A 141,863-nucleotide genomic window follows, 5' to 3' on the forward strand; every position below is an offset into this window, starting at 1 on the left:
TACTGAGGGACCTTAACCTTTTCACTCTGGAACAGAGGAGACTACGTGGGGACTTGATCCAAGTCTTCAAAATCATGAAAGGCATCGACCATATCAAACCAGAGGAGCTTTTCCAGATCAGCAGGGACACACGCACCCGGGGACACAAATGGAAATTGGGCTTCAAGGCATTCGAGACAGAAAACAGGAGACACTTCTTCACACAGAGAGGCATCACAATCTGAACAAACTCCCCAGCGATGTGGCTGAAGAGACAATTTGGGAACATTCAAAAACAGACTGGATAGGATCCTTGATCACTTAGTTATTAATGGACACCAAACGAGCACGATGGGGCGAATGGGCTGCTCTCGATTGGACACTTTATGGGACACTTTATGTTCTTATGTTCAGAAGATAGGTCCCTGATTCTCATTCGCAGTCAAGAAGACAAACATTTGGAGACCTAGAGAGGACATTGTTGGGGAAATATAAAACGTGAGATTGATGTATGTGCACTATTTGTGAGAAGTAATCTGTGCCGACTACACCGAGCTCCCCGACTGAAAATGAATGGCCAGTTAGTAAGCTGTGCTCACAGAATTCCCCCCCAATATCATCTCTGCATGTCTTCAAGATATAGAGAGACAGCGTGGATGTTCAGTTTGGGCAGAGCATTCATGAAAACCACTCGCACGGGGGAACATGCGTCCCGCCAGAAGGTCACATGTGAGAATTGAATCTGACATCGGATGGCCTGGCCTTTCCCCCTGCCGATGAGTCATCGGTTTCCTCCCTGGATTGTTTTTGACATTACCGATGTGCGCCTGAGACAGAGCAGCCGCTCTCTCGGGCTGGGGATGACCTTTGGGGATGATGGGGATGAGAAATCCTGATGTCATTACTGCCATTTGGATAGAGTGTCCTTTTTGGTTAAGGTTTCTGTTTTAGTTCTGAAGCACCAAGCTCAATGGCTTCGTATCCCTACTGAGAAACAGTTGCCGTCTCTTGAGCAAAGACACCTGACCTGGATTTGCTCCAGGACAGAAAGAAAACAAAGTGACACAGGCTGCTGCCACGGCCAGGCCAGTCACGTCCGGTGCTCTTAAAGAAATGCACTTTAGGGCCCTTTGACTGTGACCTGTTGAGACGGCTAAATCGAAACGCTGTGTAACATACCTCTGGTGGGGAGCCATGAACTTTGAACCTCTGGGCACAAAGAATGTAATAAATCAGACCGTGCCGTCAGCTGATCTCAACAGTCTCTCGATCACCTTTGTTTGTTGTTGATGATGTTTGTGTGTTTCATCCAATGGATATTTTAAATCACACAAGAGAAAGCGACCAATCATTTCCAAAAAATCTGTTCTACTTAATACAGCTCACATGATATTCTCCTTAAACGAACCTACACGTGCTAATGAGAAACCATGTTGTCTTGTGTGTGTGTGTATCTCTGTGTTTGAGGGTTTGTGTGGGAATACAGTGACACCTTTAATTTAGATTCCATTCCCTACACAACAGCAACACTATGAGTTGTTGTTGACTAGGAATTTGCTCAAAGGTTTGCTTGTTTTTGTTTTTCCTTTTCCCTGCCTGAAATTTCTTATCTTTTTCAAAGCTTGCCTGGAAGACAGTGAAATATATTTTCAGTGAACTAACATTGATATTGTATTTATATAATGATTATAATGTAGATCAGTTGGCATGAGTTTTACAGAACTGATGACAAAAGTAAATCCAGCAACAATCTGGATTAATGTTTCATGATTTTTCACGTTTCGTGTTATGTGGGTCACTGGTGCCAGTGTGCAGACCAGTGCTGGTGCCCTGTTCTGTGTTTTGGAAGGAGATTGGGAGGTGATAATTACACAGTATTCACACAGTGAATGTATGTAGCCCCACAGCAGTGCTCACTCTGCGCTCACTGTCGCAGTTTCCCACATAATCAGAAGTGTTGTCGTCTGGTATTCTCTCTGCCCCGATTCGCACACACTACTCCACTGCTCCGCTCCCTCCACTGGCTCCCGATAGCGGCACGCATTCAGTTCAAGACTTTGACCCTCACCTACTGCTGTCTCACCACACTGCACCGAGTTACCTTCAGTCACTGGTCTCTCCATACATCCCCTCCAGACCACTGCACTCCTCCAGTGCCAGAAGACTAACTCTGCCTCCTCTCCACTCTCCCTCCTCCAGAGCCGCTTCTTCTCATCCCTGAACGACCTGCCCACCGAAGTCAAAACAGCGAGTCCTTTACCTCATTCCGGCGCTTACTCAAGACGCATCTTTTCAGACTGTACCTGTAATTTAGCTGTTATTCCCCTGCGTGGCTCAGCTCTCCTGTAAAATTGCACTTATATAATGTTTTCGTCATACTACTTTTGCATTGCTAGTACTCGTGTTGTTTAGTTGATTTCCCCCATGCCCCCTCTCCCTTAGCTCGTAACTGTGACTTCACATTTTGTCTGCACTTATTAGCTTTTCCAATCTAGGATGTTAGACTTACATTGTTTACTGTATATATCCTATATACTTGCGTAAATTGGAATTTGTAAATTATGTTTTGAACTGTACTGTATTATTGCACTTTGCACCCTGGATAAGGGCGTCTGCTAAGAAATAAATAATAATAATAATAATAATAATAATAATAATAATAATAATAATACATGCCACTCTGCTGTTTCTCTACAGAAAGAGAGAGAATGAGAGAGATAGAGGGAGGGAGGGAGAGTGGGCAAGTCTGTTAGCTTCAGTCCATAACTTTACCTCCCAACAACCTTGTAAAGAAGTTAGGACAACACAACCAGACAGCTTTACACAAACAAATACAAATCCATTCTCCACAGATTTTATGATGCCAGCAACAATTCCTAATTACTGTTTCAGTTTCGTTTAAAAGGAAAGGAAGACAATAGAAACACAGAACAGTACTGCAGTCATGAGAATAAGATTCTAACTTCATTATCTTCAGGACTGAATGAAATGTTTTCATCTAAGAACAAAAGAAGATAACGATCTGACACAATCTACTCCAACCAGAAGTTATGTTTTGCAAAGTCTCATAATTACTTATTTTTCTGTCTACTTTCGGTCATTTCATTCTCACAAACACTGTCAAATAGTAGATCTCTGCTTAATAATAATAATAATAATAATAATAATAATAATAATAATAATAATAATAATAATAATCTGTACCAGACTGTAAATGGTGATTGAAGCTGGTTCATTTGGTGCTGTGGTTAACTAAGTAAAGTGATTTCTTTCTTTGGTTTTGATGTTAAAGCATTGTTCATATGGATACAACATCTATATATAAACACTCTTATGACTGTGAAACGTTGTTGCTGTGACCTGCAAGATATACATGTTTTCTTCTTTTCAATGTGTTCTTCTCAATTCCATGTTGCAGCTCCACAGCGCCACTGTCACACACCTGAACACACAGGGCGCCCCGCCTGCAGATCATGGTACTGGCCCTGGGGATCCAGGGCTCTGAGGATCTTGGTTCCAACCAAGCTGTCAGTTACTTAATTGGACTAATAATCTCCCTAATCAGAAGTTTTTAATTTTAAATATCTGATCATGTGAAGTTAAATGAACACAACGAACTGACACACACAATCACACACATTGCAGCCCCTCCATTCCACATCACAGTCCCAGATAACATTATGATCATCTGCCTAATATTGTGTAGGTCCCCCTTTTGCCGCCAAAACAGCCCTGACCCGTCGAGGCATGGACTCCACTAGACCTCTGAAGGTGTGCTGTGGTATCTGGCACCAAGACGTTAGCAGCAGATCCTTTAAGTCCTGTAAGTTGCGAGGTGGGGCCTCCATGGATCGGACTTGTTTGTCCAGCACATCCCACAGATGCTCGATTGGATTGAGATCTGGGGAATTTGGATGCCAAGTCTACACCTTGAACTCGTGATTCATCAGACCAGGCCACCTTCTTCCATTGCTCCGTGGTCCAGTTCTGATGCTCACGTGCCCTTTGTAGGTGCTTTCGGCAATGGACAGGGGTCAGCATGGGCACCCTGACTGGTCTGCGGCTACGCGGCCCCATACGCAACAAACTGCGATGCACTGTGTGTTCTGACACCTTTCTATCAGAACCAGCATTCACTTTTTCAGCAATTTGAGCTACAGTAGCTCGTCTGTTGGCCGCCCATGACCCTGTCGCCGGTTCACCGCTTTTCCTTCCTTGGACACTTTTGATAGGTACTGACCACTGCAGACCGGGAACACCCCACAAGAGCTGCAGTTTTGGAGATGCTCTGACCCAGTCGTCTAGCCATCACAATGTGGCCCATGTCAAAGTCGCTCAGATCCTTACGCTTGCCCATTTTTCCTGCTTCTAACACATCAACTTTGAGGACAAAATGTTCACTTGCTGCCTAATATATCCCACCCACTGACAGGTGCCATGATAACGAGATTATCAGTGTTATTCACTTCACCTGTCAGTGGTCTTAATGTTATGGCTGGTCGGTGTATTTATTGTGATGGAGTCTACATTCCCAGAGGTGAATCGGGAGGCTCTGGGACCCTGAGGGTTGAGGAAGGTGCACTACATCTTGATAAAGGAGGCTAAAGTCAAGGTGGCCATCTTGGTAGAGCCTTTTCAGGATTTAATTGGCTGTTGTCTAATAATTGGTTGTTGTTTGTTGTCTGATTTAAGGGGATAATCGAATGCACTTGGTGAGAATTATTTAAAAGCACAGAGAGGGCAAAGAGAAAAGGCAGAACAAAGCACAATACGAGGGAAAAGAAACAAAAAATACAGTGTAGCTTTGTGCAGAAAACAAAGTTTTTTTTTCCCAGGGTAAACAGACGTAGCTGTCCCTGGTCAGCTAATTTCAGTTTGTGTATATTTGAGGACCCAGAGACGGGTTAGGTTTTTGTTTGGTTGGTTTTGTTGACAATAAATACACGCCACGGCATTTCCACATATACACTCACCTAAAGGATTATTAGGAACACCTGTTCAATTTCTCATTAATGCAATTATCTAACCAACCAATCACATGGCAGTTGCTTCAATGCATTTAGGGGTGTGGTCCTGGTCAAGACAATCTCCTGAACTCCAAACTGAATGTCTGAATGGGAAAGAAAGGTGATTTAAGCAATTTTGAGCGTGGCATGGTTGTTGGTGCCAGAGTATTTCACAATCTGCTCAGTTACTGGGATTTTCACGCACAACCATTTCTAGGGTTTACAAAGAATGGTGTGAAAAGGGAAAAACGTCCAGTATGCGGCAGTCCTGTGGGCGAAAATGCCTTGTTGATGCTAGAGGTCAGAGGAGAATGGGCCGACTGATTCAAGCTGATAGAAGAGCAACTTTGACTGAAATAACCACTCGTTACAACCGAGGTATGCAGCAAAGCATTTGTGAAGCCACAACACGTACAACCTTGAGGCGGATGGGCTACAACAGCAGAAGACCCCACCGGGTACCACTCATCTCCACTACAAATAGGAAAAAGAGGCTACAATTTGCACAAGCTCACCAAAATTGGACAGTTGAAGACTGGAAAAATGTTGCCTGGTCTGATGAGTCTCGATTTCTGTTGAGACATTCAGATGGTAGAGTAGGAATTTGGTGTAAACAGAATGAGAACATGGATCCATCATGCCTTGTTACCACTGTGCAGGCTGGTGGTGGTGGTGTAATGGTGTGGGGGATGTTTTCTTGGCACACTTTAGGCCCCTTAGTGCCAATTGGGCATCGTTTAAATGCCACGGCCTACCTGAGCATTGTTTCTGACCATGTCCATCCCTTTATGACCACCACGTACCCATCCTCTGATGGCTACTTCCAGCAGGATAATGCACCATGTCACAAAGGTCGAATCATTTCAAATTGGTTTCTTGAACATGACAATGAGTTCACTGTACTAAACTGGCCCCCACAGTCACCAGATCAACCCAATAGAGCATCTTTGGGATGTGGTGGAATGGGAGCTTTGTGCCCTGGATGTGCATCCCACAAATCTCCATCAACTGCAAGATGCTATCCTATCAATATGGGCCAACATTTCTAAAGAATGCTTTCAGCACCTTGTTGAATCAATGCCACGTAGAATTAAGGCAGTTCTGAAGGCGAAAGGGGGTCAAACACAGTATTAGTCTGGTGTTCCTAATAATCCTTTAGGTGAGTGTATCTGTGTGTGTGTGTTTCTGGGTTTCGTCAGTGAAGGGAAGCTGATCCTTCACAATATACGATACAAGAATTAAACCAATCAAGTCAAGAGCTCTGTTGGAACAAATGCCAGCAGTTTGGAGAAGTCAATGGGGCCCCAGAGCCCGGGCTGGGAAGCACTGGCCTAGACCTACAATTAGACCTAGACAATTCTGCATCGTACCACAATTGTATTTATTACAAATCAAAAGTGGCTTCTGACATCAGTGTCTGTCATTTGCAATGTGTGGGTAGAGCAAAGATCTGGTCCAAGTGAGGATGTTGAGAAGTAAATAAAAATCATCAAAGAAGGTAACTCTGCAAATCAAGTTTCCCCAAATCCGACCTCAGGGGAATGAAATGCATCTTCCCTGCATTGGGACGTGTGATTTTACATCATCATCTCCAACGCAGCCCATTGAGAAGACACGACAGACATACAGACTCGGGAAAATTGCTGCAGAAATGCATTGAAACATATAGATATAAATTGGGGGACTGGCAGCGTTTGGGTAAACGTGGTCATGCTCTTCTCTGAAACAAGCACTTATGGAGGAGGCGAATCAAAGCAGTGACTCATGAGAACTTAAAAGCTCTTAAGACTTCAGGAGCACAGATATAATGTGCAGCAGCGAGGGAAGCAAAAGAGCTGCCTTTGAAGTTATCTGTTTAAAAAGGTCATCTGTAGAAGAACGGAGAACCAGCAAAAAGTTTGCTTTGTCAAGCTGTAAAAGGGTTGTGACACCATAAGACAGCCACCATTAAAAGGAAAAAAAGGAAAAAGGAAAAAGAGATGGAGAAGATTAGGTAGAAATATTGCAGAGGACACAGAAGACACACTCTTAAGAACACTTCACAGGAGACTGAAGAGACACAGTAATCGCCAGAGAACACACTAGTTAAAGTCAACAGTCCCTCTCTTTGCATACTGTATTGTGAATCTCTCCCCTATTGAGTGTGTCTCCAGGTCTATTGATTGGTTTCCCTTAAAGAGTAAAGTGTTACATGTACAAAATGAAGAAAAAAATATATAATAATTTATTTTGTATTTCTTACGGAGTGATCATATTTTGTTTGGCTCTGTGAATATGAGAGAGTTTCTCTGTTTTGCTGTCATCTGTATTTTAATGAAAACATATAAAAAACTGGAATCCCTGTTTAAACAATCCACAGCTTGTCTGCTCTGTGGTTTTAGAAATGGACCCGACTGCTATGAAAAGCACCTGCGACCCACTTCCACAGTCACCGCAATCCCCTCGCCATTGCCACAAAAATAGACGAGACAGCAGGAACAGCAGTCATTTCAGAGCGAGACCGGTGTTGGGATTGCCATTGTTGAATTGACTCTCAGTTCTGAGATATCAGCCTGTAAAACAGATTCCCCCAGAGCAGCTAATTCCACAGTGAGACCTCAGATTTATTAAGAACGTATCAGTGAGTGACAGTGAGTTGGGACGGTGGGAGTCTGCTGAATGGATTTACTGCCTTTGTGAAGCCAGGCAATTGCAGGTATTATCTGATTTGAAGGCACTGACAGATGTATTTACCTGGGCTTGGTCTCTTGGGGATAACCCACAATACCCACAAAGCCTGGTGTCTGTGTGTGACATTTGCAGGAAAATACATCCGTCCATCAGTCGGCAGGTCCGATGCTGATGACCTGAATTCCCAGGGCGTCCAAGCATGGTTCTGAAAGGAGTGCATCTACATCATTGAGCCGATCCCACCGGCACAGAGGACCCCCGCTTTACACAAACATAATAATAATGTACAGTGTGCTAATAAGGTGATTATTCCACCATGGGACGTTCGCCATCAAGGCAGCAATGCTCTGGGTTATTTTGGGGTTTTGGGCAGGGGTTCTTAAACAGGGCTGCGACATGCCCTCTCTGGGGGTGCAAGACACGGCTGACTTATTTTATAAACGGGGGTAACAGCAAAATAAGTCTGGAAATCTGTGAATTTCCTCATTGGTTTAACCCTAATGTAATGCTGCTGGAACCACATAATAAATAGTAAACTGACTCTGTTTACAAACTATTTACAACAAAATAACCAGTGTGCGAATGTGTTGATTACCTGATTGTTAACCATTAATGCACACCCACCCCAGCCCCCCAAAAAACACAGGGCAGAATTCCAGGTCTGTTCGATGCTTAAGGTTTGGAAAGTGTCCTTGTGCACTTGACGTTTGTTGCAGACCCCTGTGACTGGCCTGGCGAAGGTACGCGACTCCAGTACTGGAGTCCGGCTGTAGGGAGAAGCTGAGACATTTCTCTCACCTCTCACCGTGCCTTTGAGCAGCGACAATGGTGACACAAAATAAAGGTCCTTCAGAATCCCTGACACCCTGAGAGAATTAGACACAATCCAGTGGGCTTTGAATTGAACCACATCCAATCTGGCTCAACTCCGCTTCACTGATCCCCTCTTGTGTGGCTTCAGGCTGTGATTTGTCTACTGGGAGAATACATGGATTTGCATCTGAAAGGGACAGGAGAAAAGGCAGACAAAGGGAAGTACCTTCAAGTATGTGTTTCTCCAGGATGTGTCTGAGGACAGCGTGAAAGGCTTTCGGGCACGGTGTGTGTGTGAGTTTAATGTGTATCTCCTGTCAATGACTCGCAGTACAAGGGGTTGAGTGAGTGGTTCTCACTGCACAGGTAGTCCAGCCAATCCACATCAGTGTGACACGACAACTCGAAATTGAATCCCATCACAGACTGAAAGCAGCACCAGAGAGCTCCTCGGCGTGGGATGTGAAAATCAGGTATCTGACTCCACTCACAGGAGAGTTTAGACACTTCGGCCAGAGGAGAACGGAGAATCTGCTCACACTGTGAGGCCCGTGCTTTGTTTCACTGCCGTGCAGAGCGTCATCCCTGGCGCAGTCCCAGGTGTAAAGGTAACAGGAGTTTAGTGCCTTAGAAGACCATCCTGGGTGACAGATAGACCATCCAGTAGAGCAGGGTTGTCAGACTCCAGTCCTGGTGGGCCGGGGGTCCTCTAGTTTTTAGTTCCAGCCCACCTCTTGGCTCATTAAGGAGTCAAATTGAATGATTAACTTCAACACTTCTCTCCAGACTCCAAAATGATTTGTGGGTCCACAATGTGGAGTAATTAACACATTTGGAGTCACCAGCTGTGAAAACAAAATCGGGGGAATCTTAGACTAGCCTAAACTTAGACTATGGGCTGAGCTTTTCCATTGTTGTTGTTTCCAATCTCTGAGACTTTATTTTGAGCCCATTTGCTGTCTTAAATCAACATGGGCTGAAGCTGTTAATGACCAATCTCTGATAGCTGGCACTCCTCAAATACCTGGAAACCTTCAGAGATGATTTGTCTCTTGCCTGATTGCATGTCATCTCTAAGTGTTGATGAGAACGCTTTGGTGAATATTGTAAATTAAGCCTTTAGTGTATAGGAGTGTGTAGCACCTGTTTATATTCATGAAATCATTTGCTGAAGTGTCTTGGACAAGCCTGGCGTTTGCACGTGTGCTCCGGAGCCGGGACTCCCAGTCCCATACGATTCATGCTTAATATCGCCCTGTGAAGTGTAAATGCTGCTTAATAAAGAAGCCAAGACTGACAGACAGAGTGGGATGCTTCTGCAGCCAGAGAACAGACTCAGGACTGATGCGGTATTTAGCAAAAAATAACGTGAAAATAAACACATTTTCTTCATTGGGACTCACCGGATTTTTTGATAACTTCAGAGTCTCTTTACAACTGACCCATCACTCTGTCCAGTAACCCCAGGGAGCTCACCCTGAGATGAGAGTGCCCTGTGGAAAAGGAGCGGACATGTCAGCCAGCATCGAGTTCACACCTCCTCCATATTAAACATGTTCTGGAGGAAAGCTCTTTCAAATAATGCGCCAGTGATTACTCAGGATTAAAGTAAAGTGCGGCAGGCAGGCTCTCATCTATAACTCAGAGCAGATGAAAGACAAAAGCTCTGAAATGTTTGAAATTATGTTATATATATGATAGATAGATAGTGCATATGTTTTTTTTTCTAACATAGGTAAAAACAATACAGAAAAAAAAAGAACGGCATGATTTCTCTGTGCAGAGAGAACAAGAGAAGGCATCCAGCACATCCTGACATATAATCTTTAACAGGCTTAACACTCTCCACAATGCCCCTGAGAGGTAAAATGTTAAAAGGATAGATGGTGCTTAAAAAAACCTGTAGTGACACTTTGGTATTCCATATGCATGTTCCCCGAGTCCATGGGTGTTGTACAAAGCATCTCAACACTCTGACGCGATGCACCACTTATGGGAAAAGTAGCTATATTCAGAACTGAAGATATTCATTATTTAAGGCCTTTCACTGGAGTGGACCCACTGGAAATAAATATATCCTAGCCACCGTGCTGCTGAGGTTGTGGCACCGCATTTCTATACTGATTGAAGGACAGATGTAAAATCATAGTAGATTTAATGTACTTTTTTTACATTCCTCCCATTCTCCAGTGGATCTCCCTTGTTCTGTCCTTGAAATAATCGCTACACTCTACACGAAGAGACAGAAGAGAGAGGAGAGAAAGCACAGCGATTAGTGAAATCTCCAAAACTTAGTCTGCCAACATTGCTCTGTGTTGCTTTGTGTTGTGTTACAAGTCTGAAGCAAACTGATTTCCCCCTTCCAAACAATGTGGGGAAGCAATAAAAAAGGCAAACACAATGCTAGGGTATATTGTCAAAAGTGTAGAATTGAGAACAAGGTCAGTGATGTTCAGACTGTACAATGCACTAGTTAGAGCTCATCTGGATACTGTGGGCAGTTCTGGGCTCCACACTTCAAGAAAGATATCGCTGCTCTAGAGGCAGTTCAGAGGAGAGCAACCAGACTTATTCCAGGTCTGAAGGGAATGTCCTACTGAGACTGAGGACCTGAACCTTTTCACCCTGGAACAGAGGAGACTACGTGGGGACTTGATCCAAGTCTTTAAAATCATGAAAGGCATCGACCACATCAAACCAGAGGAGCTTTTCCAGATCAGCAGGGACACACGCACCTGGGGACACAAATGGAAATTGGGCTTCAAGGCATTCAAGACAGAAAACAGGAGACACTTCTTCACACAGAGAGGCGTCACAATCTGAACAAACTCCCCAGCGATGTGGCTGAAGAGACAATTTGGGAACATTCAAAAACATACTGGATAGGATCCTTGATCACTTAGTTATTAATGGACACCAAACGAGCACGATGGGGCGAATGGCCTCCTCTCAATTGGACACTTTCCTGTGTTCTTATGTTTTAATGACAGGACCCTCCAGAAATGTCTGATGCTGTACTTCTTCCACGAGTCCTGGGACGGCAGTCTGGAGCTGCAATAGAGAGGAGGAGGAAGAGGAGGAACAGGAGGAACAGAACCAGGCTTTGCTGTGTTGTGTGACTATATGAAGCCTGCCTGCCTGCCTCTTTTGAAGTGAACCCTTTTCTTCTACCTTTCAAGAGCTTTCTGTGCAATTCTTTGAAGCTCTATTGAAATTGAGTCATAATCTTAATTTCCCTTTGAAACGTTCTGTGTTTTGATCTGAGAGATTCCTTTTTAAAACTAAGAATTAGTTGATTCAGATGATGGCTGTTTTTTGTTAGTTTTTTGTTCTCCAGTTTATTTATATATTTATTTATTTGACAGATAACACAATAAATAAGCCACACAAAGTGTTCTTGCATCTCTTGGGAAGGGAAGATTAAATCGTTAAGTTTTAATGAGCAACATGGATTAGACAGAATCTTAGACACAGGATGGAAAAGGAGGAGAGAGGAGAGAAGATATGAGAAGGTGGGAGAAGAAGGAGGAAGAGGGACTGGAGAGAGCAGAAAGATGGACAGGAGAAGGAAGAGGGGAGAGAGGAGAATATAAAAGGAGGGAGTAGAAGGAGGAAGAGGAGAGACAATATACACTCCCTCACACACTGTAAGAGACAAAAGAGCTCCGAAAGACATTGAAAAAGCTATTTATTGTGGAGAAATAAAAATAAGCTTTGTCGTTCCATTCATCCAGCATTAAAGTTAATTTACATAGTGGATGGAAGCCAGTAAGCTTTCACACTTTTCCTGTGGCTACTGAAATAAAACATAAAAGCTTTTTTCCTTTTTCATTGTGTGACCGAGCGGAACGAGCACACACTCTGAGGACTCTGCACAACTTCTCACAGAGGAGGAATGGTCTCTGGTGGAAGATATAGAGCTCTGTATGAATGAAGGTAAAATAACTGTATCCAATGCAGGATGGGAAAGACAGTGTTGCTAAAGCTGTTTGCCGGTGTGGGATCTTGGGATGCCTGTGGGTAATAAAACATCCCGTTCCCCTTTGACCAGATCGCAGATGGAGGTGACTACTTGGCAAATTCAGCTGTCTGCAAATCCAATGCATATGGGACTATAAAAATGCATACAAGACACCCAACCTCCATTTACCTTCACCGTTCGCAAGAGTACAGCTTCCCCCGCGCTCAGGCCAAGGCCCTGAGAAACCTGTGTCAAACCAACAACCCTCTCACCTTGTCAGAAACCTCAAGACGTCAATCAAGTCACCCTGGGGAGATTTGAAATGTACGAATAATTAAGTGACAAACACAACAGCCGCTGGCTAATTGGAAAATCTCCCCTTGTAATGAGGTTCAGTCACGGCCATTCCGGCAGAGACGTGCCTAAAGGTAAAGCTTAATTACAGGAAGGATATTTATAGGGCAGAACCCCTACGTGCTTTCCACTAGTGTTTCAAGTAAATAAATAACTGCAGTGCATAACGTATAGGTGAGTATCTCAGGAACCGCTGAGCATCTGTGGGACTCCTGGCACACAAACACTGGTGAGCTACAGTTATTTTGGGCTACAGCATTATGAGTTCTTCCAAGCATCTCCCCCCCAGGAACCAATCTCTGGTCTCCATTACTCCATGATCTTCATTAAGGTACTCAATAACTACTGCAGAACAGCAGCAGGGACCCATAGTCTCTTCAAGTGTCCATTCAGCCCTGAGCTCTTCAATGTCTGGTTCAGCTCTTTACTAATTTGAGCAAATAAACAACCTTTAACATTTTAGGTGCTGGTCTATTCAGAGAGACCCGGACTCCTCTCTGGGCTTGACTTCCAGGACCGGAGCTGGGCAGCCCTGACATCATTCGATCTCAGACTGGTGTCTCTGGCCAACTCACTGGGTCATCACACAGTGTAATGTATTGTGTCTTTGCCTTACAAATTGCCCCTGTTGCAAATTATAGCCCAAGGCACTTAATTGCTTATTAAACTAATTTGTTAGCGTGACACATTTCAGATTGTTTTTCGTGATTTAATGATACCGAAAGCCTGTCCAGTTTTGACCCTTATTAGCAACAGCTTTCCCAGGCTGCTAATGTAAACATGCCCTACTGTTTTCCTTGCACAGCCTCGGACTTCACATTTCGATTGTCATGGACTTTGTTCTTGTAATTTGTCTTGTAACCTTCACATGGCTTGATGGATTTAGACAATCTATCAGGTGAAGCCAAATGGGGAGGAATGAATACATTGAGCTGCAGGGATATATTTTCTTGTTCACAAACTGAAGAAATGCTTTTTTTTAACTTATTGATTATGCTCAGTGTTGTAACTGAGATCCAGGGATGTCTTTTCACACAAGCATTCGGAGGTACATTCTTGCATTTCAAGTGCTGATGCCAACATCTTCTTTTCTCTTTTCAAGCATAGTTCCCCACTCCACTGGTGTGTGAGAAAAGCAGGTGGACACAGACCAGCGAAGGAAAGTAAAACAAATAATGACAGGTGGCTTGCAGATGTAGGGAAAAATGTATTGTCTTTTTGTTAGTTATGTTTTAAAATAATCACAGATCAACATAACTTTACCTAACATTTATAGATTGTAGGACACAGATATTGCGTGTACAGTAACAATTGCATTAGACAGTAAAGGAGATACCAGCATTTACAGTAGTACAAATAAGTTGTTTACCTGAACCTACTGGGAGAACACGTGAGCACAGCCTCTCTACAGCGCAGCAGAGTAGTCCAACATCATGAAAGGCATCGACCACATCAAACCAGAGGAGCTTTTCCAGATCAGCAGGGACACGCGCACCCGGGGACACAAATGGAAATTGGGCCTCAAGGCATTCAAGACAGAAAACAGGAGACACTTCTTCACACAGAGAGGCGTCACAATCTGAACAAACTCCCCAGCGATGTGGCTGAAGAGACAATTTGGGAACATTCAAAAACAGACTGGATAGGATCCTTGATCACTTAGTTATTAATGGACACCAAACGAGCACGATGGGGCGAATGGCCTCCTCTCGACTGGACACTATCTTATGTTCTTATGTTTCTTATGTTCTTACCAGTGGGCAACATTAGAATGTGTCTGGATTCTAGAACAATGGCAGCTCAGCCTAGCTTGCTCCGAGGTTCTCTCTCATGTTGAGAGTTATACCCAAATGGGGCGGGAAACTGCACCTTGCCATAGGGAACTCATTGATGATGTTTCTTACAAAGCTGCCTACAGGCTTAGGGCTCCATCTTGTGCTGCTCATTAGCTTTCGTTTGCGATTTTCATATATAAATATCCTTGGGTTATACCATGGGCTGTGTATGCAACTCCAGTCATCTGAAAACCAGAATACTATTTGCGTGTAAGCATTGCAAATTATTATATTGCACTATAATAAGTAAAGCAGGCAGAGGGAGGGTCTGCCTGAGTGACAGCACACAGCGGCCTATTGCCAGCTTCATTAGCAGGAACGTTCATGAGTTCATGGTAACGTGCAATATCGCACCCTGTTGGGTAGTAATCTCCTGTTCAGAAAGTCTGGGTACCTATCGTTCTGTTGCAGTGATGTATGGCCCAGACAGATGAACACCTCTTAACATACAGGCATGCAATAAGCAAACCCTTGTGCTGCCCAATCTCTACAGCCTTACTCTTGTATAGGCTTCACTCTCACTCTTCACTCTCTGTGGTCTCTCTGACACAGCAACCGACTGATGATCTCACATCCTCTGAGTGTCTGACTGAGTTCTTCCTCTTCATCTCTTTGTACCTAGCAATCATAGACCACCTTAGCATTACACATGAACAAGATATGTTGCTAAGCCCACTGTAATTTGGAGAGCTGTTTGAGCTCCTGATCAGAATTAATAACAGTGCCGAATGAAATCAAACAGAAAACACAAACACAGGGGTGCGGTGCTCGACACGGAGTGGGGTCACGTAAGGGCGCTGTGTTCTCTCCACATTCCCCATCCATTTTCCATGTCACTTTTCATATAACGTTTTCTTCCCCTCTCTTCTAAACCTTGTACGTTATTCATTAATGACTCTTCCCAACAGAAGATCTCAGCATGGGAGAACGCACTCGGCTGCAAGCCATTCACAATAACGCACAGGGGGTGGAAGCAGCAACGTAATATTTATCTCCCCTCTGTCTTTACAGTGTTAATTACAGGGCCCGCAGACGCACAAACTTGAACCCAATCTAATTCAATTAGCAAACCGTCAGAAGCACTCTTTTGTGAGCTCCAGCGAGTACAGCACAAACACGGCCCTTCGTCATTCCTCAGCACAGGCGGCTGTTTGTTTCAGTGTGTGGGGTGCTCTGCGGGATGACACAAACATAACCTCTCCGTGCACTCAGAGGGGAAGTGTATCAGGAACGGGCTGGAAGGGACTTTTTCACTGTAAATTATACATTTAAATGTCACTGGGAAATTCAGGCTAATTTCCTGTCCTGGTTGGTGTTTCACAGGTACTGGGCAATGGCGCCACAAGATTCTCCCAGCAGCTTCCCACAGGGGTGAAATTCATAAAGCTGAGCCGCACATTCGCCACCCACTTGTCACGTCTGCACATGACACAGGAGACGCCCTCTATTCTGGTGCAAACACGTGAAGCAAGGGCCAATTTCACCCCGATTGCAAAGCCTGTGACGGCGGCGTTATTCCCTCCAGATGAAGAACAGCACAGGGGCAGCAGTGCAGGACGTCTTTCGCTAGGATCTACACAAGCATTTGTCCTTTCTCCAAATGACCACTGTCTGTGCTCCAACATGCTTTGTCTTTTGCTTTATCTTTCTACCATCACAACAGCCTTATTCTCATTAATGTCCAACCAATATGCCCCCAAAGCATGCCCATAAAAGGCGATGAAGGCATCAGAAGCTCACCAGGCACGACAGGAGTCAGAGCCCTGTTTCAGACTCACCCAGAGACGTTCACCGGAGGTTCAAGGAGCAATAAGCAATGCCAGCTTGGAAGTGCTTGTGGAAAAAGCCATTTGAACGTAATTGTTTTACTTCTTCACAGCACTGTAGGTTCCCTTGTTTGAATGCAAGGCTATTTATAATCTGTGAGCGCAAAAGTATGATTCGATCATTCAGCTGCATTGAATCCTCCATATAAAGTCAAATCTTAGCGGGGCAGAGTGTACGCTGACGAGCCTTAAACATCGTGGGGTTTGAATCTGTTCACTTTGAGCGTCACACTTTAAGGAACAGAAATAGTGGAGGTCGCATGTGGGTTTGACGGACTGAAGCTGAGCAGAAGAGGAACTGTGAATTCAAATACAGTTTATTGTTTGTTTATTGGACAGGGTCACTTTATCCAATGTTTTTGTTGTAAAATACAAAACCATAAGTGTGTCGCTTGCATATAGAAATAATATTTGCTCTGACAATACATTCTCCTCTGACAGGAGGTGGGAAAGTGTCTTAATGAAGTGGCACTGTCTGACGTCATAAAAATACATTAATAAATAAGTGGCCAGATCGTATCCGAGCTTCATTCTCGCTAGCTTTCCTCTTGATTGAAAATGATTGTTTCCAAACTGAAGATAAGATCTGTGAATTAATGTGTAATGAGGCGATACGATTTATCTTTTCATTTTAGAATGATACCCGGAACACCTTGAGTTGTTTTTTTAAATCCGATCTTTGATGTGAACATTTCCATGGCAACTTCAGAAGTCAATGGAGTCACGCTTTCGTTCAAAGGCCTGCAAAGGCTTGTGGGTATTATACGTGTGTGTTTTTTGATTTTCATAAATAAAACCAACAAATTCTCTCTTGTCTACAGATATTAAGTTTTGTAATTTACCAAGTGTGGCAGTGGCTGTCAGCCCTGGTCCTGGCGGCACTTTCTCCTGATGATTTTTGTTCCAAACAAATTACATTATTGAGCCGCTAATTGGACTAATAATTTCCCAAAGAAATTCTGTACTTTTTAAGTATTTTACTTAAAAACTGAAGAATTATACAATTATAATTACGCACTTACGCAAACTTGTGTAAGCTAAACAATTAAAAAACAATAATTAAGCAAATTATTGAAATTATTAGGTCATCTACAGTTTCAAGTATGAAGTTGAGATGAAAACAAATCATCAGGAGAGTGGGGCCCCGGGACAGGGGGTTCTGTGATGTTGCTACCTTTGTAAGGTTGTGTAGTACTTCGTACATCAGTGTCTGAGAAGACGTGTGTCACCTTGGTTGGGTATAAAAAGCAGAAATATGTGAGTTTAACACTTCATATTTAGGTGATAATGAATGTTTGTGGAAATGTTACAAATATCTTACAGATACATTAATTACACTTCACATTATGTTATAGATGATACATAAGGCATTATAGATAGATTGTAACAACAAAATATCAACAAGATCCTTTGTGGGCATATTTTATTGTAACCATACTTAGTGTCCTAATAATGCTGTATAACTTAGTTGTTTAGGCTCTATAAAGCATTTATGAACAGTCTCTGATGTATTCATCAAGCATTAATACATTTATATTATGTGTCATGTTTATATAAAGCACAACAGAAATATTTTAAACACTTTCTGGGTTTTGATGAAAACAAGGGAAACTTCTGGAGTGGATTCCCAGCTTAAAAATAAATTCCTGCTGTGGAAGAAACAGACCTTCTCTAGTTAAAAATAAATGTGTGTCCTTTCAGCAGTATTTCTCTTTAACGAGCCTGTGTATGGATACAAAAAGACAAAGCAACACATCGACATCTACTGACTTGCATGTGACACCATTTCTTTAAGTCGACTGACATTGCGATGGGTTAAAATAAGCAGTTAGGAAGTTGGAAAGGTAAACAAAGCAGATTGCAGTGGTGCCTAAGTGCCCGATTTTACAGCAGCTTAAAGCAGAAGGCACCTTCCTTAGAAGTGTATAAATCTGCATATCAATGTGCGCTGTTCCTTCCTGCCTGCTGCTGCTATTAATTAAGTGGGGAATGCATGAGAATTATTCACATGATTTTAGTATATCAAAATGCCAGCTAAATTACTCACCCTGGTCCTGTCCACAGGGGGCCTCGCAGGAGCCCACATGGACCTGAAAAAACTAATCAGATTCTCGTCATGAGGAATCGGACTCTAATGTGTACTTTTATTCAATTATTTTTAAAATAAAAACGCAAAGTTAATTGCCTGAGACTTGAAACCGTACAACAAATAACAACAGAGTGACATTCAAATTAATTAATATTAAACTGTGAGTCCATCCACTGTGAGAAAGGTCTGATTTGTTTTTAAAATGGTAATCTGCTAAAGTTAATCATTTTGAACATTAAACATTGTAGGATCAGGATTCTAGACACAGTTTAGCAGATTGCTTTTATTTCACTCAGATTTTTGCAAATGCTATCTTAATAGTGCTGTGTGTACCGAGGAATCTAGGAAACTCGAGTTGTTTGGGGACACAGCGTGCTGTACTGAATTACCCACCACGTACTTCTTCTTTGTTTAAACATGACACTCATAGTGCATGAGCTCATCACCGCGACATCATTCACGTCATTCGTGGGGACTTGATCCAAGTCTTCAAAATCATGAAAGGCATCGACCACATCAAACCAGAGGAGCTTTTCCAGATCAGCAGGGACACACGCACCCGGGGACACACATGGAAATTGGGCTTCAAGGCATTCAAGACAGAAAACAGGAGACACTTCTTCACACAGAGAGGCGTCACAATCTGAACAAACTCCCCAGCGACGTGGCTGAAGAGACAATTTGGGAACATTCAAAAACAGACTGGATAGGATCCTTGATCACTTAGTTATTAATGGAGACCAAACGAGCACGATGGGGCGAATGGCCTCCTCTCCACTGGACACTCTTATGTTCTTATTCCTCTGTGATCTTGGTGGAGAATTCCCATCCCCCCACATCAGGGGAGCAGTCTTTTATCGCTCTGCTGGCAGGGAGGTGCAGATCGGGCGCTCGGTGTGGTGCCTGATAGGTGGTTCAAATCAATACAACATTGTGGTGACTCAAATTTGTAGACTCCAAAATGAATTCCAACGAAGCCCCAGCCAGTGGGGAGTATATCCAGAACTAAAGAGGCAAATGATTGCACCTGAACCCTTACCTTAGAAACAAAACAATAATAGAATATGCCACCCCACCATCTGTACTCCAACTGTAGAAAAAGCCATCACAGCCCCAATACACTTCCTGCAGGAATCAAGGGAGAGGAATGGCAAGGGCTGCGTCCATTTTAATTAACCCCAGACCTGACAAACCTGAAGTTTGGAGGGAAAGAGATTACAATCTCTTAGTCCGAAACCAATAAAAACTGAAGTTAAATGTAACAATTTGCAGTGGAACAATCTGGGAGTGGAAAACCCTAGGAGTGGAAATCCAGGAAGATTGGAAAGCACCGAAGTGGAAACCCAAACAGGAATCAACACCAGTCAAAGTAAAAAATATAATTGAATATTAGATAGATCTCTCTCCCTTTCAATCTTATCCATCCTTCTTTTCTCTATCCTATCTTTCCAATTGCATGTTGTCCATTTACCTTTAATAAGCATGTATCTCCTATAAACTAAAAGGTGAACTCATGCAGATCAACCTCACTTCTAATCTGAGCTCGTATTTGTAAGGTATTGTGGTAACTTGCATATCAGCCTTCTTGTTTTCAGAGGACTTGACCGCTGTGGGTTAGATGTGTGGGGGTCACTAGATAACAGGACTTTATTCAGCAATTATTATTTCCTCTTAAATCGAAGATAAACAATCCACACTCCAGTTTAAAGTCCTAGGCCAATCGAAATTACTCACTGATAAAAACAATAACTGCAACGATAAATTCAAGTTAATTAGTCTGTTGCATCTTTTTTCTGTATCTTAGCATCAGTATACTTTCAACATCCTTACCAGGGAGACGAAGGGCAGGAGATCAGCAGCAAGCACCCGGAGCAGCGCGTAGTGGGGGGGAGTGAAGCGCACGTGGTGGGTTAATGGCTGTTGAATTAGCGTTGAGAATTTGCCTCAGCACTATATTAAGTGTAGAACATTTGGAGCAATCCTCATATATATCCATCATGAACAGACTGATTATATTCAGTGGCTGTGATTTGGGTTTCAGTCATGCCAACGCAATGGGTTCCAACTGCAGGGCTGTTCAATAGAGCAGCCTCCATCGTTTGTGTTCAGATGACCCTGAACAGTGGTCCGTACCCGTCTGTGTAACACAGCTGTGATATTCAGCATTATCTGTTTAAATCTGTCACTTTAAGCACAACATCTGGCTTGCCAGACACTGTCACCATTATTTATATTCTTCAAACTCTGCTCCACCAACACATCTTGTTTCTTGTTTTTTTTCTAATTACTTTTTGAACGAACTCAAGAGTTCACATTCTTTCGGCCAATTTCACAAACAGATAGCATGCTATGAAATTCCGGACAATCCCTTCTAAAGTAAAATGTACAGTATCTGGTAACATACGAGGTAGAGAATGCAAAAACAAAACAAAACACATAAGCAGGAATCACACTGAGATGGCTGCATGTACGGCACCTTTCCATAGCATTGTAGGATTATATAAAAGCAATACAGCTGGATAAATAGTTCAATTTCTAAAGTATCCATAAACCCGGTGACAGTCAGATAGATCTTGTGTTTGGTTCGTTAAACAGTAGTAGTTTGTCAGAAAGGAGTGCGTGATGTTTATCGGCTAAAAATAAATAAATACCTAAACTGTTTTCACAAAGGTTAAGTTATAAAATTCATCAATAGCGAATTAGAGAAACTGAAATCTTGTTGTTGATGAATCGAGTTGACTGTTATTCGGTACACATGCATTACTGTTTACGTAGATAGTCCTGCAGAGTCTAAAGTATTTATTTCTTTAGGATCAACAATGGGGGTTTTATTTATAGGGAAACTGATCATATTTCAGGATGGAGCACATGGCCTTCTTAAATTTAGATTCGTTCTGCTTTCTCAGCCATGAATGTAGGAATACTTTCTCCACTGAGGGTTTCTTCTGTTTTGGCTTCATATCTGTGTGTGATGAGGCGGACTGTTATAGCAGCGGCTCTCAACCCTGGTCCTGGGACCTCTCTGTCTCACCGCTCTCCTTTAAACCTCCCCTGGAGCTGCTTCATGCTGCTTTTATGTTGTTTAGCTTATCAAGCGAGGTGGAGGAAAGAAGTGAGGTCTTCTTTCATTTTATTTTTATCTTGATATCTCCAGCCAGTTGAAATAGTGGAAAAGCTCTGATTGGGCAAATTGTCAGTCCAATTAAGTCATTAGTTGGGAGAAGCAACAACAACAGCCTAGTGCCAAAATGGCAGCCATCAAATGTGTACAGTATAAGGGATGGGTCGCACATCAGCAAACAGTGTGTCTTAAAGAGTGTATTTTTGTGATGAGTTAAACTAGAATATTTAATAGAAAATTAAGTTTTTCCTCTCATTCCTTGCATGATGTTGCAGAGGATCATGGGAGGTGAGCTCTTTATACGGTGCTCTTTGGTCTGTGCCAGTCAGTCTCAGGCAAAGCTGTTACACAAAGGTCGAAACCGAAGCCCTCAGCAATGGGGTAACTTTTGCATGTTTTCTTCGTACTGATTGTTGTGGTCTTCTGGCCTGATTATTATAATTTGTGTTTTAAATAAAGTCGTTTTTGCCTAATCGCTGGTGTTGCCGTCATCCCTAAAGGACTTAACCTGGTTACTTGGCTCGGTGACACTGATTACTGACACACACAGGTGGTAATTACAATGAATGAGACTCCCCTATGACAAGCCTTGTTAACTGAGTGTGGGCTCAATCAGTTCAATTCCATACATCTGGTCATTAACCCAGATCACCCAAGTGAGAGAAGCTCTGAAAGCTGGCACTTGATCGCTACTGGGTTTCTGTTGTTTTTCTGATGTTATCTTATCAGGCCAATTGTTCAGTCATAGAGTGTGATGGGCCAGTCTGAGGCTCACAAACTGCCCGAGACCCCCGTTGATGTCAAGGAAAATTAATTAAATTAGTTATTTTTGATTCATATGCCTCTAGTGGCCATAGCTTAAAAGCAGATGTAGTTGTGTCCAGTCAATCATATTTGAACTTTTCAAAGTACTCCCCAGTTGGCGCACATTTTCTAAATATCTACCCTTTTCTTAGACTCGGACACAAGTGAGCTAAATATGAACCAGTGGCTGATTCGCCAAAAATGTTTCTGTCACAGAGAAAGATTTGTGTGGCCAAAAGCAGGTGTTGACCACACAGACTACAACCACTGCCAAGCCAAGCTGCATCTGATGAAGTGTCATATCTCACTGCAAGATTAAACAAGTCTCACTCCCCCGCAGCAGTAGCCATGTGTCACGCTATACATGGTAAGATAATAGCGAGTCAGCTCAAACAAGCCTCTCTGACAGAGATCTGTCAATGCGCTGTCTGATAACACTGCTGCCCGGTGAATAGATGACATGGAAAAAGACACAAAGAGTCAGTTTATTGATCGTATCAAAAACAGACAAGAAAATTCTCTACAACTAGATGAATCAATTGATATTCAACTACTCGTATGTGTCAGATACTGCAGCAAGGGGAAACTACCTGAGGATTTGTCATTCTGCACTGCGCCAAAGGGGACAGGATATATTCAACAATATATTCAACACTGTGTTGGGAGAACTGTGTGTACAGATGGGGCTGCTGCTATGATGGGTAAACACAAGAACATAAGAACATAAGAAAGTGTCCAATCGAGAGGAGCCCATTCGCCCCATCGTGCTCGTTTGGTGTCCATTAATAACTAAGTGATCCAAGGATCCTATCCAGTCTGTTTTTGAATGTTCCCAAATTGTCTCTTCAACTACATCACTGGGGAGTTTGTGAAGAAGTTGGATTGCTGTGACGTGCGAGTGGAGGAGGGTGTGGAGATGTGCACTGGACTGCATGAGTTTATTGAGGAGAATGAATTGCACCTGGATGAGGTGACAAAAGGAAGATCATTCATCACCCCGGAGGACTTACTGGCCATTTCAGAAGCTACTTTCAAGACAAGACACATGAAAAGCACAAGTGGCAGCCGCCTGTCATCGGAGCTACAGGACTCACTACCGGACCCCCATAGTGAGCGGGGCAGCTGTGGCCTCAACCCCAGCGGATGAATTCTGTCTGTCAATCACAGGAGAGTCCCGGGATCATCTGAAACCACATCGGATTCCTTTTGCATCGACCTAACTCTACGAATTGTCCACAATCACAGACAAACCGCGGTCACGACTCACAAGAGAGGAAGATGAACTGCGTTTATCCGTCTCGAGCATAAAGCCCAGAATACAAATATTTTGTTCGCAGCAGCGTCAGGCTCATCCGTCTCATTAATTCAGCTGAGTAGTAGATGGATTATGAACTGGTTTATGAGAGATTCTGGTTTCTAATGTCAATGGCCAAATAAAAGTGTATGAAGTGAAATGCAAACAAATATGTTTTTTTTTAAACAATTCAAGAAATGCAATCCAGTTCTTTTAGATAAATGCCGAAACATTGACTTTTTTTGAGATTATATGAATAACCTTTGTCATTATGAATAAACATAACTCAGTATGGCTATCTTGTGTTTCACAGAATCACACTTTGTCTCAATAAAGCCACAAATAATTATCTGTTGACTAAAAACATACCGGGACAGTGTTTATCGCTCTGTGTCTCTGTGTAAAGACACACACAGTGAGAACAGAAGAGCTGCTGTGTGGTCTGATTATCCGTCCGTCTGACAGCACAGTTCAGACTGAGAGTCACATCTCTGACTGAGAGAGACTGCAGAGAGAGCGCTCCACAGATAAAGCACAGCCGTGTCGCTTCCTGTAGACCAAAGCCCAGACCTTTCTAAAGAAGGGGGAATGGCCAGATTCCAGGGCAGCATGAAGGTTTAAAGCAGATGTTCACCACAACTCAAGTGATTTAATGTCAAATTAAAGTCCAATCAACTCAGGAGAAACATTAGAGACATGCAATCTGCCTTAATTGATGCAAATAAACACAAATGTTCTTCCCAAGATTGATCCAGAATGCAAATTAATCCATATGCCTTGACTTTTAATTTTTGCCTTCAAGTGGTATTTCAGTAATCCTTTATTAGAAGCTCTGCCAGGGTCTGAGGAAATATAATGAATATTCAATTAACAAGCAGGGCCCTTTTTTTAGTTTGTTAGATAAAGATTTAGCTCTGCTGCTCCACTTATTTCCAGACCTGCAATCCCAAAGCCTGACAGGCTTTCGTCTAATAGCAGTACAGAGATTAAACACAAACTATATATGAAAATAGTTCCTCAATCCCCAAACCTCAAACTGGTGAAGTATACACTCTGAGACTCCGACACTCTGGAGAATGTTTTAAAACAGTGTAACGGGATTGTGTCAGTGGAGTCACGCCGGGGCTTCTGATGAACTGGCAGAAGATCGTTTTAATAAAGGACAGAGGAACTGAAGCCTCGTGCTCCATAAATAAATTATACTGCTGTAACTGAAACTGTAATTCCCTAAATTTCCAGAACCATGACACACTACAGAGTGTGAATAATAAACAGGCGCGGAGGACAGAGGAATAGTGGTTGTGCTCAGTGTCCCAGGTGGGTCGGGCTGGGCTTTTCTAAGAGAGGAGACCTCTTGGCCCCTCACCCTCAAGCGGACGCATTACCAATGACTAATTGATCCGAGGGTTTCATCCACCTGGTTCTTCACAGATCCGTGTCTGTCCTTCAGTGACATGTTCCCACAATCCTCTGGGTAAAAAAACTTTCCTCCTGTTTTCAGACTCAAGAAGCTCTTCCTCTTAGATTTGAAAACAGGAGTTTCATTTCTTTCAATTCTCCCTTTTACCTCCACCTCCTGTGATCCATTTATATCCTCTCTCCCAGAGCGTCACCGACATCACAGCATCGAGCTCCAGATCTGGGAAGGAGCAGATGTTCACTGCGAGCGCGTGGTCAGGTGATGTTGAGCGTTATGGTGCCAGAATCAGGTCAGTGCAGGCCCGGAAGACAGCGAACAAACGGCTGCTCACAGTCCCTCTCCTGACACGCCCCCTCGTCAGCTCTGCAGCAATAGACAATCATCTTGATAAACGATCAATAAAACGTGCCGGCCTTCCCAAATCAAGCACTGCAGGATTGTAACCTGGGAAATGACAGTCCAGCTGGAGCAGAGGAGCCCCACACAGGACACACAGCAGCGTGGCTGGGGCTCTAATGGTGCATTCAAAATTGATAATGCATTAGAAATACATCTTTATTTAATGTTCAATATATATTAACATATAATAAATATACCTCTTTGCTTTTTTCTGCTGTTTTCTTATCTTAGCCACCACAAGCGCTACAATCTTATGAGGGATTTGTAAACTCTCTGTACACACATATATTGGGAGACTGGCAGGAGGGCGACGGTGCCGCACATCTGGACTGAAGGCAGATGGCATTGTGATCTCTCTAATCGATAGGACCCAAAGGCACGGGGAATAATCCACAGTCACGGTTTTATTTATCTGCAATGCAAAAAAACTACGCAATGTCAGGTGGGTTGAAAAGCCTTGCGACATTCCCAGCCTGGAACTAATTGTGCTGGTCTTTGTTTCGGAGCAGGCGCTGCAGGGCATGCACAAGGAGCACCTCTTCGGGTTTCACAGCTCCTTCGGGCCGTCCTCACTGCAGTCCATGAACAGAGCGTTTGTTCTCAGCGCTTGTGATGAATTTGTGATTAAACTGACACTTTGCGGGGAGACGGCAGCCGTGCAAAGCACCTCCAGGGGGAGCAGATGTTACTATAAATACGTGGTCAGGTAAAGCTGTCCTGTGCGCAGGATGTGGGCATGTGGGGATGTTAGAATATATAATAATAATAATAATAATAATAATAATAATAATAATAATAATAATAATAATAATAATTGTAAGACAACAATAAGTATTTGTGATGTGTAGATAGAATAAAACGTAGCAAACTGTTTTCAGCCTGTATACAGTGGATGTGTTTACCGCTGTGGGAACTTGATTGTAAAGCGAGAGATGGAAATATCTGGAAATATAACCAGGATCCCTGTTTTACAGAAAATGTCACCATTTAGTTCTCATGCTGGGGCATGCCGGATCAACCTTCTCCCCAATAAACACATCGATCACAGGTCTGAGAACCAGGATACAGTAACAGCTTTCCAAATATTACCTGTACAACTGGGAAGAAGAACCAAACCGCATCCGAACAGCCTGAAATCAGGGCTGTCAGAAAGAATGAGCAAAGGGAATTAATTTGTCTCGGTGATGTCAACTTGTGCTGAATGGCGGCAGTCAACACCGTTCCTCGACCTGTGTGTGTCCCTGTGATGTCTTCGGCACTGTGGACAGGACAGACAGACAGACAGACTGACACTTTGAATTGAGTTCCCAGGACTCTGTTGTCAGTGGGCAGAGACGGCTGCATCGTATGCAACCCTTGGCGACAGAAATGAAAAGCAACCAAACACATGGATGGCAGCGCAGGCATGCCAACAAGACTGGCGGTGGGGGGTACATTGTTCCAGACTCCCTTCAAACCCTGGCTCCCCTCCAGGAACTCACAGCCTCGGCTTCAATGCGTTTCCTCTCATTTCGCTCATCTACACAATGAGCAGCTGCTCCCATTGACCGAGGGATGGTCTTCGAAGACCAGCGGGTATCCCTTAGATCACATGAGCCAATTAACTATTAATTGGATATTCAAATCAATAAAAGCATTCAGCTTTAACACAAAATAATTAAAAAACAATAGAATATGACGAATATCTGCAGATAAATTGATCTCCAATATAAAAAAGAAGCTGATGATTCAGTGTCAGCATATTGTCAGTAAGTGCACTCCACTATTTAATTACAAAAGCAATTTACTTTAGCTTAAAAAATTAATATTATGGATGATTTAAAAACACTGTTGAAGTCAATAGTGATATTCAGGCAATTTAAATTCATTTAATATTCACTTGGGCCTGATTACTGATTGAGGATATTTCACAGCGCACAGAATCTCGGAATGGGACACATTTCATCTGACTGGTGCTGAACGTTTGTGTTCTGTATTTATTATCTTTTTTATTATATTCCCAATATTGTCTTGGTAGCTGGTATTTTGAACAGAAGAGAAGTTTGTGTGAAGATGAACAGAGGAGACATGTTAATGAAGCGACACTGTTATCAACGTCACACGCTAATGTTTGCTGTCTCAAAAGTGTGCCTCCGCATATTTAGCAATCCTAAAAATCTGAGCTTCACAACTTTGGAAAAGGACGTTATAAATCCTCTAAGACAGCTGACAGGTTACCGATGAAATCTAAACCTTCTGGAACAAATGGCCGTGACATTTTTCATGACAATTCTATTGCGCATTTATTTCTTAATTAAGTAAGAAGCCCACGGCTTCTCCGGACTCTCCAGACACAATCGCAGTAATTGGTCCTGGGGTTTCGTGAATGTGATCGGGGAACCGTATCCGGAAGCTGCGTAGGTTGGCTCAGAGACTGTGATTCTTGAAGCACATCTGCAGCCCCCAGAACATGTCGAACCCTCGGTCCGGTGCCAGCCGTGGACAGTCCTCTAGCAGGAGAAAGGTCAGCCCGCGTCCTGGGACTCCAGGACTGTCAGTAAAGGTCACAGACCAGGAGGAACGCTCTATGAGAATGTAATCTACATGCCATTCATCAATAACTGGTCCTCAGGTGATCTCTGTGGGGTTTTCTACTTTAAAAATAAAAACATTGAACAAACAGGTATTTTCTCCCAATTCAGGCACAGTTCCTTATATCCTGCCTTCAGTGTGACAACTGGCTAAATATACAAATTGTTACAAATTGCACAACCACGATAAACGCTCAGGGTCCTCAAAGAGACGCGCCTGCCTGATTGAGAGACCCCCTGGTGCTGTGATGAGGCACAATCTGATCTTAATAGTGTGAAAACACATCCTTCAGCAAATAGCCACTCGAATAGCCACACACTCTCACAATTAGATTAGCCCTTTAATTGTGTTAATTGCACTCCTGCTCTGTCTGCAGTCGCCCAGGGAAATGTCAAACTCCACAGCCAACGGCGACCACTGCTGTATGTTCAATAAGCCGTGTGGAAAACTACACACATTATCCGAGCTGCAGGCCACTCACCCCAGAGCCCTTCAATGACCCGTTCAAAGAGCTTTAACTGCGTTGTGAAGCAAATCGACAGCTACACAAACTCCAGATTAATATTTCACTGCCACTAAGATAAGGGTGTGGTATGAACGCACAGACTTCAATCTGCCTCCTGCTGATCACGATAGTCTTCTGCTAAAATGGAGGCTCTGTGTGTCGCAGGTGATTTAAAGCGGCCCGTTTTCTGCCGGCTGTGCTTATCAGGGAGTCTGAAATTGCAAGTCAAAGGCGAAGCAAATGAAAGGGAGTTTGACAGCTTTAATAAATGGACGAGGCCTTTAAGCAGAATACCCACACTGCCCTGTATTTTCCACTTTCACTGATGCTCTGCTGCTGGAAACTCGAGCAAGACAAGGCATTCACCGAGCTGAACTCATTGCTTTGGGGCTGTGTGCTCGGGTTGACCTCTCTCTCCTCCATCTGCAGGAAACTATGCTGATCTCCAGTCTGGAAAGTCCGGTCAGGCATCTGCTGAACTACCTTTTTTGTTTGTTTCTTTGTGTAATGAAATGTATTTTTTGTGCAGCTTTATCAGAAATGCATAGTCCTGTCTACTGAAAGGTGAATTTGTGCCGCAGTTTTAAGTGTTTGTCCGTGCTTTGCTCCATCCTTTTCTCCTTCAATCCTAACAAGCTTTCCAGTCCCTGCTGAGGAGAAGCTCCCCACAGCACGATGCTGCACCACCAAGCTGGACTGTAGGGATGGTGTTGACTGGGAGATGTGCTGTGTTGGGTTTGCACCCATCATAACACTTGGCAGTTCCAACTTAGTTTCGTCTGACCAGAACAGCTTTTCCCACAGTTTTGATGCACATCTTCTCCCATCTCAGCCATTGACCTCTACAGCTCTTGCAAAGTTGTTGTTGGCCTCACTGTGGAATCCCTCACAGTGTCCTCTTCGCCCGGCTGCTCAGTTGGAGGGATGGCTGATCTAGACAGAGTGATACAGTACACCATCCATCTCTTGATGATTAGACTGGGCTCACAGAGACTTCTATATCTTTTGTACCCTTCTCCTGACCTGAGTTTTCAATTAATGTATTCCTGAATGGCTTTGAAAGTTCCTTGGTCCTCATGGTTGAGGTCTTTGCTTGAAATTCATTACCTGACCAACAGCCCTAACCACTGCACCCACGGGCCCCTGAGGAGCCACAGGGGGTGTTTGGCTCACAAGAACCGAGTTATCTCCAGCTAGCCAGTTATCTCCAGTTATCTCCAGCCCCTAGCAGTACCTCCCCCTCCTGCATCCTCCCACGGCAGTGCCCTGGTGAATTGTGTGCCACCCTACTGGAACTCCTGCCCAAAGCGTGGCGATGGTGAAGCCTGGATTGGAGACCAGTCTGCTCTCACCTGTATCAGTCCGCGTGCGCTCTGGGTGTTGTTGTTTTGTGTGTGTGTGTTTTTCTATAACCTAAATAACTCCTTTTAATTGGAAGAGAATACATCCCAGTGCCGAATGGAAGGGGTGTCACAGGCTGCTAAAGAAGCGCATCAAAGAGGCACCATTACCTACTTCACAGCTGTTGATGATGTTCAGTTATTAAATACAAACAATCAATAATGTCACCACTGCTGAGGAAAGGTCATTTCTGGTAGACTGGGTCTCCTGGTGTGTTGGCCACTGATCGATTGACTCGACAGATCCAATCCTCGTGGGATCACCTCATCTCATGACCAGACCCGTACGGTCACTGTGGCTCCTTACAGACACAAAGAAATCAAATAAAAATTTTAAACTCAGGAGACCTCCCCTGTTTGGAGCAACGTGCCAAGGTGTTGAGAGGACCGTCCTCGGGGCCACCTCAGAGAAAATGTCACTGGAGTCAGATGTTAAATGTTTTCCACTTGGGCCACAGAGAGTAATCGACCAATGAAGACGGTAATGTGTGCATGACATTCAGATAGGCGTTCGTGTGTGTGTTCAGCATCAATCACGGAATGATGTTACCAGCCAGACCCTGCGTCTCAGCGAATTAGGAAAGAAGTAATGACTGGCTTGTTAATTACACTTTGTTTTACTGGACGGTCTGGACATATCTGTAGCTGTCTCACATTATATACTTGTATCAGTTATTCCAAATCTGCTGTTAAAAGCGTGAAAACAGATATCAAGAGTGTATCTGCCTACAGGACAAAAGCCCCGACCAAAAACAAATATGCGTTTACACAGACATGATGTGTGTGATTTGGACATTGTTATTTACAGGTGCAAGCCTCATATGTGACTCCAGGGAAATAAGAAAATAAAGACTGGTTCCAGATTTTCCAGACTATAGGCAGAGAGAGCCAGAAGATTCCTCTAGTATTAGGAAGATGGATCATTGACAAATCAGTTCTGGATCAGTACAGCACGGCTGTGGTAAATTCGTTTGGGATAAGTATAGCATGACTGCGGTAAATTGTTCTTCTCAGTTGTTCACCAGCTGGAGTCATCCCACTTCTGTTGCACGAAAGATCACTGTTTTATCTCCAGCCACAGTCTTGTTGTTGAAAACTTCAAAACTTTATGCCCAAAACATGACTTCTCACGCAGTAGTTTGTTCGTAATAATATATATTTTGTATAGCACCCTTAAAATATGTTTCTCAGAGCACTTCACAGGCAGTAACACCAAAGCAACTACAGATCACAAACGAGAGTTTCTGAGAACAGAAAAATAAACAATATAAATGTTTTAGGTGAAGTAAAAAAATATTGTAAAAACTAAGCGACGCCCCCATCAGAAAAAAGTCCTGAGGACCCAAGCCTTTCCTCCGTGCTTACATATTATTAATGTACATGTTTCCTACGGGGTTGTGCAGTGAACTGAAAGGCAGAGCCGTATTGGCAGCCTATGGGATCAAATTAGCGCTACACACCAATCCCAGCACTGGGCATGCTGAGGTGAGGGAGTTGTGGGACTGTGGAAGAACTCTCCTGTTTTGACAGACTACTTTAACAGCGCTTTCTCTAAAACAGCCCCAGCTCCTGCATTAGCTGCATCCATGGTTTAAAATTTCAAGTTTCCACACAGTCAAGCACAGTATATGCCATTAGCTAAATAAGGGAACAATCCCAAACACAGCGGTGCGTATCAACACACAGGCATCCAGCGGCAAATATACTGTATAACAAGCTACAACAAGATACAAGACATAACAACATACTGATGAATGTATTTGTGCTGGTTTTGCAAATGTCTGTGGAACAGAATTATATACTGAATTCCATCAAAATCCTCTATATTTTAATTTTGTGAATGTTCTCTTCAAGTAGACTAAAATGGGATAAGCATTTGTGTTTTATTCTTTAATTACTGTTGATGGTCAGCAACTCCTATTCATCAAACAGAGACACACACAGGTCACAGGTCTCCAGGGCGTAAACTCACGAAATGTACAAGTTTCTATAACTTTTGCTGTTCCTGTTTAGCAAGGGGAGACGGCAGGATGTGACAATGACTGAAGGAAGGATAACGAGGAGGGTTATTCCCAAGTGTGAACATGTGCATCACGTTCATTGTACACGCAGAGAGAAAGGGTTTTACCTTTTTAATTAATTACACATTAAAGTGTTATTTTCCTTTCTTTCACACGCAGTATTGTGCTTATAGTCACTGCTCATGGGTTTGTACTTTAAACATCATTTTAAGGTACGCTGTGGTTTACTGTTGATCCAGTGCAGTAAAGGAAAGCGTCCCACTGTGGCATCACACACGTCTTGAGGTTTTCTCACCTCCAGGCAGAGCAAGGGGCTAATTCATCCCTGCTGTGACATTTGTTAGATTGTGTTGTTGTTGTTGTTAAGCTGTGGCTCTAAACTGTGTGTAACAATTGTGTGATCTACACTGTCGTGCCACTGTAGCTAGATATTCAGGTTTGGGTGTTGGAAGCCAGCCCTTCAGTCATGAATTTCAAGCTCCATTGGAAATATTTGCAAGGGATAATTGCCCTCCAATGTTTTAGTTATTGCATTTAATGAAAACGATTATAGATCTTGACATTTTAATCTGACAGAGGAAGAGAGGCAGAGAGGAAATCAGTGGATCCTTTTATTACTGCAGCATAGTTGTGCTAAGACAACAACAGTGATTTTTAATTTTGAAGAGAGACATTTTCTCCTACGCAGTTACTGACGCTTATTTTAACTTAATGAATTGAATTGAATCCTTAAAGAGATTATGTATTCTTACAAAGAAGTGTAATTGATAATTTCTAGGCTCTCAAGTGTTTTGTGGAACCAATTACAATTAGGCCACGCAGCGAGGCCCGTCTTATCGCAGAGGATTATTCTCACAGCCGACCCTCATGGCACTGTGGATGTTGGCAGCATTGCTGATAAGGTTGTTGTTTGTAGCAGAAACTGTCTGCTTTTACCGGAAGGACTTCCAGTTCAATTTCACACTCCATGGGCATCCAGACAAGGCCAGGGTGCACTGTCTGTGCCACTGGGGTGTCAAAAACTCACCTTCTCGTCAACGTGCCTCGTTATTCCCGGACAATTAGGGCAGGATTTGTTTTAATTCAAACCTCTGGTCCCAGGCTGGCTGCACCGCTGACGGGAGGAAATCCAGTGTTTCGGAAAAACTGCACGTCGTGTGGGAATGGGGCCTCAGCACAGCGGACCTCCCCTGCCCGGGTTGGGGGCACAGCGCGGTGCCAGGACGAGTCAGTGTCAGTGCCAGGGCAATAAGTGAAACATTTGCGTCCCTTTTCTTTTCTCCCGACAGTTTGTTTGAATAAAGACATTATTGCTGGTGTCGAGGCAGTGTGGTTCAGAGCCAGGGGCTGCCAGTGCTACAGCCCCCCGTAGACCATGACCTGCGGTAGACCTGGGATAGGATTATTTCAGATCAGGGGCTGCCAATCACAAATCACTGAAACACATCAATAAAGCCTTAACTGACTGTTAATAACACGGGACTAAACAACATCCACTGTGGTTAACTGCATGCTAGGAACAAAATGTACATTGCTCCCATATGCTCACAGTCCATACACGTATCATTAGAACATAAGAACATAAGAAAGTGTCCAGTCGAGAGGAGGCCATTCGCCCCATCGTGCTCGTTTGGTGTCCATTAATAACTAAGTGATCAAGGATCCTATCCAGTCTGTTTTTGAATGTTTCCAAATTCTCTTCAGCCACATCGCTGGGGAGTTTGTTCAGATTGTGACGCCTCTCTGTGTGAAGAAGTGTCTCCTGTTTTCACTCTGTGTTCATAGATTTGTTTTTGGATAATTTATAAAGTGATATTTACAACCCGTTACCTAAAGTGTATCAATCTTCAATCTCTATAAGTAAAGTAATGTTCTTTATCATCATCATCTGTCAAGATCCTGCTGGCTACATTGAAGACACAACGGTACACCTCTACCCTGATATAACGCGATCCTAAATCATGCAAATCTGGATATAATGCACTTGTAACGCGGGAAGAGTATTTGGCTCCCGAGGACCCCGTTACACAGGGGTACAGGTCAGTATTATTGCAGAGGCAGATAAGTAGACAATTAAATGAATTAATTAATTAATTAAAATCTAAAGAACAAACTGTGCATTTCGATCATTCTTTGCCGGACACAGAGACTCTCCGAGGGTCTGCTGTCTCCTCCGTGCCTCTGCTGAACACAGATGACCTTTGACTTTGCAATCTGTTACTCCACTGGATACAGGCTTCAAGAATGAACCATGGCCTTTTCCCGCTCCTGTTGGAAGGCTGGGCCTCGATTCGGCACCGGGCAGCAGCTCCCAGCGGCTCATTGTGTGTACTTTACATGATGACCCCCCCGCAGCGCACTTTCCGCAGAGTGAGGCGGAAGGACACACCAGCAGGAGAGCCAGGGTGCTAAAATCACACCGCAGGACAGAGTGCTCTTCAGTGTTATCTCCTTCTCTCGTTCTCCTCGGGTTGTGAAAAGCACATCATTGCAGCAGGGAATCTCCACCTTGACTGATATCCACCTGCCTGCCAGCGTCTGTCTCTGCACTGATTGACTGACTAACCGATTAATTAATCAATTGTGTTGGTGATCGATTAAATAAATACCTTCTGTCTGCATTTCCCATCAAACTGTGTATCAAATCAAACCCAAGAAACAGGTCAGTTAGGCTAAATAAGTTTCGATATTTGATTCTCAAAGTAAATGTGGAGTTTATATGGTGTCCAGAGCACATTTTACAGTAAAAGCCGGTATATTGTGGTATTGTTGCTCCGTTGGGAGCCTGTTGATCTGCAGCTCCAGTAGTATGTCTGTCTGTCTGTCTGTCTGATTTTCTGAGCCCTGCCAGAGTCTCCAGGCAGGTACACTGTGTCTCAACCCCAGGATTTATTTCTGTATATATCATTTCCAGTTACATATGTAACTACTGCAAGTTTCACTTAAACTCCATGTTTAAAAACAACCATGGCTGGGATTAAATCAAAACTTTGACCCACCTGCTAATAGACAACTACATAACTGTACTCATCATTATTTAGATGGCACTTTCTCCTAATCACAAATGTAACCGCTATGATGAACAGGTTTGTAGTTTGCTATTAGCCGGTGGGTCAAAGTTTTGATTTAATCCGGCCCCATGTCTTTTGCATTTATAGCGATATGAATACTGAGAGGGATTCCCAAACAGCTCAGATGAGAATCCAGCTCATATTCAAAACTCAAAATAAATCAGCACAATATATTTTAGTGTCGCTTTGAAAAGAATAGCTGTTTCAGCTGCCTCGTGTAAATCAGTTTAGGTAGTTACATTCCAGGAAAAACTATCTGACATTTAACGAAGTACAAATTTACATTTCATTAAAACATGGTTTAAATCCGTGTGCATGTAATAAAAACATTGTTTTCATACTATTTCAGATCGCTCGGGTTTAGGGTTGATTAAGGTCTAATGAAGAACGCTGTGTGAGAAATCAGATTGGATCCAGTGTCCTGAATAAAACAAATTATTCTTCATTAGTTTTCCTGGATGCTTTTCTAATACAAATAGTTTTCCGTCCATTGCTTTCTGTATTTACCAAGTTATGAATTCTACCTTCTGTTTCAATGTAATGATTTATTATTGTTATTATTATCATTAATCTTATTTTTTAAACTATTTTCAGCTTTATTTGTCATTTTCAATCAAGCCTGAAGTCTACATAGTATCTTCTGAATAATACATAGTTATAATATCTGGAACTGAGTTCATGTTAAGCCTATTTCAGCACATGTGCAACTTGCCGTATATTGCTTTCTTATTATGACTGAATGGCAGAGCCTGTTTATCCGTGTCCAGGTCTGCAGCAGCTGAAGCAGCGATGCTCTAGACGCTGAATGCACAAATGTGCGCTTTTAAATGTGAAAACGGTTAACAGGAAGTACGTTTGTCTGTTTTTGCCGAGGTTTCTGTTTAGCAAACAAGCCAGGCGATGAACACAGATACTGGCTCTCCAACACATACAGGGACACCTATTAAGTGCATGTTTGGTTTGTTGCGTTCATATCAATCAATCAATGGTTTTAATTTAGTAAAGAGAACCGTGCAAAAGTTGCCACACAGAGACGAGCAGCACACAGGCTGTTTATCAAAGTACAGATACAAACCATGAGGCAGAGAGGAAAGAAAAGCAACCACTGGGGTGATCACTCACTGAGCACATCTGGGGGGTCCAGAGCCTAATGGTTGCCTCTCCTCCGGTCAATATAACATTTAGAGATGGCCTTTCTAGTGCAGGTGAAATGGGACAACACGCCAAACAAACACCGACTCCAACCTCATCCCCCACCACAAACTAAACCCAACCTTTACACAACCTGTCCTCCGTGAAGGCAATCCTACACCGAGATGCAATGCAAACAGCGCTCACAATTCCCTGACATGAACTGTTAACAAACCTGGCCTGGAATCCATTAAAGCAAAGCCCCAATTTAAACCTATCCAGCTGAGGTGCTGAATACAGTCAGAGACCCCACACATGCTGCTCAGATCACCTTAACACCCGCTTCTTAATCCAGGATTGCACATTAAACACTATGGCCGCTTGGGGGGCGCTGTGCTCACACAGGAGGTCACATGAAAGATCCTCTGATGCTCCCTATCAGCCAGAGAGACATTTACATGAAACAAGGGTGGTGTACATTAGCCCAGCTTCAGTACCAGGCAGCAATAACGGTCGTAAGACGCCTAATGTTCAGACTGTTGTTTTGCTAGCAGTTTTTAACTTTACAATGGGGAGTTTTGTGCTTTTCGTTATTAAAAGTGCAATACGCAAATAGATTGTGATAGTAGACACACAAGTGCTGCTCATGAATTGCGCAATGAGTGGGTGCTGGGTTTACAAGGCAGGTAACCGCAAACCTGGCTTTATCTGCCCGAATAGACCCAGCCCTGCTCCTTCTCGCCTTTCCTCCACTATATCCACCGCCCCCCACAGGACCGGAGACACTCGGGACACCCATGCGCTCAGGTGGAGGTGTGCTGGAATAACAGAATAGAGTTGTTGCTTTTAGATACATACACACTGCTTATATCATACTGATGGCGAATGGTCTTTATGTGTAGAAATACAAGTTATGCTTTTCTAACACACAGCAGTCATTTGTGCCAGGACGGAGAGCCGCGGTGCTTCGTCATTTGTCACAGTGGCATGAGGCGCTATTTGTGGGCGGCCTGGCAGTTGTGTTCCTCACATGCCGCACCTCTGCGCGTCGGGAAGGGACGCTGCTTCAGTCGCATCGACACCCCGACGCGGACACACACTGCGCCCCCTGCTCCCGGACCCTGCGCGCTGAGGTGCCTGTGCCCTGTGCCCGTGCCTGTGCCCGTGCCTGTGCCCGTGCCTGTGCCTGTGCCTGTGCCGCCGCTGGGCTGCTCCCTGCCCCTGGCACCGCGCTTGCTTCATTCATTCAGTTTTCTCTGTCAGTGCGCTTCTCTCCGCGACTCCGCCGCGCCGGTGCAGAGGATGAGGTCGCAGGTGATAGGCACGCTTCTCCTATGCGCCCTGAGAGGTAACTTGTCTGTTTATGCTTGTGTTTGTATGATGGTGTTGATGGTGATTATTATTATTATTATTATTATTATTATTATTATTATTATTATTATTATTGTTGTTGTTGTTGTTGTTGTTGTTGTTAATAGTAGTAGTAGTAGTAGTAGTAGTAGTAGTAGTAGTAGTAGTATACTGTCTTTAAACATATGTGTGTTCGTGAATTGTTGCTATGTTTGGATTGTGTTGGGCAATATCAAGGCTGTGTTTTAACACAATTGTTACATGTGTAGGGGTTATTGTGGCAGGTCAGTATTACTGGGGATGCTTCCCCAGTTGCTTCAGATGCCCTGCGCTGTGTGCACACGGTGGTGCAGGTTAAGGCTGCTGTGACACACTGAGCAGAGCACATCGCAGTTGTGCGCTTCATGCCTGACACATGTGTTTGGGGAGCTCCGCCGCAGGGACGCGAGGCACCTTTTCCAGGTGACGTTGCTTTTGCCCAACGTGTGATCACTTTACAGTCCGAGTCCGGGGCTTTAATGCAGGTCACATCGATGTGCGGTTTGCACTATTTTCAGTTTTTGGTTGGTTGGTTGTTTTGCGATTTGCCGTCTGACTTCACTCGTCGTGCTGAATTTCATAATCTGTCCTCATTTTCAATAACTTAAATTCGAAAACGGGCAGCTAAGTCTCGCATCTGTCCTATAGATGATATAAATGCAGTGCAATGTGAACAGACAACTTGTACCGCGAGCACGGGGTATTAAAGTAAATTAATTAGTTATTACATTATACAAATTAAATTATATTAAAAAATGTACGTGCAATGACATCCAATATGTTTGACTATGTCAATGTATACTACTGTGTGAACAACGCAGCCATATTTACAATAACATTATTATTATTATTATTATTATTATTATTATTATTATTGTTGTTGTTGTTGTTGTTATTGTTATTATTATGCAGAGCGAGTTACATGTTACTCAAGCATTACAAAAGTGCAGTAATACAGTTCAATACACAATTCGAATTAATCACTAATATAATAATAATCATTACTATTCAAATAATAAATAATTTAAATATACACTATATTTTTTATGACCAACCCTTAAAAGACCAGGTTAACTGCTGCAGCAATTTCCTGTTAAAGATCAAACCGAAGATTATTTTATTTTCCTCTGATTTCACATTATGCTCGGTTTACCGTGATATGGAAATAGCTTTGCCCCTAGGAGACGAAAACTACCCCTTTCTCTTCAGTTATGCATAACCCATTTACGTGGTTCTGTAGTTTAAAAATCATACGTTTTTTATTATTTAACAGCAAATCTACCTGCAGAAATGAGGACAGACGTATTGCTGTGGCGGCTATTCCTTCTCCTGTTGGTATTTTAGTTGAATGATTGTTCTATTATTCAGATTAGCTCTCATCAGCTCCCTTTGTCACAGGATAGATATTCCCATGCAGGTTGTACATGTGTGTCACATTGAAGGTGGTGTTACTATTACATTTAAACACTGTATACATTATACATACAGCACAAGTTCGTCCTTAATGCCACCTGCTGAAGTTCACAGGAAAGTGCAGCACCTGGAAAGCTTGGCTTCTTTCAGTTTGACTTCATGACAAGACAATGTGCAGCAGCTTGCATATAAAACGTGGACGTGGGTCTGTTTTTCTTACAGCGATCTTAGTTCACAGATATAGTTGGTATCAAAACAATTAACACAAGCTTACTGGTCTCAGCATCTCCAGCTCAAATGCAGAGACACAAGTTGTGTGTCGTGTTGGTTGTGAGCTGGCGCTGAACACTGGGAGTATGAGAAACCACACCTTAACTGCACAAGCTGCAAACAACACAACCCCCTTTTGCACGAATCCACATATTTCTTTCTCCACTATGGCTGACACTTTGAAATGTCAACTTTTATTCCCTTGTGCTCCATGAATAAGATCCACATCCCACCCCTGGTTTCATACGGATCTCAAAACTAAATTTGTCTTCCGTACTTTGCTTGTCCATGACGTATTGCCACACAACTGGTTTGGGGCAGGAATGGGTTGGTATGTCATGGAATTCATGCTCAATACTGGAGCCGCTGAGAATCCTTTCTGTTGAACAGAATTATTTCAATCTTACGTTTAGTTTTTTTATGAGACTTTAAATTATCTCAGGCCAGGGGCTGTAAACACAGCTGGGACAAGAGGGCCTGTTTCTGTCCTGAGTTTTCTCATTTGTCTGACTTCATAACTGACTGAGATGCTGTTCCTTATTGGACTGTTGTCTAGCTGTAAACCCTGCAAAGCACCTTTGGGCTCTTAACTTTGTTTAATAATACTAACATCCTGCTAAGTGTGTTAATCATGTACGTACGCTTGGCATGATTGAAAGTGTAATTCGACTAACCACTCTTTATAACTTTAAAGATTGAACAGAGATTTCTTGATACTTTATTTACTCTTTACATCTACGTCTGAAGCTGATTTTGATGGTTTTTCGGCTTTGTGCCCCTCTATTCACATTTATATTGTTATACTTCCTCTCCAAACAGACAGTAAACATTCACTTAAACCTGTACGCTTTCAGCTCCAGTCTTCCAAGGGCCAGAGGGTGTCCTTTCTTAATTGGTTAATTGAAGTGATTATTCACTTAAGGAATCAATGTAAACATTTTTCTGAGGCATAATGATGGAAAGAGACTTGGCAGGAGTACTGGATTGTGTTGCAGTGCATGAAAATAGGCCACCAGGGTTTTATCATTGATTCCTCTATATGTATTGTGGTGGATTTCAAAACAAAGACCAAATGCCCCAACATGTTTTTTAATGTTTTTATGTCATTCTTATGATCCCTACCAATATATATATATATATACACTCACCTAAAGGATTATTAGGAACACAATACTAATACTGTGTTTGACCCCCTTTCGCCTTCAGAACTGCCTTAATTCTACGTGGCATTGATTCAACAAGGTGCTGAAAGCATTCTTTAGAAATGTTGGCCCATATTGATAGGATAGCATCTTGCAGTTGATGGAGATTTGTGGGATGCACATCCAGGGCACGAAGCTCCCGTTCCACCACATCCCAAAGATGCTCTATTGGGTTGAGATCTGGTGACTGTGGGGGCCAGTTTAGTACAGTGAACTCATTGTCATGTTCAAGAAACCAATTTGAAATGATTCGACCTTTGTGACATGGTGCATTATCCTGCTGGAAGTAGCCATCAGAGGATGGGTACATGGTGGTCATAAAGGGATGGACATGGTCAGAAACAATGCTCAGGTAGGCCGTGGCATTTAAACGATGCCCAATTGGCACTAAGGGGCCTAAAGTGTGCCAAGAAAACATCCCCCACACCATTACACCACCACCACCAGCCTGCACAGTGGTAACAAGGCATGATGGATCCATGTTCTCATTCTGTTTACGCCAAATTCTGACTCTACCACCTGAATGTCTCAACAGAAATCGAGACTCATCAGACCAGGCAACATTTTTCCAGTCTTCAACTGTCCAATTTTGGTGAGCTTGTGCAAATTGTAGCCTCTTTTTCCTATTTGTAGTGGAGATGAGTGGTACCCGGTGGGGTCTTCTGCTGTTGTAGCCCATCCGCCTCAAGGTTGTACGTGTTGTGGCTTATGCTTTGCTGCATACCTCGGTTGTAACGAGTGGTTATTTCAGTCAAAGTTGCTCTTCTATCAGCTTGAATCAGTCGGCCCATTCTCCTCTGACCTCTAGCATCAACAAGGCATTTTCGCCCACAGGACTGCCGCATACTGGATGTTTTTCCCTTTTCACACCATTCTTTGTAAACCCTAGAAATGGTTGTGCGTGAAAATCCCAGTAACTGAGCAGATTGTGAAATACTCAGACCGGCCCGTCTGGCACCAACAACCATGCCACACTCAAAATTGCTTAAATCACCTTTCTTTCCCATTCAGACATTCAGTTTGGAGTTCAGGAGATTGTCTTGACCAGGACCACACCCCTAAACGCATTGAAGCAACTGCCATGTGATTGGTTGGTTAGACAATTGCATTAATGAGAAATTGAACAGGTGTTCCTAATAATCCTTTAGGTGAGTGTATATATATATATATATATATATATATATATATATATATATCATCTGAACACCCTGTACACGTCCTGTACATATATATATTTTTATATATATGTGTGTGTGTGTGTGTGTGTGTGTGTGTGTGTGTTTAAATGTACTTTTGCATCTGGTGAGTTCATGCTGTTTTTGTGAACTCGCTTCACATCTGTAGTTTATTAGTATGTTTTCAAATACAGATTAAAAACAGTGAGATTTGGGAATGTGGTGGCAGAACGTTCTGTGAACGAATGTGGCTCATATCTGTGTGGAATACATCCCAAAGTCAAATATATGTTCTCCTAAATGCCTGACATGGATATATTAAAGTTATATATGCACTACAATTCAATTTGAATTTCAGGACGTCTGGGTGATTAGCTGGACAGTGAATGAAATCTAAAAGGTCACCATTAACACAAAAGTAAACCTCCAAACCCAAATGGAAAATGCAATCCTTATATCAAACTGAAAATGTGCTGATCGTTGCAGAGGAAACTCGATGCCGTGTTTAGCACATGGCTGGGGTTGTTGTTCTGGGTTTGACCATGATATGCTGTCAGGATTTCAAACAGGCTACTCGTGTATTTCAGTGCCGATCGGGATTCCTGTAGTGCACCTTTGAGCAAGTTACCTTACCCAGAATGCCCTCTTCCTGTACTTCCCCAGCCTGGGACCCCAGGGCCTCCCTGTGTCTGCTGCTTCATTCGCCCGGCCCCACTGTTCTCACATGCAGACCTGATCGATCTGCGCCTGTTTAGCTGCTGAAAACATCCAATAAGGAGACAACCGGTAACTCGATGATGCGATAAATAGAGTTCAGCTGGAATGAAAAGCAGCAACACACCACAACGCAGGACCGGGGCTGGGATCCTCGTCTCTAGTAGAAAGATGCCTGTATAGACAGGGCCCCTGGGTGAATGATAACTCTTACAATGTGTTAGTCTTTTCAAATGTCGTCTTCCCTGCATTTCAGGTGCTCTGGCCTCGTTCGACCTGGCTGGAGCTCAGTCCAGCTGCCCTCTGGGATACTTCCCCTGTGGAAACCTGACCAAGTGTCTGCCGCAGCTTCTGCACTGCAACGGCGTGGACGACTGTGGCAACCAAGCCGACGAGGAGAACTGCGGTGAGTGTGTGTTTCCCGACTCCTGCACAAAGATCTCACCTTGCTCTGCGATCCAGCATGCTGTAGAAAGCACAACGCACATAGCTAGCAGTCTACTGGTCAGGGGAGTCTGGTCACACACTTTTGTTTGTCGGCACGAAGTGACTAAAGTTGAAGCTAAACAGTTGCCAACTTTCTGTGACAGTTAGAACATAAGATCATAAGAAAGTGTCCAGTCGAGAGGAGCCCATTCGCCCCATTGTGCTCGTTTGGTGTGATCAAGGATCCTATCCAGTCTGTTTTTGAATGTTCCCAAATTGTCTCTTCAGCCACATCGCTGGGGAGTTTGTTCAGATTGTGACGCCTCTCTGTGTGAAGAAGTGTCTCCTGTTTTCTGTCTCGAATGCCTTGAAGCCCAATTTCCATTTGTGTCCCCGGGTGCGTGTGTCCCTGCTGATCTGGAAAAGCTCCTCTGGTTTGATGTGGTCGATGCCTTTCATGATTTTGAAGACTTGGATCAAGTCCCCACGTAGTCTCCTCTGTTCCAGGGTGAAAAGGTTCAGTTCCTCAGTCTCTCAGTAGGACATTCCCTTCAGACCTGGAATAAGTCTGGTTGCTCCTCTGAACTGCCTCTAGAGCAGCGATATCTTTCTTGAAGTGTGGAGCCCAGAACTGTCCACAGTATCCAGATGAGCTCTAACTAGTGCATTGTACAGTCTGAACATCACTGCCCTTGTTCTCAATTCTACACTTTTGACAAATACATTATAGTTGACTAATTTATACCCCCATTTTATGTCACCCCCCAAACACCTGAAGCGATTGGTGTCTAAACAAGGAATCTTAAAATGGGAGGGTGATGATCTAAATAGATGTACCTTATTAAGGACTGGTTGTGTCAATTAAATACGTCCTGGTGCTGTAGTAGAAGCATGGAATTGCATTAGCATTTGACTAAAGTCCATTGTGAGGCGGATTAAACACGCATTTGCAATAGCGTAAACTAAAACATAAGTCGATTCTATGTAGAGACTGATGGGTAAAAAGGATTTATTCTGCCACTTGGACATTACGGTTATTAATAACGGTCGCTGTCCCCCCTTTCTGCTGCACTGCTTCCTGTGAGACTTGTATTGGGTGTTGATCAAAGCCAGATCTGAACCCAGGTCCCAGGAGCTGTGAGGCAGCAGCGCCAGCCACCGCACCATCACGCCGCCTGTGATACTGGCATCTGCAAGTCAAATGATTGAATGAAAGCTCTGCAGATCTTGACTCATGAATGGTTTTCAGTTCTCTTTATAAATACTGTGGCAGTTAGTTTAACATAATAGCTCAATCGTTTCTGTAATGGCTCAATTACTCAATTAGGAACAGTGACTGTCTGACTCTTCCTCCCTAGGCTTTTATCTGAGAGCTGTAGAGATGCGATCTGTGCAAGTAAACTGCTTGTGTTTCGTACAGTGAAATGAACTTTAAATACACTGCAAAGCTCTCACTCAATGGAAGCAGTTACTATTAGCTTCAGGGTTAGTCATTACAAGTGTTTTGTATGCGGTTGTACCCTTGAGCCAGGTGCTTTACCTAGATTGCTCCAGTAAAATCCCAGCTGTGTAATTGGATGTCAACTTACTGTGAGATATTTTAACAATTGTAAGACACAGTCCCATGACCAATTAGCGTACAGCACAGTACGCTTTAGAGAAACCGAAGGCTGTTTAAATGCTGTCTGTCTCGCTCATGTATAAGATAATGACAAAGAATAGTCAATTCATAAAAAAACAGTGGTTTGATTGATACTATTTGGTTCTTTCAGTGATGAGGAAGTTAGAAAGCAAAGAGACCTTCTTTCTATGCAGTTCAGCCCAATACGAACACAGACTGCACAGAATATTCCCGTAGTTTAGGATGAGCCTGAGAATCACGCAGCAGAAGCCCATTAAAAGTAGGTCAGGTCTCCGAGTCTGTGGTTTTGCCCGACTGACGGATGTGTCGAGCCTCTGGTGAAGACCGCATGCAGCCGGGCTCCCGCGGCTCGGGGACACAAGACCAGCCCGGCGCAGCTCTAATCACTTGTCTTGCCTGTGTAATAAACCCTCAGGTCCCCAGGCGCTGGTCTCCAGCCCCACAAGGTGCTCGTCTGGGTCTGCTGGTACTTCACTGATTATCTTTTTTTAAGCAGCAGCTGAAATGTGTGATTTTTTCCCTTTAAAGAATGGGAGTGTCTGTTTAGTGTTTGTATCGTTATAGTGCTATGACTGAAATTATAAATACTTTGTGGCAACATAAATGTGCAATAAAGTGAATGCAGACAGAACAACGCATTTATCGACTGTAGGAGGTGTTGTCAAAATGCTGTCAATCAACGTTCAAAATTGATTTCCATAGCTACATTGAAGACAAAGAGATTCACAGATGACAATCAACATACGCAGAATAATGCAAAATGATACAGATGAACTTGATATGTACTGTTCCAGGGATGTACCCATTCACACCATGGGAATGAGACACTAGAGAAGCTTGTGGAGTCGAGAGAGGAGACCCATACTCTGGACGTGTTTGTAAAAGTTTGATTATGCCCCTGTTTTGCCAGTTTGCTTCCACTGTGTTTATTGAGCTCTTGGTTATGACCAGGGCGCCGGTTCGGTTCGGACTCACTACCAAGAACAAATAGTCAAAAGGGAAATGCAAACGATGCGTCACTCTATGTGCGTACTCGCGCTGTGCCCAGGCCATCAGGCTGTGTGGTTGTGTGTTTTTGCGGTTTGGTCACTGGACCAGCGCTCACAGAGCATTTGAACCAGTGAAAGTATGAGACTTGGCTTAAACTGCCTTAAAATCAACTTAAATAACCACCGTCAGTGTCACTGTCATGCAGTCTAACACGTTTGCCTGTATAGAGATTACATGTTGCATGATTTGTTTGTATATGAATCCTGACACGTGTGACAATAGTCAGCATCACATACGTCACCAGCCTGCTGGTTCTTCAGTGACACTCAGAATTGCTGCGACTGCGTTATTTTCAACCTCTGCCATTTCTAAGGTCTGTTTCTCGTTAAGGTCACAAGATCTTGGTCAAAGGTGGCTTAACCGCAACAATGCGCCCCTATTCTGATTGGTTACGCCAGTTAGCTGACGCGCTGCGTCGACAATAAAAGGACGTGACGCGTCATTTTACCGGCATTCATTTTCTTGCTCCATTCACACAGACCTGTTGCCGGAAAATTGCTGGCACTTAGACTGAGTCCCAAGGTCGAAAACTGCTGGTGTCGAAATGTAGGCATAAACCCATTCACACAACAAAAAAACAGCATTTGTTTCAGCGTAAATGGGGTTAATGTGACCAGAATGAAATACCTGGGAAGCTTCACTATTCTGGCATGATAGACACAGAAACAGCTTTAAACATAAAATGCACCTTCTCTGCTTCCATCGCTGACTTTTAATAGTAAGAAACACCATATCTGAGCAATATGCGCCGATCCAGGTTAGCAAACGAAGCCACTGCTCCCTAAATATGACCGTCATCGCAGTGTCTGCCAGGAATTCAAATATATGAGACTCCGCAGTTCCAGACAGCAAGACAGGGTTAATTCAGTGACGGACTAGTGCAGCACAATCCCTTAACCCCCTTTATATAACCCACCCCTCCGAGACACATGTCCAAACCCCGCCCCACTGGCAGCCCCTGTCCCCACAGCGTCGCCCTGTGTGACCCGCAATGCAACCCGATCGAATATTATTGACAGCGCCCGATAGGGACCTCATTTAGCAAGGGTCCTCCCACAGCTACTGCGCTGTGTGTCCTAGCGCTCCAACTGCTTGCAGTGTTTTCCTGCGCCCATATGGAAGAGGAATTAGTCCCCAAAAAGATTAATTATGTCTGGCTTATCACCTATAATATCACACATAGCCCTGGACAGGAGGGGAATACCCCCCGACATGCCACACTATCATTTTTCAAGTTGTCAGACAGTTTTACCCAAGATGTACTGTATGTCATGTAAGTTTTCCCCGTGTGCAGACTGTGCCTGCTTATTATTGTCAAAATCATGAAAGGCATCGACCACATCAAACCAGACGAGCTTTTCCAGATCAGCAGGGACACACGCACCCGGGGACACAAATGGAAATTGGGCTTCAAGGCATTCAAGACAGAAAACAGGAGACACTTCTTCACACAGAGAGGCGTCACAATCTGAACAAACTCCCCAGCGATGTGGCTGAAGAGACAATTTGGGAACATTCAAAAACAGACTGGATAGGATCCTTGATCACTTAGTTATTAATGGACACCAAACAAGCACGATGGGGCGAATGGGCTCCTCTCGATTGTAAACTTTCTCATGTTCTTATGCTTGTGAGGCCAGAGGACGTGTCACTGTGTGCAGAAGTTACACAACCTTGGCTGTTGAATTCCCCAGTTTCACGATAGCATTTAAATAAGCCGGCACTCTGATGACCTTTTCCCAAAGCAATGAAATGAATAAATAAATCAATAAGCATTTAAACTCAATGACGGCAGCCAGGTTCTGTAGCAGTTCTGTGCGGTGGAGGTTTAATCCTCACCCAATCCTTCAGGAATGGCCCAGCGGTCGGCACCCTGCCCTGGTGTTTCACCGTCCCTGTTCACAAACTCAAAGGGCATCCTGGGACAGAGCAGGGAGCCAGCGACTCTGTAAACAGCATCATTGTGTGCTTTCCTCAGAGACACTTTTCTCATGAACTCAGTTTGATTTAAAATATGGTATAATATAAAATAAATATTTAGATTTGTATAAGTGTGGGTGTGTGTGTAATCGGAAAGTTAACGGCCGCCTCTGCTCGGGACTGACGTCCGTTTAGTTGGGGAAGTGTTTGAAAATCACCTCAGCCAGATTCAAAGGAGAGGATTTTAATGGATTTTCTTCTTACTTTCTTTCTATTCGTTCATCTTCTCTTCCCAGGGTGGGCAGGTTTCCGAGAAAGTCAAATATTTAATCTGCTCCTGAGTTTTGGGAGACACCGATACGGGGGGACGGGGGGATTAAGAAATATCCAATTTCCTAACTACTTTGACAGAGTTTCATTTCCTTTGGTCTCCGTGCTCTGATGTGGCGATCTTGTCTCGTCAGCGCTGACAGCCGAGTGGCTCTCTGACGGACCCTGCGCTTGAACGCCACGCTTCCAGAACGACAGATGATAAATAATAAAACAGCTTGTAGCCACAGATGTTGGTCTAACATGGAGCCAATTTATTTCAGTGTTTTTACATGTGAAAAGCTATAACAGCTGCATTATTAAAACCTGGAAAAAGACGTTAATTTTATTTCCAACATCGTCTCAGGGTGGGGGAGAGGGGGATAATAATTTAATTACACCGACTTCACCCCATGTGGTCTGGCAAACCAGAGTATGTGTCTATTAATTAATTGTATAGCACAGCAGTTTTAAACACAGTCTAACAGTGCGGTGAGAGCGGGGAATCACATCAGTCCAGATCAGGCACTAACGCCCTGACCGATCTCCTGTGCGTGTTCAGGAGCTGGCGAATGATACCTGGACGCCCTGAAGTTCAGAGCATAAAGATGGACAACAGTTTGCTAGTGGTGGTAGGGGGGAGGGACAGCCAAGCTGTAGGACGTCAGCTGACTGAGTGTTAATACCTTGTGTAGACTGTTAGTGAAAAAAGACAAATATGTCAAACCCCTGTTAATGAAACTCGGATCACAAACAACACTGACCTGCTCTCAGCCCGACGGATATCTTTTCATATGTACCTGTGATTTAATACCACCTGCTCTGAGCTGCGGGGGCGAGGAGTTGAAAAGGCCAGAAGTGAAACGCTCGCCCGCTAGCTGTCGTCTGTCTGGCATCTCTTTCGCAGGGAGCGATGCACTTCCTGTGTGGGTGGCAGGACTAATGCCAGGGCTGGGTATGGCTGGGCAGGTGCCTGTGGGTCTTCTTTACTTCACTAGAGTTGATGGTGGAGTTTGTAAAGCGCTATATAAATCTGTGTTGTGTTGTGCTGCATTGTGTTGGATTGTGTGGCACCTATCCCCCACCAGAAGAGAGTGCCCTGTTGGAGGTATCGGTCAGGCCCTGCACGTGGGAAGAGCTGCTTGTGCGCGATCCGCATCGGTCGGCCACGGCGCCGTGATCTCAGGCAAATAGGTGCCATGAGAGTCGCAGCGCCGGTGTTAATTAGTCCATCATCTGCCACAGAGCCTCTCAGAGCATTACTCCGCTGTGTAAGTCAGAGCTCAGTGTCTCTACAGTGCTGGGAATTCTTGTCATGATCTATTTATTCTAGTGTTTACACATCATACGCTGGCCATGATGATGTTAATATATCTGTTTATTTGTTTGCATCAAAGCATGAATGAAATCTTGTTATGAGTGACTAATAAAATATAAATCAACTTGTCAGTTAGACAGGACGCTTTATTGTGATGTTGTGTATGTGGAGAACACTGTGGTAGTGTGTTTATAACTACGTGAGATATAAATTACTAAATAGTGTGACTAAATGGTGATTATTATTATTATCATTAGTAGTAGTAGTAGTAGCAGCCGAGAGACCTGCCTCAGATGGTGTGTCTGATTAAAGAACTTGAGAACATTTCACACGCCTTCTTCTTAAGAGTCAGACGTTAAGAACATCAGAACATAAGAAAGTGTACAATCGAGAGGAGGCCATTCGCCCCATCGTGCTCGTTTGGTGTCCATTAATAACTAAGTGATCAAGGATCCTATCCAGTCTGTTTTTGAATGTTCCCAAATTGTCTCTTCAGCCACATCGCTGGGGAGTTTGTTCAGATTGTGACGCCTCTCTGTGTGAAGAAGTGTCTCCTGTTTTCTGTCTTGAATGCCTTGAAGCCCAATTTCCATTTGTGTCCCGGGTGCGTGTGTCCCTGCTGATCTGGAAAAGCTCCTCTGGTTTGATGTGGTCGATGCCTTTCATGATTTTGAAGACTTGAATCAAGTCCCCACGTAGTCTCCTCTGTTCCAGGGTGAAAAGGTTCAGGTCCTCAGTCTCTCAGTAGGACATTCCCTTCAGACCTGGAATAAGTCTGGTTGCTCTCCTCTGAACTGCCTCTAGAGCAGCGATATCTTTCTTGAAGTGTGGAGCCCAGAACTGTCCACAGTATCCAGATGAGCTCTAACTAGTGCATTGTACAGTCTGAACATCACTGTTCCCAATTCTACACTTTTGATTGATTTGTCCCTAATGGCGTCTCACTGAGAGATGCCACACACACAGACCCTCACAGAGCTGATCCACAAAAATGAATTGCTTTATTTTGTTTCAGGGGATAACAATGGATGGCCCCACCTCTTCGACAAATACTTCGGGGTTCTCAGCAACGATTTCGGAACCACGGCGAAGGAGTGCCGTAAGTATGTCTGTGCCTCCGCCGCGGATCAAACTGCAGAGCTAATGGGTCTGACAGGAGAGGAGGCACTTCACAGCACTTTCACGGCAGAGGCAGCAGAGAGAGGAGAGAGAGAGAGAAGTGAAGGAGGGAGGGAGACTGGTAGTTTGTGATACAGAGTTTGAAATGCTGATGAGTTAGTGGGTTCATGACTATTCTGACACGCAGAATGAACTCAGAAGCCGATCAAAACAATAGCCTGTTTTTATTCAGAGGTGTGGAGTTTATATGCAAAACATATCATTATTTTATCCACTGTTCATATCAGATGTTGTAAATTTGCATATTTGGGCAGTTAAGTCGAATCCAAAAGATTTTTTTATTTTCCCAGGAACACATGACTAAAAGAAAATGCAAGTTTAAAACGTGTCTCGTTTTCGCTGGTTGTTTTTTCAGGCTGTTAATTGGGGAATCGCAGCTCCATTCAATTCATCTGTGAAACGGAGAGGATTATAAAACGAAGCTACAGTGCTTGGCTGTTTGGTTCTGTGATATGTTCCAGATACGCCTTGGTTTTGTGTCTGAAGATGTTACACTGAGAACGGTAATAACCGTGGCTTAGAAACTGCCAGATTAAATTACTGTGTGAACAAACGCACCTGGCCGCTGTGTGTTCAGAGCCCAGATTCTCCTCCTGGCTTTATTTCTAAAGGGACAGAACTGCTGGAAAACATCTTTGTCTTGTGCTTTTTGTTAAAAACACAAAACAAAGCCCACAAAACAACTGATGACGACAACCAGACCCCTACACCAAATCAACTCTAAAAACCAGACACCAAGCCAGGAGGCTGAGAGATGGACTGTGGGGCTTTGAACAGCCCTTGAAATAGAAATGGACGGTTGTCCAGAAAATAAATCAATATATACACACAAACATGTATAAATATAGATATATACTGTTGTACAGAGACAGTGTTAAAGGGGAACTAGCGCAGCCCCTCAAATTACTTCATGACAGTTTATCTCCCTTTAATTATTAATCAATTAGAAATGCTACATGTAATATTGGCAATCGTGCCTGATCTCCCCGCTGCATCCATTAGGGATGTAACTCTGCTCTGGATTAACAGGAGATAGACAGGGATGTTATTGTATTAATAACGGCAAATACAGAGGAATTATGAGCCTTTATTAAGTGTAGTTATGCAACAGAAATCAATTTGTTAACTGTAAATAATGCCCAATTAAACCGCGGCTTGTTTTTACATTTAAGGGCTCAAAGTGTTCGTGGAGTCATACGACCACTGAGCCCAGTTATAACCCGAGAGGCAGCGGATGGTTGTTTCCATCCTTGTTGGTTTGCTTGTTTGCGTATCACAATGCTTCTGATCTCTGGACCCCCCCCACAGCAGAGAGTGTACTTGGTTATCAGTCATAATGTAATTTGTGACAGATTGACAGTATTTATACAGAGATTGAATCATTAAGTTGGACACACATCCTGAGGGCAGGCAGTGGTTCCCAGTCTGGTCCAGACACAGCTCTTCCTGAAGACACTCATTCCTGTTTAAGTCACTTCAGTTCCTGACTCAGGACCGATTCTAACTGGCACTGAAGCGCGTGGGGAGTGGGGCAAGAAGGCAGGCAGCATCTCAAACCAAAACCACGTCTCAGGGGAGTCCAGAGTTTTTGCCAGCAGTCACAGCCTGGCACTTTTTTGGTGCCCTGCTCCTCGGGGGATCTGGCTTTACCTTCCATGTTGTCTTCCATGTTGTTCCCACTGACGTTCTTGTCTGCACAGCTTTGTAATTGATCCTGGATCTCCGCTCAAGGCTAGAGTCTGAGGTGGCCTTTTCATCCTTTGAAGAGCTTTCTTCTTTCTCCTTCTCCTCCCTCTTCCTTTCCTACTCAGTTGTGTTACATTCCCACCAAATAAACGCCTGCTCCTAGGATACCCACGTCCTGCCGCTGTACCCGGAAGGCACATGTTTCTCAGGCTCATTGACGGTGATCCCTATGGGTTCTGCATGAACTTCATTGGCCAATTTCTCCTAAGAAAAGTGTCTTCAACGTCCTGGATTTCTGACACTCCATCTGTGTTTGTCTTGCCATCTTTTCTTTTTTTGCTGACCCAAAATTTTACAATTGCTTCTCTTCCTCTGCGCCTGTCCAGTGCTGGCTGTGCTGAGTCTCTGTGTTTAAAACATCTGTGTGAAGGCAGGCAGGCCGCCTGTTGGCCAGAGCAAACCTTGTAGCTCTTCCTTGGGGTAGCAGAGAGAGAGAGAGAGAGAGAGAGAGAGAGAGAGAGAGAGAAAGAGGGGCAGCAGAGAGAGAGAGACAGACAGAGACAGAGAGGGGCAGCAGAGAGAGCGAAGAGAGAGAGATGGGCAGCAGAGAGATCGGTTTACGCAGCGGTGCAGGAATGTTGAGGGCTAAAGCTGGACAGAAGTCATAGTGGCAGGGTCACACAGAGGGCAGGATTAATAGAGGAACCCTTGATTGGTTTATTCATTTTGTAAGTGTCCTGCTTTTGCACAGAGCCCGATCCTCTCCCCAGAGACAGAGTTGTGCTATCTGCGCTGCTGCGTCTGGAAAAAGGAGGCAGATTGGAGGTCTTCGCACATCTGTTCCTTGTTCCCATTTTGGCATTCATTTAAATGCCTTTTTAATTATTATTAGTATTTGTTGTTGTGCTTTCTGAAATGACGTCCACTCTGGGAATGGGATGCTGAAATGAAAGCACACATCCCTCCAGAGGACATGTGATCCCTTCAACGTTTCTATAATAAAAACCTCACAGGATCACTTTCTGAATAGATGACCGTGAGAGAGAAGCTGCGACGTCCTATCAAAGAATCGTTAGATAAGGAAGTGAAAAGCAATCTGCTGGTATTAATCTCAACTTTTCACTTCATCTTTGTCTGGGTTTTAACAAGGAGAATGAGTGACACATGGCAAGAGTGCTTGTTACCTCATGATCAACGACTTCCAAAAAAGAAAGTGACGCATCAGTTCTGTGTGTGTACAGTTAAAATACACCATTTGTCTTCTGTCAATAAAGTGGCACACATACCCATAAACAGTAAATACACCCACAGTAAACTATTCCATCCTGAAACAGGCAATTTACAGTTTTTTTACAATCACTTTGTCACTAATTTCAGAACCTTGATGTCATTTTTCAAAACTCTAGACGCAAGACGCAAAACTCAAAACGGTCATCACTTGTCAGGCTGTCCAATGTTCAAAACATTGCATTGTGCATTCATATCTTCAAAGAAACCTTACACTTGCAGAATCATTGGTTCAAATAACTCATTTATGAAATACCATAGGAACATTAATTTAGATCACCCACACACAAGATACCGATAGTTTCACTGTGTACAATCATTAAATATTGTAATACAAAATATGTGATACGTTTCATTATGGTACTACACGTACATACATCACTGTAAAAGGACTAGTAGAGAGAATACTACAGACACAGTGGAATCATTGAACAAACTCTGAAACGTATCAAATCACAACATTATTTTTGCTTTGAATCAAAGATACCTATTAGCTAAAAAAACGACAGTAAAACGTCAACTGCAGTGTGCCTCACCTGGCTTACTGTAAAAAGCAAAGCAAAGGATTGATTACTGTACTTCTATATCTCATCACCCCTGTCTTGTGGATTTGGCCACAGGTTCTCCTCCACATCATGATGGATGTGTTCATTAGCCAAGCATCTTGGGAAGAGTCTTCGGGCACGGCGCATCCAGGCCTGACACTGGTCTGCCGTGATGTCATTGCATGCGTCATCCATGGCCTGGAGACGGGTGAGGATTTCTTTCAAAAGGCACACAGTATACAGTGCCTTGCGAAAGTATTCACCCCCCTTGGCATTTTTCCTATTCTGTTGCATTACAACCTGAAATTTAAATTGATTTTTGGGGGGGTTATATCGTTTGATTTACACAACATGCCTACCACTTTGAAGATGCAAAATATATTTTATTGTGAACCAAACAAGAAATAAGACAAAAAAAAAACAGAAAACTTGAGCGTGCATAACTGTTCACCTCCCCAAAGTCAATACTTTGTAGATCCACCTTTTGCAGCAATTACAGCTGCAAGTCTCTTGGGGTACGTCTCTAGACCACTCATTTCACTATATACTCGTACCACAATGTGACATCAATCATCAGTAACGAGTGCCAGTATTGGAAAAGCAATTACAAGGGCCTGCATACATATACATACATGACAGTAATGTCAAATCTGAAAACATGGTGTGGAAAAGTGGTACATGAGACCATAGAAACAGTGTCTGATAAAGAATGATGATTAAATATTACATCCATAGTGTATAATGTAGTCCAGCGGATCTCGTTATCCTGAAACGTTCGTGATCTAAACATGGAATATTGTTCGTCAGTTTCCATAAAACTATGCATTAAGAGTGATGCAACAGTCATTTATCATTCTGAGCAGCTGTATCAATTGATAGTTAGATCTTTGTAATGAAATGAATAGACAGTGATCTCAGATGTAATGTGTGAATTGCATTTTGAAATGGTAATACTTTGATGTTAAGTTGTGTCATTTTGAACAGGTGATTTTAGTTCATTGAACAAATGATCTGAGGTTGATGTGTATTGTATCCAAGCAATTGGAAAAAGTGTTAGTTTTGAAAAATGTGCATTTTGATCATCGGTTGTGAGTTTTGTGTCTAGAGTTTTGAAAAATGACATCAAGGTTCTGAAATTAGTGCCAAAGTGATAGTAAAAACTGTAAAATAAGTGAAAAGGGATTATTTATAATTTAGTTCATTCTCATTTAATGTATTAGTGATATCATTGAATAAATGTGTTATGGATAGAAATGGAAAACCTCGAAGCTATCTCACTGTATCAATAAATAGAAAACAAAAGTATCCTCTATCAGTTCCCCTCTGGTTTATCAAAAAGTACACCCAAATGGAGGGGGTTCTGTGTGTGTGTTGATGTGTGTTTGTGTGTGTGTGTGCGTGTGTGGGTGTGTGTGTGTGCGTGTTGATGTGTGTGTGTGTTGGTGTGCATGTGTGTTTGTGTGTGTGTGTGCGTGTGTGGGTGTGTGTGTGTGCGTGTTGATGTGTGTGTGTGTTGGTGTGCGTGTTGGTGTGCGTGTGTGTGTTGATGTTTGTGTGTGTGCGTGTTGATGTGTGTGTGCGTGTGTGCGTGTCCGTGTACGTGTGCATGTGTGTGTGTGTACGTGTTGGTGTGCGTGTGTGTGTGTGTGTGTGCGTGTTGGTGTGCGTGTGTGTGTGTGTGTTGTCCAGTTAAATGAATCCCGGGTTCTTTGCAAATTAGAGTTTCTGTGGTCTCTAAGATCCAGCACAGGAACGTCAGCAGCGATCCTCCACGCGGCTCGGAGTGACAGAGAAGAACATTTTCTTGATATTTGAATCTTAAAAAGTGTTTCATGCCTATGAAAGTGCCGTCTCGCTGACTGCATTGTTTTTCGTGCCAGCAAAGCACTTTTGAGAGAAAAAGTCAGAATATATATTTACTTTCCTATTACCTTTTCTCTCAAAACTGATTTTCATATTTATATAACCTGTACATAATATCTGTGTATTATATTTAGCACAGTCTGTAAAGTCTAACCGCAGTAAATGAGATTGTACAAAGTCTAAATTCTTGATGAACTCACCAAGTGAAAAAACGACTTCATTTGCAATGCAGTCTTGTGTGTCAAATCTCATTATTGAGTGGGACGGATAATGAAATGGTTTGCTGCCAGTTCAAAGTGACGGCGTTGTTTAATCAGGACGGGGGAGCAGTTGCTGAATCCTGGATGACTTCAGTGCCCCAGAAAGGGGATGTGTTTTTGTCAGGGCGTCGAGACCTTCAAGGTCAAGATGGGACCAGTGTGGCTCTGTGCCCGCTCTCGCCTGCGCTGTCCAGGGTGTGGCCCCTCTTGACCTCACAGAGGGTTCGACTCTGTGATCTAATCCCTCAATTAAATCTTGTGTTTCGAGAATTAACCTGGGTGAATTGTAAACCCAGCTGAGAAAGAAAACTCTTCAAGGATGTTCAGTCAAAATGGCGGCTCCATCAATATGTTTTCTTGCTACATTGAAATATTGGGACGGGGGGACGGGGGTCCCATGGGCACAGACAACATCTCATCCAGTTCAGTGCTGGGGTCCGGTCCAGGACAGGAGGGCCCATTGAGGGCTTCGTTGTCCTCTGTAATGAACAGCCACAACTCAAAGCCTCAGCCCTGGACACACTCCAGTGAACAAGAGTCTGCTGCCGGTTCATGACCTTCGCTAAGCTCTTCAGGATATTAGACTAAAACGCTGCCAGTCCACAGACCGTCTCCTCTTGGCCTTCACTGCTCTGGCTCATGTCTAGTTTTCTAATTGTTATAGCAGAATTATTATCCTCAGTAATTGTGTTGTTGGTGTTCTTGTTATCAGAGGGGGAGAGAGAGGGTTACACAGAGTTCTCCGCAGTTTAACAGGGGCTTTGAAATGGTCCTGAGTGGAGTCGAGAGTGCCCTTCAACATGAAAGCGGAGTCTGAGGACGCGCAACGCGACCACATTGCTGTTAGCAGGGCCGTGCAGCAGACCAGCGGACAACGCGAGTCCGAGGGAGACTTTATGTCTTTAAATGTATTTTCATTGCGTGACAAACTTTTACAATGAATACAGTCGGCTTGAGCAGATTGTTCCTGACCCCCGCTGCTCTCTGTGTACAGTAATGCCTCCCATTTTCTCTGCTTCAATCTGAGTGATGATCTGGTTTCCTTCTCATCACCGGCAAACATAATAAAAGATAGACAATCGGTGACGTTGATTGTGGGGTTTCTGCTGTTGTGTCCCTGCAGTGCTGGGTCCGGTTCCAGAGCCGTGCTCCTGCCTGGGCCTGAAGCTGGACTGCGACGATGCCCAGCTGCGGAGCGTCCCCTCCGTCTCCACCAACGTGACCCTGATGTGAGTAGAGTCCTGGTTTCCCCTCTGTCACACGCAGGGGCCGCCAAGGAGGGCCCAGAACGAGGGACGCGGCCTGAACTCTCCGCCCTCTCAGCACACATTCGCAGCAGGGTTTTCAAAAGGGAGAAAGAGGAGCAGTTGGTTGCAAACCCTGCTTGATGTGACCGACTCTGTATTTCTGGAGGTTGGACGTGGATACGGAGCCGGATTGCTGTCCTGGTGAACCCGTTTCACAGGCGTTTACTGAGGCACTGCGAATGAGGCTTCACAGCTTCATATTGCAGCTCTTTCTCTCTTGTTGTCTCAGTTGTTTAGATCTTTCCCCCTCTGGTTTGGTATCTCACAACATCAGGCCTTGATGCTTCACAACACACGGGTTTAAGCTCTGACGGTTTGTGTCGTCAGGAGCAAAATGAAACATGAAAGCTCACTTTTATATTCATGTAGTTGATTACGATAGCGTCTTCCTTTCTGAAGTCTTTCCTCATTAGAAGGGTATTTCGTTAGAGCACGACAACTTTACCAACAAGGGAGAAATTCGCTGCGTTGTGCTCCTGCAGTATCAGACAAGGTTTCGTTTGTTTTCTTTTTCTGTTTAATAACATTATCTTTATATCAAATGCTTTATTCTGCTTGAAACATTGCGGTCAAATGTATCAACAAGAGGACAGACGTAACCACACAAATGGTCTCTGGATAAGTAAGATTAAACCAACAACAGATGTCCTCTAATACTGAACCAAGGGGCACTGAGGGATAGAAAAAACAATGATTTATGAAATGCCTTGCAAACAAATTCAGTGTTTATTTTCACCTGCAGGGAGTCAAATCTCATTAACTGCATCATCACACAGCCAGAGCAGAGTAGTGTGCAGGATTGAGTGTAGGGGCGGTTCATGTACAAGTGACAGTGTGGGTCAGACAGACTGGGAACAGACTGGGACTGTGCTATAGCAGGTTTGTGTTGTGATCCGCTCGCTCTGTGCTACAGCAGGTTTGTGTTGTGATCCGCTCGCTCTGTGCTACAGCAGGTTTGTGTTGTGATCCGCTCGCTCTGTGCTATAGCAGGTTTGTGTTGTTGTGTGATCCGCTCGCTCTGTGCTATAGCAGGTTTGTGTTGTTGTGTGATCCGCTCGCTCTGTGCTATAGCAGGTTTGTGTTGTTGTGAGATCCGCTCGCTCTGTGCTATAGCAGGTTTGTGTTGTGTGATCCGCTCGCTCTGTGCTATAGCAGGTTTGTGTTGTGATCCGCTCGCTCTGTGCTACAGCAGGTTTGTGTTGTGATCCGCTCGCTCTGTGCTACAGCAGGTTTGTGTTGTGATCCGCTCGCTCTGTGCTATAGCAGGTTTGTGTTGTTGTGTGATCCGCTCGCTCTGTGCTATAGCAGGTTTGTGTTGTTGTGTGATCCGCTCGCTCTGTGCTATAGCAGGTTTGTGTTGTTGTGTGATCCGCTCGCTCTGTGCTACAGCAGGTTTGTGTTGTGATCCGCTCGCTCTGTGCTATAGCAGGTTTGTGTTGTTGTGTGATCCGCTCGCTCTGTGCTATAGCAGGTTTGTGTTGTGATCCGCTCGCTCTGTGCTATAGCAGGTTTGTGTTGTTGTGTGATCCGCTCGCTCTGTGCTATAGCAGGTTTGTGTTGAGATCCGCTCGCTCTGTGCTATAGCAGGTTTGTGTTGTGATCCGCTCGCTCTGTGCTATAGCAGGTTTGTGTTGAGATCCGCTCGCTCTGTGCTATAGCAGGTTTGTGTTGTGTGATCCGCTCGCTCTGTGCTATAGCAGGTTTGTGTTGTGATCCGCTCGCTCTGTGTTATAGCAGGTTTGTGTTGTGTGATCCGCTCGCTCTGTGCTATAGCAGGTTTGTGTTGTGATCCGCTCGCTCTGTGCTATAGCAGGTTTGTGTTGAGATCTGCTCGCTCTGTGCTATAGCAGGTTTGTGTTGTGTGATCCGCTCGCTCTGTGCTATAGCAGGTTTGTGTTGTGATCCGCTCGCTCTGTGTTATAGCAGATTTGTGTTGTTGTGTGATCCGCTCGCTCTGTGCTATAGCAGGTTTGTGTTGTTGTGAGATCCGCTCGCTCTGTGCTATAGCAGGTTTGTGTTGTTGTGGGATCCGCTCGCTCTGTGCTATAGCAGGTTTGTGTTGTTGTGAGATCCGCTCGCTCTGTGCTATAGCAGGTTTGTGTTGTTGTGAGATCCGCTCGCTCTGTGCTATAGCAGGTTTGTGTTGTTGTGTGATCCGCTCGCTCTGTGCTATAGCAGGTTTGTGTTGTTGTGTGATCCGCTCGCTCTGTGCTATAGCAGGTTTGTGTTGTGATCCGCTCGCTCTGTGCTATAGCAGGTTTGTGTTGTGATCCACTCGCTCTGTGCTATAGCAGGATTGTGTTGTGTGATCCGCTCGCTCTGTGCTACAGCAGGTTTGTGTTGTGTGATCCGCTCGCTCTGTGCTATAGCAGGTTTGTGTTGTGTGATCCGCTCGCTCTGTGCTATAGCAGGTTTGTGTTGTTGTGTGATCCGCTCGCTCTGTGCTATAGCAGGTTTGTGTTGTTGTGTGATCCGCTCGCTCTGTGCTACAGCAGGTTTGTGTTGTGATCCGCTCGCTCTGTGCTATAGCAGGTTTGTGTTGTTGTGTGATCCGCTCGCTCTGTGCTATAGCAGGTTTGTGTTGTGATCCGCTCGCTCTGTGCTATAGCAGGTTTGTGTTGTTGTGTGATCCGCTCGCTCTGTGCTATAGCAGGTTTGTGTTGAGATCCGCTCGCTCTGTGCTATAGCAGGTTTGTGTTGTGATCCGCTCGCTCTGTGCTATAGCAGGTTTGTGTTGAGATCCGCTCGCTCTGTGCTATAGCAGGTTTGTGTTGTGTGATCCGCTCGCTCTGTGCTATAGCAGGTTTGTGTTGTGATCCGCTCGCTCTGTGTTATAGCAGGTTTGTGTTGTGTGATCCGCTCGCTCTGTGCTATAGCAGGTTTGTGTTGTGATCCGCTCGCTCTGTGCTATAGCAGGTTTGTGTTGAGATCTGCTCGCTCTGTGCTATAGCAGGTTTGTGTTGTGTGATCCGCTCGCTCTGTGCTATAGCAGGTTTGTGTTGTGATCCGCTCGCTCTGTGTTATAGCAGATTTGTGTTGTTGTGTGATCCGCTCGCTCTGTGCTATAGCAGGTTTCTGTTGTTGTGAGATCCGCTCGCTCTGTGCTATAGCAGGTTTGTGTTGTTGTGGGATCCGCTCGCTCTGTGCTATAGCAGGTTTGTGTTGTTGTGAGATCCGCTCGCTCTGTGCTATAGCAGGTTTGTGTTGTTGTGAGATCCGCTCGCTCTGTGCTATAGCAGGTTTGTGTTGTTGTGTGATCCGCTCGCTCTGTGCTATAGCAGGTTTGTGTTGTTGTGTGATCCGCTCGCTCTGTGCTATAGCAGGTTTGTGTTGTGATCCGCTCGCTCTGTGCTATAGCAGGTTTGTGTTGTGATCCACTCGCTCTGTGCTATAGCAGGATTGTGTTGTGTGATCCGCTCGCTCTGTGCTACAGCAGGTTTGTGTTGTGTGATCCGCTCGCTCTGTGCTATAGCAGGTTTGTGTTGTGTGATCCGCTCGCTCTGTGCTATAGCAGGTTTGTGTTGTGATCCGCTCGCTCTGTGCTATAGCAGGTTTGTGTTGTTGTGTGATCCGCTCGCTCTGTGCTATAGCAGGTTTGTGTTGTTGTGAGATCCGCTCGCTCTGTGCTATAGCAGGTTTGTGTTGTTGTGGGATCCGCTCGCTCTGTGCTATAGCAGGTTTGTGTTGTTGTGTGATCCGCTCGCTCTGTGCTATAGCAGGTTTGTGTTGTGAGATCCGCTCGCTCTGTGCTATAGCAGGTTTGTGTTGTGATCCGCTCGCTCTGTGCTATAGCAGGTTTGTGTTGTGATCCGCTCGCTCTGTGCTATAGCAGGTTTGTGTTGTGTGATCCGCTCGCTCTGTGCTATAGCAGGTTTGTGTTGTTGTGTGATCCGCTCGCTCTGTGCTATAGCAGGTTTGTGTTGTTGTGAGATCCGCTCGCTCTGTGCTATAGCAGGTTTGTGCTGTGTGATCCGCTCGCTCTGTGCTATAGCAGGTTTGTGTTGTGTGATCCGCTCGCTCTGTGCTATAGCATGTTTGTGTTGTGATCCGCTCGCTCTGTGCTATAGCAGGTTTGTTTTGTGATCCGCTCGCTCTGTGCTATAGCAGGTTTGTGTTGTTGTGTGATCCGCTCGCTCTGTGCTATAGCAGGTTTGTGTTGTGTGATCCGCTCGCTCTGTGCTATAGCAGGATTGTGTTGTGATCCGCTCGCTCTGTGCTACAGCAGGTTTGAGTTGTGATCCGCTCGCTCTGTGCTATAGCAGGTTTGTGTTGTGTGATCCGCTCGCTCTGTGCTATAGCAGGTTTGTGTTGTGTGATCCGCTCGCTCTGTGCTACAGCAGGTTTGTGTTGTGATCCGCTCGCTCTGTGCTATAGCAGGTTTGTGTTGTGTGATCCGCTCGCTCTGTGCTATAGCAGGTTTGTGTTGTGATCCGCTCGCTCTGTGCTATAGCAGGTTTGTGTTGTTGTGTGATCCGCTCGCTCTGTGCTATAGCAGGTTTGTGTTGTGTGATCCGCTCGCTCTGTGCTATAGCAGGATTGTGTTGTGATCCGCTCGCTCTGTGCTACAGCAGGTTTGAGTTGTGATCCGCTCGCTCTGTGCTACAGCAGGTTTGTGTTGTTGTGTGATCCGCTCGCTCTGTGCTATAGCAGGTTTGTGTTGTGATCCGCTCGCTCTGTGCTATAGCAGGTTTGTGTTGTGTGATCCGCTCGCTCTGTGCTATAGCAGGTTTGTGTTGTGATCCGCTCGCTCTGTGCTACAGCAGGTTTGAGTTGTGATCCGCTCGCTCTGTGCTATAGCAGGTTTGTGTTGTTGTGAGATCCGCTCTCTCTGTGCTATAGCAGGTTTGTGTTGTGATCCGCTCGCTCTGTGCTATAGCAGGTTTGTGTTGTTGTGAGATCCGCTCGCTCTGTGCTACAGCAGGTTTGTGTTGTGATCCGCTCGCTCTGTGCTATAGCAGGTTTGTGTTGTGTGATCCGCTCGCTCTGTGCTATAGCAGGTTTGTGTTGTGATCCGCTCGCTCTGTGTTATAGCAGGTTTGTGTTGTGATCCGCTCGCTCTGTGCTATAGCAGGTTTGTGTTGAGATCCGCTCGCTCTGTGCTATAGCAGGTTTGTGTTGTGTGATCCGCTCGCTATGTGCTATAGCAGGTTTGTGTTGTGATCCGCTCGCTCTGTGTTATAGCAGGTTTGTGTTGTTGTGTGATCCGCTCGCTCTGTGCTATAGCAGGTTTGTGTTGTTGTGTGATCCGCTCGCTCTGTGCTATAGCAGGTTTGTGTTGTGATCCGCTCGCTCTGTGCTATAGCAGGTTTGTGTTGTGATCCACTCGCTCTGTGCTATAGCAGGTTTGTGTTGTGTGATCCGCTCGCTCTGTGCTATAGCAGGTTTGTGTTGTGATCCGCTCGCTCTGTGCTATAGCAGGTTTGTGTTGTGATCCGCTCGCTCTGTGCTATAGCAGGTTTGTGTTGTGTGATCCGCTCGCTCTGTGCTATAGCAGGTTTGTGTTGTTGTGAGATCCGCTCGCTCTGTGCTATAGCAGGTTTGTGTTGTGTGATCCGCTCGCTCTGTGCTATAGCAGGTTTGTGTTGTTGTGAGATCCGCTCGCTCTGTGCTATAGCAGGTTTGTGTTGTGTGATCCGCTCGCTCTGTGCTATAGCAGGTTTGTGTTGTTGTGAGATCCGCTCGCTCTGTGCTATAGCAGGTTTGTGTTGTTGTGTGATCCGCTCGCTCTGTGCTATAGCAGGTTTGTGTTGTGATCCGCTCGCTCTGTGCTATAGCAGGTTTGTGTTGTTGTGAGATCCGCTCGCTCTGTGCTATAGCAGGTTTGTGTTGTTGTGGGATCCGCTCGCTCTGTGCTATAGCAGGTTTGTGTTGTTGTGTGATCCGCTCGCTCTGTGCTATAGCAGGTTTGTGTTGTGAGATCCGCTCGCTCTGTGCTATAGCAGGTTTGTGTTGTGATCTGCTCGCTCTGTGCTATAGCAGGTTTGTGTTGTGATCCGCTCGCTCTGTGCTATAGCAGGTTTGTGTTGTGTGATCCGCTCGCTCTGTGCTATAGCAGGTTTGTGTTGTTGTGTGATCCGCTCGCTCTGTGCTATAGCAGGTTTGTGTTGTGTGATCCGCTCGCTCTGTGCTATAGCAGGTTTGTGTTGTGTGATCCGCTCGCTCTGTGCTATAGCAGGTTTGTGTTGTGATCCGCTCGCTCTGTGCTATAGCAGGTTTGTTTTGTGATCCGCTCGCTCTGTGCTACAGCAGGTTTGTGTTGTTGTGTGATCCGCTCGCTCTGTGCTATAGCAGGTTTGTGTTGTTGTGTGATCCGCTCGCTCTGTGCTATAGCAGGTTTGTGTTGTTGTGTGATCCGCTCGCTCTGTGCTATAGCAGGTTTGTGTTGTGATCCGCTCGCTCTGTGCTATAGCAGGTTTGTGTTGTTGTGTGATCCGCTCGCTCTGTGCTATAGCAGGTTTGTGTTGTTGTGAGATCCGCTCGCTCTGTGCTATAGCAGGTTTGTGTTGTGATCCGCTCGCTCTGTGCTATAGCAGGTTTGTGTTGTTGTGTGATCCGCTCGCTCTGTGCTATAGCAGGTTTGTGTTGTGATCCGCTCGCTCTGTGCTATAGCAGGTTTGTGTTGTTGTGTGATCCGCTCGCTCTGTGCTCTAGCAGGTTTGTGTTGTGATCCGCTCGCTCTGTGCTATAGCAGGTTTGTGTTGTTGTGTGATCCGCTCGCTCTGTGCTATAGCAGGTTTGTGTTGAGATCCGCTCGCTCTGTGCTATAGCAGGTTTGTGTTGAGATCCGCTCGCTCTGTGCTATAGCAGGTTTGTGTTGTGTGATCCGCTCGCTCTGTGCTATAGCAGGTTTGTGTTGTGATCCGCTCGCTCTGTGTTATAGCAGGTTTGTGTTGTGTGATCCGCTCGCTCTGTGCTATAGCAGGTTTGTGTTGTGATCCGCTCGCTCTGTGCTATAGCAGGTTTGTGTTGAGATCTGCTCGCTCTGTGCTATAGCAGGTTTGTGTTGTGTGATCCGCTCGCTCTGTGCTATAGCAGGTTTGTGTTGTGATCCGCTCGCTCTGTGTTATAGCAGATTTGTGTTGTTGTGTGATCCGCTCGCTCTGTGCTATAGCAGGTTTGTGTTGTTGTGTGATCCGCTCGCTCTGTGCTATAGCAGGTTTGTGTTGTTGTGGGATCCGCTCGCTCTGTGCTATAGCAGGTTTGTGTTGTTGTGAGATCCGCTCGCTCTGTGCTATAGCAGGTTTGTGTTGTTGTGAGATCCGCTCGCTCTGTGCTATAGCAGGTTTGTGTTGTTGTGTGATCCGCTCGCTCTGTGCTATAGCAGGTTTGTGTTGTTGTGTGATCCGCTCGCTCTGTGCTATAGCAGGTTTGTGTTGTGATCCGCTCGCTCTGTGCTATAGCAGGTTTGTGTTGTGATCCGCTCGCTCTGTGCTATAGCAGGTTTGTGTTGAGATCTGCTCGCTCTGTGCTATAGCAGGTTTGTGTTGTGTGATCCGCTCGCTCTGTGCTATAGCAGGTTTGTGTTGTGATCCGCTCGCTCTGTGTTATAGCAGATTTGTGTTGTTGTGTGATCCGCTCGCTCTGTGCTATAGCAGGTTTGTGTTGTTGTGTGATCCGCTCGCTCTGTGCTATAGCAGGTTTGTGTTGTTGTGGGATCCGCTCGCTCTGTGCTATAGCAGGTTTGTGTTGTTGTGAGATCCGCTCGCTCTGTGCTATAGCAGGTTTGTGTTGTTGTGAGATCCGCTCGCTCTGTGCTATAGCAGGTTTGTGTTGTTGTGTGATCCGCTCGCTCTGTGCTATAGCAGGTTTGTGTTGTTGTGTGATCCGCTCGCTCTGTGCTATAGCAGGTTTGTGTTGTGATCCGCTCGCTCTGTGCTATAGCAGGTTTGTGTTGTGATCCACTCGCTCTGTGCTATAGCAGGATTGTGTTGTGTGATCCGCTCGCTCTGTGCTACAGCAGGTTTGTGTTGTGTGATCCGCTCGCTCTGTGCTATAGCAGGTTTGTGTTGTGTGATCCGCTCGCTCTGTGCTATAGCAGGTTTGTGTTGTGATCCGCTCGCTCTGTGCTATAGCAGGTTTGTGTTGTGATCCGCTCGCTCTGTGCTATAGCAGGTTTGTGTTGTGTGATCCGCTCGCTCTGTGCTATAGCAGGTTTGTGTTGTTGTGAGATCCGCTCGCTCTGTGCTATAGCAGGTTTGTGTTGTGTGATCCGCTCGCTCTGTGCTATAGCAGGTTTGTGTTGTTGTGAGATCCGCTCGCTCTGTGCTATAGCAGGTTTGTGTTGTTGTGTGATCCGCTCGCTCTGTGCTATAGCAGGTTTGTGTTGTGATCCGCTCGCTCTGTGCTATAGCAGGTTTGTGTTGTGATCCGCTCGCTCTGTGCTATAGCAGGTTTGTGTTGTGTGATCCGCTCGCTCTGTGCTATAGCAGGTTTGTGTTGTTGTGTGATCCGCTCGCTCTGTGCTATAGCAGGTTTGTGTTGTTGTGAGATCCGCTCGCTCTGTGCTATAGCAGGTTTGTGCTGTGTGATCCGCTCGCTCTGTGCTATAGCAGGTTTGTGTTGTGTGATCCGCTCGCTCTGTGCTATAGCAGGTTTGTGTTGTGATCCGCTCGCTCTGTGCTATAGCAGGTTTGTTTTGTGATCCGCTCGCTCTGTGCTATAGCAGGTTTGTGTTGTTGTGTGATCCGCTCGCTCTGTGCTATAGCAGGTTTGTGTTGTGTGATCCGCTCGCTCTGTGCTATAGCAGGATTGTGTTGTGATCCGCTCGCTCTGTGCTACAGCAGGTTTGAGTTGTGATCCGCTCGCTCTGTGCTATAGCAGGTTTGTGTTGTGTGATCCGCTCGCTCTGTGCTATAGCAGGTTTGTGTTGTGTGATCCGCTCGCTCTGTGCTACAGCAGGTTTGTGTTGTGATCCGCTCGCTCTGTGCTATAGCAGGTTTGTGTTGTGTGATCCGCTCGCTCTGTGCTATAGCAGGTTTGTGTTGTGATCCGCTCGCTCTGTGCTATAGCAGGTTTGTGTTGTTGTGTGATCCGCTCGCTCTGTGCTATAGCAGGTTTGTGTTGTGTGATCCGCTCGCTCTGTGCTATAGCAGGATTGTGTTGTGATCCGCTCGCTCTGTGCTACAGCAGGTTTGAGTTGTGATCCGCTCGCTCTGTGCTATAGCAGGTTTGTGTTGTGTGATCCGCTCGCTCTGTGCTACAGCAGGTTTGTGTTGTGATCTGCTCGCTCTGTGCTATAGCAGGTTTGTGTTGTGTGATCCGCTCGCTTTGTGCTACAGCAGGTTTGTGTTGTGATCCGCTCGCTCTGTGCTACAGCAGGTTTGAGTTGTGATCCGCTCGCTCTGTGCTATAGCAGGTTTGTGTTGTGTGATCCGCTCGCTCTGTGCTACAGCAGGTTTGTGTTGTGATCCGCTCGCTCTGTGCTATAGCAGGTTTGTGTTGTGTGATCCGCTCGCTCTGTGCTATAGCAGGTTTGTGTTGTGATCCGCTCGCTCTGTGCTATAGCAGGTTTGTGTTGTGATCCGCTCGCTCTGTGCTATAGCAGGTTTGTGTTGTGTGATCCGCTCGCTCTGTGCTATAGCAGGTTTGTGTTGTGTGATCCGCTCGCTCTGTGCTATAGCAGGTTTGTGTTGTTGTGAGATCCGCTCTCTCTGTGCTATAGCAGGTTTGTGTTGTGATCCGCTCGCTCTGTGCTACAGCAGGTTTGTGTTGTTGTGTGATCCGCTCGCTCTGTGCTATAGCAGGTTTGTGTTGTGATCCGCTCGCTCTGTGCTATAGCAGGTTTGTGTTGTGTGATCCGCTCGCTCTGTGCTATAGCAGGTTTGTGTTGTGATCCGCTCGCTCTGTGCTACAGCAGGTTTGAGTTGTGATCCGCTCGCTCTGTGCTATAGCAGGTTTGTGTTGTTGTGAGATCCGCTCTCTCTGTGCTATAGCAGGTTTGTGTTGTGATCCGCTCGCTCTGTGCTATAGCAGGTTTGTGTTGTGATCCGCTCGCTCTGTGCTATAGCAGGTTTGTGTTGAGATCCGCTCGCTCTGTGCTATAGCAGGTTTGTGTTGTGTGATCCGCTCGCTCTGTGCTATAGCAGGTTTGTGTTGAGATCCGCTCGCTCTGTGCTATAGCAGGTTTGTGTTGTGTGATCCGCTCGCTCTGTGCTATAGCAGGTTTGTGTTGTGATCCGCTCGCTCTGTGTTATAGCAGGTTTGTGTTGTTGTGTGATCCGCTCGCTCTGTGCTATAGCAGGTTTGTGTTGTTGTGTGATCCGCTCGCTCTGTGCTATAGCAGGTTTGTGTTGTGATCCGCTCGCTCTGTGCTATAGCAGGTTTGTGTTGTGATCCACTCGCTCTGTGCTATAGCAGGTTTGTGTTGTGTGATCCGCTCGCTCTGTGCTATAGCAGGTTTGTGTTGTGATCCGCTCGCTCTGTGCTATAGCAGGTTTGTGTTGTGATCCGCTCGCTCTGTGCTATAGCAGGTTTGTGTTGTGTGATCCGCTCGCTCTGTGCTATAGCAGGTTTGTGTTGTTGTGAGATCCGCTCGCTCTGTGCTATAGCAGGTTTGTGTTGTGTGATCCGCTCGCTCTGTGCTATAGCAGGTTTGTGTTGTTGTGAGATCCGCTCGCTCTGTGCTATAGCAGGTTTGTGTTGTGTGATCCGCTCGCTCTGTGCTATAGCAGGTTTGTGTTGTTGTGAGATCCGCTCGCTCTGTGCTATAGCAGGTTTGTGTTGTGATCCGCTCGCTCTGTGCTATAGCAGGTTTGTGTTGTTGTGTGATCCGCTCGCTCTGTGCTATAGCAGGTTTGTGTTGTGATCCGCTCGCTCTGTGCTATAGCAGGTTTGTGTTGTTGTGAGATCCGCTCGCTCTGTGCTATAGCAGGTTTGTGTTGTTGTGGGATCCGCTCGCTCTGTGCTATAGCAGGTTTGTGTTGTTGTGTGATCCGCTCGCTCTGTGCTATAGCAGGTTTGTGTTGTCATCCGCTCGCTCTGTGCTACAGCAGGTTTGAGTTGTGATCCGCTCGCTCTGTGCTATAGCAGGTTTGTGTTGTGTGATCCGCTCGCTCTGTGCTATAGCAGGTTTGTGTTGTTGTGTGATCCGCTCGCTCTGTGCTATAGCAGGTTTGTGTTGTGAGATCCGCTCGCTCTGTGCTATAGCAGGTTTGTGTTGTGATCCGCTCGCTCTGTGCTATAGCAGGTTTGTGTTGTGATCCGCTCGCTCTGTGCTATAGCAGGTTTGTGTTGTGTGATCCGCTCGCTCTGTGCTATAGCAGGTTTGTGTTGTTGTGTGATCCGCTCGCTCTGTGCTATAGCAGGTTTGTGTTGTGTGATCCGCTCGCTCTGTGCTATAGCAGGTTTGTGTTGTGTGATCCGCTCGCTCTGTGCTATAGCAGGTTTGTGTTGTGATCCGCTCGCTCTGTGCTATAGCAGGTTTGTTTTGTGATCCGCTCGCTCTGTGCTACAGCAGGTTTGTGTTGTTGTGTGATCCGCTCGCTCTGTGCTATAGCAGGTTTGTGTTGTGTGATCCGCTCGCTCTGTGCTATAGCAGGTTTGTGTTGTTGTGTGATCCGCTCGCTCTGTGCTATAGCAGGTTTGTGCTGTGTGATCCGCTCGCTCTGTGCTATAGCAGGTTTGTGTTGTGTGATCCGCTCGCTCTGTGCTACAGCAGGTTTGAGTTGTGATCCGCTCGCTCTGTGCTATAGCAGGTTTGTGTTGTGTGATCCGCTCGCTCTGTGCTATAGCAGGTTTGTGTTGTGTGATCCGCTCGCTCTGTGCTACAGCAGGTTTGTGTTGTGATCCGCTCGCTCTGTGCTATAGCAGGTTTGTGTTGTGTGATCCGCTCGCTCTGTGCTATAGCAGGTTTGTGTTGTGATCCGCTCGCTCTGTGCTATAGCAGGTTTGTGTTGTTGTGTGATCCGCTCGCTCTGTGCTATAGCAGGTTTGTGTTGGGTGATCCGCTCGCTCTGTGCTATAGCAGGTTTGTGTTGTGTGATCCGCTCGCTCTGTGCTACAGCAGGTTTGTGTTGTGATCCGCTCGCTCTGTGCTATAGCAGGTTTGTGTTGTGTGATCCGCTCGCTCTGTGCTATAGCAGGTTTGTGTTGTGATCCGCTCGCTCTGTGCTACAGCAGGTTTGAGTTGTGATCCGCTCGCTCTGTGCTATAGCAGGTTTGTGTTGTTGTGAGATCCGCTCTCTCTGTGTTATAGCAGGTTTGTGTTGTTGTGTGATCCGCTCGCTCTGTGCTATAGCAGGTTTGTGTTGTTGTGAGATCCGCTCGCTCTGTGCTATAGCAGGTTTGTGTTGTGTGATCCGCTCGCTCTTTGCTATAGCAGGTTTGTGTTGTTGTGAGATCCGCTCGCTCTGTGCTACAGCAGGTTTGTGTTGTGATCCGCTCGCTCTGTGCTATAGCAGGTTTGTATTGTGATCCGCTCGCTCTGTGCTATAGCAGGTTTGTGTTGTGTGATCCGCTCGCTCTGTGCTATAGCAGGTTTGTGTTGTTTTGAGATCCGCTCGCTCTGTGCTATAGCAGGTTTGTGTTGTTGTGAGATCCGCTCGCTCTGTGCTACAGCAGGTTTGTGTTGTTGTGTGATCCGCTCTCTCTGTGCTATAGCAGGTTTGTGCTGTGTGATCCGCTCGCTCTGTGCTATAGCAGGTTTGTGTTGTGATCCGCTCGCTCTGTGCTATAGCAGGTTTGTGTTGTGATCCGCTCGCTCTGTGCTATAGCAGGTTTGTGTTGTTGTGTGATCCGCTCGCTCTGTGCTATAGCAGGTTTGTGCTGTGTGATCCGCTCGCTCTGTGCTATAGCAGGTTTGTGTTGTTGTGAGATCCGCTCTCTCTGTGCTATAGCAGGTTTGTGTTGTGATCCGCTCGCTCTGTGCTATAGCAGGTTTGTGTTGTGATCCGCTCGCTCTGTGCTATAGCAGGTTTGTGTTGTTGTGTGATCCGCTCGCTCTGTGCTATAGCAGGTTTGTGTTGTGATCCGCTCGCTCTGTGCTATAGCAGGTTTGTGTTGTTGTGTGATCCGCTCGCTCTGTGCTACAGCAGGTTTGTGTTGTGATCCGCTCGCTCTGTGCTATAGCAGGTTTGTGTTGTGTGATCCGCTCGCTCTGTGCTATAGCAGGTTTGTGTTGTGATCCGCTCGCTCTGTGCTATAGTAGGTTTGTGTTGTGATCCGCTCGCTCTGTGCTATAGCAGGTTTGTGTTGTGTGATCCGCTCGCTCTGTGCTATAGCAGGTTTGTGTTGTTGTGAGATCCGCTCGCTCTGTGCTACAGCAGGTTTGTGTTGTTGTGTGATCCGCTCGCTCTGTGCTATAGCAGGTTTGTGTTGTGATCCGCTCGCTCTGTGCTATAGCAGGTTTGTGTTGTGATCCGCTCGCTCTGTGCTATAGCAGGTTTGTGTTGTTGTGTGATCCGCTCGCTCTGTGCTATAGCAGGTTTGAGTTGTGATCCGCTCGCTCTGTGCTATAGCAGGTTTGTGTTGTTGTGTGATCCGCTCGCTCTGTGCTATAGCAGGTTTGTGTTGTGATCCGCTCGCTCTGTGCTACAGCAGGTTTGAGTTGTGATCCGCTCGCTCTGTGCTATAGCAGGTTTGTGTTGTGTGATCCGCTCGCTCTGTGCTATAGCAGGTTTGTGTTGTGATCCGCTCGCTCTGTGCTATAGCAGGTTTGTGTTGTGTGATCCGCTCGCGCTGTGCTATAGCAGGTTTGTGTTGTGATCCGCTCGCTCTGTGCTACAGCAGGTTTGTGTTGTGATCTGCTCGCTCTGTGCTATAGCAGGTTTGTGTTGTTGTGTGATCCGCTCGCTCTGTGCTATAGCAGGTTTGAGTTGTGATCCGCTCGCTCTGTGCTATAGCAGGTTTGTGTTGTTGTGTGATCCGCTCGCTCTGTGCTATAGCAGGTTTGTGTTGTGTGATCCGCTCGCTCTGTGCTATAGCAGGTTTGTGTTGTGATCCGCTCGCTCTGTGCTATAGCAGGTTTGTGTTGTGATCTGCTCGCTCTGTGCTATAGCAGGTTTGTGTTGTGATCCGCTCGCTCTGTGCTATAGCAGGTTTGAGTTGTGATCCGCTCGCTCTGTGCTATAGCAGGTTTGTGTTGTTGTGTGATCCGCTCGCTCTGTGCTATAGCAGGTTTGTGTTGTGTGATCCGCTCGCTCTGTGCTATAGCAGGTTTGTGTTGTGATCCGCTCGCTCTGTGCTACAGCAGGTTTGAGTTGTGATCCGCTCGCTCTGTGCTATAGCAGGTTTGTGTTGTGTGATCCGCTCGCTCTGTGCTATAGCAGGTTTGTGTTGTGATCCGCTCGCTCTGTGCTATAGCAGGTTTGTGTTGTGTGATCCGCTCGCTCTGTGCTATAGCAGGTTTGTGTTGTGATCCGCTCGCTCTGTGCTACAGCAGGTTTGTGTTGTGTGATCCGCTCGCTCTGTGTTATAGCAGGTTTGTGTTGTTGTGAGATCCGCTCGCTCTGTGTTATAGCAGGTTTGTGTTGTTGTGTGATCCGCTCGCTCTGTGCTATAGCAGGTTTGTGTTGTGATCCGCTCGCTCTGTGCTATAGCAGGTTTGTGTTGTGTGATCCGCTCGCTCTGTGCTATAGCAGGTTTGTGTTGTTGTGAGATCCGCTCGCTCTGTGCTATAGCAGGTTTGTGCTGTGTGATCCGCTCGCTCTGTGCTATAGCAGGTTTGTGTTGTGATCTGCTCGCTCTGTGCTATAGCAGGTTTGTGTTGTTGTGTGATCCGCTCGCTCTGTGCTATAGCAGGTTTGAGTTGTGATCCGCTCGCTCTGTGCTATAGCAGGTTTGTGTTGTTGTGAGATCCGCACTCTCTGTGCTATAGCAGGTTTGTTTTGTGATCCGCTCGCTCTGTGCTACAGCAGGTTTGTGTTGTGATCCGCTCGCTCTGTGCTATAGCAGGTTTGTGTTGTGTGATCCGCTCGCTCTGTGCTATAGCAGGTTTGTGTTGTGATCCGCTCGCTCTGTGCTACAGCAGGTTTGTGTTGTTGTGAGATCCACTCGCTCTGTGCTATAGCAGGTTTGTGCTGTGTGATCCGCTCGCTCTGTGCTATAGCAGGTTTGTGTTGTGATCTGCTCGCTCTGTGCTATAGCAGGTTTGTGTTGTGTGATCCGCTCGCTCTGTGCTATAGCAGGTTTGTGTTGTGTGATCCGCTCGCTCTGTGCTATAGCAGGTTTGTGTTGTGATCCGCTCGCTCTGTGCTATAGCAGGTTTGAGTTGTGATCCGCTCGCTCTGTGCTATAGCAGGTTTGTGTTGTTGTGTGATCCGCTCGCACTGTGCTATAGCAGGTTTGTGTTGTGTGATCCGCTCGCTCTGTGCTATAGCAGGTTTGTGTTGTTGTGAGATCCGCTCGCTCTGTGCTATAGCAGGTTTGTGTTGTGTGATCCGCTCGCTCTGTGCTATAGCAGGTTTGTGTTGTGATCCGCTCGCTCTGTGCTACAGCAGGTTTGAGTTGTGATCCGCTCGCTCTGTGCTATAGCAGGTTTGTGTTGTTGTGAGATCCGCTCGCTCTGTGCTATAGCAGGTTTGTGTTGTTGTGAGATCCGCTCGCTCTGTGCTATAGCAGGTTTGTGTTGTTGTGTGATCCGCTCGCTCTGTGCTATAGCAGGTTTGTGTTGTGATCCGCTCGCTCTGTGCTATAGCAGGTTTGTGTTGTGTGATCCGCTCGCTCTGTGCTACAGCAGGTTTGTGTTGTGATCCGCTCGCTCTGTGCTATAGCAGGTTTGTGTTGTGTGATCCGCTCGCTCTGTGCTATAGCAGGTTTGTGTTGTTGTTGTGAGATCCGCTCGCTCTGCAGTGAAATACATTTATAACCCAGATATATATACACTCACTTAAAGGATTATTAGGAACACCTGTTCAATTTCTCATTAATGCAATTATCTAACCAACCAATCACATGGCAGTTGCTTCAATGCATTTAGGGGTGTGGTCCTGGTCAAGACAATCTCCTGAACTCCAAACTGAATGTCTGAATGGGAAAGAAAGGTGATTTAAGCAATTTTGAGCGTGGCATGGTTGTTGGTGCCAGACGGGCCGGTCTGAGTATTTCACAATCTGCTCAGTTACTGGGATTTTCACGCTCAACCATTTCTAGGGTTTACAAAAAATGGTGTGAAAAGGGAAAAACATCCAGTATGCGGCAGTCCTTTGGGCGAAAATGCCTTGTTGATGCTAGAGGTCAGAGGAGAATGGGCCGACTGATTCAAGCTGATAGAAGAGCAACTTTGACTGAAATAACCACTCGTTACAACCGAGGTATGCAGCAAAGCATTTGTGAAGCCACAACACGTACAACCTTGAGGCGGATGGGCTACAACAGCAGAAGACCCCACCGGGTACCACTCATCTCCACTACAAATAGGAAAAAGAGGCTACAATTTGCACAAGCTCACCAAAATTGGACAGTTGAAGACTGGAAAAATGTTGCCTGGTCTGATGAGTCTCGATTTCTGTTGAGACATTCAGATGGTAGAGTCAGAATTTGGCGTAAACAGAATGAGAACATGGATCCATCATGCCTTGTTACCACTGTGCAGGCTGGTGGTGGTGGTGTAATGGTGTGGGGGATGTTTTCTTGGCACACTTTAGGCCCCTTAGTGCCAATTGGGCATCGTTTAAATGCCACGGCCTACCTGAGCATTGTTTCTGACCATGTCCATCCCTTTATGACCACCACGTACCCATCCTCTGATGGCTACTTCCAGCAGGATAATGCACCATGTCACAAAGGTCGAATCATTTCAAATTGGTTTCTTGAACATGACAATGAGTTCACTGTACTAAACTGGCCCCCACAGTCACCAGATCTCAACCCAATAGAGCATCTTTGGGATGTGGTGGAACGGGAGCTTCGTGCCCTGGATGTGCATCCCACAAATCTCCATCAACTGCAAGATGCTATCCTATCAATATGGGCCAACATTTCTAAAGAATGCTTTCAGCACCTTGTTGAATCAATGCCACGTAGAATTAAGGCAGTTCTGAAGGCGAAAGGGGGTCAAACACAGTATTAGTATGGTGTTCCTAATAATCCTTTAGGTGAGTGTATGTGACCCTGCACACCATCGGCTCTTATCATTTCAGGTCCCTTCAGAGAAACCGACTCAGGAAACTGAACGCGGATGTTTTTTCCAAATACCAGAACCTCCAGAAACTGCAAGTAATCTTTAATTCATCTCTTTAACATGTTATTCTTTATAAGCATGTCTGTTTTATTGATCTGCACATTGTTGTAAGGGAGATGGTTTTCCCTCCCATGTTAACATCCTTAAGGCAGGGGTGAGATATTATGGCTGAAAACAATGACTTATGGAACAGTAATGTGCTCTGGAGAAACTATCGAGCTGTAGAGGGCATTGCTGCCAGTCGAAGAGTTGAGGGACGTTCATAAAACATGTCTGTGTGTTGTATGTTGTGTTGTTCCGCTCATGAAGCGAGCACGGACAGTTACAGGCACACAACAATACACTACAGTCTCTGTGAACAAACACAACCATGCAGAGGAATCAACAACACACAGAGAGCTGTTTCTTGTCATAGGCTGATCATTTGTTCCAATCTGGAGGGAATTTTGGTCAGAAGACCAGGGAGCCCGAAGACAACCCGCAAAAATGACACACAGACACACACACACACCCTTAGTCACAGACACACAAGAGCACTCACACACACACCGTTAATCACAGACACACACACGCACACACACACACACCCTTACTCACAGACACACACCCTTAATCACAGACACACAAGAGCACTCACACACACACCCTTAATCACAGACACACACATGCACACACACACACACCCTTACTCACAGACACACAGACACACAGACACATACACCCTTAATCACAGACACACAAGAGCACTCACACACACACCCTTAATCACAGACACACACATGCACACACACACACACCCTTACTCACAGACACACAGACACACAGACACACAGACACACAGACACATACACCCTTAATCACAGACACACAAGAGCACTCACACACACACCCTTAATCACAGACACACACATGCACACACACACACACCCTTACTCACAGACACACAGACACACACACCCTTAATCACAGACACACAAGAGCACTCACACACACACCCTTAATCACAGACACACACATGCACACACACACACACCCTTACTCACAGACACACAGACACACACACCCTTAATCACAGACACACAAGAGCACTCACACACACACCCTTAATCACAGACACACAAGAGCACTCACACACACACCCTTAATCACAGACACACACCCTTAATCACAGACACACAAGAGCACTCACACACACACCGTTAATCACAGACACACACACGCACACACACACACACCCTTACTCACAGACACACACCCTTAATCACAGACACACAAGAGCACTCACACACACACCCTTAATCACAGACACACACATGCACACACACACACACACACACCCTTAATCACAGACACACAAGAGCACTCACACACACACCCTTAATCACAGACACACACATGCACACACACACACACCCTTACTCACAGACACACAGACACACACACCCTTAATCACAGACACACAAGAGCACTCACACAGACACACACAGTCTTTGGTACCGCGGCACTTTCTGTATCTTTACAAAGGCCTCACAGTGACACCTTGTGGCAGATTAGTGAATCGCTACTCTGTGAGTTGGATGCCTATTCAGCCCTGTAAATAAAATGTAAGGATGTTATTTGATTGAGGTTTTGCAGGGGTTTCCCAGGGAAGCATGCTGACTTGGCTACACAACACTGAACCCTGGGAAGAGCATAACACACCAGGATAGAGGTGTTTAAGGCATCTTATCGAGGGCCTCAAAGCTCCTTATCTGGCAGACCTTTGACATTTGTGTGACATGTTGAGTTGTGTTTACTATAAGATTGTGCGCCTCTGCAGGTACTTGCAGCACAACAAGATCCGGGTGGTGAACACCTACGCTTTCCGGGGATTGTTCAACTTGACACGGCTGTGAGTTTCGGGACCTCCTCGTTCCCATTGTCCCCCACAGATCCTTTTCCTGAGCAAATCCTGCCATGTCCAAGAGATGTCATATCATGTCATGTCTCATATCATTCCTGCTTCCATCCCTGCTGCCTAATGCCAAATATTCAGGGATATTCAATCATCATCAGCAGAGTCCTTGACCTCATTCCAGTGCTTACTCAAGACACATCTTTTCAGACAGAACTTGTAATATTAGTCTTTTTAATCCCCATTAGATAGCACTTCACAGTTTTATTATGCTTCTTGCGTTTTTGATTGTTTCCTCCTTGCTCCCTTTCCCGTAGCCCTTGACTGTGACCTACATCTTGACAGCACTTAGCTTTTACCATCCAGGGTGTAGGACCTCACTTACTGTACTTGCCTGTGTAAACTGGAAGTTGTAAAATGTATTATATTTTGAATTGCTATGTTTTATGTAAATTGAATTTGTAATGATTGATGCCTTTACCTAACTGTATTTTTGCACTTATGTTGTAAGTCGCCCCCTGGATAAGGGCGTCTGACAATAAATAAATAAATAAATAAATAAATAAATAAATAAATAAAATAATAATCATGACTCTGAATCAGTCATCGTGTTTTCGTTCTGCCACGGAGAAAAGAGCAAGCGAACAATTCCATTGTTAACCGTTTTTATCTGAGCCTTTAGCTTTCCTTATTCAATCAATTCACATAACTGAGCGTGCCAGTTTTTAAAATGCCCCAAAATGGCTGCTAATAATCGCGGCCTCTGCGCAGGAAATGCGATCTTGCTTGAATTATTCCAGCCTCAATCACAGGAACCCAGAACTATTTGTCTTCTAAAACGACACATCAGCTCCTGCCATTTACAATCAGTTCCAGACAAACGTGGAGAAGTTCTGTCTGGTTTGTTTCCCTGGAGCAATAAGCCTTGTTAGTGTTCATTTCGATTCCAGAAGCATGAATCGAAATGGCATTGAAGGCAGGCGAAATGTTTAACCTTTTATTACAATACGGGCGAGCCTACAGAACCCAGCACAGCCAGAACAGTTCCTGCACCCACAGGCTTGCTTTAGAGAAATGCAGAACTAAATGTGCCGGTGCATGAAATCTTCAATTGTATTCTCTTCTTGCCAAGCTAATGGCATCCAACTGAGTTTTCTTGTTTTATTCATTTGTTTCCAGATATCTAAGCTACAATAAGATCTCCTATCTGAAGCCCGGCGTGTTTCAGGACCTGCACAAGCTGGAGTGGTTGTACGTTTTCCTTTATTGCTCCTCCTTCCTAGCCAATGAACCAATTAACGTCGTGGCAGCGCACATTTGCAGATTCCAGGGGATGTTGTCAGAACACTTTACAATAACATGATACAGTTACAGTTGTGGAAATATATTAAATTAAAATATATTTATATATATAAAAAACTAAATAACTGGAAATATATAGTGGAATCTTTGCCCAGTAACATTTTAATTTGTGCTAATTAGAGGCATTTCTCTCTCCCTTTCTCTCTCAATATTTTAAATGATCGGGTTTCCTTTATTTGGTTGCAGAATCCTGGAAAACAACAGGATCAACAGGGTCTCCTCGGTGGTCTTCTCAGGGCTGAGCTCGCTGATGCTGCTGTATGTTCCCCATGTGTCTCCCTCTTGTGTTGAAACCCTGCCTCGAGAGGAATAATACTGCTGCTCTTTCTGTGCTTATTCGTTTCCTGTGTCTGGTTGCAGGGTCCTGATGAACAACTCCATCAGCCATCTTCACAGCCGGCCCATTTGTCTGGGAATGCCTCGCTTAAACTGGCTGTGAGTATTAACCCTGCCTGGGCTTCACTCTCTGAATGTTTGGCATCGTATTTAACTGTAGGTGTGAGTTTTATTCACACCGGTGTATTCAGGGCAGTAACTTTTCACCAGTTCTTCGAAAACCAAGACAAGCAATGTAATGTAGAGCCCAGATGCTGTGAGACGAATGCAGCTCCCAGCTGTGGTGTGTCATTGCTCTGTAATTGTTCACGGCCCCTCTGTGTCGAGCGAGGAGGACGTGTGCTCGGCCGGACGGGAGCCTGACGGGACTTGGCTCTTTCTTTCAGCGATCTGGAAGGGAACCACATCCAGAGTGTGGGCAACGCCACTTTCTCCGCCTGCCACATGCTGACCGTGCTGTGAGTAACTGTGCCGTGCGCACGCTGAACTCGTCTGCCGTGTCGAGGGCAGCTGAAGGTCACATCGGGCACCGTGTGTGTGAAATGAGAGAGGGAGAATGTGTGGCTGTTGTTGTGCTGTGCAGACGTGCAGCTCTAACACTGTCCTTGTTCCCCAGGGTCCTGCAGCGCAACAGGATCACACACTTGGGGGAGGGCGTCTTCTCCCCCCTGCAGAGACTCGGAGAGCTGTGAGTCACCCGCACCCCCGCTCCATTTTCAATGTCTGACACTTATACACACGGGGAATCCGTCTTCCCTCAGACCTCAGCGAATCACAGCTCTTAACTTTGAGGTCTTGCAAGCGCGTGTCCCCTCTTCGTTGGTTTTGTATATTCCTTTCTTTAAGTCAAGTTTTGAACCTGTGAAGCAAGTGTGTCAGCGCTCGCAGGGTGCAGTGGCCCAGATACGGTAACGCCATGTCTTCGGCACTCGTTAGCTGTCTTCTGGGGCCGCGCAGCGTGTTTGTCACAGATCAGGCGCCTGACTTTCCAATGGATGGTGATACATTGGGCTGCACTAGAAATAGTTTAGAGTCTAAACAGAAGAAAGAAACATGACAAATGCATCAATAACACTGTGTAACCATTTTTATTTTGTTTTGTTCCTGGGTAGTAAGTGTTTTTTCCTAATTGCTTATGCCTCAAAGGTATAGAAAATGGCTGTTATTCCCCACAAACTTTGCTATTGTGACCAGGACAAGCGAATTTGTGTCTTTTCATTCACATAAAGTCAGAAAAAAACAACATATGAATCCAAATTAACATCTGTTTATACTAAAGTAATACAAAAAATGACTACAAAAGATTTAGAAGTGAGTAGTTTTTCGAGATTTATGATTATACTGTATTTACATTCACTACCCAGGAACAAAAATTGTTCTAAATCTAAATCTAAAGTAAATGCATGAATACCCGTTGATTTTGTGTTTCTGTTTTTACAGAGATTTGTCAAGCAACAGGATTCAGACAATCCCTCCTCATCTGCTGGATGACCTGAGTGAGTTATTACAGCTGTAAGTCTCCTATCAATCAGAGCATTTCTGATAATGTACTGTTCAGTTTCACTTGACCACACTAAATCAATAAAGTGTTTCTCACTTTCCATTTGTTTTGCTGAGAGGAGGATTGACTTCTGGATTATTGTTGTTTGCCTTTATTAGATGCTTCATGACACATTTACTAATGATTAGTGCGACGTGGGGATGTTTAATTTATTTCCAAATAATGCTAATTAACTGAAAACTAACGACTACTAAAATAAGCGGCTCACGATAATTATTAACTCGGCCCGACAGAAATCAAAACTATGATTCACCCGCCAATCGCAAATTGAGGGTGGATTTCGATTGGGAGGGAACTGTAACTTGTGATAAGTGGGGGGTCGAAGACTTGATTTGGTTTGTGGTGTTATCTCAATAAAAATCATGAATAATGACTGAACTGATAGCATTGATGTTCTTGGTCCGTTGAATCGCTGGGACTGAGGTTGACAGGGCCGCAGACCTCCCCTCTAACCGCCTCTAACGCTGCTCTCATCATTTCTCCGTTTCTCGGCAAAGGAACATTTCTTACAACCCGATCCTGGAGCTGCAGACAGACCTCTTCGATAAACTGCATAAACTCAAATCCCTGTAAGTCATCTGATCGTTCACGTCCGTTCTTGTGTGTGTGCGGCCCATGTGATCACCCCAGTCAAATACCTGATTTTTACTGTATTCTTTTTTAATACACCAACCTTTGTAGATGTCCATTCATCAGCGCAGACATTCAGGACGCATGAACTGTAGCTCAAGAAGGAAGTCTCTTCTAATTAGTTCTTCTCTCGTTAGTATCTGTTCCCTGAAATGCAATTGCATTAATGTAATCTAAAAGTAGCTGGTTTCTGATGAAAGACTATGATTTCCTCCTGTGATTTCCGAATGATAATTGAGCTGCAGTATAATAACATGTTTCTGTTTATACTATTCCAGTGTATGTCAACTACTTTACACATATTGAAATATTCTCAAATATTATATAATACAATATAGTTTTAAACATAGTTACTTCCACAGGTGTTCAAAGGCATTGAGCTGCTGATCCCTCACCTTTTCGTTGACTTTTTCCTAATCCTGTCGACTCGGCGTGAGGATTGTGTTTTACTTCAGGAAAAAGAGAACTGTATATAAAAGTGAAGTGGCTCAGCTGTGAGATACAATCGCCACAGAGCAGTGTCCAGTGGAATGCGCACATCAACTAATTTATGTGTTTCTCGTTATATTTTTAGAAGTATAGAAGGCATCGAGATCGGAAACATACAGAGGAGGATGTTTGAGCCGTTGAAAACGCTGACTCACATGTAAGTGCTCTCGTTGCCAAGTCCTCGTCTGTCCGCTGATTCGTTGGTTTTGCATGTTTATGGAATTGGGAAGTTCTTAGGATAAAAACAAGACCCCAAAAAAATGTCTGGTAGGTTGGGAAGATGTCTGTTCAAATGATTGTAGAAGCACCCAAATTGGAACAAAGACCAGATCATCATATGGATCCGACGTATTGCATCACACTGCCCGGTCCCGCTCGTTGTGCCACTCCTGTCTTGTTTTGAACATCTGTCCCCTCTCTCTCTCAGATACTTCAGGAAGTTCCAGTACTGTGGCTACGCGCCGCACGTGCGCAGCTGCAAGCCCAACACCGACGGTATCTCCTCCTTCGAGAACCTGCTGGCCAACATCGTGCTGCGCGTCTTCGTCTGGGTCGTGTCGGGCGTCACCTGCTTCGGGAACATCTTCGTCATCTGCATGAGGTTGTACATCCGCTCCGAGAACAAGCTGCACGCCATGTGCATCGTCTCGCTCTGCTGTGAGTCCCTCGGCCGCACACAGAAAAGGCCATTCGCCCCATCGTGCTCGCTTGGTGTCCATTAATAACTAAGTGATCGAGGATCCTATCCAGTCTGTTTCTGAATGTTCCCAAATTGTCTCTTCAGCCACATCGCTGGGGAGTTTGTTCAGATTGTGACGCCTCTCTGTGTGAAGAAGTGTCTCCTGTTTTCTGTCTTGAATGCCTTGAAGCCCAATTTCCATTTGTGTCCCCGGGTGCGTGTCCGTTTTCTAGTTCTCCTCAGTCTCCTGTGCAGTTTCCTCTCCTCAGTTGTCCAAAGCTCCTGAAATCACATTCACCGCAATCTCTGCCCCGTCTCTCCAGGCGCTGACTGCTTGATGGGGGTCTACCTGTTCCTCATCGGCTCTTTCGATCTGAAGTTTCGGGGCGAGTACAACCGGCACGCCCAGGCCTGGATGGACAGCGCGCAGTGTCAGGTGGTGGGCTCCCTGGCCATGCTGTCCACAGAGGTGTCCGTGCTGCTGCTGAGCTACCTGACCCTGGAGAAGTACATCTGCATCGTCTACCCATTCCGCTACCTCACGCCGGGCAAGTGCCGCACGGTGTCGGTGCTCGTGGTCATCTGGGTCCTGGGCTTCATGATCGCCTTCGTGCCGCTGGTGGGCCATGACCTGTTCAAGAACTTCTACGGCACCAACGGCGTGTGCTTCCCGCTGCACGCCGAGCAACCAGAGACCACCGGCGCCCGGGTCTACTCCGTGCTCGTCTTCCTCGGTAAGGGCCCGCAGATCCATCGCTTTCCAGCATCTCCCCGATCCTGCACACGTGACAGACTGGTCTGTGACTGGTCAGCCCGGAGTGACTGGTCTGTGTCCCGCTCTTGTCCCCACCGCAGGGCTGAACCTGGTGGCGTTCATCGTCATCGTGTTCTCCTACAGCAGCATGTTCTACAGCATCCAGAGGACCGGGACCAAGGCCACGGAGTACAGCAGCCACGTGAGCCGGGAGCTGGCCATCGCCAAGCGCTTCTTCTGCATCGTAGTCACGGACTCGCTCTGCTGGATCCCCATCTTCATCCTCAAGGTGCTATCTCTGCTGGAGGTGGAGATCCCAGGTGGGCGAATCACACTCAGACGCAAACAGACGCACTCTGTGCCACGCTGTGAAATGATTGCTTTTATTTGGTTTTCTTCCCTTCTTTCCCACAGGTACAATAAGCTCCTGGGTGGTGATTTTCATCCTTCCCATCAACAGCGCCCTGAACCCCATCCTCTACACCCTGACCACACGGCCATTCAAGGAGACGATTATGCAGGTGTGGAAAAACTACCGCCAGCGCCGCCCCCTGTCCACCAGCCAGTCTGCCTACACCCCCTCCCTGAGCTGGCTGGAGATGTGGCCGGTGCAGGAGACCAGCCCCGCCGTGTCCACGCCCGAGTTCCAGCCCGGCGCCCCGGAGATGCCCTACGGCCTGGGCCGGCCCGAGCTGCTGCCCATGAAGACCAATCACAGGACCTGATCTGGGTTTATTTTCATGTCCCCAAATTCCCAGCCTGGAAATACACTCTATGGTTAGTCCATTTTTGAAAATGTATTATTTATTCAGACATCGAAAAGTTCATCCGGAAGACGGGGTGCGAGGGTCAAGTCTCTCGCCTAGGACTGTTGTTGGAGTCTCTCTTCTGGAGAATTAGTTAATAAATCAGTGAACGAGCTGACACTGGACACTGGACACTGGACACAGCTCCTGTCAGAGCCACTGTGAACACCATGCTATTCAACTGTTCCAAAGGATGACACGTGTGTCTGATCTCAGGATTCATCATGCCTTTATCATGGATTCTGTAGCAGACACCCTTACAACTGTTACCATATCTATTATTATTTTTACATTCAATCACCCATTTCTACAGCTGGGTTTGTAGGCCGCTCCTCAACTCCGCTGCTGTCCTGAAGGAAACGCGTACAGACGCATCGCTTTTACATTATTGGTTGACAATAAAAAGACAATATTAAAAGAGAAAGAAATGTAAAATAAATGAGTGTTATTGATCCTGTAAGGCTCGAATTGGGAAGCAATACAGAAAAAGTGTAGGGCTGTCTGCCGCTGCCTGTCAAATCATAAAAACTGCGCCGATTTAAAAAGCATCCGTTTAAAACCGCAGTACTCTTGTGCGACACCAGCCACGGGAACGATCGGTGGAGAAGAGCCTGGAGCAGATGTGCTGTCAGGGCTGTAGTTCATGCATTCTGGAACTCAAGAATGGAACTAATAAAACGAATCCAGATCACTTATGCATGGAGACTGTGTAGCCAACTGACTTTGTCTCTCAATTCAAACACTGTCACTGAGTCTGGACCTCGTCAGGGATGTTGAGAGGCTCAGTGTAAAACCTCTGTTCAAGGCCTGATAGCATTCCAGTTTGGTCATTCATTTTGTTTCATTTCTCTACAGTTCAGTGTGTGTTTCTTGTATTTTTATCAATTTCTGTCATTTGTGTTGTGGTCCTGTTGTTGCTATTGTTGGTGCCACGGTTGGTGTTTGCGTACCAGCGGGCCCAGGGGGTCGCTCTCTGCCGGTGCTGGTGGGAGCGCGGCTCAGCCTGGCTCAGATGGGCTCAGAGTTTGGCTGCTCTCTTCAATAGGGAGCACCGGGGAAAGCGACCCAGCGCAGCGCTCACACACTGCGGGGGGAACTTGTGTGTGTGTGTGTCTGACGCTCTTACAGAAGCCTACAAGGAAAGTTTCGGTTTTGGTTTTATAGTTACTTTTTATAAGTGGGACTCAAAGTTCACAGCCATAAAGAAGAGTCGGTTGGATGATGCTTTCAAAACTCTGTAGCCTAGTCCTTCCTGGGGGGCTGAATCTGTATATTTTTCTGGAGTGCTTCATCCCTCAATGTGTTCACAGCCATATCGGGCCTCCCTGACGTGCTCACGCTCAGACGCAGGGCAGCAGAGCTGGTGCGGCGCTCCGGGGTGAAGCGGTACGTGTTTCCGAGAGGTGTGCCACAGTGAAAATCAATAAAGCAGGCACATACGCTTCCATGTTTGGATTGGTGGACGTGTTTGTCTATGAGGGTGTGTGAGGCATAAATATGATCAGAGGTGCGGGGGTGTGGAAGGAATCTAATCTGCTTCTTATTGGGGACACTGTGCCACAGGTGTCCCACGTCCCCAGGCTGCTGCTAACACAGTTATTGAGGTGGAATGTGTCTCCAGTCTTAGGAATCAGGGGATCAGTCCTCCAGAGCTCAGGGACACAGCCGGCCCTCAGTGCTCAGTGCTCCTGAGCCGGCCCTCCTGCAGCTGCTGATTCAGCCTCTCACCGCTGGCGCTCCTGCTGTACCTTGTCTAGGCTACTGGGCACTGAATATCTTTGAGTGTTGTCTCTCATGCTTTCACATTGTCCAGTATTGATATCTAACTGGAATACAGTTCTGTATTTTAATTTGAACTGGAGACCATGCTGTGCTGTACAATGTAACGTTCCTGTTCCTGCTGATATGGACACTAAACAGTTTTAATTGACACCCACAGAATCTATTTTTCTCCCTATTGTACACTGAGATTCCCTAGATTTTTAAATGTATTTTTAACATCCTTCCTATGAACCTTTAAAGTGTAAGTCCCAGCCCGGCTGCATGTATTGAAAGGATTTCGCACACGTCACTCGTTCGCATTATACACATTTGCTTCATTATTAGACATTGAGGAGAATGCAGACACATGAACAGTGACATGACATTGAGACTTGTGTTATTGTCTTAAAAACAGTCAATAAGAGAGGGAAAGAAAGTGAGAATCGTGTACAGAAAAAGAGGGTTGAAATTATGGCACAATTGAGGGTTGTTTGAGTTTTTTTACATACAGGATGTTCATTTAATAAAACTATTTGTATAATCTGTGTGGAAATCTTTCATTTTTCCCCTCCCTTTAGCATTGTTTTTGTGCATATCGTGTATGCATTATAAACACACAACCACACTGTTCTTGCTATAAGCATTTTAACTGGCAAAAGGCAAAGGGGAGGATTGAAGGTTGTGAGAAGGAATATGATGCCGCTTTCACCGCATTTCCCTGCCTTCGCTTGTCCAACAATATATTTTTAGCTGTTTTTGTGAGAACTGCAGGCTGACTATGCAGATGTCCACGTTGTTTCGAGTGTCAGTATCCGATGAGTATCCGATGAGTAACCGATAATTGTTGATGTAACCGCAGCCCGGGTCCACTGTACGGGTCCCGGTCAGTGCTGCGGTCGCAGGGCGGCGTGTCCATCCTTCAGCAGATCCCGCCAGGCCTTCAGGAACTGCGCGTTGGCGGAGCATTTGGCCGCCAGCTCTCTGACTTGCAGGGAGATCGCGGATGTCTCCTCCAGGACTCGGGTTAAGGACACGGCAGCCTAGTGCAACACAGACAAGACAAAAACACAAAACACACGCATTCATTATTTATATAAAATATTTACTGTATATAGTGCCTTTCATAACTGAATATCACGAAGCGCTTTACAACAGGTACAGCATACACATTAACAGTGCAATGATAAAACAATAAACCAGTCAAGACACAGATCACAAGACAATCATAAACCATATCAGTTACAAATAAAACGGTACTTGTCGCAATGCCCGGGCTATAGTTAGATCATACTCATGCATGGCATCCCATTTGATTTACAGTACAACAGCTACATGCGCTATTAAACTTACGTCATCGATCTGCGCCTCGATCTCCTCCACCATCTCCGCGGGGTCGCTGAGGTCGAGGATGCTGTGCAGGCGGCTGGGCGCGTCGGCAGACATTGCGGACATTAAACACTTCACAGAAACCCTGTTTTTAAAAAGTCCCGCGTTGCTCCCTGTATACCAGCTGGCCCCTTGGTGACGTCATGCGCATAGGTGGCCGGTGGTGCCTGCGTAAAAATGTATATGTTGATTGAATGCGACTGAACCTGGGGATGAGCTGCTCAAATCGACATCGACACTCACTGCGTTTCCTACCTCACTTCTGTGAAATGAACTGGCTTTAATGGTGTTATTATTACTCCAGACCAAGTGGGTTCGCGCTGAAGATAAATCAGACGTGCTCAAAAAGTACTGTATTAAAACAAATCAACTCACCGCGGAAGGCGCAATGCATGATGGTAGATGTAGTCTTTGGCTGGACACGGAAGCACGGGAACTGCTGTCCGCAAACTGCACTTCCCAGAGATCCTCTGGGCCGATGTTGTGAAGGTTAGCTCTGCAGCGCTGGGAGTTCAGTCTGTAGTCGCGGTCCAGAGCTGCGGACGCCAGGGCCGGCGGGGATCCCGATATTCATGTGTGTTTGCATTTGAGCACATCGGGCTTCTGGATGGTCATCGCAAGTGTTGTTACATAGGAAGTAAAGAAAACCCAGGGAAGCAGCTTCGCATTTTCACGCAACATGTTCCCGGCTGCCAGATACTCGCTGCAAGGTACTGTGTGTTTCCTGCTGTGCGAGTGCGCTGCCCGGCTGTACACGCCGCTGCTCCGCTGCTTATAACTGCTGCAACTGGGGCGCTGCACACCGGCCGCACTCGTGCTGCGCAGATTCCCGCGGGTGTGTGCAGCTCTGCACAATCCCAGCGCTGCTATTGGTGGATCTGCGCAGTCCGGTGGGCGTCTGCGCTACGTGGACTCGACCTCCCACTAGCGGTGACTTGACAATGTGGGCTAAAGTTCACGAGCAGGCGGCGTGTGGCCGGTTGTGTTGCGCTGCGCAGACGCATGTCCACGCTGCACGCAGTTGTGTATCTGCTGCTTCGCCGTTCAGCAGCTGTTAATGCCAGTCGCACACATCTGGAAAATAACAATGAGCCTCATTTATTTAAATAAGATAAGTTCCTGCAATAATTAAACCACTGCGTGCGCAAAATCTTTTAAGTTTGTGTGCCATCTTACATTAATTGGTTACTACCCTTACATACATCGGCATGTTTTTGCATTTTAAAACAACCTCATCAGACTGTCTATTAACAACCTAACTGTGACGGTTATACAATCCATACCTTAATCTTTATCCTTCATTAAAACTCTGACTCCAGATGTCCTAATTGTGCATCTGTCATATGTGTATTGTGCCATTGCTCTTCAGCATCAACATTTTCATTACAGATATAGCAATTAATTAGCCTAAAAACTAAATCATATATAGAATATTTTGTTCTGAATCGTGGAGCTGCATTGCACAGTCCAAAGGAGAGGCCTGGCCCTGTGACACAGGGGCAATGTGGACATCAGAGTCCGAGGCGGTGGAGAATAGCCCTCAGAAACGCAATTTTGGGGCACCTGGAAGGCAGATATGGTTAGGAAGGGTCAGTCCTACCTATCAATACTTTATTCACTAGTTTTGACATCGGCAACATGCAATTTGTGACGTGTTGTATCGCACCTTAAGTGGATTGTTAATCAACTTCTAATGGAAGTGAAGCGCCTGAGGTAAACCAGAGTAGTAAATAAGTGGGTCGCTCGTGTCTGTTGTTAGTCTGGATCCTTTGCCTCACAGACCTGTTCGAGGGACTCCGGAGTGAAGCCACGCATGTCAGTGAATGGTTTCCTCCTCAGTTTGATCAGAGCTGCGCGGGTCTTCGAGTGTTTTAAATGGTGTGTGAAGCTCCTCCTGTACTGACACCCTGCCAGCTCTGCTCTGCTCATCTCGCCGATCAGGAAGGAAACCGGAGACCGTCCTGCCACCCGATAGCGCCTGGCCCGTTCGAGCCGCAGTGAGACGAGTCACAGACGACAGCCCTGTGCTGGTTAATGAATGACAGTGACTCGCACAAAAATGTATCTCACAGTTTTACTTTCCACTGAACCAAAGTCACGTCTGTCTGTTTTTTTAGTTCATCCCCGCTGTGAATATTATCCAGGTTCACTATTTTAGACACAGCTTGTTATTATTTATTCTTGATGTTTATTTTGTGCCAGTCTGAGTGGCAGGCCTCCTGCCTGTGTAATGATTATCGGCGGCAGCCCAAACACGTGGCCGGTGTGCAGGAGGGGGTGGACGCTGTGTCCTGCTGTCCTGGTGTTCAGACCTCCTGTCTTGTCTGTTCAGCCCACAGGTGCGTTCGGTCCCTGAGGGTCCTGCAGAGGGAGCGCCTGTCCTCCCTGCTCCCGGCGCAGAGATGCTCGTCCTCGGCGCCGCGCATCACCACCCACTACACGGTACACCCCCGAGACAAGGACCCGCGCTGGGAAGGTACTGGAAACCCAGCGCCTCCTTCTCGCTGAGCGGGAAAGAGAGAACTTCAATACACAAGAGATTTCTCATGATCTCTCTGTCAGGGGTGGACATGGAGCGGTTTGCGGACGAGGCTGACGTGGTGATTGTGGGCGGGGGTCCGGCCGGGCTGTCGGCCGCCATCCGTCTCAAGCAGCTGGCGGAGCAGCAGGGCCGGGAGCTGAGGGTGTGTGTGGTGGAGAAGGCCTCCCAGATTGGGGCGCACACGCTGTCCGGGGCCTGCCTGGAGCCCTCCGCGCTCACCGAGCTGTTCCCCGACTGGAAGGAAAGAGGAGTGAGTCCTTCGACTGCACACACGGACAAACGGACACTGGCACACACAGGCGCACACGCACTCACACTTAGACACACTCACATACACACGCTTGTGCTGAAACTGGTGTTTGTGATTCAGGCCCCTCTCAACACCCCGGTGACGGAGGACAGGTTCGGCATTCTGACGGAGAAGCACCGGATCCCTGTCCCCATGCTGCCAGGTATGGAGCAAAGCCAGCGTCCAGATGGGCCCGTGAGAGTAGCGTGTACAGCGTGTCACATGCATGTAAACGATTTGTGTGCAGTTCCGACGCTCAGTGAGCGTGCTGGTGTCTAATCGAGTCCTTGTGCCCCCAGGTCTGCCCATGAACAACCACGGCAACTACATTGTGCGCCTGGGCCACGTGGTCCGGTGGCTGGGGGAGCAGGCCGAGGCCCTGGGCGTGGAGCTGTACCCCGGCTACGCTGCGGCGGAGGTACGAGAGCGGGGACGTCTCTGTGTTTCTTAGCGTCTCGCAGCTGTGGCCTTAGAAGACGTGTGCCAGCCTCTGGTGGAGATGAAAGACTGTCAGTGCATTAGAACTTAAGAGCATGAGACACTGTCCAGTCGAGAGGAGCCCATTCGCCCCATCGTGCTCGTTTGGTGTCCATTAATAACTAAGTGATCAAGGATCCTATCCAGTCTGTTTTTGAATGTTCCCAAATTGTCTCTTCAGCCACATCGCTGGGGAGTTTGTTCAGATTGTGACGCCTCTCTGTGTGAAGAAGTGTCTCCTGTTTTCTGTCTTGAATGCCTTGAAGCCCAATTTCCATTTGTGTCCCGGGTGCGTGTGTCCCTGCTGATCTGGAAAAGCTCCTCTGGTTTGATGTGGTCGATGCCTTTCATGATTTTGAAGACATCGCCATCGTTGCTCCTCTTTATTAACCGAGAACAGTGAAGTCATTGAGCAGTGGCTGGCCGGTGTTTAGTGCCAGGGGCTCTGCGGTGTGTTTGACAACGCTGTGCTGTTTCAGGTGCTGTTTCACGAGGATGGGAGTGTGAAGGGCATCGCCACCAATGACGTGGGCATCGCCAAGGACGGCTCCCCGAAGGTGAGGCTTCCCCTCCGATTGGCAGCGTAATTTAATTGTGCCCCGATGTCTCAACGCCTCGATCGGTGAGAGAAGCCAGTGCAGGCAGTGATCTGGGCTGAGGCCGGTGACAATAACGTGTGTGTGTCCCGTCCCCCCGTCCTCCCTGAACGCAATTAAATGTCTCTCCTCTTCTGCCTGTGTCACCAGGACACCTTTGAAAGGGGGATGGAGCTCCATGCCAAGGTCACCATCTTTGGGGAGGGCTGCCACGGACACCTGGCGAAGCAGCTGTACAGACGCTTCAACCTGCGGGAGGAGTGTGAGCCTCAGACCTACGCCATCGGGCTGAAAGAGGTGCGTGTGCATGTGCGCGGTCACGTCGGGAGTCTTGTCTGTGAGTAGTGTGAGGACGGAGGGAGGGGGGGAGAGAGGCAGGTGTGCACGTATCGGGGGTGGGGTTGAAATTCTCCGCTTGGCTCTTTGGGTGTGACCCGGCAGGGCAGAGTCCGTGCCGTAAGTCAATAATCGTCCATAAAAGTAGCACAGCAAACCAAACCCGTGTCAAATCATGACGATTCTAATGAGGAAATGTTTATGGTGGAGCTTTTATGTTTGTAATAAACCCGACTGAACACAGAAAAGCCAGTTTTTGTTGCAGTCACGGGTCTCTGTGTCAGATGGAGGGGCTCAGCTGGTGTGTGTATGTATACATGTGAGGTCGGTTCTATTAACCGAGGCGAATGTGTCCGTTCTGATCTCTGGGTCGCAGCTGTGGGTCATCGAGGAGAAGAACTGGAAGCCGGGCCGGATCGAGCACACGGTGGGCTGGCCGCTGGACAGACACACCTACGGAGGGTCCTTCCTGTACCACCTCAACGAGGGGGAGCCGCTGGTGGCCCTGGGCTTCGTGGTGAGTCCCGGCACGTCCCGACCCGTCATGAGCGCCTCCGATGTGCGACGCAGCTCTGCTTGGTCTCCAGAGTGTTCAGGCCCCTGATCGTGTCTGTCTACTCCTTGCCCTGCCTGACAGGTCGGGCTGGACTACCAGAACCCCTACATCAACCCCTTCCGGGAGTTCCAGCGCTGGAAGCACCACCCGTCCGTCGCCCCGAGTCTGGCCGGGGGCAGCAGGATCGCGTATGGAGCCCGGGCTCTGAACGAGGGCGGCTTCCAGGTAGGAGTGCTGCGGCACGCCTGAGAACACTGGCACTGACGCACTGGTATTCATGCACCGACACTGATGCACTTTCCTCATTGTGATTCTTTTTCTTTTTCCCAAGCCTCTATTGAAGGCAACATGGATTTTTTTCAATTGTAATCATCATCGTCATGCTGAAATGTAGCAGCTGCCTGTAGTCATAGGGACCCCTGTGTGACCCCTGTGTGACCCCGCCCCACAGAGTCTGCCTAGGCTGACGTTCCCAGGGGGGCTGCTGATCGGCTGCAGCCCCGGCTTCATGAACGTGCCGAAGATCAAGGGAACGCACACAGCCATGAAGAGCGGCATGCTGGCGGCCGAGGCGGTCTTCCACAAGCTCACCGATGAGAACCTGGCGTCTCCCACTGCAGGTGAGTCTGTACCCTGCTGTCCCCTGCTGTCCCCCGGTGCCTACAGTTCCACCCCGAGTCCTCCTGTTCTGAAATACGTGTGGTACCAGTAGTCGGGACTGGTGAGTGCTCTGTCATGATGTGTTGTTGAAGCGTGTGGCTCTTTAGCCTCGCCGAGGCTGCCTGGGTCCACGTCATCGTGTCCGTCTGCCCTCAGGAGTCCACGTGCCGGAGTACGAGGTCAGCCTGAGGGCGTCCTCCGTGTGGAAGGAGCTGCACAGCGTCAGGAACATCCGGCCGTCCTTCCACAACCCCCTGGGGCTGTACGGAGGCATGATCTACACCGGCATCTTCTACTGGATCTTCAGGGGGAAGGAGCCGTGGACCCTAAAACACCAGGGTGAGGGGCGGCCACCACACCATACAACCACAACCCCACTGCCACACAACACACCGCACCGCACAACCACAAAACCACACCACACTGCTCAACCACCGCAAAACCACAGCCCCACCGCCACACCGGCCCCGGCAGCAGGCAGCAACATACCGGATAACAAGTCGAAGCCTTGGTCCCAGCTGCCGGCTCTGATCCCCCCCGTCTCTCCCCTCGCTGCCCCCCAGGTCTGGACGCCACGCAGTTGAAGCCGGCCAAGGACTGCACCCCCATCGAGTACCCCCGCCCCGACGGCAAGATCAGCTTCGACCTGCTGTCCTCCGTGGCGCTCAGCGGGACCAACCACGAGCACGACCAGCCGGCCCACCTCACCCTGCTGGATGACCGCGTCCCGGTGGAGAAGAACCTGGCCGTGTACGACGGGCCGGAGCAGCGCTTCTGTCCCGCAGGTAACAGGCCGACGGGCACACGCCAAACACATGGAACATGGGACTGGTGCACGGTCAGCTTTGGCTTGTGGTACAAACAAACTAATATATGCACTGGAGCTTAACGAGTCGATTTTGCAAGGTAGAGAAGAGGCCGCTGTCCTCTCTCCCTCGGTCTGTCCGTCTGTGTGCTCATATTAATCCCTGTGTCCACCAGGCGTGTACGAGTACGTGCCCCTGGAGTCGGGCGATGGGATGAGGCTGCAGATCAACGCCCAGAACTGTGTCCACTGCAAGACCTGCGACATCAAGGACCCCAGCCAGAACATCAACTGGGTGGTCCCCGAGGGCAGTGGGGGGCCGGCGTACAACGGCCTGTAGTGGCGGGGGAGGCCAGTGCGGCGAGGGTCCCTGGTCCCGGGGAACACCGTGCCCTATTCAGTGTTTTTTATTTTTTGGTTTAGTTTCAGCACCTCGGGGAAAACCTGCAGGCCAGTGGGGTGGCCGGGACCAGGGACAGCCCATCCCCGTTTAACCGCATTAAGAGGGGCCTCCCACTCAATCCCCACAGAAGACACCGCAGGGCTATCCTCCCCCCGGTGTCGAGCGCAACGCTGTCCTGCTGCTGAGGGAGGGGGTGCAGGCATGGTCACGTGCTCCACAATTCAACTTCCAAACACTTACATTAAACACGATGTAGGGGGGTAATAGGTACAGTATTGTGAACTGTGATTCCATATCTAACCGCAATGGCCCCAGTCCAGCCCCGTGCCAGAACGGTCCCCAGTTCTCAGTGTGTTTTATGGGAGGTAAAGTGTTTTCTCTCAGTGTGTTAGTATCACAGCAGGAAGTGGGAAACACACAATCAGAAGGTTATTTTTCAAAAGTATTTATCGATCTGTGAATTGATTCTTCATCCAGTAGTGTGGGTGGGCTGTGCAGCTGTGCCTCTAGACCTGCACAGCCCCAGTCCTTACTCTCACTGGTCACCCTAAAGCACCAGTTTATAAACACTGGGAACACATGTAATTAATCAATTAAAAAAGTCACCCAGGGGAGCTCTGGCGCTGAGAGGCTGCAGGTATTCAGATCATTGCTGCAGTGGTTTCTAAAGGACTGAATTTACCAAATCAAAGCTTCACTGATCAGAACGATCCAGGTGTTTAAAGATTGGGGATAGGAGGGTGACCTCCAACCCCTGCTGGAGAGGGGCTCAGTTTGTGTGTTGATGGCAGTTGGGGAAACACTGAAGCCGCACAGCCTCCTTTCTCCACGTCTGCTGCCGATCTCCTGTGAATGAAGCACTAGCAGCAGCCTGGGCACTGAGCCCCCTGTGTGCTGCTTTAGAGCTGTGCAATGGGTTTAAAACCAGAAACTGCTGTCGAGTAGAAGTTTTATTTGTATGATTAATAAACTGATTTTCAATTAATGTTTTTCCTCTGTGTGGCTGTACTTGCACCAGAACACGTCTGCACAGCTCAGAGCATCACCCTTCCAGCACATGGACAAATTAGAAAAATGTTTATTGATGTCAAATTCACTTTTATTCCCCCGCTTGTACAGCAGTTGTACTCATCCAAGCATGGGGGGCAGGCGATTCAAGTGTTCAGGTTTTTCATTCTTAATCTGTTCTATTTGAGGTGTACATGTACAACACTGACATCAGCACAACACAGGGAGAGGGCACTACAGGGGACGACAAGTCACGTGCTGGAACACAGCCTGACGGCAGGGCCCTGCTTTTACACACTTCCATTAGTTCATTAAAACAGGCACGTGCCTTTCATAAAGGAAGTACACTAGAAAACAAAACAACCTGCTCAAGTACTTGGATCATATCAGTGCAATACTGAAATGTATCCGCATGGGTTTCTTACATTCATACCTCTGTGAGGAATTTAAATACAATACATAAACCGTAAACCTGAAACAATAATGTAAACCGCACTCGTTCAGCACGGGGGTCTTCCTGGCGCCGCTGTCGGGCGGGGGTTAAAGCCAACCGAAAGGAAAAGCTCGCTTCTTGAGGCGTCTTCTGTTGCGGCCGAGGAGGAGGAGGCGCGCCGCTGCCGGAGACACGGGGGCCGCAAAGACGAGTGGCGAGCAGCTGGGCGCGGACCCCCGCCATCATGGGGCCGGTCTTCAGGCGAACATCTTCGCGTAAGCTCTCTTCTCCTTCTCCTTCTCTTCCTTCACTCTCTGCTTCACTCTCAGCATCTCGTTGGCGATTGCTGTCCAGGGGGAGAAATATATAAAAATCAGTGACTCCGGGCAGTTTCAGGTCCACAGCCGGGCCAGGACAGCGGACGTGTCCGAGTTTTCAGTACCGTGCGTAGAAGATGGAGAAAAACGAGCCTAGCGCTCACCTTTGTCTTCGGGGGAGATCTCCTGAGCTCTCTTAAGGTCAGCCTGTAAAGGAACATGAGAAAGAATACATACATCAACAACCCGCGCGTACGCAAGACCACTCCGGCGGTTCAAATCAGCGATTCTAACATCTCGAGACGTTACCAGCGCCTGACTGTACTCCTTCATCCCCTGCCAGGCCTGGGCCCGCCGGTACAGCGCCTTGGTGTTCGCCGGCCTCAACTCCAGAGCCTGGAAGAGAAAGAGGGCGACCGGCCGGTTACACGATGCACACTTCACAGACAGCGCCTGGGTCTTTAAGAATCAATAAAGTACAGCACTGTGTGCATGGACAGGGTGCGCAGAACCGGTCACTATGGACCTTCCAGTTTATTTAAGATAAAATGCACTCCACTAATGTATGACTATTAATGTACCGATTACTGTTGACATTTTATTATGAAAAGCAAAGCGCTGACCTCGCTGCAGCTCTCCATGGCGTCCTGCCACAGCTGCATCTTGAGCTTGCAGGCGGCGATGTTGAGGATGCAGCTCAGGGCGATGGGCTCCAGCTTCTGCTGCGCACTCTCCTCGTCCACCACGTCCCCGCACACCTCCAGATACCTGCCAAAAGCACACGCGCAGAGCGGTCACGCCTACAGGCACTGTGTGAGCCGACCCAAAACCTCTGTGGCCATCGTGCCTACCACACAGGTCTCCACCTCGAGATCCGTACCTCAGAGCCTTGGAGTACTTCTTGTTAGCCGCCTGCCAGTTTTGGGATTTGAAGAACGTGTTCCCGATGTTCTTCACGTCTTCGGCAACCAACAGCACTTTGTCAACCTGCGGAAGATTTGAAAACGAAAACGACGTGTGTCACGTACAGCGCGACAGACCCGCGCCCGTATAGGAGCGCTACGGCAAATCGGACGCGAGAGGCGGCGGGTGGGACCTACATCTTTGAAGTCGACGTCAGAGTCCTCTGGGAAGTCGGGATGGACGTCCCCGGACCCGTCCCCCGGCGCGATGCCCCAGTCATCCCCCTCACTGTGCTCCCCGCACTCCGCAATGACGCACGGCTGTCCGGGGCCAAGACACAGATCACACGAGGGTCATTCTCTGGGCCTATTGGCTTTTCCACCTCATGTCTCCATTATAACAAGCACTGACCACAACATGTGCAATGAACACAAATCCCCACGTCAGAAATGACCCTGAAGAGAAGTGAATGCGGTCTTACGGAGACAGAACCCCTAGTCACTCCTCCTGAACCCTCTCGCTCACACAGGAGCATTTCCGTACCTTCACTGGCAAATCCTCGTTGGTCTCCATGGCCTCCATCATCTTCACCACCCCCATGCCCTTCAGAACCTGCCCGAAGACCACGTGCTTGCCATCCAGGTGGCTGGTGGGCACCGTGGTGATGAAGAACTGCGAGCCGTTGGTGTCGGGCCCGGAGTTCGCCATGCTGAGGAGGCCCTCGCGGTCGTGCTGCAGGGGGACAATGGACAACGGTTAGGATCCATGTTGCTGTCACGCGCACTATCTTAGCTGTAATGTCTCACGATTTCCCCACAACCAACAGGATTTCAAAGTGCCTTACCTTGTAGTGGAAGTTTTCATCTTCAAACTTTTCTCCGTAAATGCTCTCCCCTCCAGTCCCGTTTTGATTAGAAAAATCGCCCCCTTGGATCATGAACTTCTTTATAACTATAAAAATGCAGATGGGAGAGTTGAGAACAAGAACCACGACCTGCATGCAGCAATGCCGTGACTTAAAACACACCCTGCAGGAAACCCGTAGCTGGTGTGGACAGACTGTTGTTGTCGTTTTACTGCCCTCATGGCCGGCGCATACTCACCCCGGTGGAAGGGGCAGCCTCTGAAGTGCAGCGGCTTGCCCGTCGCCGCCCCGACGCCCTTCTCTCCGGTGCACAGGGCTCGGAAGTTCTCGGCTGTTTTCGGGACAACATCGGCGAACAACTCCAGCACTATGCGGCCGACTGCAAGAACAAGGGTTTCGATTGAGCCGCACGGCAAACTCGGTTCACGACGGGTTGTGGCTTTGAAGGTCTGGAGCTACACTGCATGTGACTGTTTAGTGCGGTGCTGCGTTCAATGGCCAGATAGCATGCAGCGCTCAAGGCTGTGGACCCGAGAAAGGAGACCTCATTAGCTAATAAAGGACAACACGTGTTTAGACATCAGGCAGCCTGCCACACGGACAGCGTCCCCGCACACAGGCATGCTCTGGGCCGGCGGGCTGACCTCTCTCTCCGCCGATGTCCACGTCGAGGAACACGCGAGGGTTGTCCGCCTTGGAGGGCTTGCTCTGCGGGGTCGGGTGGGACATGTTTCTCCGGCCGGTGTGCGCAAAGCCGAACTGGTTACAGCAGCGCAGGGCGTCCTAACGCGCAGCCGCAGACACAGCGACACGGCAGCCACTTCCGGCGCAGGAAGAGCGCGTTTCCGGCAGCGGCAGAGTCGCGTACGTGTGACGTCAGACCTGGCGTAGTGGTTCAGTGCGGACGTCATGGCATTGTGTGTGTCTGTGTGTGTGAGCAAGAGGCGCACAACAGCACAGGACTGGGTTGCAGGATCCATTGCTTAACTTCAAATCGCAAATCCAATTTATCCACAGTCATGTTAGCTGAAGAAAACGGCCTGCGCTGCATACAGCTGTGATAGGATAGACGAGAGCAGCCCCCGTGTCAGATGGGTGTAAACACGGGTATTAGCAGAGAAATAACGGGTCAGATTTGTACCAGCATGGCGAGGGAACAGTCGTTTTCATGTGGCAGAAATGAAGAGTGTGGTTGTGGCCAGGGCTGTGGGGAGCCGTGCACAGCCAGTCATGACCGCACAAGCGCTGGCCTGACAGTGCTTCAGATCAGTGCTGTTGAACACACAGTGACTATATATATAATCATATCAAACTTATTAAAAATGTAACATTTAAACATCTACTGCAGACTGTAGGAAACGTTTAAACTGTTGTGTTGGCCGGACTGAATGCTATCAGTGGGACTGAAACAACTGAGTAAATGGACAGATGTTGAATTCGTTTTTAAAAACTCTCCAATTGTATTCCAGCTTTAAAATAACATGCCAGCTCACCTCTGTTCTCTAGTATTAATCTAACACTAACACAGAAGTGAGGGAGACATTCATCTCTTTCACAGATTGTGCTGGTGTGTTGTCAGCGTGGCAGGACACCTGGGAGATTTGGGAAGGGAGTGTCTGACATCCATGTGACATTTCCACTTCATATGTGGCTGTTTCTGGTAACCTTTTTCAGGTTTTTAAGTCTTAAGTTTGAACCTCAACACAGCTGACAGGAAGTGAAAACAGAGAAAGCTGGTTCTAATAACATCACACAGCTCCAGAGAATGAACTTAGGAGAAATCTACTGTTTTTATAGTTTCTTTCTGGAATATGAACATGACCATCTCCTAATGTCAGCCACGGCATTGGCTTTCAATAGTGAAGACAGAATAAATACAGGGGAAGCTGCGGCCAACCAGAGGCTGCTGTCAGTGATCGAGTTACCGCTGCCATCAATAATGTTACGAGCCAGAGACCGTCCTGGTGAAGCTGCGGCACAATTAATTCCTCTCACAATGTAGACGCAGAGTGCTGTGAAACCACAGCCATGGCCACTCACATGCACACACACAGACACACATACACACAATCATTATTATTTTTTACACACACATTATATACATATATGTACACACACAGTTATTTTTAAAAATGTTTTTTCATTGTAGAAATATGCTTATTGTTTGCAAAAGTTTTACTACAGTTTTTCCCAATTGTTTACACACTAAATTTGGAACTTGAAACGCAGTCACCGAAACCTGAAAGTCATGACCAAATCCCTAAACCAAGTCTGCAAAATTGCAAGCACAATTCCTGCTTTATACTCAGTTTCCAATTCTATATCACACTTTTTTCAAAACTCTTTTGAAAAACATTTCAAAGAATAATTAAAAACAGTGGTTCATTGGGTTTTTATTGACCATTAGTGAGACCAAGTTTAGATTTCACCTCAAAACTAATTTAAGCATCAGATCAGGCAGCGTTGCACGGTTGCTCCACATTACTCTTCAACTGACACCCAATCATGCCGTCCCTTAAACCACCAGAGGTCATGATGTCTTGGTGAAGACCCTCGCTGCGTCCCAAACCACTCATACTCATCCGCTCCCTACTGCCTAGGTTTACACTTCATGTGACATTCTTCAACAGCATGGAGCCCATGGGAACATTTTATGTCAAGCTCAATTTACCCAAGTCAGGTGTTACTTAACCCAGGGAGTGACTGTGGTGTTTATAGCTTCTGATGCAGGAAACCACTGAACAAATCACAGATCACAAATGCATTACAATCACAGCTGCTCTTCATGCTACTACAGGTCACCTGACCAATGGCCTCTCCGTTCACCGAGGTTGCATTGATGGCCATCCTCATCTCCCTCCTGGTTCTCAGTCTGTGTACAGCAGCTGGGATCTTCACAGAGAAATGCACAGACCTTGAAGGTCCGTTTCCTTCTGATGCAGATTTTCCTCGACATGCGGAGTACTGTCTGAATACACTCAAAACAAAATGGTTCATATTGTACAAAGGCAGAAGAGAATTAGTGTAAGAATACCACTAGATTAACTCTGAATCTGGACACACCCCTCTGAGCTCAGATCACATGTTTAACCCTGATCCCAAACCCAGTCAGTAGCCCTGACCCTTAACCTGACCTGAACCCTGTTAAACACGGTAGGTGTGCAGTGCAGTAGGTATGTAGTGCTGTAGGTGTGCAGTGCAGAAGGTGTGCAGTGCAGTAGGTGTGTAGTGCTGTAGGTGTGTAGTGCTGTAGATGTGCAGTGCAGTAGGTGTGCAGTGCAGAAGGTGTGCAGTGCAGAAGGTGTGCAGTGCAGAAGGTGTGCAGTGCAGTAGGTGTGTAGTGCTGTAGGTGTGCAGTGCAGAAGGTGTGCAGTGCAGTAGGTGTGTAGTGCTGTAGGTGTGTAGTGCAGTAGGTGTGCAGTGCAGAAGGTGTGCAGTGCAGTAGGTGTGTAGTGCAGTAGGTGTGTAGTAGGTGTGTAGTGCAGTAGGTGTGTAGTAGGTGTGTAGTGTAGTAGGTGTGCAGTGCAGTAGCTGTGCAGTAGGCGTGTAGTGTAGTAGGTGTGCAGTGCTGTAGTTGTGTAGTCCAGTAGGTGTGTAGTGCAGTAGGTGTGTAGTGCAGTAGGTGTGCAGTGCAGTAGTAGTGCAGTAGGTGTGCAGTCAGTGTGCAGTCAGTGTGCAGGAGGTGTGCAGTGCAGTAGGTGTGCAGTAAGTGTGCAGGAGGTGTGTAGTGTAGTAGGTGTGCAGTGCAGTAGATGTGCAGTAAGTGTGCAGTAGGTGTGCAGTGCAGGAGGTGTGCAGTAGTGCAGTAGGTGTGCAGTCAGTGTGCAGGAGGTGTGTAGTGTAGTAGGTGTGCAGTGCAGTAGGTGTGCAGTAAGCGTGTAGTGTAGTAGGTGTGCAGTGAAGTAGGTGTGCAGTGCTGTAGTTGTGTAGTCCAGTAGGTGTGTAGTGTAGTAGGTGTGTAGTGCAGTAGGTGTGCAGTGCAGGAGGTGTGCAGTGCAGTAGGTGTGCAGTAAGTGTGCAGTAGGTGTGCAGTGAAGGAGGTGTGCAGTGCAGTAGGTGTGCAGTAAGTGTGCAGTGCAGTAGGTGTGCAGTGCAGTAGGTGTGCAGTGAAGTAGGTGTGCAGTGCTGTAGTTGTGTAGTCCAGTAGGTGTGTAGTGTAGTAGGTGTGTAGTGCAGTAGGTGTGCAGTGCAGGAGGTGTGCAGTGCAGTAGGTGTGCAGTAGGTGTGCAGTCAGTGTGCAGTCAGTGTGCAGGAGGTGTGCAGTGCAGGAGGTGTGCAGTGCAGTAGGTGTGCAGTAAGTGTGCAGTAGGTGTGCAGTGAAGGAGGTGTGCAGTGCAGTAGGTGTGCAGTAAGTGTGCAGGAGGTGTGTAGTGTAGTAGGTGTGCAGTGCAGTAGATGTGCAGTAAGTGTGCAGTAGGTGTGCAGTGCAGGAGGTGTGCAGTAGTGCAGTAGGTGTGCAGTCAGTGTGCAGGAGGTGTGTAGTGTAGTAGGTGTGCAGTGCAGGAGGTGTGCAGTGCAGTAGGTGTGCAGTAAGTGTGCAGTAGGTGTGCAGTGAAGGAGGTGTGCAGTGCAGCAGGTGTGCAGTAAGTGTGCAGGAGGTGTGTAGTGTAGTAGGTGTGCAGTGCAGTAGATGTGCAGTAAGTGTGCAGTGCAGTAGGTGTGCAGTGCAGTAGGTGTGCAGTAAGCGTGTAGTGTAGTAGGTGTGCAGTGAAGTAGGTGTGCAGTGCTGTAGTTGTGTAGTCCAGTAGGTGTGTAGTGTAGTAGGTGTGTAGTGCAGTAGGTGTGCAGTGCAGGAGGTGTGCAGTGCAGTAGGTGTGCAGTAAGTGTGCAGTAGGTGTGCAGTGAAGGAGGTGTGCAGTGCAGTAGGTGTGCAGTAAGTGTGCAGTGCAGTAGGTGTGCAGTGTAGTAGGTGTGCAGTGAAGTAGGTGTGCAGTGCTGTAGTTGTGTAGTCCAGTAGGTGTGTAGTGTAGTAGGTGTGTAGTGCAGTAGGTGTGCAGTGCAGGAGGTGTGCAGTGCAGTAGGTGTGCAGTAAGTGTGCAGTAGGTGTGCAGTGAAGGAGGTGTGCAGTGCAGTAGGTGTGCAGTAAGTGTGCAGGAGGTGTGTAGTGTAGTAGGTGTGCAGTGCAGGAGGTGTGCAGTAAGTGTGCAGTAGGTGTGCAGTGCAGGAGGTGTGCAGTAGTGCAGTAGGTGTGCAGTCAGTGTGCAGGAGGTGTGTAGTGTAGTAGGTGTGCAGTGCAGGAGGTGTGCAGTAGGTGTGCAGTAAGTGTGCAGTGAAGGAGGTGTGCAGTGCAGTAGGTATGCAGTAAGTGTGCAGGAGGTGTGCAGTGCAGTAGGTATGCAATGCAGTAGGTGTGCAGTCAGTGTGGCTGCTGGGCTCCTGTGCAGTGAAGAGCACAGAGTGCAGTGACACTGCAGGCCTGCAGGGGCTCCAGCGCCCATCTCTCCACAAGACACTGGAGAGGAGGAGAGACACGGCAGGAAGGAAGAGCTGAGACAGAAAGTGAAAGTGCTGCTGTGAGGGAGGACTGCGCTGCTGCTCCTGCTGAGAGAGAGAGAAGAAAAGAGGCAGAAAATAGATGGAGTTAACTTTTCAACATGGAAGAAAAGTCCTTCAACAGCTGATCTGAGCGAGAGAGAGAGAGAGAGAGAGAGAGAGAGAGAGAGAGAGAGAGAGAGAGAGAGATGCTCTGTGTTTCTGTCCTCTGTGTCCTTCAGGAGAGACTGCCATACAACACACCATACAACACACACACACACTATACACACACTAGCAACACACCAGCAACACACACACACACACACACTATGCACACTACACACACACACTAGCAACACACCAGCAACACACACATACACACACACACATAACACACATAACACACACACTACACACACTCACAGAGATGGAGAGAGGGGGAATGTGGGAATGGGTAGACATGGAGAGAGAGGGAGAAGAAAAGAAGGGGTGAGAGATGTGGAGAGAGAGGGGGGATAAAGGGAGGAGATGGAGGGAAGGAGAGGCAATGGCATGAAGCGAGGGAGAGAGAAAGAGAGAGTGAGAGTTAGTGGGGAAGAGGGAAGGGGAGAGAAGAGGAAGAAAATCGTAGAGGGAGAGAGGTGGAGAGAGATGGAGGAGTAAGATGTCAGTTAGAAGAAGAACTGGACAGGTTTGGCCATTAGTGAAAAAGGTCATATAAAACACATACATGACAGATTATTATTATTATTATTATTATTATTATTATTATTATTATTATTATTATTATTATTATTATTAAAAATAAAATTGAAAAAAGTTAGAAAAAAGGAGAGATAATGAGAGAGCAGCATCAGTAAGAGAAGAAGGGAGAGGAGGAGAGAGGGGAGACAGAGGGAATGAGTGTGGGAGGGATGGAGGGAGAGGCAGTGGGACTGAAGAGGGATATAAACTGTGTTGTTTCTCTCTGACAGGGGGGAGACAGACTGCTTCCCCTGAGACACAGCGTCTCTCAGAGCTGAGGATTGTGCTGCTGGGGAAGAGATGGGCTGAGAAGAGTTTATCAGGAAACACCATCCTGGGCAGAGAGGCGTTTAATACTGAGAGAGAGACTGAGCAGAGTGAGAAGAGCCAGGGTGACGTGGCCGGGAGGCAGGTCACTGTGGTCGACACGCCAGGCTGGGGGTGGAGTGATTCTGTACAGGAGAGTCCAGAGTGTGTTAAACAGGAGATTGTGCGCAGTGTGTCTCTGTGCCCCCCAGCTGTGGTTGTTGTGGTAGTTGGAGCTGCAGTTGTGGTTGTAATGGGAGCTGCAGTTGTGGTTTGTGTGGAAGCTACAGCTGTTGTAGTAGTGGGAGCTGCAGTTGTGGTGGTGGTCGGAGCTGTGGTTGTTGTGGTAGTGGGAGCTGCGGTTGTTGTGGTAGTGCGAGCTGCAGTTGTGGTGGTAGTGGGAGCTGCGGTTGTTGTGGTAGTGTGAGCTCCAGTTGTGGTAGTGGGAGCTGCAGTTTTGGTTGTAGAGGGAGCTGCAGTTGTAGTAGTGGGAGCTGCAGTTGTGGTGGTGGTTGGTGCTGCGGTTGTGGTTGTAGTGGGAGCTGCGGTTGTTGTTGTAGAGGGAGCTGCGGTTGTGGTTGTAATGGGAGCTGCAGTTGTAGTAGTGTGAGCTCCAGTTGTGGTGGTGGTTGGTGCTGCGGTTGTGGTGGTAGTGGAAGCTGTGGTTGATGTGGTACTGTGAGCTGCAGTTGTGGTGGTATTTGGAGCTACAGTTGTTGTGGTAGTGGGAACTGTGGTTGTTGTGGTAGTGGGAGCTGCAGTTGTGGTGGTGGTCGGTGCTGTGGTTGTGGTTGTAGTGGGAGCTGCGGTTGTTGTAGTGGGAGCTGCAGTTGTGGTGGTGGTCGGAGCTGTGGTTGTTGTGGTAGTGTGAGCTGTGGTTGTTGTGGTAGTGGGAGCTGCAGTTGTGGTGGTGGTCGGTGCTGCGGTTGTGGTTGTAGTGGGAGCTGCGGTTGTTGTAGTGGGAGCTGCAGTCGTGGTTGTAGAGGGAGCTGTGGTTGTTGTGGTAGTGTGAGCTGTGGTTGTGGTGGTAGTGGGAGCTGCAGTTGTGGTTGTAATTGCTGCTATAGTTGTGGTGGTAGTGGGAGCTGCAGTTGTTGTAGTGGGAGCTGCAGTTGTGGTTGTAGTGGGAGCTGCGGTTGTTGTTGTAGAGGGAGCTGCGGTTGTGGTTGTAATGGGAGCTGCAGTTGTAGTAGTGTGAGCTGCAGTTGTGGTGGTGGTTGGTGCTGCAGTTGTGGTAGTGGTCGGAGCTGTGGTTGTTGTGGTAGTGTGAGCTGCGGTTGTTGTGGTAGTGCGAGCTGCAGTTGTGGTGGTAGTGGGAGCTGCGGTTGTTGTGGTAGTGTGAGCTCCAGTTGTGGTAGTGGGAGCTGCAGTTTTGGTTGTAGAGGGAGCTGCAGTTGTAGTAGTGGGAGCTGCAGTTGTGGTGGTGGTTGGTGCTGCGGTTGTGGTTGTAGTGGGAGCTGCGGTTGTTGTTGTAGAGGGAGCTGCGGTTGTGGTTGTAATGGGAGCTGCAGTTGTAGTAGTGTGAGCTCCAGTTGTGGTGGTGGTTGGTGCTGCGGTTGTGGTGGTAGTGGAAGCTGTGGTTGATGTGGTACTGTGAGCTGCAGTTGTGGTGGTATTTGGAGCTACAGTTGTTGTGGTAGTGGGAGCTGCAGTTGTGGTGGTGGTTGGTGCTGCGGTTGTGGTGGTAGTGGAAGCTGTGGTTGATGTGGTACTGTGAGCTGCAGTTGTGGTGGTATTTGGAGCTACAGTTGTTGTGGTAGTGGGAGCTGCAGTTGTGGTTGTGGGAGCTGCAGTTGTGGTGGTGGTCGGTGCTGTGGTTGTGGTTGTAGTGGGAGCTGCGGTTGTTGTAGTGGGAGCTGCAGTTGTGGTTGTAGTGGGAGCTGTGGTTGTTGTTGTAGTGGGAGCTGCAGTTGTGGTGGTAGTGGGAGCTGCAGTTGTGGTTGTGGGAGCTGCAGTTGTGGTGGTGGTCGGTGCTGTGGTTGTGGTTGTAGTGGGAGCTGCGGTTGTTGTAGTGGGAGCTGCAGTTGTGGTGGTGGTCGGAGCTGTGGTTGTTGTGGTAGTGTGAGCTGTGGTTGTTGTGGTAGTGGGAGCTGCAGTTGTGGTGGTGGTCGGTGCTGCGGTTGTGGTTGTAGTGGGAGCTGCGGTTGTTGTAGTGGGAGCTGCAGTCGTGGTTGTAGAGGGAGCTGTGGTTGTTGTGGTAGTGTGAGCTGTGGTTGTGGTGGTAGTGGGAGCTGCAGTTGTGGTTGTAATTGCTGCTATAGTTGTGGTGGTAGTGGGAGCTGCAGTTGTTGTAGTGGGAGCTGCAGTTGTGGTTGTAGTGGGAGCTGCGGTTGTTGTTGTAGAGGGAGCTGCGGTTGTGGTTGTAATGGGAGCTGCAGTTGTAGTAGTGTGAGCTGCAGTTGTGGTGGTGGTTGGTGCTGCAGTTGTGGTAGTGGTCGGAGCTGTGGTTGTTGTGGTAGTGTGAGCTGTGGTTGTTGTGGTAGTGGGAGCTGCAGTTGTGGTGGTGGTCGTTGCTGTGGTTGTGGTTGTAGTGGGAGCTGCGGTTGTTGTAGTGGGAGCTGCAGTTGTGGTGGTAGTGGGAGCTGCAGTTGTGGTTGTAATTGCTGCTATAGTTGTTGTCGTAGTTGGAGCTGCAGTTGTGGTGGTAGAGGGAGCTGCAGTTGTGGTTGTAATGGGAGCTGCAGTTGTTGTGGTAGTGGGAGCTGCAGTTGTGGTAGTGGGAGCTGCAGTTGTGGTGGTGGTCGGAGCTGTGGTTGTTGTGGTAGTGGGAGCTGCGGTTGTTGTGGTAGTGCGAGCTGCAGTTGTGGTGGTAGTGGGAGCTGCGGTTGTTGTGGTAGTGTGAGCTCCAGTTGTGGTAGTGGGAGCTGCAGTTTTGGTTGTAGAGGGAGCTGCAGTTGTAGTAGTGGGAGCTGCAGTTGTGGTGGTGGTTGGTGCTGCGGTTGTGGTTGTAGTGGGAGCTGCGGTTGTTGTTGTAGAGGGAGCTGCGGTTGTGGTTGTAATGGGAGCTGCAGTTGTAGTAGTGTGAGCTCCAGTTGTGGTGGTGGTTGGTGCTGCGGTTGTGGTGGTAGTGGGAGCTGCGGTTGTTGTGGTAGTGCGAGCTGCAGTTGTGGTGGTAGTGGGAGCTGCGGTTGTTGTGGTAGTGTGAGCTCCAGTTGTGGTAGTGGGAGCTGCAGTTTTGGTTGTAGAGGGAGCTGCAGTTGTAGTAGTGGGAGCTGCAGTTGTGGTGGTGGTTGGTGCTGCGGTTGTGGTTGTAGTGGGAGCTGCGGTTGTTGTTGTAGAGGGAGCTGCGGTTGTGGTTGTAATGGGAGCTGCATTTGTAGTAGTGTGAGCTCCAGTTGTGGTGGTGGTTGGTGCTGCGGTTGTGGTGGTAGTGGAAGCTGTGGTTGATGTGGTACTGTGAGCTGCAGTTGTGGTGGTATTTGGAGCTACAGTTGTTGTGGTAGTGGGAGCTGCAGTTGTGGTGGTGGTCGGTGCTGTGGTTGTGGTTGTAGTGGGAGCTGCGGTTGTTGTAGTGGGAGCTGCAGTTGTGGTTGTAGTGGGAGCTGTGGTTGTTGTTGTAGTGGGAGCTGCAGTTGTGGTGGTAGTGGGAGCTGCAGTTGTGGTTGTGGGAGCTGCAGTTGTGGTGGTGGTCGGAGCTGTGGTTGTTGTGGTAGTGTGAGCTGTGGTTGTTGTGGTAGTGGGAGCTGCAGTTGTGGTGGTGGTCGGTGCTGCGGTTGTGGTTGTAGTGTGAGCTGCAGTTGTGGTTGTGGGAGCTGCAGTTGTGGTGGTGGTCGGTGCTGTGGTTGTTGTGGTAGTGTGAGCTGTGGTTGTTGTGGTAGTGGGAGCTGCAGTTGTGGTGGTGGTCGGTGCTGCGGTTGTGGTTGTAGTGGGAGCTGCAGTCGTGGTTGTAGAGGGAGCTGTGGTTGTTGTGGTAGTGTGAGCTGTGGTTGTGGTGGTAGTGGGAGCTGCAGTTGTGGTTGTAATTGCTACTATAGTTGTGGTGGTAGTGTGAGCTGCAGTTGTAGTGGGAGCTGCAGTTGTGGTTGTAGTGGGAGCTGCGGTTGTTGTTGTAGAGGGAGCTGCGGTTGTGGTTGTAATGGGAGCTGCAGTTGTAGTAGTGTGAGCTGCAGTTGTGGTGGTGGTTGGTGCTGCAGTTGTGGTGGTGGTCGGTGCTGCGGTTGTTGTGGTAGTGTGAGCTGCAGTTGTTGTGGTAGTGGGAGCTGCAGTTGTGGTGGTGGTCGTTGCTGTGGTTGTGGTTGTAGTGGGAGCTGCGGTTGTTGTAGTGGGAGCTGCAGTTGTGGTGGTAGTGGGAGCTGCAGTTGTGGTTGTAATTGCTGCTATAGTTGTTGTGGTAGTTGGAGCTGCAGTTGTGGTGGTAGAGGGAGCTGCAGTTGTGGTTGTAATTGGGAGCTGCAGTTGTTGTGGTAGTGGGTGCTGCAGTTGTGGTTTGTGTGGAAGCTGCAGCTGTTGTAGTAGTGGGAGCTGCAGTTGTGGTAGTGGGAGCTGCAGTTGTGGTGGTGGTCGGAGCTGTGGTTGTTGTGGTAGTGGGAGCTGCGGTTGTTGTGGTAGTGCGAGCTGCAGTTGTGGTGGTAGTGGGAGCTGTGGTTGTTGTGGTAGTGTGAGCTCCAGTTGTGGTAGTGGGAGCTGCAGTTTTGGTTGTAGAGGGAGCTGCAGTTGTAGTAGTGGGAGCTGCAGTTGTGGTGGTGGTTGGTGCTGCGGTTGTGGTTGTAGTGGGAGCTGCGGTTGTTGTTGTAGAGGGAGCTGCGGTTGTGGTTGTAATGGGAGCTGCAGTTGTAGTAGTGTGAGCTGCAGTTGTGGTGGTTGGTGCTGCGGTTGTGGTGGTAGTGGAAGCTGTGGTTGATGTGGTACTGTGAGCTGCAGTTGTGGTGGTATTTGGAGCTACAGTTGTTGTGGTAGTGGGAGCTGTGGTTGTTGTGGTAGTGGGAGCTGCAGTTGTGGTGGTGGTCGGTGCTGTGGTTGTGGTTGTAGTGGGAGCTGCGGTTGTTGTAGTGGGAGCTGTAGTCGTGGTTGTAGAGGGAGCTGTGGTTGTTGTGGTAGTGTGAGCTGCAGTTGTGGTTGTGGGAGCTGCAGTTGTGGTGGTTGTCGGTGCTGTGGTTGTTGTGGTAGTGTGAGCTGTGGTTGTTGTGGTAGTGGGAGCTGCAGTTGTGGTGGTGGTCGGTGCTGCGGTTGTGGTTGTAGTGGGAGCTGCGGTTGTTGTAGTGGGAGCTGCAGTCGTGGTTGTAGAGGGAGCTGTGGTTGTTGTGGTAGTGTGAGCTGTGGTTGTGGTGGTAGTGGGAGCTGCAGTTGTGGTTGTAATTGCTGCTATAGTTGTGGTGGTAGTGGGAGCTGCAGTTGTTGTAGTGGGAGCTGCAGTTGTGGTTGTAGTGGGAGCTGCGGTTGTTGTTGTAGAGGGAGCTGCGGTTGTGGTTGTAATGGGAGCTGCAGTTGTAGTAGTGTGAGCTGCAGTTGTGGTGGTGGTTGGTGCTGCAGTTGTGGTGGTGGTCGGAGCTGTGGTTGTTGTGGTAGTGTGAGCTGTGGTTGTTGTGGTAGTGGGAGCTGCAGTTGTGGTGGTGGTCGTTGCTGTGGTTGTGGTTGTAGTGGGAGCTGCGGTTGTTGTAGTGGGAGCTGCAGTTGTGGTGGTAGTGGGAGCTGCAGTTGTGGTTGTAATTGCTGCTATAGTTGTTGTCGTAGTTGGAGCTGCAGTTGTGGTGGTAGAGGGAGCTGCAGTTGTGGTTGTAATGGGAGCTGCAGTTGTTGTGGTAGTGGGAGCTGCAGTTGTGGTAGTGGGAGCTGCAGTTGTGGTGGTGGTCGGAGCTGTGGTTGTTGTGGTAGTGGGAGCTGCGGTTGTTGTGGTAGTGCGAGCTGCAGTTGTGGTGGTAGTGGGAGCTGCGGTTGTTGTGGTAGTGTGAGCTCCAGTTGTGGTAGTGGGAGCTGCAGTTTTGGTTGTAGAGGGAGCTGCAGTTGTAGTAGTGGGAGCTGCAGTTGTGGTGGTGGTTGGTGCTGCGGTTGTGGTTGTAGTGGGAGCTGCGGTTGTTGTTGTAGAGGGAGCTGCGGTTGTGGTTGTAATGGGAGCTGCAGTTGTAGTAGTGTGAGCTCCAGTTGTGGTGGTGGTTGGTGCTGCGGTTGTGGTGGTAGTGGGAGCTGCGGTTGTTGTGGTAGTGCGAGCTGCAGTTGTGGTGGTAGTGGGAGCTGCGGTTGTTGTGGTAGTGTGAGCTCCAGTTGTGGTAGTGGGAGCTGCAGTTTTGGTTGTAGAGGGAGCTGCAGTTGTAGTAGTGGGAGCTGCAGTTGTGGTGGTGGTTGGTGCTGCGGTTGTGGTTGTAGTGGGAGCTGCGGTTGTTGTTGTAGAGGGAGCTGCGGTTGTGGTTGTAATGGGAGCTGCAGTTGTAGTAGTGTGAGCTCCAGTTGTGGTGGTGGTTGGTGCTGCGGTTGTGGTGGTAGTGGAAGCTGTGGTTGATGTGGTACTGTGAGCTGCAGTTGTGGTGGTATTTGGAGCTACAGTTGTTGTGGTAGTGGGAGCTGCAGTTGTGGTGGTGGTCGGTGCTGTGGTTGTGGTTGTAGTGGGAGCTGCGGTTGTTGTAGTGGGAGCTGCAGTTGTGGTTGTAGTGGGAGCTGTGGTTGTTGTTGTAGTGGGAGCTGCAGTTGTGGTGGTAGTGGGAGCTGCAGTTGTGGTTGTGGGAGCTGCAGTTGTGGTGGTGGTCGGAGCTGTGGTTGTTGTGGTAGTGTGAGCTGTGGTTGTTGTGGTAGTGGGAGCTGCAGTTGTGGTGGTGGTCGGTGCTGCGGTTGTGGTTGTAGTGTGAGCTGCAGTTGTGGTTGTGGGAGCTGCAGTTGTGGTGGTGGTCGGTGCTGTGGTTGTTGTGGTAGTGTGAGCTGTGGTTGTTGTGGTAGTGGGAGCTGCAGTTGTGGTGGTGGTCGGTGCTGCGGTTGTGGTTGTAGTGGGAGCTGCAGTCGTGGTTGTAGAGGGAGCTGTGGTTGTTGTGGTAGTGTGAGCTGTGGTTGTGGTGGTAGTGGGAGCTGCAGTTGTGGTTGTAATTGCTACTATAGTTGTGGTGGTAGTGTGAGCTGCAGTTGTAGTGGGAGCTGCAGTTGTGGTTGTAGTGGGAGCTGCGGTTGTTGTTGTAGAGGGAGCTGCGGTTGTGGTTGTAATGGGAGCTGCAGTTGTAGTAGTGTGAGCTGCAGTTGTGGTGGTGGTTGGTGCTGCAGTTGTGGTGGTGGTCGGAGCTGTGGTTGTTGTGGTAGTGTGAGCTGTGGTTGTTGTGGTAGTGGGAGCTGCAGTTGTGGTGGTGGTCGTTGCTGTGGTTGTGGTTGTAGTGGGAGCTGCGGTTGTTGTAGTGGGAGCTGCAGTTGTGGTGGTAGTGGGAGCTGCAGTTGTGGTTGTAATTGCTGCTATAGTTGTTGTGGTAGTTGGAGCTGCAGTTGTGGTGGTAGAGGGAGCTGCAGTTGTGGTTGTAATTGGGAGCTGCAGTTGTTGTGGTAGTGGGTGCTGCAGTTGTGGTTTGTGTGGAAGCTGCAGCTGTTGTAGTAGTGGGAGCTGCAGTTGTGGTAGTGGGAGCTGCAGTTGTGGTGGTGGTCGGAGCTGTGGTTGTTGTGGTAGTGGGAGCTGCGGTTGTTGTGGTAGTGCGAGCTGCAGTTGTGGTGGTAGTGGGAGCTGTGGTTGTTGTGGTAGTGTGAGCTCCAGTTGTGGTAGTGGGAGCTGCAGTTTTGGTTGTAGAGGGAGCTGCAGTTGTAGTAGTGGGAGCTGCAGTTGTGGTGGTGGTTGGTGCTGCGGTTGTGGTTGTAGTGGGAGCTGCGGTTGTTGTTGTAGAGGGAGCTGCGGTTGTGGTTGTAATGGGAGCTGCAGTTGTAGTAGTGTGAGCTGCAGTTGTGGTGGTTGGTGCTGCGGTTGTGGTGGTAGTGGAAGCTGTGGTTGATGTGGTACTGTGAGCTGCAGTTGTGGTGGTATTTGGAGCTACAGTTGTTGTGGTAGTGGGAACTGTGGTTGTTGTGGTAGTGGGAGCTGCAGTTGTGGTGGTGGTCGGTGCTGTGGTTGTGGTTGTAGTGGGAGCTGCGGTTGTTGTAGTGGGAGCTGTAGTCGTGGTTGTAGAGGGAGCTGCAGTTGTAGTGGTGGTCGGTGCTGCGGTTGTGGTGGTAGTGGAAGCTGTGGTTGATGTGGTACTGTGAGCTGCAGTTGTGGTGGTATTTGGAGCTGTAGTTGTTGTGGTAATGGGAGCTGCAGTTGTGGTTGTAATGGGAGCTGCAGTTGTTCTGGTAGTGGGTGCTGCAGTTCTGGTTTGTGTGGAAGCTGCAGCTGTTGTAGTAGTTGGAGCTGCAGTTGTGGTAGTGGGAGCTGCAGTTGTAGTGGTGGTCGGTGCTGCGGTTGTGGTGGTAGTGGGAGCTGTGGTTGTTGTGGTAATGGGAGCTGTGGTTGTTGTGGTAGTTGGAGCTGCAGTTGTGGTGGTAGAGGGAGCTGCAGTTGTGGTTGTAGTGGGAGCTGCGGTTGTTGTAGTGGGAGCTGCAGTTGTGGTTGTAGTGGGAGCTGTGGTTGTTGTTGTAGTGGGAGCTGCAGTTGTGGTTGTGGGAGCTGCAGTTGTGGTGGTGGTCGGTGCTGCGGTTGTGGTTGTAGTGGGAGCTGCGGTTGTTGTAGTGGGAGCTGCAGTCGTGGTTGTAGAGGGAGCTGTGGTTGTTGTGGTAGTGTGAGCTGTGGTTGTGGTGGTAGTGGGAGCTGCAGTTGTGGTTGTAATTGCTGCTATAGTTGTGGTGGTAGTGGGAGCTGCAGTTGTAGTAGTGTGAGCTGCAGTTGTGGTGCTGGTTGGTGCTGCGGTTGTGGTGGTAGTGGGAGCTGTGGTTGATGTGGTACTGTGAGCTGCAGTTGTGGTGGTGGTCGGAGCTGTGGTTGTTGTGGTAGTGTGAGCTGTGGTTGTTGTGGTAGTGGGAGCTGCAGTTGTGGTGGTGGTCGGTGCTGTGGTTGTTGTTGTAGTGGGAGCTGCAGTTGTGGTGGTAGTGGGAGCTGCAGTTGTGGTTGTAATTGCTGCTATAGTTGTGGTGGTAGTGGGAGCTGCAGTTGTGGTAGTGGGAGCTGCAGTTGTGGTGGTAGAGGGAGCTGCAGTTGTGGTGGTAGAGGGAGCTGCAGTTCTAGTAGTGTGAGCTGCAGTTGTGGTGGTGGTCGGTGCTGCGGTTGTGGTGGTAGTGGGAGCTGTAGTTGTTGTGGTAATGGGAGCTGTGGTTGTTGTGGTAGTGTGAGTTGCAGTTGTGGTGGTAGAGGGAGCTGCAGTTGTGGTTGTAATGGGAGCTGCAGTTGTTGTGGTAGTGGGTGCTGCAGTTCTGGTTTGTGTGGAAGCTGCAGCTGTTGTAGTAGTTGGAGCTGCAGTTGTGGTAGTGGGAGCTGCAGTTGTAGTGGTGGTCGGTGCTGCGGTTGTGGTTGTAGTGGGAGCTGTGGTTGTTGTGGTAATGGGAGCTGTGGTTGTTGTGGTAGTTGGAGCTGCAGTTGTGGTGGTAGAGGGAGGTGCAGTTGTGGTTGTAGTGGGAGCTGCGGTTGTTGTAGTGGGAGCTGCAGTTGTGGTTGTAGTGGGAGCTGTGGTTGTTGTTGTAGTGGGAGCTGCAGTTGTGGTTGTGGGAGCTGCAGTTGTGGTGGTGGTCGGTGCTGCGGTTGTGGTTGTAGTGGGAGCTGCGGTTGTTGTAGTGGGAGCTGCAGTCGTGGTTGTAGAGGGAGCTGTGGTTGTGGTGGTAGTGGGAGCTGCAGTTGTGGTTGTAATTGCTGCTATAGTTGTGGTGGTAGTGGGAGCTGCAGTTGTAGTAGTGTGAGCTGCAGTTGTGGTGGTGGTTGGTGCTGCGGTTGTGGTGGTAGTGGGAGCTGTGGTTGATGTGGTACTGTGAGCTGCAGTTGTGGTGGTGGTCGGAGCTGTGGTTGTTGTGGTAGTGTGAGCTGTGGTTGTTGTGGTAGTGGGAGCTGCAGTTGTGGTGGTGGTCGGTGCTGTGGTTGTGGTTGTAGTGGGAGCTGCGGTTGTTGTTGTAGTGGGAGCTGCAGTTGTGGTGGTAGTGGGAGCTGCAGTTGTGGTTGTAATTGCTGCTATAGTTGTGGTGGTAGTGGGAGCTGCAATTGTTGTAGTGGGAGCTGCAGTTGTGGTTGTAGTGGGAGCTGCGGTTGTTGTTGTAGTGGGAGCTGCAGTTGTGGTTGTAGTGGGAGCTTCGGTTGTTGTGGTAGTGGGAGCTGCAGTCGTTGTGGTACTGGGTGCTGCGGTTGTTGTGGTAGTGGGAGCTGCAGTTGTTGTGGTAGTGTGACCTGCAGTTGTGGTGGGAGTGGGAGTTATAGTTGTTGTGGTAGTGGGAGCTGCAGTTGTGGTGGTGGTCGGTGCTGCAGTTGTGGTGGTAGTGGGAGCTGCAGTTGTGGTTGTGGGAGCTGCAGTTGTGGTGGTGGTTGGTGCTGTAGTTGTGGTGGTGGTCGGAGCTGTGGTTGTTGTGGTAGTGTGAGCTGTCGTTGTTGTGGTAGTGTGAGCTGCAGTTGTGGTGGTGGTCGGTGCTGCGGTTGTGGTTGTAGTGGGAGTTGCGGTTGTTGTAGTGGGAGCTGCAGTCGTGGTTGTAGAGGGAGCTGTGGTTGTTGTGGTATTGTGAGCTGTGGTTGTGGTGGTAGTGGGAGCTGCAGTTGTGGTTGTGGGAGCTGCAGTTGTGGTGGTGGTCAGAGCTGTGGTTGTTGTGGTAGTGTGAGCTGTGGTTGTTGTGGTAGTGGGAGCTGCAGTTGTGGTGGTGGTCGGTGCTGCGGTTGTGGTTGTCGTGGGAGCTGCGGTTGTTGTAGTGCGAGCTGCAGTCGTGGTTGTAGAGGGAGCTGTGGTTGTTGTGGTAGTGTGAGCTGCAGTTGTGGTGGTGGTCGGTGCTGCAGTTGTGGTGGTAGTGGGAGCTGCAGTTGTGGTGGTGGTCGGTGCTGCGGTTGTGGTTGTAGTGGGAGTTGCGGTTGTTGTAGTGGGAGCTGCAGTCGTGGTTGTAGAGGGAGCTGTGGTTGTTGTGGTATTGTGAGCTGTGGTTGTGGTGGTAGTGGGAGCTGCAGTTGTGGTTGTGGGAGCTGCAGTTGTGGTGGTGGTCAGAGCTGTGGTTGTTGTGGTAGTGTGAGCTGTGGTTGTTGTGGTAGTGGGAGCTGCAGTTGTGGTGGTGGTCGGTGCTGCGGTTGTGGTTGTCGTGGGAGCTGTGGTTGTTGTAGTGCGAGCTGCAGTCGTGGTTGTAGAGGGAGCTGTGGTTGTTGTGGTAGTGTGAGCTGCAGTTGTGGTGGTGGTCGGTGCTGCGGTTGTGGTTGTAGTGGGAGTTGCGGTTGTTGTAGTGGGAGCTGCAGTCGTGGTTGTAGAGGGAGCTGTGGTTGTTGTGGTATTGTGAGCTGTGGTTTTGGTGGTAGTGGGAGCTGCAGTTGTGGTTGTGGGAGCTGCAGTTGTGGTGGTGGTCAGAGCTGTGGTTGTTGTGGTAGTGTGAGCTGTGGTTGTTGTGGTAGTGGGAGCTGCAGTTGTGGTGGTGGTCGGTGCTGCGGTTGTGGTTGTCGTGGGAGCTGCAGTTGTGGTGGTGGTCAGAGCTGTGGTTGTTGTGGTAGTGTGAGCTGCAGTTGTGGTGGTAGTGGGAGCTGCAGTTGTGGTGGTGGTCGGAGCTGCAGTCGTGGTTGTAGAGGGAGCTGTGGTTGTTGTTGTAGTGGGAGCTGCAGTTGTGGTGGTAGTGGGAGCTGCAGTTGTGGTTGTAATTGCTGCTATAGTTGTGGTGGTAGTGGGAGCTGCAGTTGTTGTAGTGGGAGCTGCAGTTGTGGTGGTAGTGGGGTCTTCGGTTGTTGTTGTAGTGGGAGCTGCAGTTGTGGTGGTAGTGGGGTCTTCGGTTGTTGTGGTAGTGGGAGCTGCAGTCGTTGTGGTACTGGGTGCTGCGGTTGTTGTGGTAGTGGGAGCTGCAGTTGTTGTGGTAGTGTGACCTGCAGTTGTGGTGGGAGTGGGAGCTGCAGTTGTGGTAGTGGGAGCTATAGTTGTTGTGGTAGTGTGAGCTGCAGTTGTGGTTGTGGGAGCTGCAGTTGTGGTGGTGGTCGGTGCTGTGGTTGTGGTTGTAATTGCTGCTATAGTTATGATTGTAGTGGGAACTGTTGTTGTGGTAGAGGGAGTTGCAGTTGTGGTGGTAGAGGAAGCTGCAGTTATGGTTGTGGGAGCTGTAGTTGTGGTTGTAGGAGCTGCAGTTGTGGTGGTGGTCGGAGCTGTTGTTGTTGTGGTAATGGGAGCTGTGGTTGTTGTGGTAGTGTGAGCTGAAGTTATAGTAGTGTGAGATGCAGTTGTGGTGGTAGAGGGAGCTGCAGTTGTAGTAGTGGGAGCTGCAGTTGTGGTGGTAGTGGGAGCTGCTGTGGTATTGAGATTTGCAGTTGTGGGGGTTGTAGTTACCGCTGCTAAGAATATGATGGTAAAGATTTTGCTCTTCATGTTTTTTCTTCTTTGTCTCTGTCTGAGATATGTGAGATTAGGGATATGAGAAATTTAGCTCAACAAATTTCTGATTGTCAGACAGACATTGAGACAGACACTCTGTCTGAGAATCAGACAATGGAGTCAGATAGACCCTCAGGGAGAAATACAGAGCGATGGAGAGATAGTGTGTTAAGCAGACACATAGGCAGACAGAAACAGAATGACAAGGAGGCAGACATAATATCGACAGAGAGACATAGAGACACCTAGAGGAACAGGAAAGCAGAAATTATAGAGAACAATAATAATAATAATAATAATAATAATAATAATAATTCACTGGAGGGGTGCAAATCTGTCTGACAGCATTTCTCTGTGGCTTTAATTGTTTGTTGTTGGTTTTCATAGTTTCCTTAATAAAATAATGACCAGCAGAGCTGGAAGACTTTGTATGATTACGCCTACATTCAAGTGCGAAATGCTTGAAGGTGTGCTTGTCATTTTTTTACATTTTGATGAAGATGTAATATGTTGACATTGGGTACATCAACACAAGGGTTCATTTAAATTTTTTTAATTTAAATTTATTTATTCTTTTTTTTGTCATATACTGACCCTCCCCTACCACCAGGCCTGGCAGCAGGATTAACTCGACATGGGGTCATCTGAAATGACTGAGGGGGCACAACTGTTTCCACAGGATGTACAATATAATAATCTATAGTACAATTACACACAATGTTTTTGCTTCATTCTCAAGTTTTCAAATCATCAATGCATGAGATTCGTCATATTAAATACAATTGAACTGTAATCTAATACACATTGGCAGGCTTTTTGTGTGGGTGTGTGTGGTTTAAATCACTTTCATATGAATGAATTAGTATCGCCCACAATGTTTTATTTCTCTTGTCCATCCTAATAAATGCTGTGCAGATGTTACAAGATAATCTTGGTATATCATATCGTGAGTGTCTGTGTCTCAGGTGAAATGTTATATTACAGATTTTTAAATGTTCATTTTGTTCCAGGATCTACATACTGTGTGTTTGTCCAGGGTCTATTCTATTACATTTAGGATTTTAATGTTCTAGGTAGTACATACCGTGTTTTTAAGGTCAAATAATAATATCTGTCTTAAGTTGCTTGACAGGAACTACTATTGAAAAGCCGTAGAGATGTTTGACTCGCCCCTGTCCTGTGCTCCAAACTAGAGGATGGCGTAGCAGGTATAGCCCATAGGGGGCACTACATTTAAGAATGTGTGTATGTAACAATTCGCCACTTTAGCCCCTGTGTGTGTGAGTGTTGTATGTTGCTGTACGACATGAAGTGAGGTCAATCATTGTCCAGGGCAGAGACTTGTCCTGCACAATTGTTCTTTTACAGTCTGTTGTTGTACAACATTGCTGTTGCTGCTGTTATTATAATGTTGTCATGGATTAAGTCCTGACTTATCATCCTTGCTGTCTACACCGTGGGCACATTGTCATGTGTTTTTGCACTGAGCCATGGTGAGCTGAAGACAAAATCATGTTTTATGTTCCATGTAATGAACAACAAAGCTTGATTGATTTATTTTGATAATGTGGTTATTTTCTGCGGTCATAAGCTTTGAACACCACCTGTAGTAGATGACAACAATGTGTCTATTTTCACCCTGTGTCACATGAGCTGTATTGCAGTTTAATATACAGGATATATATATTTCATGTTTATAGGTATTTAGAGGTATGTGTACTCTAGCTTATGGAGTAGTGGTTAGGGTTCTGGACTCATAATTGAAAAGTTGTGGGTTCAAATCCTGGGTAAGGCAATGCTGAGCAAGGTACTTCACTTGGATTGCTCCAGTAAAATACCCAGCTGTATAAATTAGTACAAATGTAAGTTGCCCTGGATAAGAGAGTCTATTAAGTAATAATAAGGTAATGTGTTTGGGTAAAATGAACATTTTTGTTTTATTCTATAAACTACTGACAACATTTCTCCCAAATTCTAAATAAAAATATTGTAATTTAGAGCATTTATTTGCAGAAAATGACAACTGGTCAAAATTACAAAAAAGATGCAGTGTTGTCAGACCTTGAATAATGCAAAGAAAATAAGTTCATATTCATTTTTAAACAACACAATACTAATGTTTTAATTTTAGAGTTCAGAGGAAGATTTCAGAAATCAATATTTGGTGGAGTAACCCTGATTTTCAATCACAGCTTCCATGTGTCTTGGCATGCTCTTCACCAGTCTTTCACATTGATGTTGGGTGACTTTATGCCACTCCTGGTGCAGAAATTCAAGCAGCTCGGCTTTGTCTGATAGCTTGAGACCATCAATCTTCCTCTTCATCACATTCCAGAGGTTTTCAATGGGGTTCAGGTCTGGAGATTGGTCTGGCCATGACAGGGTCTTGATCTGGTGGTCCTACATTCACACCTTGATTGACCTGGCTGTGTGGCATGGAGCATTGTCCTGCTGGAAAAAAACAATCCTCAGATTTGGGGAACATTGTCATAGCAGAAGGAAGCAAGTTTTCTTCCAGGACAACCTTGTACGTGGCTTGATTCATGCGTCCTTCACAAAGACAAATCTGCCGATTCCAGCCTTTGCTGAAGCACCCCCAGATCATCACCGATCCTCCACCAAATTTCACAGTGGGTGTGAGATACTGTGACTTGTAGGCCTCTCCAGGTCTCCGTCTAACCATTAGACGTCCAGGTGTTGGGCAAAGCTGAAAATTTGACTCATCGGAGAAGATGACCTTACTCCAGTCCTCTATGGTCCAATCCTCATGGTGTTTTGCAAACCTCAGCCTGGCTCTTCTTTGCTTCTCATTGATGAAGGGCTTTTTTCTAGCTTTGCACATCTTCAGCCCTGCCCCTAACAGCCTGTTTTGAACCGTCCTCACTGTGCACTTCACCCCAGCTGCTGTTTGCCATTCTTTCTGTAGGTCACTTGATATCATCCTATGGTTGTTGAGTGACATTTGAATGAGTCGTTTTTGTCTGGTCTGTAGCTTTGTTGTCCCCAATGTCTGTTGCTTGACCTTGTTCTTATGAACCACTGTCTTTGAAATTTTAAGGATGGAAGCAACCTGACACTCACTGTATCCCTCTGCCAGTAAAGTCAGAACTGAACCCTTCTTTTCCTCACTCAAAACTATCCTTTTCAACTCTTTTGGCATGGTCAATAGTTATTTTTTTATTCCAGTTACTTCTGAGGTACTACTAGCACTGTTTTTGAAATCCAGCTGGTCCTATTGCAAGAGGATAGTGATGACCACAGCAGTGATTTTTATATTTTCCCTGGTTAAATAAGATTTGGTTCAGGTGATCACCTAATCAGTACCTCATTCAGTAAAATGTGTGCCTGTGCTGGAATTAAACAGGCACTGGAATGGAATGGCTGCCATACATGTAGAGATGCTGATTTAAGAAAAATCTGCAGTGGTCTCTTAATTTTTTCCAGAGCTGTATATATACACCGATCAGCCATAGCATTATGACCACTGACAGGTGAAGTGAATAAACTGATAATCTCGTTATCATGGCACCTATCAGTGGGTGGGATATATTAGGCAGCAAGTGAACATTTTGTCCTCAGAGTCCTCAGTGTTAGAAGCAGGAAAAATGGGCAGCTTAAGGATCTGAGCGACTTTGACAAGGGCCAAATTGTGATGGCTAGACGACTGGGTCAGAGCATCTCCAAAACTGCAGCTCTTGTGGGGTGTTCCCGGTCTGCAGTGGTCAGTACCTATCAAAAGTGGTCCAAGGAAGGAAAAGCGGTGAACCGGCGACAGGGTCTTGGGCGGCCAAGGCTCACTGATGCACGTGGGGAGCAAAGGTCCGATGTCCGATGTGGTCCGATCCAACAGACGAGCTACTGTAGCTCAAATTGCTGAAAAAGTTAATGTTGGTTCTGATAGAAAGGTGTCAGAACACACAGTGCATCGCAGTTTGTTGCGTATGGGGCTGTGTAGCCGCAGACCAGTCAGGGTGCCCATGCTGACCCCTGTCCGCTGCCGAAAGCACCTACAATGGGCACGTGAGCATCAGAACTGGACCACGGAGCAATGGAAGAAGGTGGCCTGGTCTGATGAATCACGAGTTCAAGGTGTTGACTTGGCCTCCAAATTCCCCAGATCTCAATCCAATCGAGCATCTGTGGGATGTGCTGGACAAACAAGTCCGATCCATGGAGGCCCCACCTCGCAACTTACAGGACTTAAAGGATCTGCTTCTGATGTCTTGGTACCAGATACCACAGCACACCTTCAGAGGTCTAGTGGAGTCCATGCCTCGACGGGTCAGGGCTGTTTTGGCGGCAAAAGGGGGACCTACACAATATTAGGCAGGTGGTCATAATGTTATGGCTGATCAGTATACACTCACCTAAAGGATTATTAGGAACACCATACTAATACTGTGTTTGACCCCCTTTCGCCTTCAGAACTGCCTTAATTCTACGTGGCATTGATTCAACAAGGTGCTGAAAGCATTCTTTAGAAATGTTGGCCCATATTGATAGGATAGCATCTTGCAGTTGATGGAGATTTGTGGGATGCACATCCAGGGCACGAAGCTCCCGTTCCACCACATCCCAAAGATGCTCTATTGGGTTGAGATCTGGTGACTGTGGGGGCCAGTTTAGTACAGTGAACTCATTGTCATGTTCAAGAAACCAATTTGAAATGATTCGACCTTTGTGACATGGTGCATTATCCTGCTGGAAGTAGCCATCAGAGGATGGGTACATGGTGGTCATAAAGGGATGGACATGGTCAGAAACAATGCTCAGGTAGGCCGTGGCATTTAAACGATGCCCAATTGGCACTAAGGGGCCTAAAGTGTGCCAAGAAAACATCCCCCACACCATTACACCACCACCACCAGCCTGCACAGTGGTAACAAGGCATGATGGATCCATGTTCTCATTCTGTTTACGCCAAATTCTGACTCTACCACCTGAATGTCTCAACAGAAATCGAGACTCATCAGACCAGGCAACATTTTTCCAGTCTTCAACTGTCCAATTTTGGTGAGCTTGTGCAAATTGTAGCCTCTTTTTCCTATTTGTAGTGGAGATGAGTGGTACCCGGTGGGGTCTTCTGCTGTTGTAGCCCATCCGCCTCAAGGTTGTACGTGTTGTGGCTTCACAAATGCTTTGCTGCATACCTCGGTTGTAACGAGTGCTTATTTCAGTCAAAGTTGCTCTTCTATCAGCTTGAATCAGTCGGCCCATTCTCCTCTGACCTCTAGCATCAACAAGGCATTTTCGCCCACAGGACTGCCGCATACTGGATGTTTTTCCCTTTTCACACCATTCTTTGTAAACCCTAGAAATGGTTGTGCGTGAAAATCCCAGTAACTGAGCAGATTGTGAAATACTCAGACCGGCCCGTCTGGCACCAACAACCATGCCACGCTCAAAATTGCTTAAATCACCTTTCTTTCCCATTCAGACATTCAGTTTGGAGTTCAGGAGATTGTCTTGACCAGGACCACACCCCTAAATGCATTGAAGCAACTGCCATGTGATTGGTTGATTAGATAATTGCATTAATGAGAAATTGAACAGGTGTTCCTAATAATCCTTTAGGTAAGTGTATATATATATATACTCTGGCACCTTCCCAACTCTGTCAGTACCTCCACAACCCTCCCATCCCATTCACAACCACCACACCCTACACCCCACCAACATATTTGACGTTTATTTGTTACTCAAAGAATTCTTTACGCTCTTTACTTCCTTTTTTCAACATGAGAAAAAACCTGAAGTTAATCTAGATAGTCCACAATCCTGGTTAATAGTAGGTTCCCTATAAAAACAAACAAACACACACAATGGCATGAATTAACCACACAGCCTTAGCGTGAGTGTGGGAGCGTCCATCAGTGACTGTGCCGGTTGTTGCTTTTCACATTCCGCTTGGTGCTGATTCAGACACTGAGTTCTGGCCAGAGCTGCTCTACAGCCCAGCGCACTGCACAGAGGGGTCTTCACTGCGCCTGTCCGGCACTGACAGTGTCCCTACGAAACACCAGGAGGATACCTTCAGTATATTCAAAGAAACTTAAAATTCAATTATAAATACACATCATAAAGCTATGAGGGGTCGTTTAGGAAATAATTCAAACTTGTGCACACACATATGAAATGCTCTCTCACACACACACATGAAATTGAATACTGTCACACGCACACATATGAAAAACCTCTCACTCATCCATATGAAATGCTCACACACACATATTAAATGCTCTCTCACACACATACACTCACCTAAAGGATTATTAGGAACACCATACTAATACTGTGTTTGACCCCCTTTCGCCTTCAGAACTGCCTTAATTCTACGTGGCATTGATTCAACAAGGTGCTGAAAGCATTCTTTAGAAATGTTGGCCCATATTGATAGGATAGCATCTTGCAGTTGATGGAGATTTGTGGGATGCACATCCAGGGCACGAAGCTCCCGTTCCACCACATCCCAAAGATGCTCTATTGGGTTGAGATCTGGTGACTGTGGGGGCCAGTTTAGTACAGTGAACTCATTGTCATGTTCAAGAAACCAATTTGAAATGATTGGACCTTTGTGACATGGTGCATTATCCTGCTGGAAGTAGCCATCAGAGGATGGGTACATGGTGGTCATAAAGGGATGGACATGGTCAGAAACAATGCTCAGGTAGGCAGTGGCATTTAAACGATGCCCAATTGGCACTAAGGGGCCTAAAGTGTGCCAAGAAAACATCCCCCACACCATTACACCACCACCACCAGCCTGCACAGTGGCAACAAGGCATGATGGATCCATGTTCTCATTATGTTTTAATTCTGACTCTACCATCTGAATGTGTCAACAGAAATCGAGACTCATCAGACCAGGCAACATTTTTCCAGTCTTCAACTGTCCAATTTTGGTGAGCTTGTGCAAATTGTAGCCTCTTTTTCCCATTTGTAGTGGAGATGAGTGGTACCCGGTGGGGTCTTCTGCTGTTGTAGCCCATCCGCCTCAAGGTTGTACGTGTTGTGGCTTCACACATGCTTTGCTGCATACCTCGGTTGTAACGAGTGCTTATTTCAGTCAAAGTTGCTCTTCTATCAGTTTGAATCAGTCGGCCCATTCTCCTCTGACCTCTAGCATCAACAAGGCATTTTCGCCCACAGGACTGCCGCATACTGGATGTTTTTCCCTTTTCACACCATTCTTTGTAAACCCTAGAAATGGTTGTGCGTGAAAATCCCAGTAACTGAGCAGATTGTGAAATACTCAGACCGGCCCGTCTGGCACCAACAACCATGCCACGCTCAAAATTGCTTAAATCACCTTTCTTTCCCATTCAGACATTCAGTTTGGAGTTCAGGAGATTGTCTTGACCAGGACCACACCCCTAAATGCATTGAAGCAACTGCCATGTGATTGGTTGGTTAGATAATTGCATTCATGAGAAATTGAACAGGTGTTCCTAATAATCCTTTAGGTGAGTGTATAAACCGTTCACTCATCTATGAGAATTTCTCGCATGCACTTCATATGTATGTGTGTGAACATTTCATGTGTCTGTGAGTGTTTCATGTGTATTTACAGGAAGAATTTGTAGTGGAAAAAATTACCTATTATTTTTCTGTATATAATTTATATATTATTGTTATGTTGTTATAGTATTCATTGTTTCGGTTTTAACTACAATCATCTGTTTATATTTGCTCCTTTTTGGGGGCTACTTTAAGTTTGTTAAAGCATTTTCATCTGTAGTTTCATACCAAATGCCGAATGCTACAGAAATCTACAAAAAAAGCATGTTACGCTGTCTCCGCCTTAATCGTTTCTTGAAATGTATACAGCCATCATCTTCTCAATAGTTGGCCAGCTGCTGCCTAAGAGGGCACCTTCACTAACCAACCAGTCTTTTGTATTTTCAATCTTAATCAAGACTTAATCAACGACTGTATTATGCATGTGGCAAACTGAAAACCTGTACAACTGGATTTTAAGGAGATCAATTCCAATAGAAACGATTGTAACCTATTGTTCATCACAAGTTACAAAAAGGCTTCTTCCAACTCTCATCGTTCGTTCTTCACTTCATGTGAGAGCAGAGCTCCAGGTTAACCTGTATTTAGGTTTTCAGCAATAAATGAGTTACTTCTTCATTGGTGTATCCTGGGATTTACTAAATCCACAAGTTTAAAATATTTCCTAAATGGCCCCTCATATAAAGCACTCATACACAAACTCCTATATTTTTAAATGTAAATAACACATAATTATTATCTAAAATTAATCAAGATCAATATTCGTGAGGTAGCAAATGCGATAAAGGCACAGTCAATCTTGTGTAGTTGCAATCAGAAACCGTTTAAACGTTTAAAAAGCAGGATACATTGATTATTCCCAAGATTGCACAACCCGAGCAAGTCAATTAAAATAAAAACTTTCCTTGGAAGGTTATGCTGCACATGAACCATGTTTCTGTGACGGGGGCTCCTGGGGGGGGGTGGATTTAGCGGGGTTTCGTTCTACCCCCCGGGGGCCCCCCATCACAGAAACGTCACTTAACCTCCTGACTACACCACCCCAGTTAATTAATGAGGAAGGGGAGTCTCAAGATCAACTCACTATTTCCCCCTACACAGGTTATTTGATCCCACGCAACCACAGAAAAGGACTCAAGGTAAATCATAAAATATTTTATTCATGCTGTCCAAACCACACACATGCACTTCCGTAATCAACATCCATACTAATAGCAGAGAAAGGGAGGTACATAATAATTTCCATACCACACAACGGCGAAGATATAAAATCCAAAATGTAAGTGCATGTAATGTCCCATTCCTTTTTAGTTCAGTCCTGGCACATGCTCCAATGCGTCCTGCACCGCAGAGGAATGTCTACCTTACGGAGATCTGGGGCCAAAACCAGCGTATCCTAGTCCGTCCATAGTGGGGCCTTTGGAGAGGGCTACCATCCCCCCCTGCACCTATTCCTTTAGCCCTCCGGCGATAGTCAGCAGCACCATCCATCGTGCGTGCACACTTCCACCGCTCCGACCCTGGGTGGGGGTGCGCGGCCCTCGCCCTTCCCCCGCTGCTGCTCCGGGTACTGCTGGCCCCACTCCCATCCACCCCGACTGTGACATCCTCTCTCTCTCAAGCCTGCATCTGCTTGGGGTGATGGGTACCTTCTCTGCCAAAGACAGGGACACCAGGCACAGCGGCTGCACTTGGCACTCTGGCTCTCTCTAGCCTACTAGCGTGCCTCGATCCTGCAGTCGCTTGCCACACTGCATTCCTCCACTCCCCAAACCTATTTCCCTTTAAACACAGGACTGTTGTACATGGTGTACCCGCTGCTCACTCCACACTCTCCCGTAGTTCTCTCCCATATTCCTTCTAATCACTCTTTTTAACTCCTACCTCACAATCCTAATTAAGAACAGGTGTTACACTAATTAGCATGGGGAGCCTATTACCAAATAGTTAACATTACTAAGGGGGGGGGAAATCAGAGCTTAATAACAATTAAACCAAAGTCCCAATAACACCAATCACCTATATATAAAAAACAAAACCCAACACCATATAACAATAGCACTATATAATTAATAGATGCATAAGCAATTACCCCCTGTCACCCCTCGTGACACTTCTGTTTGATTGTGCTCAGTTTAGCTCCATCCAAATCAATCTGCAGTTGAACGTGACTCCACTCATTTCGGCTCATTCAGGTCAGTTTCATGCAGTTTTGTATTTCTGAAATTAGTATTTTCCAATACACTCACTTATTTAAAAAGGTGAATACAAATTATAAACTGTTTTCATTCATAACTAGACAATAGGTGAACCTTTAAATTAAGCCCTGGATAATAATAATAATAATAATAATAATAATAATAATAATAATAATAATAATAAAAACATTTCCATTGTTTTGCTTTGTATTTTTGCATGTTGTAGTATACACACTTACATGCTTAATATTAAATAAATAATCATTCAGTTGCCTATAGATCACCCCTGTAGAGACTGATGGTTCAAGCTATGAAAGAAAAAAACGCACCCTCCATTTTCTGTTGGGATTCTGATCGGGACTTAATTGAATAAATGGTTACTTACCAAAATATGGTTATAAAAAGGAACTGGCTCATTCGAGGAGGAGGGGAATCTGGAGGAAGCGTTTGTTACGGAGGGGAGAGAGAGAGAGAGAGAGAGAGAGAGAGAGAGAGAGAGAGAGAGAGAGAGAGAGAGAGAGAGATTGATTTGAGTTTGAAACCACTTTATTCTACACAACAAAATAAAAGTCCAGTATGAAAAAAGATAATCAAACCATCAAAAAGAAACAGCAGCAAACATAAAACGAGAGAGACCTAATAAAAAATATAATAAAAGTTCAGCCCTCTCGCCTACCCTCTGCCACACACCACCTCAACTTAAAAGAGTTGATATCTCTGACCATGGTAAAAAACTGTAAAATCCACCCCTATCCTAGTTGAGACAAGAACTTTGAAAATACATTGCGCATCCTCAACATCTGCACTGGACAGCCTATTATTACGTGATTTTAAGATGGCTAGCTTCGCTTGACCCAGGAGAAAGTTGACCAGAACGCAACAATGGCGATTCTTGTATGAATACTGAATGCTAAAAATCAAAAGCTCTTTACTAAAAATTACCCTGAGAGACCTCAGTAGGCTGGCAAAAAAAAAGAAAAACGTCTGGAGTCGCAGGCAGTAAAAAGATGAAACACAGTCTCCGCTGCGGGGCAGAAAGGACAGCACTCCTCCACCCCTGGGTCAACCCGACTCAGCCAGCGGTTTGTGGCCAGAATACCATGCAGGACTCGCCACTGCAGATCTCCTGAGTGCTTGGGCAGGGGCAGCTTATACAGCACCCTCTAGGACGGCAGCACATCCTCGCCCAGCCCCAGGTGAGCCCTCCACTTGGAGTCAGTCAGCTCTTTCAGCTCTGGGTAATGGTGGGGTTTTACAGCCAATATATACAGCTGCCTCTTCTGTGCAGAGTGAAACTGCAGGTCAGTCTCTGTGTCCAGACTCACCAGCATCCCAGGACGCTCACCCAACTCCGGCACCCCTGGGGAGAGCAACACCAAGGGGAACATGAGCTCACGCCCCGGGACCCGCCTCTGCAGGACAAACTCCAACACAGTAGGGGCCGGAGAGGCTCTAACCTCCCCCAGCAGTCTATCCATGAACTGCACTGAGTGCATGCCCAGCACCCTGGCCAGCTCAGCCCCACTCTTCCACCTCCACTCGTCCCAGTCCAGCAGGTGACCCAGGGTGGAAACTCCAGCCCGCACAAAAACTAAAACCAACTGTCTAGACTCAAAACAATCAATTTTAAAAATATAATTAAAATATAATGGTTCTTCAAATAAAAACATGGTTAAAAGACTGTCTTCAGACCTTGAAAGTGTCACAGAACTCCAGACCTTAAGCATATTTATACAGTGGGGGAAAAAAGTATTTGATCCCCTGCTGTTTTTGTACGTTTGCCCACTGACAAAGAAATTATCAGTCTATAATTTTAATGGTAGGTGTATTTTAACAGTGAGAGACAGAATAACAACAAAAAAATCCAGAAAAACGCATTTCAAAAAAGTTATAAATTGATTTGCATGTTAATGAGGGAAATAAGTATTTGATCCCCTATCAATCAGCAAGATTTCTGGCTCCCAGGTGTCTTTTATACAGGTAACGAGCTGAGACTCTCTTAAAGGGAGTGCTCCTAATCTCAGCTCGTTACCTGTATAAAAGACACCTGTCCACAGAAGCAATCAATCAATCAGATTCCAAACTCTCCACCATGGCCAAGACCAAAGAGCTGTCCAAGGATGTCAGGGACAAGATTGTAGACCTACACAAGGCTGGAATGGGCTACAAGGCCATCGCCAAGCAGCTTGGTGAGAAGGTGACAACAGTTGGTGCGATTATTCGCAAATGGAAGAAACACAAAATAACTGTCAGTCTCCCTCGGTCTGGGGCTCCATGCAAGATCTCACCTCGTGGAGTTTCAATGATCATGAGAACGGTGAGGAATCAGCCCAGAACTACACAGGAGGATCTTGTTAATGATCTCAAGGCAGCTGGGACCATAGTCACCAAGAAAACAATTGGTAACACACTACGCCGTGAAGCACTGAAATCCTGCAGCGCCTGCAAGGTCCCCCTGCTCAAGAAAGCACATGTACAGGCCCGTCTGAAGTTTGCCAATGAACATCTGAATGATTCAGAGGAGAACTGGGTGAAAGTGTTGTGGTCAGATGAGACCAAAATCGAGCTATTTGGCATCATCTCAACTCGCCGTGTTTGGAGGAGGAGGAATGACCCCAATAACACCATCCCCACCGTCAAACATGGAGGTGGAAACATTATGCTTTGGGGGTGTTTTTCTGCTAAGGGGACAGGATAACTGCACCGCATCAAAGGGACGATGGACGGGGACATGTACCGTCAAATCTTGGGTGAGAACCTCCTTCCCTCAGCCAGGGCATTGAAAATGGGTCGTGGATGGGTATTCCAGCATGACAATGACCCAAAACACACAGCCAAGGCAACAAAGGAGTGGCTCAAGAAGAAGCACATTAAGGTCCTGGAGTGGCCTAGCCAGTCTCCACACCTTAATCCCATAGAAAATCTGTGGAGGGAGCTGAAGGTTCGAGTTGCCAAATGTCAGTCTCGAAACCTTAATGACTTGGAGAGGATCTGCGAAGAGGAGTGGGACAAAATCCCTCCTGAGATGTGTGCAAACCTGGTGGCCAACTACAAGGAACGTCTGACCTCTGTGATTGCCAACAAGGGTTTTGCCACCAAGTACTAAGTCGAAGGGGTCAAATACTTATTTCCCTCATTAACATGCAAATCAATTTATAACTTTTTTGAAATGCGTTTTTCTGGATTTTTTTGTTGTTATTCTGTCTCTCACTGTTAAAATACACCTACCATTAAAATTATAGACTGATCATTTCTTTGTCAGTGGGCAAACGTACAAAATCAGCAGGGGATCAAATACTTTTTTCCCCCACTGTATACATTTATATAAAGCCCAGTAATAGTAAGATTGGCCTTTATCATTAAAAACAACTGCCGGTCCAAACCAACGCCCCCAACCCTGCACAGGAGTGACAGAGACAGACCTCTCCAGCACAGCTCAGGGGTGAACAGCAGCCTCTGTGCCGCCTGCAACCTGAACACAGCGACCCGGGAGGGGATGTCAATCAACCCCTGCCCCCCTCATCACAGGGCAGGTACAGGAGAGCCGGCTTCAGCCAATGGTTTCCACTCCAGAAGAACTTAACCAGAGTCTTCTGCACCGACTCCAGCAGCCCTGGGGGGGGATCCAGACACGCCAGTCTGTGCCAAAGCACGGACGCCACCAGATTATTAATCACCAGGACCCTCCCCATGAAAGATAGGTGCTTCAACAGCCACTGCCATCTCTGCAGTCTCCCTGAGACCTTCTCCAACACCCCTTCCCAGTTCAGCCGCATGTAAGCCTCCGTGCCCAAATACACCCCCAGCACCTTCAGTCCCACTCTGTTCCACTCCAGCGCCTGCGGTAGAACGGGAGGCACCTTCCCCTGCCAGCTGCCCAGCAGGAACGCTGCACTCTTGGCCCAATTCACCTGTGCTGAGGAAGCTCTCTCAAAAACCTGTAGACAGGACTACAGCACCATCACGTCTTGGTCATGAGTCACAAAGACATTCATGTCATCAGCATATGCTGAGAGACGGACAGGCGGGGCTGAGGGGAGGCCAGGGACAGCCAGGCCATGGAGCTGCTCTCTCAGCCGGTGCAGCAGCAGCTCGATGGAGAGAGAGAGTAGAGCATCCCGGACAGAGAGCAGCCCTGTCTGATCCCTCTCTGTACTGGGAAAGTCTGGCTCAGACCGTTGTTAATTTTAATAAAACTAAAAACATTAAAATACAGAAGTTTAATATAAGAAAGAAAACCAGGACTAACACCAAAAGCCTCCAGGGTGCAGAACAAAAACCCATGATCCACCCGGTCAAAGGCCTTCTCATGGTCAAGCGACACCAGCCCAATCTCGAGATTAAAAAGATCAGAAACAGTAGAAAAATCTCTAAGTAAAAACAAATTATCAAAAATGGAGCACCCTGGCACATAGTACGTTTGATCGCTGTGAACCACAGTGCCCACACACTCTCTCAATCGGCTGGCCAGAGCTTTGGAGAGGATCTTGTAATCGCAGAACAGCAGGGAAACAGGGCGCCAGTTCTTCAAATCACAGAGGTCTCCTTTCTTTGTCAACAGTGTCAACACAGCCCTGCGTGAACTGTGTGAAACTCAGCAGGCAAGCCATCCATCACAGGTGCCGTGCCATGGGAGAGCTGTGTGACAGCGGTGGAGAGCTCTGCCAGCATGATGGGTGTGTCCAAGCCCCGCCGCTCACCCTCACTCAGGTTGGGGAGACCCACCAGCACAATTTTTCATATGCATGTGTGTGTGTGTGTGTATATATATAAAGATATATCATGTGTGCATAGATTATACATCAGTGAGCAATATGCTATGATAAGTTCCTCCTCACATCAGCAGCATGTTTGTGTCCCTATGAGACATTGCTGAGATTCCTAGGGAGTCATCGCAAAGAGCTGTTTGATGTTCAGTCCACCTCTCCAGACAGAAGACTATGTAATTCACATCACACTAGCTATTACGGGTGACGTCAGTGGACAGACATCTACACACGCAGTCTGCTGTAAAAACAGCCGGCTATAGCGCAGGAATGACATGAATGGGGGCTACAACTCTTTAGTTTTATTTCAGTTTTCTTTCTTACTTTTTCAGTGTAATTGTAGAATAGTGATGGCAGAGGGTGGTATATTCGTGTGGCTCCATCCCTGGACTGGGTTACACCTGCTGTGCTTTTTTATTTATTTTCCTGTTTGATGAGAGTGTGTATGTGCTTGTGTGTGTGTGTGAGAGAGAGAGAGAGAGAGAGTCATCCAGCCACAGGTCTGCTTTTCTACTTGGGGCTGGATTTGAAATAGACTCACTATTTCTTCAGTTATTAATGCTCATGTTTACTTACTTTATTATTTATTAGTTGGATTACGTCAGCAATTAATTTATTTGTATGCACTTGTGTATTGACTTTCTGCATATTTGCATATATCTGTTATGGAACTATTTCAATTATTGCATATTTCTCCGAGACAATCATGAATCTCTCTCTGCAGTTTATAGTCTGACATTTCCTCATTGATGTTTCTCATCCACCCACATGACTTTTGATAAGCAGGTCCCTCCGGAATCTGTTCCCTGCAGCTCTAGTTCAACTAGTTCCGCTTAAAAAAGCTATGAGAGAGAGAGAGAGAGAGAGAGAGAGAGAGAGAGAGAGAGAGAGAGAGAGAGATTCCTTGCTTCTGTTCTCTGTGATTCAAAAATAAACATTCATTTTAGATGCCAACGCCCCGACCACGTATCTCCCTCCCACGGGGTCCCGTGTGGGTTCATCATGAGTAGATAGTAGGGTTTTTTGGGCGCGGCCTATTTTGTTATGACGTATGCCCTAAGCTTATTCATATTCCTACGTCATAATTGGGGGGCGTGATTTTAGAGTTATTTCCTTAATTATTCCTACGTCATATCCGTCAGAAAGTGTACACCCCTAAAACCCTGAACAACAAGGCCACCCATAACCGGTTGTTCTTGTTGTTCTTGTTGGTCAACTGTAGAGTGTGAATGGGTCGGCTCTTCCTGTAGTTGTTGGGGTCTTTTTTAAATATACATGTAATGGTCCCAGGTCTTAACAATGCCTGTTTTGAATAGTGTGTTTATCATATTCACACTGTCTCTGTCTCTGTCTGTCTCTCTCTCTCTCTCTCGCCCAAGCATTTTATAAGATCAACAAGTTCTGTTGTCTGTAATGGGCCCAGGTCTTAACAATGCCATTTTGAATAGTGCGTTTATCATATTCACACTGTCTCTGTCTCTGTCTCTGTCTGTCTCTATATCTCTCTCTCTCACACAATCATTTTATAAGATCAACAAGTTCTGTTGTCTGTAATGGTCACAGGTCCTAACAATTCCTGTTTTGCATAGGGTACTTATGTTAACCCCAATGTATATGGCTCTGTCTCTCCCCTCAAATTTAATTAAAAATAAAATTAAAAAAAGAGGGTGTGTGTGTGTGTGGGTGTTTGTGGGTATAGGTTAATTGTTTTTGTTAAAAAAAAAAAAAAAAAAAAAGCTGTGGTTATATTTTATCTCACACATAATGTGTTCATTCGTTTTACTTAAATACATTCTAGGGTCTTAAAGCTCATAAGAGTTAGACTTAAGATAAGGATATGTTTTTAAGGTATTTTAGCAGGCTCAATCCCTGATGATAAGGAATCATTTAAAAAATAAAAACAACTGATCACTCAATGCTAAATAGATCACAACACTCAAGGCTAAATCACTCACACCACGGGGGGCGGGGGTGGGCTCAGACAAACGTAGGTATGGCATGTGGTCTCAAAACATTCAGAATACTTTTAAACTATATAATTTATAAGCTTTGTAAAATAAACCCAAATATCTCTTTTGTGGGGATAAACGCTGTTCTGAGTAGTTTGTGACTTGTTTAATACCAAACAAAGCATCGCTATTAAAAAAAAAAAAAAATCACTGTAAAAGCGCTACTTATTTTAGATCTTTATAGTTATTTTCTTGGCTCAGGTTGTTTTTTAGCGCGTATAAAGGCCTGAAATATTCTTAGTGTTTATTGACTATAGGTCTTGATGCTTAAAAATGTTTTTTTGAGAGACCAAAAGGTTCTAATAAAAGTTTAGAGTAGAGAGGAGAGAGATCGTCGCCATCTTGGTTTCTATTTGAAATTGATGCAGGGTCATTTTATTGGTTGGTTTTGATATGTTAATTGGTAACAGGACGGCACAAAGGCCAGCCCAGAACAATGCCTTACAAGCAGATCCGGCATCCGGCCAACAGTATAAGTATGAAGGTCTGGTCTTCAGCTCGACAGACTCATACTGACCTTTCGATTTAAGCCTAAAGATCAACAATGTCCGGAAACAACATCAACGACTTCGATTTAAACGAGTTTTTAGGTAAGTCTTCAGATTATTTTCATTGACTCAGAGCGGGTTGTGGTCATGTATTGTAAATAAGGTTATAACATCTGTTTTAAGTTCTGTAAAATTATTTTTCAGCCAGTCAACAGGAGTTAATTCCCAACGCTGAGGATATCATCTGGAACAACGACGGTAAGATTTTTGTGTTTGCGCTCATGGGTTCTTATGTATGGGTGTGTGGGTGTGTTTTGAAGCGGCTCATTAGAGTTATGAAAACGTTTTAATATATATTAATGGCGGTCTCTTTAATTACACAGAAACTATCGAAAGGCCTGTGATTAATGTCTCCGAGGATCAACCAAGAGAAGTGGTTGTCCCTAGACAGGCTGTCTGCCGACCGGGTAAGAACTAAACCCCTGTTTGTTTGTATAACGTTTCTGTAAGATGTTTGAGGCCCGTTTTGTTAATTTTAAAAAATATCCTTTCTAACAGTATTAAGAAACGTGGTTCGAGACAACGAAAGGCCTTCCACATCGAGGGCTTGTTTCGTTTTACCTTCGAGAACCGTAACCTTTCAAGAATCTGAAAGGCCGTCAGCCCCTGTATCTGATAGCGGTGAGTATATATCTGCCGCTTGTAAGAGGTTAAAGCTTTTTATAAAGCGGGGTGGTTAAAGGTTAAACATGTCTCTTACCTTCACAGAAGTGCAAAAAGCTAAACCAGCTGAAAAACATAAGAAACGATTATTCTTTGGAGGTAAGTAAGATCTTTCAAACTTTAATGTTTTTAAAAGGGTTTTGTTTGCCCGTTGAGGGCTAATATTTAAGCGAGGGGTGGCCATTTCCTGTAGGTCTTGGGGGTTCTGGGAAAGATCTTTAGAAGTCCGGACAGGTCTAGGCTTGTTTCTGGGGCATGTGTTTAGAAATGACCGATTGCCCGACCGTCTGGTTAGGAAGTAAAGCTGTCCGAAAGGTTTTAGTAAGTTGTTTGGCTTATCTCCCGCAATTATACTTCTGTTTTAAAGTGGCTGTAGGAAAAGGCTTGAAGGTGTTCATTGTATTTAATATTTAAACAGATCGTGAAAACGTTTGTGAAACAGGAAGTCCCGGGATCAGGAAGCGTTTACACTTGGAAGGTTCGTTTAAAAATGAAATGTGGTGTGTGTGTGTATAAAAAGTGTTTTATTAACAATATTACAGTTTTTAAAGAAACATTTAAGAAACAGTTTATTTACAGAGGCTTCTCTGTTTTACATTTATTATCAAGTCCTAATAAATATATTGTCTGTAAATAATAAGGCGTTGTAGTGAATGTCTAAGCCTATTTTCAAAGGTCTAAAAAAGCTAAAGGTTTTGAAGGTCCTGGACATGTTGTTTTAAGTTTGATTTCTGTCGCCGTTTAAAGATGTAAATGTAATGTATATTTTTATTCTTCCCAAGACTCTTGGGATAGTCATTCTGTGGATGAGCTATTGAGGACAATTACCCCGTCTAAGTGGGATCAAACATCTTCCCCGGAGAGATCACCGAGAGGATCCCCCACGGTGGTCTTGGAGACCCCCCAACATCTACTCAGGCCACAGCCTTCTGGGGGTAATTCAACAATCCAGATTCAGCCCGCCGCATTGTCGGGCGGAACAAATACAGGCAGCCAACAACCTCAGGGGTCGCCGTCAGTCAGGGTTGACACACCACCCAACGACGGACTGGTTTCAACATCGTCCCCCCAGCCCCGTTTCTTGGCTACAGAAACGCTGAACAGTACACCGCAATTGGCCAGGGTGTCACCGCAAAGGCCTTCTTGGTCTCCGTCCGTGAGTATACGCTCGCTCCCTGCCTCCTTCGACCGAGATTTACCGGAGCGACCATCCTTTGCAGCTGAGCCAGGCCACCATCCCCCGGAGCTACTTCCTGAAGGTCGGCATGAGTTGCTACATGCTTTGTTACTAAATCAAAGACTTGTGTTAGTGGGGCAAAACCTTGTGATAGAGAGCCAAAACACCCTTATTAATACCCTTACTAACGAATTGTACCGTATTTAATGTTTTAATAGATACAAAACGCCTTACTATTATGGGTTGTTGGAAAAATAAAAAATAAATAAAAAAATGTCCGGCCTTGGTAAAAGAACTCACAAACTAAAGGATTATGAACAAGTTAGGGCCCCAAAAAGACCTTCCCGAGAGAACATCCCCGGCCCTGTTGTGAACTCCTCTGATGTCCCAATGAACCAGGAACTATTACAAATGATAAATGATTTAAATAACCCCCAATCACCACCGATAGAATGTGAATTAACAGACTTACCGGTGAACCCCGACCTGTTACAGATGGTCAATGATCTAAATAACCACCTCCCAACGGTAGCGCTTATAGAGGTTCAACCCATAGTTCACCCCGATTTGTTTGAAATGGTGGAGGCTTTGGAGACGCTACCCCGACCAAATTCTGCCCCTATTATAAATTATTTGAGACAATTAGAACACAGTACGGCGGCAGAAGCAGCCGTCACTATAGAGGAGGGTCTTGACATTAACCGGGTGGATATCTTTGAAGGACTTTTACAGGCTTTAAATGAGCCTCCTCAAAAAGGGGGTTTTGTAGATGTCAGCGGTGGGGGTGTTCGGAATGTGGAGGGTTCTGAGACTGATAAGGCTGTGGAGGACATGCTCTGTGAGAATGTAGGGGTTGAAGGCTCTGTTCAAAATGATGATGTGTCCAAGAGTACCAGAGATCCCGTGATTATAGATAGACCGGCCTATAACAATTTTGAAATGATTCAGCGTTTTAATTTTGCAGAACTTTTAAATTGTGACAATTATGCAGAAATATTTGTCAACATACACGAGACCTTGCAAAACATGCTTGAACAGGTTGCTGAAAGGGTCAGACCTCGAGATGTTGTACAGTTAGAACTCAGAGGGGATGATTTGTTTAGCAACCTATCTGTAATGCTGAGTGGAGATAATTTAGATGTTGATGAATTTCTGGCTAAAATCGAAGCGTTATTGCAAAGTAACGCATCCATCTTAGCTGATGAAAGTCTGTCTCTGGTAATGAATGTGGTTCGTAACCCTGAGGGTGGGGCGCTTAGAAGACTGTCGAAATGCTTGAAGAACGACATAATTAGGAACAAGCTCAGGCAATTAGTGGTGAGTTCCAATGGGGACAATAAGCTCTGTTTTGCTTACAGTTTAATAAAACTACTCACCCCCGACATGCCTGAACCCCAAGCTATGCAAGAGGCTTTAATGCTTCATCAGAGGGCCGGCTTAAACTCTCAACAGATGGTTGCCTTTTCAGACATTGCCATGTTTGAGGAGTTGTTGTCTTTAAAAATTGTTGTGTGGTACCGTTGTGAGGTAAAGGAAGTATTTGTGAAATTTCAGACACATCCTGAAACCCATACACAGACACTGTTTCTCTTCCTAAGTGATAGTCATTACTTTGGAATAAAGAGTTTGACGGCTTTTTTGGGTTGTTCGTATGTTTGTCATTGGTGTTATAAGGCCTTCAATGATAAGCTTAAGCACCGCTGTGACGGTTACTGTAACGTCTGTTTCAATCCGCAATGTCGTAAGGGTTTGGCCCCTACCATCCGATGTAAAGATTGCTTAAGGATTTGTCTCTCCGCGTTCTGTTTTTCCGAACATAAGGTACAGAGGGCCGCTGCTGAGGGGGTTAAAAAACGGAGTTATTGTGATCAAACTAAATATTGCCCGCAGTGTTGCCTCCAGTACCGTTTTCATGAGGTTAAACCACACAAATGTCTGGAACAGAGATGTAGGATCTGTAATGCGGATTTAACCCCGGGGTCTGAACACCAGTGCTTTATTCAGCCGGTTAAAAAGGAGCCGCCGCACAACCGGTATGTCTTTTTTGATTTTGAATGCCGGCAAGAAAACGGGGTCCATGTTGCTAATTATATACACTGTATTGACATGTTGGATTGTGAGTGGTCAGCTAGCGGTGAGAGTTGTGTCAGGGATTTCTTTACGCGGTATCGCGGTCCAAAATACCTCAATTACACATTTATTGCCCACAATGCTAAGGGTTATGATTCTTACATATTGATGAAGTATCTGGTGGAAAATGGGGTGACCCCAAAAATAATAGCTCAGGGTAGCAAGATCATGTGTTTCACCGACGAAGCTTTCAACCAACGTTACATAGACTCGTTAAATTTCCTCCCCATGAAATTGAGCGCTTTGCCTAAAGCTCTGGGTTTTGAGGCTCAGAAGAAAGGTTGGTTCTGCCATTTTTTTAATACTAAGGACACTCAAAATTATCGAGGGTCCTACCCGCCCGCCTCTTATTATGGGGTTGATACTATGATGTCTCATGAGAGGGAGGAATTCTTTAAATGGTACAATACGGTTAAGGGAGGTGTTTTTGATTTCCGAGAAGAGATGGCCGCTTATTGTAAAAATGATGTGGTGATCCTTAAAGAAGCCTGTTTGCGTTTCCGCGCCGAGGTTATCAACACATCGGGTCTCGACCCTTTGCAAAGTGTGACCATAGCGTCTCTCTGCATGAAAATGTATCGATCCAATTTCTTGCAGAAAAACACTATAGCGGTCACCACTTCTGACAACTATCGTGCTAGACAAAAGAACTTTTCGACTGTCTCCATACAGTGGCTGGAATATCTGAGTGCCCGGGATAACATCTTCATCAGACATGCTTTAAATCAAGGGGAAGTCAAAATGGGGCCTTACTACTTAGACGGTTTTAGCGACGTGTCCGGGCGGCGTACCGCTTATGAGTTTGCTGGTTGTATTTACCATGGCTGTCCTCAGTGCTTCGACCCAAACACCTTTAACCCCGTAACACAAAAACTCTGCGGTGATATGTACTATGATTTCCAGGAACGAATTGAAACTTTAAAAAACACCTATGGTTTGAATGTGCTGGTGATTTGGGAACACACGTGGACGACCCTGAAGCAACAGGATGTGGGGGTACAACGGTTTATGGAAACCTTGGACTTTCCTGAACGTCTAGAGCCCAGGGATGCGTTATTTGGGGGTCGTACCAACGCCCTCTGTTTACATTATGAGGTAAAGGAGGGTGAGAGAGTAGATTACTATGATTTCACCAGTCTGTACCCTTATGTCAACAAGACCAAAATGTACCCGGTGGGGCATCCAACCATTGTTTATCGTGACTTTCTCGAAATCGGACAGTACTTTGGTTTGATCAAGGTCACCATGTACCCTCCTCGCGAGCTGTTCTTACCCGTGTTGCCTTACAGGTGTTCGGGAAAATTGATGTTCCCTCTGTGTAGAACGTGTGTGGAAACTGAAAATCAAAATACCTCTTGTCTGCACAGTGATGACGAGAGAGCGCTGACGGGTGTCTGGTGTAGCATTGAGCTTGACAAGGCGTTGGAGAAAGGTTACAGAGTCGGTAAGGTGTATGAGGTTTGGCATTTTTCTGAAAAATCTGATACTCTTTTTTCTGATTACATTATGACCCATCTGAAAGGGAAACAGGAGGCATCGGGCTATCCCTCATGGTGTGTTGACGCCGCAGAAAAAGAGCGGTACGTTCAGCAATATTTTGAAAAGGAAGGGATCCGTCTAGAGCCGGGGAACATAACTGTAAACCCCGCCAAGAGACAAATGTCCAAACTGATTTTAAACAGTCTGTGGGGTAAGTTTGGGGAAAGAAATAACCGTCTAAACACAACCTTGATTAAAACCCCTGAACAGTTTATAGAATTTATGTTTTCCAAACAACATGCAGTATCACACTTTCAATTCTTAAATGACCACGTGGCACAGGTCCAGTGGAGGGCCCCTAAAGATTTCCCCACCAAACAGGGAAACGTTAATGTTTTCATAGCGGTTTTTACCACGGCTTACGCCCGGCTTGAACTGTACAACTTAATGGATCAGCTGCAGGAACGCACGCTCTATCATGATACTGACTCTGTAATCTTTGTCACCAGGCCAGGGGATTGGGTCCCTCCCCTCGGTGACTACCTTGGGGAGTTAACGAGCGAGCTAGATCCTCAGGACCACATAGTGGAGTTTGTTTCAGGGGGTCCTAAGACTTACGCATACAGAACGGCTGCGGGTAAGACCTGTATGAAAGTTAAGGGTTTCACTCTGAACCATTGTAACAACAAGCTCATTAACATCAAGTCTCTGACGACCCTGGTACAAAGTTTTGTAACCGAGAAAGACGCGCCTCCTCGCGAGATTATTACAGCCGGAAATCAGATCTATCGCAATAAAAAGGGGTACACATTGGAAAATAGATCACTAAACAAACGGTTCAGGGTGGTGTACAATAAAAGAGTGTTGAAGACTGATTATACCACTCTGCCTTATGGATATTAGCAGTGGTTTTGATAACAGACTTCAACACCCTTTCTCCTGTATTATAGCCGGTCCCTCCAATTCGGGTGAGAGCTATCTTATAAAGAACATCATAGAAGATGTGGACGCAACCGTGTCCCAAGCTCTTGACAACATAGTGTGGTGTTACTCTTGCTGGCAACCTCTCTACGATGATTTGGCATCAAAAAAAAAAAATCTGAAATTTGTGCAAGGTCTCCCCGCCTCGTTGTGTGACGATGAACTGTTCCCGCCCGGACAAACTAATCTAGTGATCCTTGATGACCTGATGGAACAGGCCGGTGACAACAGTGAAGTGGAAAAAGCTTTCACAAAGTACACTCATCATAGGAATTTAAGTATTATTTATTTAGTTCAAAATCTATTTTTTCAAGGTAAAAAAAGCCGCACTATTAATTTAAATGCCAATTATATAATTCTTTTTAAAAACCCCAGAGATAAACTACAGGTCACCGTCTTGGCTCGTCAAATGTACCCTAACCAGACCAAGTTCTTTTTGGAGGCATTTGAGGATGCCACCAAAAAACCCTACGGGTACTTGATTGTGGACTTAAAAGCACAAACCCCAGAAGACTTTTGCCTCAGAACAGGTTTGTGCCCGCCCGATTGGCCGGCAGTGTATGTGCTAAAGAAAAGGAAATAAATAAGAATGTCTGTTCGGATTAAAAGAAATCTGCCGCTTTTGCAAATGTTATTTGAGGGGAGCCCGCGCCATAGGAAAGCTGTGCTGGCTGGGGCCCCCTCGGATTTGATCGAGACCCTGTGTGAAATAGCTTTTAACATCTTACGCGGTAATATACCCCTAACCCCTTCTCAACATTCTAAACTCAAAAAACAAAAAGCGGTAATCAAGATCATCGCTAATAAGAGGTATTCTATTAAAAGAAAAAGAAAGAAGATTAATCAAACCGGGGGTTTTATAGGACCGCTGTTGAGCATAGCCGTGCCTTTCCTAACCAGTCTTCTAGCTTCCAGAGTGGGTTAATAATGGAATATGCTCAGAAAATGTTTTTGATCCCTCAGGAGCAGCTTGAGAAACTGAGAAAAATTTTTGTCGGGCCAGAGCCCATTAGACAAACGGTCGAAAACAACCTGGACTCTGAAATGAAAGCTATACTGGCCAGGGCCGATTTAAATCAGTATTCCAAAGCCCAGATGTATAGCAACACGTTACAGCGCTACCTCCGTCTGGTTAGACAGGGTGAAAAAGATCAAAACATTTTAACTTTAACCATGGCCTCTCAAGAAAATGGTTCTGGGGCTGATGCGGGGGGTACGGTTGATAAAGATGTTGCGGTGCCCGAACCTGTTGAGAGTTCAGAGGGAGATGTTGTAACGGATGTTTTGAGAAACATGCCGGCCAGAAGCAAAAGACATGCAGAATATATTCTGCACAAAATGGTTCAGAAACCGCGGGTAACGACTTGGAATGAACAGGGTGAATTTGTTTTTAAAGGACAACTGATCAAAGGTTCACACATGTTTGATTTGTTGAAGAGTGTCACTAGCACTAATAAGGTACCCGATAGTCGCCGACCTGTAGGCTGGAATGCTTTCCTACAGGCGATGGCCTGTCTGAACATGCCCCAATCAACAGTCCCTAACCAGGAAACGCGACAAAAAATCCGTCTGTGTAAAGAGGCGGTGACTGGTCTGACTCCGATATCTCATTACTCTGATCGTGCTGAGCAACCATCCTCAGGATCTATCCATCGTTGGGAAGCTTATTAATCTCATGTTTTTATTTGTCTCCCCTGTAAATAAGGAACCGATTTTTTTATTTTTTATTTTTTATTTTTATTTTCAAATGTTGTACATTTATTTATAACATAACCCTGCTTTGTATAAGATTTGTGTTGAATAAAAACAAAACTCATGATTCAAAGGCTGTTTTCATTATTTTTTCACTTTAACACGCATGACATCTTTTAAAATCCTCACAAGAACACCCCATCTGTATACATGGCCGGCTAGGGTCGTAAGTAATTGTGTTATAAGGGGGGGTCCACAGTGTCCTGACAAACTCTGCCACTTTTTTATCATTTTGGCCTAAATCCTCACTGTACAAGGACATAATATCGGGGTATGACCTTCCTTTAGATCTATGATATAAGAAAAACACACAGTGTTGACCACAAGTGAAGGTCTGAAGACTTTGTACTTGACGACCGCTGTAAATGGTTTCTTGACAGCTGTTGAGCAGAAAGTTATTGATCTTCCGAGGGAAAGGTCTGAAATCCGGGGGGTTTCCATAGGAATCAAAAAATTCCCCACGGCGGTCCTCCCTTAGATAAATAGCCAGCCAATGTTCTCCGGGCATATTTTTAGGGTGTGTGTTGATTATGTACATTGCAGGTAAATTCTTGATCTTAAATTTAGGCAGCTGGTCGCAGGCGTAGACTCCTTGAAACACTTTCCGTGAGCCGGCCAGGGCATTCATGATGTGGTTGAGCTCTCTGGTGTTCATTTTAATAATAATCATACAGAACGTTTCTCCTCTGATTCACCTCAATAATGTTGTCAAACACAGCATACACGACCATATTTACAGTGCGTGGTAGAGGCTGCTTGAAACGCATCTCCAGACGCATATTGCCCGTCTTCATCAGTGAAAAATGTTGTCCACACTCTTCGTCAGGGGTCAGGTTGAAACCGTACAGGGTGTAACCGCTGCAGTATTCCCGGCGATCGATCAGCAGAGGTTGATCCTTGAGATGGCGACCCATAGCCAGTACTAGACTGTAATATTCACGAACCGCGTTGCCGTTTTCAAAGTCAGGTTGAAAAGGTCTGGATGGAACCTGCACACCATCGACGTACAGTGCTATAAATTCCGCGTTATAATGTTTAAAGTTAAAGGGGTTCTTGTTGTAAACCCCGGTAAATGCATCATTATCCACGAGACCTATAATAACCTGTTTTGGGAGCTGGCCTAGAAACAGATTTTCCTGGTTCATCACCCGTGTCCCTGCGGGGATACTGTGGACTTTCATATAGACTCTTTCGATTGGGTACTTGGCGTTTGCCGTCATTAAAGCCTGCGCATGTCCTAGTTTAACCGCCGGGGAGACGGATACTTTTTTCACAAACAGCGAGGCCGATAATATGGTCAGTTTATATTTTTCAGTATCAGGGGTCATCAGACAAAAAGCACTTTTACTACGGATCATTTTAATTTTAATGTCTACCCCGTTGAGCATGAGTTTTTCTTGGAAAAATATGTCTGCATGGATATGTCCCATTAGCTCAAAGGTCCTCCCTTCTGTTGAAAAGGCCGTTCTTTTTTGCAAACCCTTATTGAGTCCCTCTGGATCCTTGTCGTCCATAGCTTCCGGGCTGTCTTTGAAGAAAAGGCCG

The 141,863-nt window shown here is 46.5% G+C and overlaps 4 protein-coding genes and 1 pseudogene across 4 annotated transcripts; 2 read left to right on the forward strand and 3 right to left on the reverse strand.

Moving 5' to 3' along the window:
* Positions 1–37,257: 37,257 nt before the first annotated feature.
* Positions 37,258–84,821, forward strand: rxfp1 (relaxin family peptide receptor 1). Its single transcript, XM_066719522.1, has 18 exons — positions 37,258–37,618; positions 42,690–42,839; positions 50,114–50,197; positions 57,042–57,147; positions 74,301–74,372; positions 76,161–76,232; positions 77,415–77,486; positions 77,784–77,855; positions 77,958–78,032; positions 78,320–78,391; positions 78,550–78,621; positions 79,374–79,445; positions 79,992–80,063; positions 80,699–80,770; positions 81,041–81,270; positions 81,616–82,026; positions 82,148–82,366; positions 82,461–84,821. The coding sequence occupies exons 1-18, from the start codon at positions 37,258–37,260 to the stop codon at positions 82,769–82,771; spliced, it is 2,595 nt and encodes an 864-aa protein (XP_066575619.1). The 3' UTR covers positions 82,772–84,821.
* Positions 84,822–84,927: 106 nt separating this feature from the next.
* LOC136764190 (uncharacterized protein C4orf46 homolog) lies at positions 84,928–86,344 on the reverse strand. The gene is made up of 3 exons (XM_066718016.1): positions 86,255–86,344; positions 85,964–86,166; positions 84,928–85,653 (listed from the first exon to the last, which is right to left on the reverse strand). Exons 2-3 carry the CDS (start codon positions 86,063–86,065, stop codon positions 85,498–85,500), a joined length of 258 nt encoding a protein of 85 aa, XP_066574113.1. The 5' UTR covers positions 86,066–86,166; positions 86,255–86,344; the 3' UTR covers positions 84,928–85,497.
* Positions 86,345–86,571: 227 nt separating this feature from the next.
* etfdh (electron transfer flavoprotein dehydrogenase) lies at positions 86,572–93,648 on the forward strand. Its single transcript, XM_066718013.1, has 13 exons — positions 86,572–86,709; positions 88,332–88,475; positions 88,562–88,791; positions 88,912–88,993; positions 89,130–89,248; positions 89,787–89,864; positions 90,054–90,200; positions 90,616–90,756; positions 90,877–91,020; positions 91,247–91,415; positions 91,612–91,794; positions 92,019–92,240; positions 92,437–93,648. The coding sequence occupies exons 1-13, from the start codon at positions 86,679–86,681 to the stop codon at positions 92,598–92,600; spliced, it is 1,854 nt and encodes a 617-aa protein (XP_066574110.1). The 5' UTR covers positions 86,572–86,678; the 3' UTR covers positions 92,601–93,648.
* A 77-nt stretch (positions 93,649–93,725) lies between these two features.
* Positions 93,726–97,000, reverse strand: ppid (peptidylprolyl isomerase D). The gene is made up of 10 exons (XM_066718014.1): positions 96,834–97,000; positions 96,428–96,568; positions 96,169–96,275; positions 95,868–96,056; positions 95,522–95,644; positions 95,302–95,408; positions 95,045–95,189; positions 94,731–94,817; positions 94,586–94,628; positions 93,726–94,450 (listed from the first exon to the last, which is right to left on the reverse strand). Exons 1-10 carry the CDS (start codon positions 96,916–96,918, stop codon positions 94,362–94,364), a joined length of 1,116 nt encoding a protein of 371 aa, XP_066574111.1. The 5' UTR covers positions 96,919–97,000; the 3' UTR covers positions 93,726–94,361.
* A 5,676-nt stretch (positions 97,001–102,676) lies between these two features.
* LOC136765050 (probable cyclin-dependent serine/threonine-protein kinase DDB_G0292550) lies at positions 102,677–120,315 on the reverse strand (annotated as a pseudogene).
* Between the last annotated feature and the right edge of the window lie 21,548 nt (positions 120,316–141,863).

Source organism: Amia ocellicauda, chromosome 12 (assembly GCF_036373705.1).
Source record: "Amia ocellicauda isolate fAmiCal2 chromosome 12, fAmiCal2.hap1, whole genome shotgun sequence".
Classification (NCBI taxonomy): Eukaryota; Metazoa; Chordata; class Actinopteri; order Amiiformes; family Amiidae; genus Amia; species Amia ocellicauda.

What these genes read in the sequence shown, in the direction of transcription:
- rxfp1 (XM_066719522.1), top strand. Translation starts at nt 37,258, where the DNA reads ATGAGGCGCTATTTGTGGGCGGCCTGGCAGTTGTGTTCCTCACATGCC. An exon ending in AACCACGGCGAAGGAGTGCC is followed by an intron (nt 50,198 to 57,041) that starts GTAAGTATGTCT and finishes GTGTCCCTGCAG; the next exon opens with TGCTGGGTCCGGTTCCAGAG. An exon ending in ATGCCTCGCTTAAACTGGCT is followed by an intron (nt 78,033 to 78,319) that starts GTGAGTATTAAC and finishes TCTTTCTTTCAG; the next exon opens with CGATCTGGAAGGGAACCACA.
- LOC136764190 (XM_066718016.1), bottom strand. Translation starts at nt 86,065, where the DNA reads ATGTCCGCAATGTCTGCCGACGCGCCCAGCCGCCTGCACAGCATCCTC. An exon ending in TCGAGGCGCAGATCGATGAC is followed by an intron (nt 85,654 to 85,963) that starts GTAAGTTTAATA and finishes GTGTTGCACTAG; the next exon opens with GCTGCCGTGTCCTTAACCCG.
- etfdh (XM_066718013.1), top strand. Translation starts at nt 86,679, where the DNA reads ATGTTCCCGGCTGCCAGATACTCGCTGCAAG. An exon ending in CCCTGTCCCCATGCTGCCAG is followed by an intron (nt 88,994 to 89,129) that starts GTATGGAGCAAA and finishes TTGTGCCCCCAG; the next exon opens with GTCTGCCCATGAACAACCAC. An exon ending in TGAACGAGGGCGGCTTCCAG is followed by an intron (nt 91,021 to 91,246) that starts GTAGGAGTGCTG and finishes CCCGCCCCACAG; the next exon opens with AGTCTGCCTAGGCTGACGTT.
- ppid (XM_066718014.1), bottom strand. Translation starts at nt 96,918, where the DNA reads ATGTCCCACCCGACCCCGCAGAGCAAGCCCTCCAAGGCGGACAACCCT. An exon ending in CTGACGTCGACTTCAAAGAT is followed by an intron (nt 95,409 to 95,521) that starts GTAGGTCCCACC and finishes AATCTTCCGCAG; the next exon opens with GTTGACAAAGTGCTGTTGGT. An exon ending in GATCTCCCCCGAAGACAAAG is followed by an intron (nt 94,451 to 94,585) that starts GTGAGCGCTAGG and finishes CCCCCTGGACAG; the next exon opens with CAATCGCCAACGAGATGCTG.